This window comes from Panthera onca, chromosome B4 (genome assembly GCF_046562875.1).
Source record: "Panthera onca isolate mPanOnc1 chromosome B4, mPanOnc1 haplotype 2, whole genome shotgun sequence".
NCBI lineage: Eukaryota > Metazoa > Chordata > Mammalia > Carnivora > Felidae > Panthera > Panthera onca.
In genome coordinates this window covers 109,345,692-109,489,870 of record NC_138345.1, presented here as the reverse complement: position 1 = coordinate 109,489,870, position 144,179 = coordinate 109,345,692, and positions in this window count along the sequence as shown.

The following is a 144,179-nucleotide window of genomic DNA, read 5'->3' as shown; positions in this document are numbered from 1 at the left end:
GCCTGAGCAGAACATGCAATTATAACCAGAGACTAATCACAGTGATTTTTAAAAAAAATACAGTTAGAGAGAAGGAATTCTGGATAGCTAACAGCTGAAAGAAGTATCTTCTTTGTAAAAGAGTGATATATATATATATATATATATATATATATATATATATATACATATATATATATATATATATATATATATGTATATATATATAACAACTCTTTTTGTGCCAAGGAATCTCATTTTTCCAAGTGAGCTCTTTGAGCTGGAGAATATGATCACAGGAGGAGGAAAATGGCTTACAGTGGAAGCTCTCTAACCTTTTGAACAGAAACATATCTGGTAATAAAGTCAATTGCAGTGCATTATTATTCCAACAATTATCTTGTCAATTGAGGTATCTGTTTAATGTGAGACAACCCTAAGACTCATGTAAGGCTCTCCATAATATAGCCTAATCATTCTCCAGACTTATTTTTTACAATTTCTTTACAAATGTCCTGAGTTCCAGCTTTGCTCAATTATGTATCCTTACTTCTCTTGCTCTGCCTGGCAGTGTTCCCTGGGTGTTTGGTAAGCCACTTAATGTGTAAAGGGCAATCTCACCAACAGGTATCTGTATATGAAATGCATTTCAAGTTAAAAACAAGAGTAACAATGTTTTGGGAAGAAAACATGGGAATACCCATGTCCATTCTCAGAAGTCACTCTAGAACTTAATTTTTCCTTCTATAGTCCATCAACTATAAGCCCTATCCTTCCAACATGGCTCATCGAGAACCAGTATATCCTGGACGGACAAAATCCAAACCTAATTTCTTAAGCTTCACCATAAATTTGAGATTTCTAAATTACTGTAGTCATCTTCTACAGCATTGTATCTATCAGTGCTTTCTTGGCTAACAGCTCTTTTTCATATGTAACAACATAGCTCCTCGAATCAAAAGCAATTTTAATTGTAATTTATATTTCATACAGAGCGTCTTGCACATGGTAGGTTTTCAACAAATATTTGTTGAGTACAATCTAAACAGAGGTTTTAAACTACATCCAAAAATTAAATTTTGATAAGAAGAAAGGGAAAAATGAGAAACTTTTTTAGACTTACATAAAATAAAATATTATGTGATAAACCTCAAGATTTATGAAATTTTGACTAGGATTTATAACTAGGATTTATAACCCCTATAGAAAACTTTGCTTTCTCTCCTTTTTAAAAAAGTGACAACAACCATGGGGCGCTTGGGAGGCTCTGTCAGTTAATTGTCCAACTCTTGATTTCGGTTCAGGTCATGATCTCATGGTTCATTGGATCAAACCCCATGTAGTCCTCTGAGCTGACTGCTTGGGATTCTCTCTCTCTCTCTCTCTCTCTCTCTCTCTGTCTCTCTCTGCCCCTCCTCTGCTTGCACACACACTCTCTCAAAATAAATAATTTTTTTAAAAAGTTACAACAGCTATATATTAAATATAGCAGCTGCAAAAGGATATCTTAATGTAAAATTTAGTGTTTTCTGATGAAGGGCAAGAACAGAGTGCTTGAATATATATGTATAAACAATTTATTGAAAAAATAAGCTATTTATTCTTATGTAAATATTATGAACCTTTGATATATTTTCATTAGGATTTATATTTTAATAGGTAAAATATTTGAAAACCTTTAGGTATAAAAGACTAAAGGATAAGTAAGTTTCCTTCTGGAAAATGCAATGAATACTGTGTGAAAAAAGACATCTACATACAAAAAAATATATATGTGCATAACACAAATATGTTACTTTGATACCTGAATGATAGGACAAGATAAAATAAGAACTACATTCTTGGTGGAAAAGATGAAAGTAGTCAGTTGAGTTGGCATAAGTGAAACTTCTAGAACATTACAATTATATGTTAATAACATTGAAAAAACTTTAGAAAGATCTGTATGTGCTTATGGAATATGTTCATTTCAAAACTCATAATGCTTCTGACAAACCAAATTGGCAATCTACCTGTTGCTAAAATCCAGATGATTTTCTTTGCTGTGACACTGAAATGAAATTGAATTGATGATTGATTCTGACACACACATTACTGCATGACAGACAAATTCCAGTTGGTGGAATATGAAGGAAGTGATTTGCGCTTCCCTCATTGCTTACTCAATTGCTCAGAGATGCAACGTCTATGAGATCTCCTGAAAAATGACACATAGATTGGGATGTAGTTTTCATTCTTTCCTTAAACTTATTTGCTAGGATTAAAAAGGGGAGATTTGATCATGTGAACCAAGACAGAGGAAGAAAACATTTCCCTTTTAAAATGGTAGCTAACTGGCAATGTAATTTTATTAAGAGCTCGTCTTGGCCAGCTGTGGGTGGGTCTCCCACCCTCTGCATGACTCGTTCACCATTTCACCTGCAGTCCACTTCTTTAAGAAAGGGTGCTGGGCGCCTGGGTGGCTCAGTCTGTTAAGTGTCCAACTCTTGATTTCGGTTCAGGTCATGATCTCATGGTTCCTGAGTTAAAGCCCCGTGCTGATTTCTGTACTAAGTGTAGAGACTGCTTGGGATTCTTTCTCTCCCTTTCTCTGCCCAAGCCCTTTTCATGCTCTCTCTCTCTCTCTCTCTCTCTCTCTCTCTCTCTCAATAAAGAAACAAACAAAAAGAATGGGTTTTAAAGTTATTACGTGACTGAAAGCCTGTGTTAGAGTCAAAGATGTAAAAGGCAAAATAGGGGCGCCCGGCTGGCTCAGTCGGTTAAGCATTTGACTTTGGCTCAGGTCATAATCTTGCAGTTTGTGGGTTCAGGTCCCATGTCAGCTGTATGCTGACAGGTCAGAGCCTGGAGCCTGCTTTGGATTCTGTGTCTCCCTCTCTATCTCTCTGCTCTCACCGTCACACGATCTCTCTCTCTCTCTCTCTCTCTCTCTCTCTCCAAAATGAATATGTTAAAAAAATATTAAAAAGTAAAAGAAAAAGGTAAAAGAAGTAAAACTAGAGAGTCTCCTTAAGGGAAGTGTGTATTTCCTCATGACTAGAATTGAAAATGTCCTCTGGCTGACATGAAGGGACATGTTAAAGAAAGGCATGAGGAGAGGGGAGTCAAATAGGGAGGAGGAGCCACACATAAAGGGTTAACCTCCTGAAGAGTCCATATGATCTACTTTCAATTCTCCGAAAATGCCACCAGATTAACTGTCAATGACCTCTCATTCACCTTAAGCCAAGCTTATCCCATCCTGCAGTAAGGGAGACTTAACCTTGCAACCTTTGTATATTTTGGGGAGTGCTTCTGAGGTGTGTGTGAGGGTTTGGATTGCCAAGACCATATATTCATAAGGTTTTGGGGTTTGGTAAGTAGGTCTAATTTAACTGATGTAGAAATTTGGTTAGTGTTGGGTGATGTTCGTGTCAGAATTGCTTAGGATTGGTGGACATAGTGAGGTGAGGATTTGATGAATAAAGTATTTTCATAAGCCAGCAACTTGCTCAGTTGAGTGATTTATGACCCTAAGAAGAAGGTTATTTACCCTAAAGAGAAATCTGTTTTCTTGAAAGAGAGTTATTTGAGAAGTGTGTTGTATAGAGAATAACTTTTTTAAGTTCCTGAAATAAACAATAAAGTCAGTCACAAATTTATGTGCCTAATCTAAAACTTCCTTGAGTAGCAAGGTCTTGTTAATGCCAACTGCTGAAATATTTCTTGATTATATTAAGCTATATGGATGCAGGCAAAGTGTTTTAACATGGGTTGGAAGATTTCACTCAAAGCTAAAGTTAAGGCCTATGTTGGACCTTATCCTCTGCTCTCTATTATGTGTAGACATGTATAGATGTAACTTTTTAAACAATAAATAACTCAAATTCTCCTTTCTACTAACAATGTTTCTCATAGAGGCATATTTTTAAACATAATTTAAAATTTTCTATCTTGAAGTGTATCAATGACAAAGACAAATTTCAAACTAGAAAAAAAAGTATATTCCTCTTTGATGACAAAGAGAATTAAATTTTTAAATACACAATTCCACCAATTATTAGGAAAATATGATTAACTAATACAGGAAAAAGTTGTATAAATAAATGACTAAGGATGAAAAATTATAGAAGTCATAATTATGAATAAAATTTAACTTAATCAGTAAATACAAGAAAAACATATTAAAATATAAATGAGATGACTTTATTTAAAAATTAGCAAAAATTCCAACATGAGAATGTCCAGTAAAATTTATAATATTTTGAATTGAAACATTCATCTATTGTCTGTGTAACTGTATGTTGCTACAACCATTCTCGAGTGCAATTAGACACTGTCCATCAGATTTATTAAACATGTATTCAGTTTCCAAGGACATCAGAGATGTCCCTACAAAACAGTCAGATGTGTATTGGATTCATGTTCAAGAAAGGTCAGTAAAGAATTGCTTACATATAAGTAGAGTTCCAGCTATCACACTGCATTTTAAGAAGGAAACTAAAGGTCTGAATGAAGGAGAAGAGACAAGGAATATACACCAGCTGTCAGGGATGGTTGCAGGAAGCTTTACCTTACATTTTACTGTCTTTCTGTAGTCACATTACATGAGAGAATGGAAATGTTTTCATTTTAGGCCGCCATGTAACCAGCTGAAAATCAGCAATTCTATTATAGTGTGAGAAGGGGAGTCTCTTTTACCTGTTTCACTGAGCAAATGAACTCCAATTTGTCTCAGTCTCTCCAATTTAGTCTAGTCTCTCCTTAGAATAACTAAAGAGCTCATTAAAGTTTATTCCAAACAAAAAGTTGTTCTTTTGTTTAAAAACCTGCCACCATCCTAGAATTTAGATAATTGTAGTCAGCTTGTTAAAAACAGCCACTGCTTCCCTTTGGAAGATAAATGATAGACTGCAATTCTAGAATGTTTTGTTTTTATTTAAAATTTTAAACACATGTGGATATTTGAATGAATTTAGGAAATAAAGCAAAATGTTAAGAATTATTTATTTTCTGTATAGTAGGATAATGGATTTTTTTTTTAATTAGAGAGGGAGAGAGAGAGAGAGAGAGAGAGAGAGAGAGAGAGAGAGTGCCCGAATGGGGGAGAGGGGCAGAGGAAGAGAAAAGAGAATCCCCAAGCAGACTCCACACTCAGTGTGGAGCCTGATGCAGAGTGCAGTCCCACAACCCTGGGATCATGACCTGAGCCAAAATCAAGAGTCAGGTGCTCAACCGTCTAAGCCACCCAGGTGCCCTGATGATAGATGATTTTAACTTATGCCTTGTATTTAATACATTTTCTAAATGTTTAAAAATAACTATATCCAAAAATCAGAAGAGAAATATACATTTCTACATAAAATATCAAGAAATAAGTCCCATTAATTAATTCATCACTTCTTCTATAAAATGTATTTGTATATTTTATATTCCGTGTACCAAACATTATAAACAAACTGTAGTCCCTATCTTGAAGGTACTTGCCACTGGGAGAGGTAGAAACATGCACCTACAATTACAGTAGAATGTCTTTGATGCACTGGGTAGAGGTTTGTATAGAATAGTATTGTAGCGCTAAGTATTCATTCTGCCCAAGCTGAAGAAAGTGGAAAAATATTTAGGCTGAGTCTAAATATTGAAATGGTGGGTAATAGCACAAGAAGGTGCCAGGGTGAATCTGGGAAAGCTATAGTTCTAAAAGGTTATCCTGTTGAAAGGACTGCATATATATATTGATGTGACTAGCGGAGAATGTGTGTGTGTGAGCACATGTGTGTGTAATAAATTAGACCAGAGGGATTTGCAGTGGCCCTGAACATCATGATGTGTCATCACAAGAAGTCTGAATTTGTTGTGAAAGGTTCATGTAGACACTGAAAGGTTTACAAACAGGTTACTGCTGTCATAAGATTTGCATTTTAGGAAGTGTCACATCTCATGCCCCTTTAATAAGTGATCCAAGTTTCCAGGTAAAGTTCAATATACAAGAAAAATCCAAAGCCAGGCCAATGAATGTGTTTATTTGAGAACCTTATAATGTCTACATAGTCCCATATTGTTAGTCCATGATACGACAGTATATGTTGCCTCTCTTGAATAGCCAAACTATGAATTCAATATCCATTTAAGTTGTTTCTGTTTACATAGTCCATTTAACAAAAGTTCAGCTAGTCTGTGCACAGATTTCCTACCTCTAGTTCAAACCCTTTCATGACTTATCTTTTAAACCCCGAATACTAACAACACAGCACCGCTTATCTCTGAAGTATAGTACACATGTACAGCATAGGCATCACCATACCCACGCTTATCTCTTAAGCCCAGCATTGTACATGCATTCATTTTGCTATCCTGTACTTGTTCTTTCTTTCTCAATCCTTTTCCCTCCCTAAGAAAACAGTGTAATTCTCGATGGAACCAAATGTTAGTGGTCTGAATGGCATCATGGAGGAGGGCAAAACTGTGTGTAGGGAGAGCAACGTCACAGAATCGACAGCTGGGAATATTAAATTGGCAAATTGGTTGAATATAGACAGTACCTGAAGTTAATATTTACAATAGTTCAAGAAGACCTACATGTTTTTGTTTGTTTTTATCATAATTCAGGTGAAAGATGTACCATTTTATCATGGAGCATTAAGGATCATTGGGCATTCAAAGGTATGCAAGCTAAATAGGCTGTGGAGCTTTGCAGACCTTCCTCTCTTGACTATGAAAAGGAAAGCAAAAACAAAAACAAAACAAAAACTTGTAACAGCATATGGGATCACTTTAGGAGTATTTCCACTATTAATTATGGTATTATTATCTGTGTTTACACACGAATTCCCCCCCCAATACTCAGAGAAGTTAAATAACTTGTGCAATTTCACACTGGTACAATATGATAGGATCATAGTTATAATTCTCTGACTCTAAAGCCTGTGTTACTTTATTATAGGTACCATCAGTTTAAGTAGTGTTCATCAACTTCATGAAATATTGTCATCTTTACCTCATAAAAATGAAAAACATTAATTGGAACCTCCTTCTCCAATTTCAGTTTTGATTTTTACAAATATTGGTGTTTATAGGGGTCCCTGGGTGGCTCAGTCAGTTAAGCATCTATCTTGGTTTCAGCTCAGATCATGATCTTGCGGTTCGTGAGTTCAAGCCCTACATTGGGGTCTGTGCTGACAGTGTGGAGCCTACGTGGAATTCTCTATCTCTGTTTCTCTGTGCCCCTCCCCTGCTCATGTTCTCTCTTTCTCTCTCAAAATAAATAAATAAACTTAAAAAAATCACACATATTGATGTTTATAGAACTGTTCCAGGCATTCTATGTAAAACCAACTAATAACATGACTCTAACAATTCTGCTTCTAAATATATGTGTTCCTGTGTCCTTGTCCTTAAAAATTATTGGGCATTTTAGACAACCTTTTTTTCATTTTTGGTACTTAACGCTGTATGAATCTGAATTCTTTGAATACTTAATTAAAAAAAAAAAAAACTCCACAACTTTTAAAATAGTTCAGTTATGTTAGACTAGTGCTTTTAAAGCTTTCCCAGCTAGTAGGGAAGAGGAGAATATGAATAACCCTGGGTATTTGTAAGTAGATCCCCAAGAGGCTGACCATAAATGTGAAATTTCTTTACAGTCTCATGTTTTTTCCTAAAATATTCATGTGGGTTTATATCCAATTCTATAATATATCCTTGCTTGGTTTAATAAAATCTGATTTAAATTATTTATTATCTATAAAAATTCTTCTGGTTGTTTTGCTTTATGGGCTTGGGTCCATTGCATTCAAAATAAAAACATTGCATTGGAAATAAAAGAGGTTCCCATGCAGTTGTTAATTGAGAGCACTCTGCCTTAAAAGTAATTTCTACTGAATAAACTAAATCTGTGAACGACCCTTTATCATTTAGGTCAGCAAAGTATTGTATTGGATCATTTTAGCTTGGTATAGCTTTTGTCACATTTTTATTTCATTTATGCAAAAGAATAACAACTCAGTTTAAAAATCAAAATCCCTGAAATGCCCACCCCCTCAAGTTAGCCATTGGATACTTGTAGGGAAGCATTTTCAAGTTCCTTTAATTAGAACAGGACTATGTAATTCAGGAGATAACCATTCCTGTTTGAGGAACTCCTACCTACATTGTTAATCCCAGAAGAGTCTGGGCCTAACTATGCTGAGGGAAATGGAGAAGTGAGGACAACAAAGTTTGTTTAAAGCTAAGTATTTGAGTGTTTGTTATCACCTGAATGTGAGATAGGCATATAGGATGGCTGTACAAGATCCCAAATCTAAATCTAAGTAGAAAAGGAACTTAAAATATTATTAATAAGAATACCAGAGTATAGAGGGAAACATGTTTCTAAAATGAGAGTTTTTACAGGATGACATAAGTGAAAACACAATGAAATAAGCTGAAACACAGTGCATAAATGGCATTAATGGATTGAGACTCTATGTCCCTTACAAAGATACAGAGGTAGTATAGCTTAGACATTGCTCAAGTGACCAGTTTAAGTGTTTTTGTTTGTTTGTATTTGTTTTTTATATATATCAGACCAGAAATTTAAATTGGGTAGATTGGGCTGTCATTTTGCCAAATCTGCAGTTGATTAAATGGTGAAAAGTCACTAAGTTATAAATGGTCTCGTATCTTTTATTTTTCTTGTTATTTTGCTTTCCAGTTCATTTTATAATCATTTTATGATTACACTGTCATAATGTTGGCTCCACTCTCCACTCTCTATGACTGTTTTTTCTTGACCATAGATTATTTGGCCATTAGTGGTTCTCTTACTTAAGGAAAGTCAATTTGTAAATGGTGTCCTACGTTGTACTGCAAACAGATGATTTGACTCAAACACGTTTCTCTCTTAACATTTTGTTTTATCTAACTTAATTTTATAAAGTAAACACATATGTTTTTTTGCATCTTACTTTTGAGCTCCCATGAAAGTGATCGTAAAGGAAGAAAGAGGTATAAGTAAATAGAAAGTGTGTGTGTGTGTGTGTGTGTGTGTGTGTGTGTGTGTAAAGCTAAATTAACTTACTCTATGCCTGAATGACCAAAAACAGATTGGGAGAGTTGCTGAATACTGAATTATAGTGGAGAGGGGTGCAACCAGGTGAGAACCCTGACCTGCTTTGGAGAAGGTCAGAGAGATTCTGGATATAGAAACTGCAGGCATGACAGAGAGAAAGAGGTAAAAAGCAGAGTGGAATCTCATGAGGTTGGACAGGGTAGCAAATTTGTAGGAAAATATATGGTCTATGCAATACTACAATTTTCCACTTCTCTAATTCCTTTGTAATTTATCTTGATTAAGGAGTGAAGTGCAGATTAACTTTTTTATTTTCTTAAACTGCTACCCATTTGCCCTAACATAACTGCACATGGTGCATCTTTTAATCCATGATATTTACACTCTTTTCTGTTGCACTGATGGCTGTATTTATGTACATATTTATGTATTTATGTAAATATTGAAGAATTCTGCATTTCAATAGTGAAGCTATTTATTTTAACAGTAAGTTTCTCTATATGGTTATTCATTTTCAGATATTAACTGACCATTCTTACCTGATTATTTTTCTATTTACACTCTATAATCAGTTTATCTAGTTACAAAGAAATATAACAAAAATAGTTACTATGTTTACTAAATTGTGCACAGCTTATTAATTGACTTAAAATTAATATTTTATGATGTTGAGCTTTCCCACTCAAGCTCATCTTTCCATTTGTTCAAATATAGTTAACTTGATGGATCTCTATTACTTGCAATCAAACATGAAGACAAAAACAAGTATGTATTTGTTATTGTATGGCTTGATAAAATCATAGATTTTAGAGTATACAAAAAATTTTAACTTTATTCTAATACTTTATGGATACATAGGATTACAGGATTGAATTTTATAGCAACTTGCTCAATGCAGTAGATTTATGTCAAACCTGAGATCAAATTTATTTATTTCTCATTTAGCATTTATCTCCATGAGCAATTAATATGATATGAAAGTCTAAAAAATATGTATACCATATATTTATTCAGTTTTATATATTTTTACTTTTAGTAGCAAGCCAATAGATTATTTAAAGTATTTATTTGTTTTTAATTCATGAACCACATATGAATTCTTGAAAACTGAATGTAAAAAATAATTTCTTAAGGTGTATTCTACTCTACTATACATAAATTAACCTAATATATTTTATATTGTATTGTTCAATTACATGATTCAACAGAACCTTGATCATCAATGCATATCTGCACTGGCTTCTTTTTTTGTTTGTTTATTTTCCCCATTTAGGGCTCTTTATAGCAAAACTTCCTGAAAGAAAGAGTTGTCTACATACAGATGCCATCTCTACTTCTTTACTTCTAATTTACATTTGAACAAATCTTTCTAGCTTATGTTTCCTGCCATGTCATTAAAATTACTGTTGAACAAAGGTCATTGATGGCCCCCATGTTGCTCACTGTGATGGACCATGGAGACCTGCAGGATCCCTGACCACCCTTCCCAATTCACTGAACAATTCTTTTCTGATCCACTGAGCCAAGGCCACACTCGATCTTTCAGAGTCCCTAGAACATACCAAGTTGTGTCACTTACTTCATGGCCTTCTTGCTTACAGTTACCCTGTCTAAAATACTTGCCCCATTTCCTTTCATTGATGACTTTTTCTGGTCTTCCAGGCCTCAGTCTAAATATCTTCTATGAGAGTCTTCACTGATCAGTCACCAGATGAAAGTAGCTACCATATTCTCATGCATTGTCTTGGTTTATGATACTTATTATCTTTGCTCCCTTATTTATTGTTTTAGTCACAATTATATTCCTATCACCAAAGTAGCTATTAGCACTAATTTCTTAATTAATACTTTTGCATAAATCAATGAATTTACAGGTGCTTGGTTGAGAGCTTATGTGTCTTCATCCTGTAAGAAAAAAGTGATGGTTTTGGGAAACATGCCTAAATTTAATACATCTCAGTTAAATATACATTTTTTGACAGCCAATAGAGGTCTAGACTGGTTGTAAGAATGCTATGTCAGTTACTATCTGTAGAAGTCTATAAGCAGATTATTTTCTAATCTTTAGAATGGAAATAATGGATCATAGAGTATACTTGCTGTGTTTGCTACATAAAACACTTGCCTACTTTAATCAGGTATGGAAAAGACTGTTAAGACATTTTCAATGCTATTAACTACTATTATTCTTAAACTATTTAACATTAACATTGTTATCTTAGCTATTTGGTTTCACTGCCCTGTATAATCACAGCTGTTAGTATTTGACCATGTCAACGATCAAGTTAGAAAAAGAGGAAAGAGAAACGAGAACTCTCTGTAGTTGTATAAAGTATTAAAAGGTAGGCTAAAAAAATCCAAAAGACTTCTGTTAAACTTTATCTGAAAAATACTGTGGTTTATTTTAAGTGAACTTCCCTTCACTTTTCCTTTCTGAAAACCTTGGTAATTCATGGCTTTTCAAAAGATGTTTTAGTTCAGAGGTAAGATGGAGAGGCTGCACACCTGAAAAGAAGATGACCCAGGAACAAATGAAAGGTGGAGCACCACAGTATGAGAATAAGCAGATGGCAGAGATCAAGGCCTCAGGCATGGTGAAGAAAGCGGGAAAAATTACAGAGGGCACAGGGACTAATGCCTCAAGATTTCAAAGATGTTGCTTTCATCATGGTCTATAAGAGAGAAGGAAGAAAGGATTGATGTTCAAAGCATCGCAACATTTTTGTTGCTCATAAAACCCTGCTTTCCATCCTTTGATTTAACTTTTACCAGCAGTGCATTTTCAGGATCATGGAGGGTGCTTAAGATCACAAACTCAGTATGGCTACTATAGATTTCTTAGCACTTAAGAAATTGAAAAAAAAAATCAGAGAAAACCATTGACTTCTGCATTACTTTCTAATACCTAACACTTCCCAGTTGCTAAGCTCATTTGTTGCATAAGAAAAATCCTGGGACAGGAATGAAGGTAAATAGTATCAAAGAAGAAAGTTGATGAGATGAAAAAGAGAGATAGTAGGAAAGTGCCCCTTACATGTGCAGAGTTAGAAAGTTGATGAGATAAAAAAGAGAGATAGTAGGAAAGTGCCTCTTACATGTGCAGCCTTAGAAAATGAAGGCCAGGAAAAAGACTTGCCTCCTCTTCCCCAATATATATCATCAAAAGGATAATATTCAGCTCATATTTTACAGGGAAGCATAAAATTAATGCCAACTCTTGCTACTACTATATCCTAACATAGCCAGTCCTTGACATGTGATTTTCCCCCCACCTATTCCATATCCTTTCTCCTTCCTTACTAAAAGACAAGTTGTGGCATAAATTAAGAATCATAGAAAGGCAAAATGGTACAATTAGGCCATTACAAGGTAAATCTGTATGCAATACCTTCTCAGGCTTGTGAGTAGGGAAAATTGAGTATTTAGGAATAGCTTTGATTTTAAATAGAAGTGTCTGGGATGGCTCTCTTTTGCCCCTTTTGGAAGGTTTCATGAGAAATGATGGGAAACTGAGGTATCTTTTTTCTCAGATTTAATACATTTGAGGACCAAGCAAGGTTCACATGAGAATAATTAAATAATTAAGGGAATAATGAAAATGTTTGGCATATCTATATTGTGGCTCACTTCAGCAGATAGAAGTCCAGATAGTTCTGCCCCAAAATACGAGCGTCCACTAGAGTATCTTGTATCTGAGATTGCTCAGAAAACATTAACATCATGGGAGTTGCTTGAGGCTTAAAAGATTTAGGGTTCCAATTTAAAGATGACTGACATTCATGTCAGATCTCCCCAATCTCATTTCATTTTGTTGTACCTTATATATATTCTCAGTTTTTCTGCTACCCCTTTTGTCTGTGTGTTTTATCTTCAAATTGGGAAAGAGAATTCAATGATGACTTTGTTTTGTATATATTCCTTGGAGCATTGAAGTAAAGGGATAGAAAACAGATGAACAAATTTTATTAATAATTAACTAATTGTATATTATTTACCATCTATCCTCCTCTTTATAATGGAAAAGGCTCCATTGTTAGGGGATTTGTTTGTTTTGTAATTTAAGCACCAGTTAGTATTCTGTAGTCTGTTTTGTGAAGTTCATATTACCGTTTTTGTATATGACTAGGAGTTCTATTTCTCAGAATCCCTTTCCATGCATACTTCTAGGTCACAGAGAGCCAAGAATATAGCTTGCGCATGATTTGAAAAGTGGAATTAAAATGGAAGCCATTGCTCTCAGAAAGTTATAGTCATCAGACATGGCATCAGCAGGCTCTAGCTTCTAACTTGTGCTCTGACTATTGGCCTTGGCAACTAACAGAAGTCTTAAGCTAATTACCAAGGGCTTAATTGCACTTTGTAGAGAAAAATCTTCCAAAGATCTCTGTATGGCTTCTTCTCTCCCCCATCTCCTTAGTACTACCACTTTGGCAGCCAGATATACATTATATCTGGGATTTTTCTGTAAGCTCCGACCTGTCCACACAGACTGGTACTTTAATGACTCTTCTGGTCCTTTAACATTTTTCTTTTCCAGAAGTTAACTTTCTCAGCTACTCTTATATGTGTGTATATGGTAATTCCTATAGCAAACTACTTGTTTGCATAGAATTTTTTGTGGCTCTGGTTTCCTAGCTAAGCCCTAACTGATAGAGATTTTAGGTGTCAGTTCTAAGGGGTAGAACCTTAAGGCTTTGATTCTGGAATTGGTTCTTTGATCTAAATAGATTTAAAGATATGAATAGTTCCTTTGCAAGTAGTAAGTGGAACACTGGGAGTCTGTCGCAAAAGAGTTACTTAAATTATCACGTTAGTTATCTGGATGGCTTTGGATGACCACATAGCTGCTGCTTTTGAAAATTATATGGAGATAAAAAGTGGAAGGACTCTGGGCTTGGTTTCCTAGAAGTGCATTAGAAAACTTATAAGAAGAAAAATGAAAACCTCAGTGCTTTCCATTCCCAGCTAAAGGCCAAAGTAAGTAACTAGCAAATTTTTGTTTTTCCTGAAAGAAATCCTTATCTCCTGTAATTACGGGTTTAATATTTATGGAAACCAAACCTAAATCTGTTTTGTGGGTGGCAAAATTACAATGTAAATTAAAGTTATAGTCTTTCAGGGTCTCATGTAAAATTTAGGGTTTTGATCAGGAAACAGTAATGTTCAGAATATGAGATGGGAATATAAAGCAGATAATAATAGTTTGGCACTCCAAATTTGGAAAAATCACCCCTATTAGTGCACCCTTGCAGGAGAAGTTAGACAATTCTTGTCTAAATTACCTGTAATGACCACTTTTAAAGTAAATAAATAATTATTTGGTAGTTGGCTAAAAAAAAGTACCTCTTGATATCAGGTCCTAATCTTTTGTACCTATACATGTTACCTTATTTGGGGGGAGGGAGGATGGTCTTTATACATGTGATTAAGTTAAGGATATTGAGATAAGGAGATAAACCAGGATTATCTGGTGTACTCTAAGTGCTGTCACATCACAAGTGTCCTTATAAGAGAAGTACATTGAGACACCACAGAAAGAAGAGGAGAAAGTGATGTGAAGACAGAGGCAGATATTGGGGTGGTGTGGCGACAGGCCAAGGAATTCTGACACTCACCAGAATATGGAAGAAGCAAGGAATGGATTCTCTTAGAGAACCTTCAGAGGGAGCAGGACACCTTGATTTTGGCCAAGGAAACAGAGATTGGACTTGTGGCCTCCAGAATTCTGAGAAATACATTTCTGTCATTTTAATCCACCAAATTTGTGGTTATTGTTTTTTAATTTTATTTATTTTTTATAAATAAAATTTCTAAATAAAATTTAGGTAACTAATAGAGTAGAAAATGCCACATTTCCTCAAGACAGTCTTCTAGCTCCTCTCTGGCTTCTAGACCTATGAGCAGACTCAAAGTCCACTAGGCTTCAGGAGGTTGGATACACAATGTCATTAGGACCATTTGTACTAAGATAATTGCAAGACTTTTATAGTTGAAGAGGAATATGAGAACATATTATAAAGGTGCTGGATTGGCGTAGAAGGGTATGATGTTGGAGAAGATTGAATTCATTGATATGAGACACATATCAATCTGTTGATAGATTGATATGATAGGAATTCTATATTCAGTTAATTAACTTGAGAAAATTGGAGTAGATCCAACAGTTTCCATGTTTGGTTGACTGGAATCTGGACACAAATGTGGTCAATGCTAAATTCAGTCAGAATTTCCTTGATATTTGGCAGAGAAAGACATACTGACATTCAGGGAGATGGATGCTGGGATGCATTTACTCTGTATGACTGACTCTGCTTTTTCATCTCTCTTCTTCATGCTCTCTAGGAGGGCACAAAGGTTTTGACAAATGCATTGGTAAGGGTAGTATAAGCATCCTGGAAGGGCTCTGTGGTAACTTTTACAAGTAGGTCAGCAATGACAGTGGGAGAAGTTACCTTTATTTTAACGTTTATTTTTGAGACAGAGAGAGACACAGCGTGAACGGGGGAGGGTCAGAGAGAGAGGGAGACACAGAATCTGAAACAGGCTCCGGGCTCTGAGCTGTCAGCACAGAGCCCGACGCGGGGCTCGAACTCGCGGACCGCGAGATCATGACCTGAGCCGAAGTCGGACGCTTAACCGACTGAGCCACCCAGGCGCCCCAGAAGTTACCTTTAAAATGGGCATTCTTCTGGATGTAACAGTGATCTGGCTGCAACATCTGTCATCCCATTGATCACCAGGGTTGATTTGGCTGATTTGGCTGGCTAGGCGGGTGTCCCCTTCCTCATGGCTCCGTGCATGTCCCTCCTGAACCTGCACACTGCATCAAAGAGGATGACCTTCTCTGATAGAGGAGGGCCATTCATTGGTCAAGGGTAATAAGTAGCTGTGCTCCCCTGCTAGAACCTCCAAACAGGCTCTCAAGGACCATTTATAGAAGAATCCAGAGTAGTCAAGCCTCTAAGACTCCAGACACATCCAAATGAGGGGCTGCATGTGGCAGTTTTCCTTTATTAAAAAAAAAGGACACTCTCAGTTCAGTTAGGATGATGGGATCCTGCAGTGGTGGGAGCCAAGTGGCAACAGTTAACCTGCTGTGAAACTGTAGGCATGGTTACCATATGGGCAGCAGGACCAACAGAATTAATCAGGATGGTTTGACCTTTAGGAATCTTTGGCTTTGACTGATTGATTCTGATGTCTCTACTAATGAAATAGATGAGCAGCCTACTATTCTCTATATATTATTTGATTTGATTTGTATTTGGTATCTATTTGTCCTTATTTCAACTGTATAAACAGAAGCATTCTAAGTCTGGTAAAAAACAAAAACAAAACTTGAATTAACACACAATAGAACTAAGGACCTTTAATCAGTACACAGACTTGAACTTGTAAAGAGGTTCAGAGAGATTTTAAAATCTTTTTTTTTCTTTTCTTGCATCATCCTCTCATCTAATAAAATACTAACGGTTAATCCTGAATCTCAAAATGTACAAAGAGGAGAGTATGAGTCCACATAGAGAGATTCTAACATTCAAGTTGTCTATCAAAAGAAAAGAATGAGAAAAATCCTTATGAGAGGTGTAGGTTCTGCTTGAGGAGGAACTAGAAATACTCAAAGAGGAACAAAAGACATACAGGATGCTTTGTACTTCCTTTTAATAAGAGGGCTACTGTATTTTTTGGTTTTATGAGGAATAATTGCACTACTTTAGTGGAGCTGTGATTTTGCTATTGTTTTAGAGTTAAAGATGATTAAAAAATGTGTAGATGGATATTACAAGAGGATGGTGGACTGTGGTGGATTGTGTTTCATCAACATGCATTTCTACTTCTGTCTGAGGCTAGGAAAAATATTTTCCATAATCCCTCTTTCTTATTGGTGTCAAGGTAGGGTTGACCAAGAGAGGGATTTGCATGAGATTGGAGGATACAAGTATAGCAGAAGCCATTGGTCTTGGAAGGGTGTTGACAGGCTCCAGCTTTCAGATCATCTTCCCCACTACTAATCTAGTCAACAATAGTGGCTTCTAGCACTAGAATACACTTTGCATAAAAATAACAGGTTCCAAAGACTTCTCCATGACCCTTCTTTATGGGTCTGCTTCAGCAGCCAGAAGAGTATGATCTTAGGAATTTTCCTGCAAGTTCTGAGTGGCCGACTCAAGTCCGTGTTCAGGCTGTGATGATGAATGACCTTGTTTCTCCATCTCCTATCTTCCAGAACTTAACTTCTTCAGCAATAACTTCCCTTTTCCCTATAATAGTTTTAACTCTTCCTGAATGAATATTGACTGATATAATTAGTATTTTAATAATATTTAATGATACTGAATTTCTTATTTCTGCTGTTAATGCTATGTAAATTTCTATATGAACTATTACTATAACATAGTCATGAAATGCAATGGATAGTAAAACTATGCTCTGAAAGTAGTCACTTTCATGAAAAATCATGAAAAATCTGCTCCTCAGTAAGTAGAAAAATGTATCATTAGTGAAGATTATATCTATATTTTTATAGATTAATTATTATTTTCTCAGTGACATCCTGCAAATATCAACTCATTTACTAATAAGACTTTTACTTCTCTTATAAATGCTATGATTTCAGGTATTTTTTCTAGTGCTATAAAGGGTGTATTAGTTTGAAGGTAAAATACCCGCTTCCAAGTTTGTGGATTATGATAGAATCCAATGGTAGATTTTATCTACTTATATGTTCTGTTCTTAATTTTTTTAAATGTTTGAAATTCACCCAGCTACTACCACCTGACTATCCAATAAAAGAATCACTAAAGCAGAAAGCATTACCTGTGTTTGCAATAAACAAATAAGTAAGCAAATAAATAAATCAATACTTTTGAAAATATTAAAAATTACCACATAAAGTAGTTTTTCCCAAATGGCATGAAGTTATTGCTTTGTTTTCCTTTAAGAAAGCAGGGAGTCTTAGTCTCCCTGATCTTGACAAGAAAACTCTGCTTATCTTTGGTATTTTCATAATGCTGGCCATATTGTATTTAATGCTTTTCTTTGCTAAAACTACCTTAGAGAGTAATATCTACTACAAAGGTCATGACTTTAGAAGATGCGTGAAGTGAAATGAGTGGCACAAAACAGTAGGTAGGAAAGCATCATACAAGTCAATGAACAACAAGGTCAATTGCTTCATATCTACTTGTGGTTGAACACAGCTGGAGTGAAAAAAGTCATAATGCTTGACTGGCATTGTGCAGCAGTGTAATGTGGAATAATAAGGGAGCTGAAATCATCAGTTTACAAAAACTGTTAGTCTGACTAGGCAAACACAGAAAGAAAAGGCAAGTTGTCAAAAATAACGGTCAAGAAAAATCCATGTGAGAAACACAAGGGTGGAATACAAAAGCACATGCCCCACACTCCTTTTAAACAACAGACCTGGAATATGGTAGTTGCTGTTAAGTTCTATTTAAACTCATATTGAACGTCCTTTGAAAGCAATATCTGTACTGTCTACCGTTGTCTGAGCAAAAATAGGATTTTTGTATGTAAGTAATATGAACACAATTTTTATTCGAGGAGTAGTCATAAAATTTCTAACTAATAAATGCTATGGTTATGCTAACATTTATTATAGCATATATCTCAGGACAAACCTCAAATATGAAAGGTTTTTGTTGTGTTTTCTTTCTCTCTAAAAAAGTTGTATCAACACGTGCAATTAAATATACACAAATCAATGTAAACTTTAGGGAAACGAATGTGTGGGAAATGGAGATTGTATGGTGTTAAATTAACATCTTATAAAAAATAGCACCAACATTGAGAAGAAGATCAAGCTTCTTCAAGATCAAGATGTTGCCTCTCCCTTTCCTGAAGTTTCCAAAGTATTTAAGGACATTACACATTTTGACTTCTTAACCATGGATTTACCCCTGAGAAGTAGAGAAGCACAGGGCCCACTGACATCAGTGGGTTTATTTGCACTACCAGCTGAAATGAAGTACCCAGGAAATGCTTTTTTCTAAACCAAGGTATTCATAGTGTGCCTGCATTTTTTCACGGAGTCACAGCCACCTTGTACCCACAATCAGTGCTCTCTGTATTTGTCTGGGGCTGCAAAATCAATTATAGGAACATTAAAATGGAGCAGTGCTCAGCTAATGATGCATAATGTTGGAGGTGTAGCTCTTTGCTTTTGTCTTTTTTACACATTTCCTTTTTGAAGTGAAAAATCAATTAAGAGGGTAGCAAAACACACCACAGATATTCTGAAGAAGTCTTTTCCTTCTCTTTAATGTGTTTTAGAGAGCTTCCCAATCATTAACTAAGTCATGTTCAGTAAGTCTCTTGTACTAATTGTCTCCTTTTCACCTTTACGGGTGAGACAATTGACTTTCATTTAGTAAAATGCATTTGTCATTTTCAGAGACATTCAGAGAATACCATGTGGGTGGGCATCTGTGCAATTTGGGATCTCCTCTGGAAAGAGATTCTCAAGTACACATATTCAATAAACAGGAGAGTTGTCAAAACATATCCTTAAAGTTTATACCCCCAGATTTTTCATCCATATTCGTAGGAATTAGAAACATAAGGGCATGTTTTCCTATTTTTAGGGTGTCTATGTGAAGGAAAAAAAAATAAAAACACAGATCCCAGTATGGTCTATAGCAACCTCCCCCTGCCAAAAAATTATGGAATACCACTCATTTAGGGAAAGGAGGGATCACAGTTGGGTAGAAAAGAAATGATATGGTAACTATTTCTGTTTTCATGAAAAATGTTCAGTGGTTAGACTTTAAATCTTGTTTTTCTGCTTATAAGGTTAGTGTCCAGTTTAGATAAATAAGAGAATAAAATCAATCTTCTGGATAGAATAAATAGCAAGCCTTTAATTAGCTCTCCACACTGTGACCAATGTATTAGTAATACTGCATCTGCTATGCACAAATAATAAAACATGATATAATATCAACCTCATTTTCTCCATTTATATTCATAATTTTTACTTACTTTCATTCTGTTTGTTCCTTAGCTAAACATAATTTCTTTCTAGCTCTGCAGTTTTACTCTAATTTTCATAATTTTGTATAAATAGCCACAGTTTATACAATATGAATTGTGTTTCAATTTCAAGTTGATCACTCCAAATATAGGTAGGCTATGGTCTCTCTCTACCTTCCTATTTGTCACCATTATATAAATGACTGATTTTATTATATGAAGATATTTTCAATGGTTTTCCAGAAAATAAGATGTTCCAACCTTTACCTATAAATGATCCTTTCTCTTTGTATAGCAGTTGATTAATTATGTTTGCCATGCAGGCATTTAAAGTATTGGGGCTATGGAGAGAGGGAAGGGGGGCATAGGAAAACAATTGATAAAAGCTCTGACTTCAGATTTCTATCAGTTAAGGGCAGCTTGCACAAAAGCAAACTCCCAGAGCTAGGGGGAGTCTAGTTTACTTAGTGGAGTAAAACTGGAACCTATCAAAAATTTCCTTTAAAACTGATTTTTCATTTTGCAGTAATGCACTGTGCATGGTCTCTAATGAAGCATTTTAGATGCAGTAAGTGAGAAAGGTTTCTCTCCCGTGGGAAATATCAATCCCAATAGGAAAAGTTACATCTTCCTTTAGCTGCTGGGATGGAGAATGTCAGATAAACTTTGTTGTTCTCATTCTGTCTTGCAACACAAGCTAGATTTCTGACAAGCTGTCAAGCTGCCCAAAGGTTTGCATACCCTTCTTCCCTGTAGATGATGCCTTCCCCAGCATGAATTGAAATGGGAGAGATATCTAAAAACAGGATGGAGAGAATCAGGGAATGAAATAATTAAGGTTTTTCTGATCATCTAGTCCTTGTTGAGGAAAGAGATCAGCTATTTAATAGGACTTGTTTGAAATGGTTTTGCAGTGTGAATCATAGCATGTGAGAAGGGAGTTTCTTATCTGGGACTGTGCCGTGCTGTTTCTAAATGTTGTCCCTGAAATTTTGGAACAAACACAGGAAAGGTTTTGGCTAAATGACTTGGTGGCATGTCACCTTCAAGGTTTTCTTTGAACAATTCATCTCTGAGTATTTTTGGCTTTTTGAACAAATTTCTGATATTTTGCATTTCATAGATTCTCTTTTGTCCTTTTTATAAAAACAGCCTCAGATGACTCTGAGTAATTCCTTATTTTTTCCTTCAAATCCCTTTTAGTAAGTTAATGTTTCTTTTTATTTCACTGCTTTTAAGGTTCTTGTTATCATAGCATGACTTAACTCCAATTGGAAAAATAATACATGTATAAAAGTGTAGATTATTGAGAGTGAGCATTACTGCGAAGTACAAATCTCTGAGCAGAGAGAAAAAAAGTTATGTGATACACTGTTTAGAACTGGAATTCTGGGGGCGCCTGGGTGGCTCAGTCAGTTGGGCATCCTACTTTGGCTCAGGTTATGATCTCACAGTGGGTGGGTTCGAGCCCTGCATAGGGCTCTGTGCTGACAGCTTGGAGACTGGAGCCTGCTTCTGATTCTGTGCCTCCCTCTTCCTCTGCCCCTCCCCTGCTCATGCTCTGTCTCTCTCTGTCTCTCAAAAATAAATAAATTTGAAAAAAAAAGAAATGGAATTCTGGGTATTTCAGAACTGAACTGGGTGAGGTTTTTGAGGCACCTAAATGAGCAATATGTACTTTGGAGGGTTTCAAAGTGAGAAGCATGGAGTAGAACTTTGTTGATCTCTAAAATTGATTTCATTCTAGCCTCATCTTTCTGATCCCTGGAGTCTCTCCAATTAACCTACAAAGGGAAGTGTTTCCTTTCTTGTTTTTAAAGACTCAAATAATGGCTCTAGAATAATTAAAAAAAAAAAAGGTTCTCTTTAACTCAATGAGGCAATGAAAAGCTTAAAATTTCTCTTTTTCCGTCTTAGAGTTGTGATCTTTATTTACTTCAATCACGGTGCAGTTTTGGGTTGTGTTAGCTCCTATATGAAGGAGGCTGGATGTTTGAGATCCGTCTGTCTCTTCTGCTGCTGGCACTGCAGCTCATTCCTCCCTGTGCATACCTCAGGAACCTTGAACTTGACTTTGCCAGTTGACTGTTTTTTAGTACATTTTAGATTCTGGGAACACACAAAAGCACACACTGAAAATACTGAAATTGTTGGGTGCCTGATGGCTCAGTTGGTTAAGGTTTGGACTCTTGGTTTCGGCTCAGGTCATGATTTCACGGTTTCCTGAGTTCCAGCCCTGCATCCGGCTCTGTGCACTAACCATGCGCGGAGCCTGCTGGGTATGCTCTTTCTCCCTCTCCCTCTGTCCCTCTCCTTCTTTTGCACTCTCTCTCTCTCTTTCTCAAAGTAAATAAATATTGAAAAAAATAAAAACAAAACAATTACCTACAAGGACCTGAGGGAATCTGCCTAAGGATTGTTATGAGTTAAGTTGAAGTTACTGCAGAAATAAAAATACACACTAACACTTCAATGTTTAATATCCCTCGTGTCTTTATGCCAGACATCCTTAGCATTATCAATGCCTAACCGGATAAGTAAAATCAGTGCAAATATTTGTATTTGTCCCTCGTTGGAAACTAAAAATCCTCTCCAAATCCAAAAGGCTGATATAGTAAACAAACACATTTTCAAAGCCCTCAGAAAGCTTAAGTTGTATTGTTAAAGACAGAGAAACTCCCCCACCCCCATAATGAAGCCAGGAGTTCCATTTATAATTTATCAATTCCATTGTATTTCTATAAATAAATAGCCAAAGAGTTAATACAAATGAAAATTGCCTTTAAGCTTTGCTAAATATTTAAAGAGCTTTTGATGAAGAATATTGAATGCAAATACAGTATAACATTTGCAACATAAATTAAACTACCAAAAAAAGGTCTTTAGGCTGTAATGATAGGTAGGCCTACATACATTTTAATTTGCAATCACAAATAAATCAAGATATGACACCGGTAGCCCATATTTAAAAATCCTTTACTTATAGTTAAAAAACAAATTATTTTTCTAAATATTACAAAAAACATGCTCTTGCTTACAGATATGTGTTACTCCAAATATTATGCATATGTTTAAAAAAAGAAACAAAAAACTAAAATCCTTATAGTCAATGCCAAAAGTAAATTATGGCTTTGAGTCAGTGAATAAAACAATTTGAAGACTCTCTGTACTTTAAGGAATCTCAGAATCTTATAATTTATTAAACTGTTCTGCAGTCAAGAATGACCTTTATAAAACTCCTTAAGCTAAATACAGTAATGTCAGGTTCATAGTGAGAATTTCTAGCGGTGACAGCCAATATTCTTCTATTTTCTTGATTCCATTATTTCAATAATTTTTAAAAGGATCATATTAACCAAACTTTAAAATGTTGAAATATCTTTTCTTTTGGAGAAATTTAATTTTAGTGTCCTAGAACCAAATTTTGTTTTATTATGGATTCATAGATGAAAACTAGCAATCATTGTGATAGACATTACCACAGTCAAATTCCTAATTTTGTTTATTAGTATTCTGGATTTGTTTCTTAAGTATTAGATATACATAATTTTTAGCTTATTGCTAACTAAGACTTCAGTAGCTATCAGCTGGATTCAAATCCTTGCTAGAACTCTTACTTTCTGAAAGACCAGAGTAAGTCTAGTGACTTCTCTTAATGCTCATTTGCCTCATCTATAAGGTAGGGATAAAAATAAAAATAATCTTATGGATTTTATGTGAGGATTAAATCAGTTAAATGCCTATAAATAATTTCATTTGTTCCTTCAATACATGTATTCTAATTACTTCGGGTGGTGGTGTGTGTGCTTGTGCGTGTGTGCATACCGCATCTTTATTCATTCATCTATCAAAGGGCACTTGAGGTGCTTCCCTATCCACTACTTTTTGAAAGGCCCACTGTGATTTCTATGGCATTTTACTTTCCTTTGCATTTTCCTCCTTTACAAAGCAAGGTGGCTCGGTGAGTTTGAGAGAGAGAATCTTGAACTAAAAAGTTTTCATTCCTACTTCCAGTGCTTGCTAGCTGTATGATCCTAAGGACATTATTTATAACTTATTCTATTCAGTGAAACTGATAAGAATACCAACCTCTTGATATGTTGGAAGAATAAAATGAATGAAACATGTGAAATGTTCAAAACAGTGGCTTCCCTCTATTTATTATTTTTTGTATATAATTTCATTTAGATATAAAAAGAAATTAAAATAATTTATAATAAAGTTTATTACTAATTTGTGAAATATTTATATTTTTTCCCTTCTTGGCAGTTTCTACATTTTGCTTATTTTCACAGTGAAAACGTAATACAGTGAAATAAGAAACACCATGTTTGAAACAAATTGATGAAATAACCAAATGCAAACCTTAAGTTGGAACTAATACTTTCTTAACATTGCACTTCATTTCCTGTGATTTTCTTATAGAGATGAGCATATAAAAATCCATATTTAACAAAAACTATGTTCTTCTGAAAAAATATATTTGGGAACATTGAAAAACTGTCCATTAAAATAAGACCTTCTGGTGTTTCATTGTCAAAATAATGTCACTCAGTGTTGGCAGTGTACCAGATTGCCATAGCAGAGTCTGATGGAGATTACTGTAATTATCTAGATCAGTGATTCTTAGCTGCATATAGATGTGAGATGGATTGCAAATGAAACTTTCTGGAATTATATTTAAAATTTCTATTTTAAATAGCTTTCATATTCTCAAAGTATTTTGATCCTCACAACTTCCAAAATACTGCTGGTTGCCTACCTTCAGACTAATTCCTATTTAAATACCATAAATTATAACTTATTTCTTTAGAAAATGTTCAGGATACCAAACATTGTAATTCTATAAAAATTTTTTTAAAAAGAAAAGGCATCATCAGATTACCATGATTTTTATTTTGTACGATTCTGCATTTTTAAAAACTTCTATGAACAAGTGTTAATTTTCAGATGAGGAAAAGAGTTATTTTAACTCAATACACAATCCAATTTTCACTAGTATATCTCAGTTTTTGTACACCTTCCTCTTCTCACTCCCTTCCCATCTCAGATGAAAGACTCGATGAAATTCTCAAACTTAAAAACAGACAAATGAGGTGCCAACATTGGCAAATTAAGTCTCTTACGTCCCCCTCTTACTAACCCAAGCAGGAATAACTTCCTTTTGGGAGGTGGAGTTTAGAGAGGCATGCTGCCCCTTGGCAACCCACTGCTCCCTATTGTGGATTAATGGTTAAGAATCTGGACCCTGGAGCCAAGGTACCTGAAATATATACCTGATTTATATACAAATCCAGTATAACCCAGCTCATTGTTTCCATTTTTGTCTCTGTAAAACAGGAACAATAATAGTATCCACTTCATAAAGCTATGATTATAAATAGAGTAAATGTAAATAAAGTGCCAAAAATCAGTGCCTACTACATTATAAGAACTCAATGAATATATTCCTCTTCCCACTTTTTTCCTTCTCATCTTCCTCATTGTTCTTATATATCCTAACTCTTAAGATAACATATTATAATCCTTACCTTTCCATTTTTATCTCTTCCTATTTCCGATAAAAATGCACTCATTTTGTGCATCACTTCAATAATTTACTGGGCTTCTGATTTAAAGAGGAAGCATTTATCACTTTTTATATGATCTCTTTATTAAATCATGTAGGAACTTGATAGATTAATATGCTAGCTGTCTAAGAAGTGCTAAAATCAAAGGACTAAAATTAAGCTTAGACATTTTATGTCCAATTGTAGGCTGGCTAGAAAGATCTGTAGAGAGGCAAGCATCTTTTAAAACACAACTTACACATGGTTATTAGCCATAACTTGTTTACTACCGCTACTACTTCTGCTGTTGCTACTACCACAACCACTCATCCACTGATCCTTCCACTACTACCCTATGCTGCATTTATATACTACTACTGAAGAAAATAGGAAATTCTATCATCTATTGACTACTGACACGGGCTGCAAAGTGGCTCTTCAAGGTGTCTTCATCCTGGAACATGTGACTGTGTTACCTCAGAGGACAAAAGGAACTTTGCAGAAGTGATTAAAAATCTTGAGAGGCGCCTCTTAGCTTGGTCGGCTAAGCATCCGACTTCGGCTCAGGTCATGATCTCATGGCCCGTGAGTTCGAGCCCCACGTCGGGGTCTGTGCTCACCGCTCAGAGCCTGCAGCCTGTTTCAGATTCTGTGTCTCCCTCTCTCTCTGACCCTCCCCTGTTCATGCTCTGTCTCTCTCTGTCTCAAAAATAAATAAACATTAAAAAAAATCTTGAAATGGGGGGGGGTATCCCTGATTATCTGGCTGGGTTGATTGTAGTCACAGGGGGCCTTATGAGAGGCAGGAGATCCTAGAGACTGAAGGCCATAGGATGATGGAAACAGAGATTTGAAGATGCTATGTTACTGACTATGTAGATGGGGGAAGGCACCATGAGCCAGTGAATGTAAAACATGTAGTTCAAAAAACAAGAAAAAACAAGGAAGAGGATTCTACTCTCAGAACCTTCAGAAAGAACCAGCTCTGGTAAAGCCTTTATTTAGCCTGGTGAAACTGATTTTAGAATTCAGACCTCTAGAATTATAAGAGAATAAATCAATGTTGTTTTAAGACATGAATTTTGTGGTAAATCACGACAGTAGCAATAGGAAACTGATAAGACCATTTCTTATGTTTCAAGGTTTGGGCAGTGACCTTGGCATGCGTAATTTCAACACTCAATAATCCTCTGATATCTTAGCTCAGAGAAAGGGCATCGGGTTTATATACCAGGTATACCTAGCCCCTTTGTGTTTAGGAAGTGCATACTTTACACAAATGTACATGTTAATCCTGATTATCCAATTCTGGATTCAGCAGCAGATTTTCAGAGGCCATATTCTTCATGTAAAAATAAAGCACTTAGGGGTGCCTGGGTGGCTCGGTCAGTGAAGCATCTGACTCGTGATTTCAGCTCAGGTCATGATGTCATGGTTCATGAGATCGAGCTCCATGTTGAGCTCTGCACTGACTGTATGGAACCTTCTTGGGATTCTCTCTGTCTGTCTGTCTGTGTGTGTCTCTCTCTCTGTCCCTCCCCCACTCCCATGTGCTCGCTCTCTCTTTCAAAATAAATAAATCAAACATTAAAAAAAATAAAGTACTTGTTTGCTTAAATGGGGATTTTATTTTAGGCTAGATAGGTTTTACTTTAAACCATTTTGCACTCACTTTTATCTCCTAATATTCAGTCAAAGAAATTAAAGTTCTGACCAAAATTTATTTCTATAGCACAAGTAAAGAAGTAGAGATATCTTCTAAGGTAGCTTCTGGATAGATAGACGTCATAGAAAAAGAGATAACTTGACAAAAAAAAAGTGCCAAAAATAGGTCACAAAGTTGCAGACTTGCACATATGAACAACCAGCTATTGGATATCTCCAATGGTAGCAGAATTCCGTTATGAAATTTGTAGAATGTTATTATGTCATGAAATATACATATTTTACATCTTCCTTTTGACACATGCAGATGAAGAAGTTCCTGGTGTGATTGCATTTATGAAAAAGTTGATGGCTGGGTGTTAAAATGTGAAAAGTGACAGCAATTTTTCAAGCAGAAAAAAAAAAACTCTTCAGAATACTAATGAGAAAAGACAGTGCGAATATAGACTTGGTAGTCATAGCTTTTATTTTCTCATCTTATCTTTGACAAAAGTATCACATCCTGAAAATGGTACCTACAATGGGTAAGGAAAGGCCAAATTGTGTGTTTCTTTGACAGAATATTACATGCAAATAATGGGCTTTTTCTACAGCCTCTCCGTTTGCATTGGTTTTGAAAAACTATCATGCACAACTCATGAATATTCTGATTTTTAGTGCATACCAATGTATGATTTTTGTAAATGGTCACAGGTGCAAATTTTTGCATGAGCAATCACACTTACTGCTGTGATTGGAAACACTGGGCATATAAGAGAGGGGAAGAGGTGATATGGTTTTGTAAATATGTAGAGAATGAATCTTTATACTTTATTCACAATTTACATGTGAACTGCATTGATACTGAATTTGGCATCTAAAATAGACTTGAAATTTTTTTTTTAATTTTATTTTTTGAGAAGAAAAATTTAAATTTTCAGGTGTTTTTTATACAAACTTTGGAGGAATGTTCACATACATGCAAGAGAATATATATTTCAATAGGTTTTCACTTGGCAAATGAGGAAAGATTTATAATAAGTAAGGATTGTGATACTTTGAATCTAGATTTACTCTGGTAGAGGACAAACAGACTTATAACTGGTCAGTATTTTTAGGTAAGCCCTTCAAGGAAAAGACAATAAGAAACACATGAGATGGATCGGAGACCCCCCCAGCCCTGCCATTAAAATTGTGCCTAGCGGTAGAAGATGCCTGCCCTATAGACAGGTACTCCCTTAATATTTTGGGATAGAATTTCTTGTTCAACTTATTTCCAGATGTGAGTCCTTCTGAGAGAGAATTTTTTGTTATTTAGTGTTTATTTATCAAGGAATTTGATTTTTAAGTTTTACTATAGTTGGAAGGCAAACTTTTGTAACTACAAATTCTGTTGTACTTGAACTGATACTTTTGCTTTATCATACAACTATACCCATTAGGTGCTAAAAACATGTAGACAACTGTTAGATTTTATCTGCCTTATCTCTAATCCTAATAAAAACTCTTTAATATAGATGTTATTTAACATTCATCTCAGTACTATTTTATGTGAATGTATCCTGTGTGATTAGCTCATGGCATAATGTCAGATGGCATATTCCTGTTTCTAGCATTTCTCATTTGGAATAACATACAAGTACTCTTATGAAAAAAATATATAATTGGGAGTTACACTTATCAAAAATAACACCCATCAAGTGGTAAGAATAACGAAATAATTCATAATTTCATGTCAGTGGATATCATTGCCCTTCCCTTTGTCCTTGGGGGCACTTGTTTTTATATTTTGGTGGCACCTTTGCAAATCTTCTAGGAACTCAGTGGCATGTTTCAGACTCTCCCAATCCATGCTAGACCTATCATTTGGGAGAGAAGAGTGGTATTTTCAAGTCTCAGGTCTAGAAAAAAGTTGCTTAACATTTTGAGGGTGACCATGAATTTCCATTGAGGCTCCTGTCTGCATCAACTGCCATCTTTCCTTTCCTGCATGGCTGCCATGTTTCTCCCCTTGCCCTTTAGTTCAGATGCCCGTGCCCCTAATTCCTGCCTTCTCAAAAACCATAAGCCACACCTCCTACTAGGTGCTGTCTTAGGTTGCTCTCCATTTTAAGGACAAATCTTCTCTGAATCTGTAGACACAAACAATGAGTAGAGAGTGAAAAAAATTTATTCCCTGGAAAGTATTCCTTTTATTGACAGTTTTTTTTCTTCCACACATTCAGATTAAATGAGTTTTCCTGCTTCATCGCTCGTGGTATCATTTTAAGCATCTTTCTTGCAACTTTTGTTCCTCCCCAAATCTCGACACTGTTGATTCTGTTAGGTCTAATTAGAAAACGCTCATTATCTTTCTATTTGTAGTTTTTCTGTGTTATTATATTATTCTCTCTATTTTATAGATAAAGCAACTTGTTCCGAGAGTTTCTCATCTGAAAAAAATAGAGCAGTAAATGATCTAACTCATGGAACTGTTGAGAAGATTAAATTACTTAATACATATAAAGTGTCCTGTAAGAACTCAATGAATCTTAGCTATTATTATTTTGATGTTCATTATGAAGGGCCTAGGTGAACCAAACAGTAAATGGCAGTGTTGGTATTTGAGTGGTTTCATTTCTTTCTCTTTTTTTTTTTTGTTTAATGTTTATTTATTTTTGAGAGAGAGAGAGAGAGAAAGTAAGTGGGGGAGGGCCAGAGAGTGGGAGACACAGAATCCAAAGCAGGCTCAAAGCTCTGAGTTGTTAGCACAGAGCTGGATGTGGGGCCTGAACTCATGAGCCATGAGATCATGACCTGAGTCGAAGTTGGATGCTTAACTGACTGAGCCACACAGGCACCCCTGAGTGGTTTCATTTCTACCATAATTTTCTTTCAGTGGAAACTAAATTATTTGTAAATGTACTGTAAAGCAACCATCTTCCATTATTTTAACACATTAATAATGAACTATTAAAAATAATATAAGGAAACAAAAAACATGTTGGAATAAAATCAGTACAGAATAACATTTCAGCTGTTTAATAATCCCAAAATGGACTACTATTGATAAAACATTTTATGTGAAATAAGGTTTTTTACTTGTCTTTCTTTTGTTATTGTAGTCAGATTCAATTACTGCAATGAACCCATGTTTGAAATTAGACCTGATGTTGCTACTTATCAGCTATAATCTTAGGCAAGTTTCTGTATCTCCTGAAGCTTAATTTATTCCAGTGTAAAATGATGATCATTAAAGTAGATCAGTATTCATTGACCACTTGGCAAGGGTGTTCTAAGCACTTTAATGGACTAGCTCAGATAATTCTCATGATAACCCTGTAGGGCAGAGGTCTCAACCCTAGATGCACAACCCTAGATACGTGATGAGGTGATTCTTATTAAATAAGGAAAACAAGATTTTGAGGATAAGGTGAGGGGATGACAGCATGAGATATTTTTAAAGTTTCTAAAGTGAATCCAATGTGTACCTCAAATTGAAAAACATCAAAATGTAAGTAAGTACTGTTAATATCTCATTTTTAGAGGTAGTCCATGTTCCTTGGCTCCCATCTTCAAAGCCGGCAACGGGTGGTCAGATCTTTCCCAAATTGCATCACTTTGACATGGTCTCTTTTTCTGTCCCTCACTTCTACTTTTAGGAATACCTCTGCTAACTGATTATAATCTCCCTGTTTTAAGGTCAGCTGGTTAGCAACCTTAATTCTTCTTAGTATTGTGGCATAACAGTTTCAGAGATTCTTGAGGTTAAGATGTAGACATTTTAGGGGAGATGTTATTCTGCCTGGCACTGTCTCCTTTGATGTTTCCTCCTCTTCTCCATCTTATTGTTATTGTGCTTAGTTGTCTTCTCTCTTCTTTCATTCTTTTGACACTCTCATCATTAAAAACCTGAAATGTCCACTAGACTTTTAAATATACATCTCTAGTCCCAAACTTTTGCCTTTCTTCCAGACTAGAATATCTATGTACTTGGCATCTATATTATATTAGATATTAGTAAATATATGTAACCCAGTGTGTTCCAGGTGAGATCTTGATGTGCATCCTCACAATGCCTCCCCCCAAACCACAATGCCTCCCCCCATAACCTTCCCCATCTCATGTGATGGCAACTCCATCATTCCTGTTTGCTTAACCCACATATCTTAGAGTCTTCCCTAACTCTTGGCTTTCTCTCACACTTCATCCCCAACCCATCATGAAACAATATTGACTAGGTCTTCAAAATGTAGGTATAGCCTGCAGAACATGTCCTTAACATATTCGGTAAAACAATCACCTGTGGCTTTTTAAGTCAAACTTTGTGGAATGTGTATCTCTCTCAAAAAAAGCCCCACATTTTTCACATGAATTTTACATAGGAAAAAATATAACTATATTCCCCCAAACCCAGTTCAATGTTTAACATTTTAATAAAATATATTAACAAATATTAGAACATTTTAAATTAACAGTTTAACAAAATGGTGTGTGGGGCAAATATTGAATCCATTCCAAATATAATTTATAAGGTTTCAGAATCGTGTAGAGACATTTAAAAAGGAGTTTCAACAAAAGAAATGACCCCTCAAATCCTTCTAGTGCTAAACAGTGAAAATACTGATAAAACACATTTTTTCCTTTTGTCAACACCTGTATTAGTTATTTGGTCATCACAAAGTATTCTGCATCCTTACATAATTATTACTTTATCTCAGATTTTTATTATGTTTTAGCTACTGTGTTTTGGCAACACATTATGGTTTTAATAATTTAGAAGAATGAGAAAGAACATTTTGGGGTACAAAGGCATTGCTCATATATCCAGAATTGGACCACTTTTCAACACCTCCACTGCTTCTGCCCTGCTATGTACCTCCATTAATTCTCACTGGGATGACAGCACTTAGTTTCCCAAAAGGCCCCACTGGCTTTACCTCCTTACCCCCTTCATGCCCTCTACCAGTCTTTTCTCATGTCCTTCCTCTGCTCAAAACCCTGTAGAAGCCCTGTCATACTAATTAAAGCCAAAATCCCTATTATAGTCTTCAAGGACCCACATTATATACCTTTATCCTGCCCTTGCCACCTGGACCTGTTCCACATTTTTTCCTCTGGCTAACTCTGTTCTAGCTATTAGAACTTCTCCTCATTTATGGAACACTCCCCATACATTCACACTTTTGCTCTTCTGTTCCCTGCACCTAGAATGCTCTTCCTTATGGCACCCTCTTGGTTAACTCACTCTTACCATGTTTTTCTAAAATCTCACCTTCACTGTGAGGCTTACCTAACTAGCCTACTTAACACCGCAGCTTACCTTCTTGACTACCCACCCACTCCTCATCTTCCTTAACCCAATTGTCTTTCTTACAGTACTTAACTAATAAACTAATAAGTTTATTGTTTTTCTCTGCCAACTAAGATAAGCTTCATGAGGGCTTGGTAAGTTTTAGTTTCCAAACGCCTGGTAAAGCTTCACAAAATATTGAAACTGAGCTCCTCTATTGACTCATTTTCCTTTTTTGGTCTCTCCTACATGCACAATAGCAACATCTTGGAATTACTGAGGGGTGCCTCGGTGGCTCAGTGGGTTAAGCATCCAACAGCTCAGAGCCTAGAGCCTGCCTTGGATACTGTGTCCCTCTCTCGCCGTGCCCCTCCCCAGCTCATGCTCTGCCTGTCTCTCTGATGAATAAATAAACAATAAGAAAAAATTTAAAAGTAGGTTTAAAATAACAGAAGAAGAATTACTTAAATAGAATCTAGAACAGTTCTATTGCCGACCTCTTTAGTGGTTGTATTTCTTTCCATTTGATGAAGTAGCTGTTGCTTGCTAGACCTTCTTCACATCGTGGGTCTTTGTGTTTATCCTCTCTGCTTTACTACTGTATTATCACCTCTTCTTTCTCTCCCCTTTCTTCTCCTAGATGCCAGATTTGGCTTTATTTTTTTTTTCCTTGTCTTCCTTTTTCTGGGTTGACTATTGTGAATGCATGAAAACTGATCTATTTTACAGTAGGATGTTTGTATTTATTTCCAGGTAATTCAATTTACTAGGTATTTTTGTTGAATTCAATATGGAAAAAAATTAATCACATTACACATTACTATTCAAATAAAATTTCTCCTTCAAAGTTTTTCAAGTGAAGAATCACTTCTTTTTAGTTAGCATCTTTTATAAATTTCAATATATATATTGAATATATATATTTATATATATTGAATATATATATTTATATATATTTATATATAATATATAATATATATTCATATTCAATATATATATTGAATATATATATTTATATATATAATATATAAGATATTTAGTGTCTTAAAGTATTTTAGTAATTAAAGTATTGTGAGAGTCAATATAGGAAGAAAGTAATGTCTAGTCCTTTAAAAATTTGGGGCATGTGATATAGGTCCAGAAATGGAGCATTTTTGAAAGAAAATATTTTGAAAATATTGCTGTGAGCAATAGCAAATGGTGGACAGAAAGTTCCCTCAAGCATTAACTGTCATTTAAGAACTAAAAAGACCTGATTTAATGAAGTAGAAGGTTTTGACCTCTCCTTTAATAAACTAATGCAGCCCTACATTGTTAAACAAACAAACAAACAAATAAAAAACATGGAAAGTAAAAGAACACAGACCTAAGTATTACAGGAGAGAGAAAAAAAATCATTGTTTTTATACAACTAAAAGCCAGGAAGATTGTTTTCATGTCCCTGTTCAAATTGCTTTGAGGTAAGTCTATGGAATTAAATATGGTTATATATTTACTTTTTTCCCTTATGTGTTTAAACTTAAAGTGCAATAGAATATAAAATAGACAAAGAAATTACTTTGAGATACAAGAGATTAAAAAACCTCTTCTTAAAGGCTAAACACATTTCTACATATTTATGTTTTCAATCAATATTTGTTGAATGAATCAAGAAATAATGAAAGTGTCCTCATTAACAAGCTAGTTACCTGGCAATATAATATTTTAAGAACTGTGAATTATTTTAAGAATTTTGTTTGTAATAATAATATCAAGACAGATTATATTCAAAAGTGCGTGTCTAGAAGGATTTTCCTGGGGGTAGATTATTCAATTTGCCTTTTTCAGAATGTAATGATGTTAAGTTGAAGAACAAAATGAAAGGTTCTTAAGTATTTCAGGTTAGAGACTATTAATGTGAGTTGTTGGAGAAAGTCTGTTTTATTTATTGTACAGTTAGTTATAAAACACACTATGTGCCAGACACTATGGTATTGGTTGGAGTACAAAGTTGGAAAGTGAAGGACTCAGTTTGAAGGAATCTAGGAGTACAGAGCAGACACACCTGTAAATGTTAGTATTGAATGCAGTGAGAGAGGTATGACACGGAATTATGTAGTTTTAAAGAGGGGATACTAAGTCTGTTTGAGTGATTTTGTTATAATTTCACAAAGGAAGTATTATTAGTGTTAAGACTTGAAAGATACATATAAATTAGTGTGAAGAGGGAAGTTCACATTCAAAAGACAGAAAAAGGCAAGCAGCTCAAAATGCTCCTGCCTTAAAGAGAGGGTAGATTACTCAGGTGGGTGGAGGCCAGGAATTCTTTAAAATATTTAATTATTAAAGCTGTGATTAAACAACTTTAAACTGATTTTCCTTATGTAGCTAGAGAATCTAATAAGTTAACGGCAGCAATGCAGGCTTTAAAAGGACATATACTCACAGGGCACATATAAACAGTTTGTTAAACTACTTCTGTATTTCTTTCTTTCATTCTTTTCTTAAATGTATTGTCAAGTTAGCTAATACACATTCTTAGCTTCAGGAGTAGATTCCCATGATTCTTCATTTACATACAACACCTAGTGCTCATCCCAAGTGCCCTCCACAATGCCCATCACCCATTTTCCCCACTCCCCCAACCCATCATCCCTCCGTTCTCTATATTTAAGAGTCTTTTATGGTTTGTCTCCCTCTCTGTTTGGAACTTATTTTTCCTTCCTTTCCCCTATGGTCTTCTGTTAAGTTTTACAAATTCTACATATGAGTGAAATCATATGATATCTGTCTTTCTCTGAATGGCTTATTTCACTTAGCATAATACCCTCCAGTTCCATCCATGTTGTTGCAAATGGCAAGATTTCATTCTTTTTCATTGCTAAGTAGTATTCCATAATGTGTGTATGTGTGTGTGTGTGTGTGCACACTCTTTTACACACACACACACACACACACACACACATACATATACCACATCTTCTATATCCATTCATCAGTTGATGGACATTTGGGCTCTTCCCATAATTTGGCTATTGTTGATAGTGCTGCTATAAACATTGGGGTACATGTGCCCCTACAAATAAGTACTCTTGTATATTTTGGATAATTCCTAGTAATACTATTGCTGGATTATAGGCTAATTCTCTTTTTAATTTTTTGAGGAACCTCCATACTGTTTTCCAGAGTGGCTGCACCAGTCTACACTCCCACCAACAGTGCAAGAGGGTTCCCCATTCTCCACATCTTTGAAGAAATTGAGGATTTATCAATCCTCAATTGATAAAAGATTTTTTTATTAAAAATCTCCCAACAAACAAGAGTCCTGGGCCAGATGAATTCCCAGGGTAATTCTCCCAGACATTTAAAGCAGAGTTCATACCTATTCTTTTCAAGCTATTCCAAAAAATAGAAATGGAAGAAAAGCTTCCAGGCACATTCTATGAAGCCAGAATTACGTTGATTCCAAAGCCAGATAAACACCCCACTAAAAAGGAATATTATAGGCCAATATCCCTGATGAACATTGGTGCAAAACTTCTCAACAAGATGCTAGCAAATCGAATTCATATTTTAAAAGAATTCACATATTCATATATTAAAAGAATTATTAACTATGATCAAGTGGGATTAATTCCTGGGCTGTAGGTCTGGTTCAATATTCGCAAATAAATCAATGTGATACATCAGATTAATAAAAGAAAGGATAAAAATCCTGTAAATAGATGCAGAAGAAGCATTTGACAAAACACAACATCTTTCTTAATAAAAACCCTCAACAAAGTTGGGATAGAAGGAACATACCTTAACATCATAAAAGCCATGTAAGATAGGCCCACAGCTAGTATCATTCTCAATGGGGAAAAACTGAGAGCTTTTTTCCAAGGTCAGGAACATGACATGGACTGTTGTGTAATATAGTGTTGGAAGTCCTACCCTCAAATATCAGACAACAAAATGAAATAAAAGACATCCAAGTTGGCAAAGAAGAAGTCAAACTTTCACTTTTCACAGATGACATTATACTCTACATGGTAAACCTGAAAGACTCCATAAAAAAACTGCTAGAACTGATACATGAATTCAGCAAAGTTGTGGGATATAAAATCAATGTACAGAAATTGGTTGCATTTCTATACACTAATAATGAAGCAATAGAAAGAGATATCAAGGAATCGATCCCATTTACAATAGCACCAAGAACCATAAAATAACTAGGAATAAGCCTAACCAAAGAGGTAAAAGATTTGTATGCTGAAAAGTATAGAGAGTTTATAAAAGAAATTGAAGAAGACACAAAGAAATCGAAAAGCATTCCATGCTCATGGATTGGAAGAATAAATATTGTTAAAATGTCAATACTACCCAAAGCAATCTATACATTCAGTGCAATCCCAATAAAAATAGCACCAGCATTCTTTGCAGAGCTAGAACAAACAATCCTAAAATTTGTGTGGAACCACAAAAGATCCCAAATAGCCAAAGTAATGTTGAAAAAGGAAACCAAAGCTGGAGGCATCACAATCCAGGACTTTGCCTGTATGACAAAGCTGTAATCAGCAAGACAGTATAGTATTGGCACAAAAACAGACACATAGACCAATGGAATAGAATAGAGAGCTCAGAAATATATAGCCAACTAATTTTGATGAAGTAGGAAAGAGTATCCAATGGAAAAAACATTCTCTTTAGCAACTAGTGCTGGGAGAACTGGACAACAACATGCAGAAGAATGAACCTGGACCACTTTCTTACACCATACATAAAAAGAAATTCAAAATGGATGAAAGACCTAAGTGTGAGACAGGAAAACATCAAAATCCTACAGGAGAAAACAGGCAGCAACCTCTTTGACCTCAGCCTTAGCAACTTCTTACATGACATGTCGCCAAAGACAAGGGAAATAAAAGCGAAGATGAACTTTTTGGTCCTCATCAAAATAAAAAGCTTCTGCACAGCAAAGGAAACAACCCACAAAAGTAAAAGGCAACTGATAGAATGGGAGAATATATTTGCAAATGACATGTCAGATAAAGGGTTAGTATCCAAAATCTATAAAGAACTTACTAAACTCAACACCCAGAAAACAAATAATCCAGTGAAGAAATGGGTAGAAAACATGAATGGACACTTTTCCAAAGAAGATATCCAGATGGCAAATAGACACATGAAAAGATATTCAACATCACTCATCATCAGGGAAATACAAATCAAAACCACATTGACATACCACCTCACACCTGTTAGAGTGGCTAAAATTAACAACTCAGGAAACTACCTCTGTATTTCTATTTATTTGTTTTAAATTTTATTGAAGTATAGTTGACATATAATATTAGTTTCAAGTGTACAGAGTAGTGATTTGAAATTTATATACATTGTAAAATGATCACCACAATAAGTCTAGTTTTCATCTGTCACCATATCAAGTTATTATAATATTATTGACTATATTCCCTATGTTGTACATTACATATTTGTGACTTATTTATTTTATAACTGGAAGTCTGCACCTCTGAATCCCCTTTACCTTTTTTGCTCATATGTAGCAAGGCAAATAGTGCTAGCAAAGGTAGATTGGAGAGTGTCAGAGATAGTACTCCAGTGCCCAGCCAGCTAAGTAGGAAAGTAAGAAAATAAGAAAGAAAAAGAAAAAGTGCCCTCCAGTGCTTCAATTCCCCAAGAAATTATCCACAGGTCCCTTCCCCACCAGCACACACCCTAAAATTAGTCAATAAATCTCCTTTACATATGGACCAGGCACTTTACAAGCTGCTGCTTCTGTGCTGGTTCTCAGAGTGAGTGGGTTTGTGCAGAAGCCTTTCAAAGCAGAGTCTTGGTTTCCTATAAGTCCTCCAGCTCACCCAGAGTTAAGCATCTCTAGTTTTCAAAGACAAACATTACATGGCTTATCTTTCCAGTGTATGTCTCCAGGTCTGGGGTGCTTGATATGGGGCTTAAACCCCCTCACTATGCAGTGATTAAATGAAGTATAGGTAATATGGATTATTTTAGGAAGTGCCTTTATTTTTTTTTTATTTTTTTTTCTTAATGTTTTTATTTTTGAGACAGAGAGAGACAGAGCATGAGCAGGGAAGGGACAGAGAGAGAGGGAGACACAGAATCAGAAACAGGCTCCAGGCTCTGAGCCATCAGCACAGAGCCCGATGCGGGGCTCAAACTCACAGACTGTGAGATCATGACCTGAGCGGAAGTCGGACGCTCAACCGCCTGAGCCACCCAGGCACCCCTAGGAAGTGCCTTTAAAAGCACTGTGTTTTTAAATTATTTTCTTACGACAGATATTCTTTGATTAATGAATGTGTCCTTTCATTAATCCTATTAACATTTTTTTTCTTTCCACATGCTATGCATTATATCAGAAGAGATGAATTTCTCCACAGTAATAACATTGATTTTAAATATTATACTCAAACTTCCATATCCAATGAGAGTTTATCTTTGGGAATCTGTATATGTACTAAAAAATGCTGCCATTCCCAAAATTATCTTATAATTTTTTTGGAGGGGTAGTTGCTATAAAAGCAGGTTATAAGCTATGTCACTAAATTAGTTTTCATTACTTTAGATTTATTCCTGACCCAGACTGTAATGTTCAGCCTGATCATCAAATTTATTCCTAATGCTTGCCTCCAGATGATTCTGAGATGTTTTCAAAATTGAATCAGCTCTCAAGGAACAGATGATTTTTTTTTTTTACCATTATGGATGTTTAAATACATGTGCTAGAAGTACAGAGAGCAATTCCCAAGAAGTTACCTAAATATTTTGAGTAATAATATCTCTGTCAGAATAAATAAGTAGCCTCCTTAAATGAATACTTCAAAAGGAAAAAACTCATACAAACACCCAAGTATTTGTGTACTTATTAAAAGTAATCAATTGCATTTCTTTGGAACCATACTCTCAATGTAACCAGGAAGAATTATAATTCAGTAATATTTCTTTCAATCATTTTGCTGGAATTGAAAATAAGTGTATCAATTGTGAAGTTGCTTTATGACAAAAAGCTAAGTCCTGACATGTGTTAAAAATTGTACTTGATTTTTATAAAATGTAATACTTAATAAAATATTAAATTTAAAACTGTTCATTTATGATTTTGAAGTGCTTACATCTTACAATCAGCATATTGCTGAGTGACATTCAGCCACACTATTTGGTCTCTCTGGGACCATGACAGTAGCTTCTTGATATTAGTGAAAATTATTTCATTAATTAAATTGTGCCTGGTAAGCCTGTTATTATTATGTCAATTTCTTCACGTTTCTACAATGATAGAATGAAAGTTCTAATGTAATATGAAAAATCAAATCACTTAAAATTCTATCACAAGGTTAATTTGATTTTATAGCAAAGATCCTTTTCGTTGATAAAAGCAAAAAAGCACAGTCTTCTTATGACAGGTTGTCTTATAATAATTGCCATTACATTTTTTGTTAAATATTAAATTCCAGAATTCACCCACTTCTGTTCTTATTCAAAGGAATACCCATCTTTGAAATTCTCCTCTCCAAGCAAGCATATCAAAAGGATCTTGGAAAAGCCACAGATGTGGCTCTAATCAAATGGAGAGTATGAATAATAAACAAAGTCAACAGGAAATTTTATCACAGGAATGTAAAGAAAATCTCATATGTGTCACTGATATTTTCTGAAGTGTGATACATAATTGGAATATACAATTGGAAGATGTATCTTACTTAAAAAAATGTTTTTATAGAATAAAGGGAGGTAGCAATGTATGATAGCTATAAAAGAACAAAGTTGAAGGTGAAAGTTGGGCTAAAATTGTTTCCTATTTTCCCTGCAGAATATTTCAATGATGACGTGAACAAAACATTCAGAATTGCTCCATCGGACCTAATTTTTATCAGGAAGAAACGGATTTGTGATAGGTGAAAAATATTATAGAAAGTGATGTTGTGATTTTAGGGTCCATAATAACCAAGGAATGGTATACTGGACATATCAGTCATGAGCCTTAAATCATTGAGTCCCACACAGGGCTATTCCTCTAATCACTTGGAAGATGAGGTAAAATATAGGTCTTTAGGCACCTCTTCAGATTGACTGAAATCGAATCTTTGCAAATAGAGAAAAGAAATCTGTATTTCTTGGGTTCTCACAGATAACCCTACTGGGGAATCACGTTTCCTAGATAATTTTGCTGGGAACTGGTAGGAGTTTTTTTTCCCAGATTGAAATGATTTACTTTTAATCACTGGTGCTCCAGCTTTGCTAAGCTTTCTGGGAGTTGCCTTGTTCCTTTGGATGCAGAAAGGGTTGCACTGAAAAGGGAATTGAGGATTAGCCTTTTGTATATCTAAAAAAGAGTACTCGTAACAAAAAGAGATACCTTCCCAATATTCTACAGACCTTGATTTTTAGTTTGTTGGTTTGTTTGTTTTTAATAAGAGTGACAGACAGTGGAGAAGAAAATTAATCACTCCTTACCTAACTTTCAGGAAATCAGACAAGTGTAGCCTATCACAGGAAAGCTATCTGTTATATTTCAGTTCAGTTCTCTCAGGCTTTTACCTAGAGGAAATCTTTCCCACATCTGGCAATTGGCTGACTGTCAGTCACAGTTTTCTGCATTGGGAATTTTCAAAATTTTCTGCCTTTTATGTGTATATTAGTGGAAGTTGGAAGAGGATGCATCAGAGATTACAAGCCTGTACCTATTTTAAACCTAATTTCTGCCTCATTGATTCTATGTGAAAATACAATTGTTTTGCTTCCATTGTCTCTGTCTTGAAATGTCAAGACAACCAACCAATAAGGAAATAAAAAGAAAGGAACAGTGAATATTCTACTTGTTTATGTAAATTTTAGTCCCTGTAACAAATATGAAATAAGATCTGACTGCACTTTAGAAGCCTTAGCTAAATGAGGTCAACAGTTACAGTCCATTGATAGTCACCATCTAATCTACATCTATTGATATAAAACATTTTGCATTGTTGACTTAAAAAATTTACAGAACATCTCTACTTACATTATTTTATTTGAAAGCATTGATTATGCACTTTTATTCCCTCACTACAATGAAGATATAATGATATCTGTGTCCAGAGAAGTTAAATCGCTTGCCCAAGTCCACACAGTGAACACTTTCGTGTATATTTTTATCTGCTCAAAGCAGATTCTTCCTTGATATTTGAGCAGAGTTGAACCAAATTCTCCCTGGATTGATAAGATATATTTTGGTCACAGTATGCATATATATCTCTATTATTGAGTTTTAAACAAAGGTAAAACTCAGTCAATTTTTATAAATATAATATTTTACAAATTAAGTAGATGAGAGTTTCTTGAAACTTGGGCACATTAATTCTGTCAAGAGTTCTTGAGGTCTTAGAATGTCACTACAAAAGGAGTATATCTTGTTTCTATCTGCTGACATCTGATGCATGCCTTTGGGGAAAAAGCAGATGAAAGCAGGTTATATAGGCTGGAAACTTAATGGCAAGTCAATTTGAATACAGAATTTCAATATACTGAATATGACTTATTGTATTATTCTTTGTCAAAGTGTTATTTAAGTACAGCTGTATGAACAATGGCTCCTTACCTGTAATGGAAATCATTTTATGAATTCTCTTCCTATAAAAATGATAACAATTAAATATCCCATGTGTTGGGGTGCCTGGGTGGCTCAATCGGTTAAGCGTCCGACTTCGGCTCAGGTCATGATCTCACGGTCCGTGAGTTCGAGCCCCACGTCAGGCTCTGTGCTGACTGCTCAGAGCCTGGAGCCTGTTTCAGATTCTGTGTCTCCCTCTCTCTCTGACCCTCCCCCGTTCATGCTCTGTCTCTCTCTGTCTCAAAAATAAATAAATATTAAAAAAAAATCTCATGTGTTAGTGCAGTTGCTTAAAGCTCATATCAATAGTCAATATTGATGAGTTTTAACGTTTTAAAGTAGAAAAATTTTATCTTTTTAAATTCTTAATTATAGCCAGCCAATTAAAAAAAGAAGGATTGGACTTAAGATGTCTTCATTCTATATACAAGATACAAGATACCTAAGGTCAGTTCCATATATGAAATCAGTTAACATTGTCCATCACATCAACAGACTAAAATAGAAAAATTACATGATCATATCAATAGATGTAGAAAAAACATCTGAAAATCTCCAATAACAACTTATGATAGACACTCTCAATTATCTAGGAGTACAGAGCTTCCTCAGGTTGATAAAGACTATGTACAAAAGCCCTACAGCTAACTTCTGACTTAATGATAAGAAACATTAGGAACTTTCCCACTAAGATCAGTACAAGACAAGGATGTCTTTTCACCCCTTGTTTTCCATATTGTACTACATGATCTAGCTAATACAATTAAACAAGAAAAGGGAAAAAAAATGGATACAGATTGGGGAGGAAGACATAAAACTGTCTTTGTTCACAGATGACATTATAGTCTTTGTAGAAAATGTGAAACAACAACAACAAAACTCCTGGAACTAATAAATGATATAGCATGGTTGTGGGATATAAGATTTATGTACGGAAGTCCATTGCTGTCCTATGTATCATCAGTGAACAGGTGAGATTTGAAATTAAAAATACAATACTATTTCCATTAGCACTACCCCAAATGAAATACTTAGGTATAAATCTAACAAAATATGTACAACATCTTTATGAGAGAAACCCCAAAACTCTGATAAATGAATCAAAAAAAAAGAACAAAACGTGGAGAGATATTCCATTTTTATAGATAGGAATACTCAATGTTATCAAGATGTCAGTTCCTCCTAACTTGATCTATTGATTCAGTGCAATATCAATCAAATTTCTAGAGGTTATTTTGTGGATATTAAGAAACTGACTGTAAAGTTTACATGGAGAGTCAAAAGACCTAAAATAGACAACATAATATTGAAGGAGAAGAATAAAGTTGGACAGCTGCCACTACCTTATGTCAGGACTTACTATGAAGCCACAGTAACCAGGACAGTGTGACAGTGGTGAAAGAATAGACAAAAAGATCAGTGGAACGAAATAGGCTAGAAATAGACCCACATAAATATAGTCACCTGATTTTTGACGAATAATCAAAGGCAGCACAATGAAGCAAAGATAGTCTTTCAATAAATGGTGCTGTAACAAGTAGACATCAGAAGGAAAAAAAATCTAGACACCAACCTTACACCCTTTACAAAAATTAACTCAGTGGATTATAGCCCTAAATGTTAACATGCAAAATTCTGAAGCTCTTAGAAGGTAACATAGCAGAAAACCTAGATGAACTTAAGTATGGTGGTGAATTTTTAGTTGCAACACCAAAGACACCATCCATGAAAGAAATAATTGATAAGCTAGACATTATTAAAATTAAAAACTTCTACTCTGAAAAGGATAATGTCAGTAGAATGAGAAGATAAGCCACATACATGGAGAAAATATTTGCAAAAGACACATCTGACAAAGGATTGTTACCTAAAGCTATAAAAAGAACTCTTAATATTCAATAATAAGAACACAAACCACCTGATTTAAAAGTGGGCCCAAGATGTGAACAGACAATTTACCAAAGAAGACATACAAATGGGAAATAAGCATATGAAAAGATGCTTCACATTGTATGTCATCAGGAAAATGCAAATTAAAATGAGATATGACTACACAACTATTGGAACAGCCAAAATCCAGGACACTGACAACATCAAATGCTGATGAGGAGTGGAAAAACACGAATCTCATTTATACTCAGTATAAGATCTAGCTATTGCTGTGCTTGTTATTTATCCAAATAAGTTGAAAACATATGTCCACACAAAAACCTTCACATAAATGTTGATGACAGCTTTATTCCAAATCACCAAACTTGGAAGCAATTAAAATGTCCTTTAGTAGGTGAATGGTAAATAAATATGGTACATCCAAACAATAGAATATCATTATCTTAAAACAAAACAAAAGAAAACTATCAGGTTATGAAAAGACATAGAGGAAACTTATATGCATATTACTAAGTGAAAGAAGACAACCTGAAGAGGATACATACTCTGTGATACCAACTATATATCATTCTGTAAAAGGCAAAACTATGGAGATGTTAAAATAGTTGCCAGTCATTGGGAGTTTGTGGGATTGAATAGGTGGAGCACAAAGGATTTTTAGGGCAATGAAAATACTCTGTATGATACTATAATTTTAGATACATTGTCATTATACTTTTGTCCAAACCCATAGATTGCACAAAATTAGGAGTGAACCCTAAGGTAAAGCATGGACTTCAGGTGATTATGATGTGTCATCAGCTGTAACAAATGTACCACTCTGGTGGCAGATGTTGATAAAGCAGAAGGTTATTCACGTGTAGTGATAGGGGGTATATGGGAAAACTCTGTATCTTTCTCTCAATTTTGCTTTGAACAAAAACTGCTTTGAAAATAAAAGTCTTAAAAAAAACTCTATACAAATAGACTTTAAAATTAAAAACAAAAAGTTAATGGGGCACCTGTGTGGCTCAGTTGGTTGGGCATCTGACTCTTGATTTCAGCTCAGGTCATGATCTCATAGTTCATTAGATTGAGCCCCACATCAGACTGTGCTGACAGTGCGGGACCTGCTTGGAATTCTCTCTCTCCCTTTCTCTCAGCTCTCTTTCTCAAAATAAATAAAAATTTTTAAAATAAGTTACTAGAGTATAAGAGAGCAATTTTATAATGAGATTCAATCCATTAGTAGAAGACATACAAATTTTAAACATGTGTATGCTTAATAGCAGAGCCTCCAAAATATGTGAAGACAACCTTGACAGAACTTAAGGGAGAAATTTAAGGGCAGATATAAGAGAAATCGAAAATGATAGGTGTAGATTCCATTTTCAGTAGTGGGTATAATTAGACAGAGGATTAAAAGGAAATACTAGACTTGAAAAACAGTATGAGTCTAGTAGATCTAACAAACATCTCCAGAACACTGTATGCTACAACAGCAGAACACACATTCTTCCCCAGTGAACATGGAACATTCTACTAGATAAATCATATGATGTGACATAATAAAATTATTTTTTTAAGTTTATTTATTTATTATGAGAGAGAGAGTGCAAGCCAGGAAGGGGTACAGAGAGGGAGAGACAGAATCCCAAGTAGGCGCTGAGCTGGTAGTGCAGAGCCTGATACAGGGTTCGAACACACGGTTCATGAGATCATGACCTATGCTGAGATCAAGAGCTGATGCTTAACTGACTGAGCCACCCAGGTGCCCTGACATAATAAAATTCTTGATAATTTTAAAAGAATTGAAATCATTAAAATATTTTCTCTAACTTCAATAAAATGAAATTAGAAACTAATAACAGAAAATTTGTGAAATTCATAAATGTGTAAAAATTAAACAACACATTCCAATGAGTAAAAGAAGAAATCACAAAGAAAATTAAAAAATACATGGAGATGGACACCTGGGTGACTTAGTCAGTTATGCTGTTCCTGGCTCATGCTCTCTCTCTCTCTTTCTCAAAATAAATAAAATAAACTTAAAAAAAATACATTGAGATAAATGAAAGTGAAAACACATTGAAAGTAAAAGCATATGGAATGCAGCTAGACCTGTGTTTAGAGGGAAATTTATATTTGGAAATGCCTATATTTTTTAAAAAGAATAGTTTCATGGGGCGCCTGGGTGGCTCAGTTGGTTAAGCGTCCGACTTCGGCTCAGGTCATGATCTCACAGTCTGTGAGTTCGAGCCCCGCGTCAGGCTCTGTGCTGACAGCTCAGAGCCTGGAGCCTGTTTCAGATTCTGTGTCTCCCTCTCTCTGACCCTCCCCTGTTCATGAGCTGTCTCTCCCTGTCTCAAAAATAAATAAACGTTAAAAAAAATTTTTAAAAATTGTAAAAAATAATTAAAAAAAAAAGAATAGCTTCAAATAATTAACTTAATCCTCCACCTTAAGGAATTTGAAATAGTACAGCAAACTAACTCAGAGCAACCAGAAACAACCAAACAAACAAAAACAGAGGTACAACTTTTGCTGGACTGACCAAAAAAAAAAATAAAAGACTCAAACTATTAAAGTCTGGAATGAAGAAAGACGTATATTATTAATCTTATACAAATCAAAAGGAAATAAGTGAGTATTATGCCAAAATTAAATAATTTACATGAAATGGTCCAATTCTGACAAAGACACAAATTCCTGATGCTAATGAGTTAAGAAAGACAAGAAAATCTGAATAAACCTTTAATAAGCAAAGAGGTTTCATTTTAATATTAAAACTTTTTACAAAGAAAAATATGTTCCCAGATGCTTTCATTGGTGAATTCTATCAAATGTCTGAAAATTAATTTATGCCAAACCTTCATAAACTCTTCCAAAAAGAGAAAAGGAAACATTTTCTAAAATAATATCAGTATTACATTGAAACTAAAACCAGACATTTGAATGTAGATGCAAAAGTCTATAAAATACTAGCAATCTCACATCACATATCAAGAGATATACACCATGACCAATAACATTTATCTCAGATGAATGCAAAGTTAGTTTAACATCCCAAAGTCAATTTAGGTGATATATCATAGTATTTTAGTCTATTAAAGACTAAAAGTTGAAGAGAAAATAATCATCTCAACAGACACAGAAACTTGGTACAAAATTTACCGCTCGTAGTAAATCTCAATAGTTTAGGAATAAAAGGAATTTCTTCAACCTAATAAAGAGTATCTACAAAAATCCTATAGGTAACATACATAGTGCTGAAAGACTGAAAATTTTCCCTAACATCAGGAACAAGACAAGAATGTCTGCTTTCACCACCTCCATTTAATGTTTTATTGGAAGTCCTAACCAGGATTAATTAGGAAAGAATATTGTAATGTTATATGTAATGTAATAATTAGGAAAGAAAAATGTAAAAAAAAGGACTAATAAGTAATTTTTGTAAGGTTGAATGAGATGATAGATCGACATAAAAATATCAGTTAAATTAAGACTGATATTAGCATTAGGATAGACATACAGATCAATGGAACAGAATCAAGAGTCTAAAAATAACCAACATCTATGGTTAATTGATATTTGACAAGAGTGCCGAGGCAATTAGATGGGGAAAGCATATTCTTTTTAATAAATAGTGATGTTCAAGTGGATTTCGAAGTACAAAAGTATGAAAGTAAACTTTTTCTTCAATTCATAAAGAAAAATTAACTCAAAATGGATTAAAGATCTGAATGTAAGAGGTAAAACTACAACACTCTCAGAAGAAAACAGGATAAATCTTTCTGAACTTCAGTTATGGAAAGAATTCTTATATATGACACTAAAAGCATAGCAACTAAAGAAAAATAAATGAGATATCACAAAAATTAAAATATTTGTGTTTCAAAGGACACTATCAAGAAAGTGAAAAGTCATCCCACATAATTGGAGAAGATAATTCCAAACCTTATTTCTATGGACTAAATATGCCTCTTCCCACCCCCAAATCATATGTTGAATCCAAACCTCTAATGTGACAATAATAAGAGGTGGGACCTTTGGAAGGTAATTAAATCATGAGAATGGAAGCCTCATGAATGGAATTAGTGCACTTATAAGTAGAGACACAAAAGAGCTTGCTTCCTTTCTCTGTTCTGAACCATGTGAGGAAACAAGAAGATAGCCATCTGCAAACCAGGAAGCAGTCTGACCATAAACTACATATATCAGCACCTTGATCTTAGACTTTCCAGACTCTAGAACTTTGAGAAATAAACTTTTGTTCTGTAAACCACTTGGTCTATGGTAATTTGTTATAATGGCCTGGATTAAGATTAAGATACATTTCTGATAAGGAGTTTATATACAGAATATATAAAAAATTCTCACAACTCAACATTAAAAAGACACATAACCCCCCAAAAAATGAAAATGGGAAAGTATTTGCGCAGACATTTCTCCAATGAATATATACAAATGACTAATAAGCACATAAAGGATACTCACTATTAGTTATTTAGGAAATGTAATTCAAAACCACTATACCTCTCACACCCACCAGAATCATTTTAATAAAAACAGGGGATGGAAATGTTGGCAAGTATGTGGAGAATATGGAACTCTCATACTTTGCTGGTGGGAATGTAAAATTTGGTAGCCACTTTGGAAAGCAATTTATCAGCCGTTTGGAAAGCATTACCATATGACTCAACAATTCTACCCCTAAGTGTATATTTAAAACACATGAAAACAATACTACATTAATACTTAGATCCAAATTTTATAATTTTATGACCGTTTACTTATAGTACACAAAAAGTGAAAATTATCCAAATGTCCATCAACTAATGAATATATAAATAAAATATAATATCCTATCCAATGGAATATTATTAAGCAAAAAAATAAAAAGAATATTATGATTGCAAGGTACAACATGGATGGACTTTGAAAGTATTAGGTAAAAGAAGCCAGTCACAAATGTTCAAACAGTGTATGATTCCATTTATATGAAATGTCTATATTAGGCCAGTCTATAGAGACCAAAATTAAATTAATGCTTATCTTGGAAGGGAAGATTTGTATGGGGATAGGGAGAGTGCTTTGATGGATATGGAATTTCTTTTGTGGATTGATGAAAATGTGCTAAAATTAGATTGTGATGACAATTGTATAACTTTATCAATATACTAAAAACCATTTTAAATGGGTAAATTCTATGTTATGTAAATTATACCTTGATAATGTGTTTAAAAAAAGATATGAAACCTCAGATTAGTCCAGCTGACTGATGAGTTAGATAATTATTTTAAATTCACTTGTAAAAAATTGGGTTCTATAGCTCATCAAAACTGTAGAATATCAAATATTATACAGTGATAATAATTCCTGAAACACACTGGATAAAAAAACACAAATTTTAAATAAATAGCAGTCAGATAGACAGAATACTAACAAACCAGAAAAGAGACTAGAAGATCTAGTGCAAAAAGAAAATAATAATGAACCTAGAATTCCAAACCAGCCAAGCTATCATTTAAAAGTAAGAACAAAATAAGGATAAAATAAATATATTTCCAGGAATACAAAGACTGAAATGTTTCTACTTACAAAATTTTCCCTGAAGAATTATAAAAGGATATTCTATATCCTCAGTATTAATCCAGTGAAAAGAAGCTACATTAAGAAAGCAACAATGAACAAAATATTGGTCGATAACAGTGATAAAAAAAGTAAGCAATGAGTCAAAAATAATAGTCCCAGAAATAGAATAATGAGAAAAACATGTCTATCACTTTGGATATGTGTATTTGAAATAAGCTGGAAGTAAAGTAATAGATAATAATAAGGAAGTTGTGAGATGAGCAGGGTTATAAAATATACTATTTTCTTTAATGAGAGGGAAGATAGACATATTTTTACACTTTCTTCATTTGAACTAAATATGCTGTTAAGAAATTTAATGGACTTTTCTAGTAATGTCAAATAATTCAGAACAACCTCATCATTGAGTACAACTGGAAAAGCTGGAGAAATGTTAAAACAGCAATAAATGTAAAAACTCCTTGAAGGCATGAGAAAATTAGCAGTAAAGAATCTCTGGACAAAGAAAACATAAAACCACAATGTTGACTCATGTATTTCTTCTGTGAAGGCATTTCCTGATTCTAGGTAGAGGCAGCCAAAGAGTTAAGAAACCACGCTGCTCTTTTAGCAACCTGTTAGGCTAGAAAGATAAAATTCAGAAGCCAGGTTCAAAACAAAACACAAAGACACATATTTTCTTCTTTAGACCCTAAAGAGCAATACTCTATGAACAGAAAAAAGAGAAGGCAGACTGTGATGGAAACTTCAACTACCTGTAGAAATGCAGCTCACCTGTGTTGAGACAGACGTTAGTTAAAAGAAAGAAGAGCTACTGTAAAGCGTCCATCTTGAGAATACAGGAACTCTACTTAGAGAAAAATATTCTGCAGAGCTGTTTTTCATTTTCTTAGACTACAGCCCACAGTAAGCATTACATTTTACACAGGGATCCAGTAACACATGCACATAAGTGTTAAATTGACATATGCTTTATGAAACATGACTGACAGTATGTGTTATATTCTTATATCCATCATTTTATTTTCTACTTTTTAAATGATGTGAACATTGAAATTATTTTTAGAACCTACAACTGACTCACAACTCATTAAAAAAACACAACAGAGACTCTCTCATTGTGGGCCTAGAAACAGGCATCAATAAAGATAATTTGAGAAGACGTTTATAATTAGAAACACGTTATGCTACATCAACATAGGAACAAACTATATACTTTATATGTGTTTATTTCATTATTTCCATTTCTATAGGTAAAATAGATTTTCCAAACTTCTGAGGCAATATATTTGAAAATTTCAATGAAATGGATGAATTCTAGAAATATATAATCAAAACTGAATGATAATTAGAATATTCAAATGAACCAATGAGATTTAAATAAAGATATTGATTTTAATAACATATGTACTTGTCCCCTTTCTAGATGTTATTCACATAAGGTTTTACCTACATATCTATCTTCTATCTTTCTATTCCCTTCCAAAAAAAGATTATGAAAGAGATGTCTAGCTAACACTTTTTATGCATCTATATTACTGATACCAAGGCAGTGCATGAAGTTAGTATTATAATATAGTTATAATACAATAATTTGCTGACTAATTGCTTGTGAGAAAATTGGCAGTCAAACTGTGTATTTAAACACACAGACAGAGGCACCTGGGTGGCTCAGTCAGTTAAGTGTCTGACTCTGGATTTCAGCTCAGGTCATGATCCCAGAGTTGTGGGATCGATCCCCAGGATGGGCTCTGCACTGGGTGTAGAGCCTGCTTAAGATTCTCTTCCTGTCCCACTGCCCCTACCCCACTTGTAGGCACTTTCTCTTTCTCTCTTAAAACACACACACACACACACACACACACACATATATACATACATACATATATATGTATACATATATGTGTATATATATACATACATACATACATATATATGTATACATATATGTATATATATGTATGTGTGTGTGTGTGTGTGTGTGTGTATATATATATATACACACACACACACACACATACATATTTCTGGAACTAGAAAAATGGTTCAAAGTAAGAAACTATCAACGTGGTGCACTGTATTAATGGAAGAAATAAGAAAATTGAGCCTTGGCATGACCCTCTGGGGGGAGAGACTATACTTCCCTGCACCAGGTACTTTAATTGAGTTCAACAGAGACATAAATGTCCTGTAGATCCATGGGTAGGAAATAAATGTATTTTAAACCAATGAAAATTCAGAGCTGTTTATTCAACAGCATTGTTGTAAAACAATCTAATACAATGAACAAATTGTCGAGTATACATAGGTTTGATTACATTATAACAAGAATTATTATGATTTAGATTTGTAAACTGCAAAGAGGATAGTTCTTAGACTTATGCATTAAAAGTAAGAAACTATATTTATAGCAAAGTATATATCAAATATATATTTCTGGCATACTTATACAATTAATCATCCATTATATTGATGCCTATTAGGAACTTGGGTATGAGAATGGAGATAGGAATGACGAAATGAAGTAAAATAAGAGAGAGGTTTTGCACAGAATGTTAGAGGTAGTGTGCCATGAATCATACCTGAGATCCATATTAAGCATAAATATTTATAGCAAATATAGCAAAATATTAACCATTATTAACTCTGGGTCCTGGTGATTTAGATTTTTGTAATGTTTTTTATAATTTAATGTGTTTTCAAAGTCTTTAATAAAATTGACCTTTATTTTTTGCATTCTCAAATTGCATAGGCATTTAGACTTCCTTCTCTTTATCTCATACCTCCATATATTCATTGCTTATGTTTTCAAATTTATGTTATTCTTTATTATGTTATTTTTTTGCTCCTAATATTTTGTAATTTATCTAATAGTGCCTCACAAAAGAGTGTCTGGGGGTATCACTTTCACAGAAAATTTTTTAAAATTGAATTGAGTTAAATATATTGTCCTGATGTTCCTCTCTGTATATATCAAATTAGTAGTAAGTTTTTAGATTCATGGTAAATATTTTCTTATAAATTCAAATCTAGCAGGTTTTATTTTAAAATGTATATTATTCTTTTCTGCCATACCATCATTTTTCTGTTCATGGCTGTATGGATACAGCTAATGATTTTGTCATCCAGTTAATATCAGCTCTTTCTTACAACCCTCAACCTAGTGAAATCTCTTTGAGGTATCTTGTTCACTTTGTACATTCAGAATCTAAAGATGTGCTTGCCACACAGAGAGCATTGAGTACATACTTGTTGAATAAATTAATTACTATAGTTAATGACAAAAATAATCGAGACTAATACGGTAGTTTACAGTATAGACAGTTATCAATAGTGTTGATCCTCACAATACAATTGTAAGGTGATTTCTATTGCCATGTGGCAGTGGAGAGAATTGCATGCTAGGAAGGTTAAGTAACTCATTTGAGGCCATTAGGTTAGTACTTCAAAGATCCATCACGTGATTTTATGTCTTCTGGTACCAAGAGATCCATAGGTAATTTAAATATATTTTCAGTCTTACTATAGAAACTCTTACAGTAATAAATAATGCAATATTAGAGAAAATATCACAGAACTATTTCCTTCTGTACCCTCTGGTCCTTTGGTTGTCTCTGAAGATCATATTCTGCTCTTTTTTAGGCTGTTGGAGGAGATGAGCAACAAAGGATTTTAAATTGATTAGTAATGTGATTGTAGAAAGTTCTATGATCCTTCCTGACTTGTTAGGCCCAAAGGGCTAATTTCAGCTTTGGGGAGAAAAACATATATATATCATATATATATCATATGTATATGATGATGATACACACACACACACACACACACACACACACACACACACATTTAGAAATGTAATAAAACCTAAATTGGTTAGAGAGAAAGTATATTCAAACAAGAGAGAGATTAGAAAAAATAATTGAACTTTTTAAAAAGAAAATTGCTTTCTTAAGTCCTTAAATATAATGCCAGTTCAGTTGAATTTTTCTTTTCTTTGTTATACATGTTAGAATTACACTGTAAAAGTAATGGTTTTCTTGTTATATGTAGAAGAAATAGTAAGATCATTGTGCATACATGTTAATTATTAATATTCTTAATTGCATTTGCTACTTAAGTAATTGAGCATACCTAAAATATTTAACACTTTTAATGTTACTCATACCAAATATTATAAATATGATAAATAAACAGACTAAGAATCTATTTAAGGGAACTTTATTCTTAAAGATATAGAGGCCTCACTAATTGGTTTATTTCGTAGGTTTTTAATCTTAGTGCTGTATGTCCCATAAGAATTCATGGATAGAATCCAACTGGCTGCAAAAAAATTAAATCTTTGTTTTCACTGAACTCTAATTGAAATTGAGCTTTTCTCCAATCAGGAATTTTAACAAAAATCCACAGTAATATTAGCAATATCATTCAAACATTTTGATATCTCATTGCAATTGTTACAGATAATCTTGAAATATTACTTCTTCAAAATTATGGTAGTTATTAGACCCACCACAAGATACAATAATGAAGTGCATACATTATTTTACTATATTACAATAAACTATTTTAAATAGCATTTCAATATAATCACTTTTTAACAATTTTGTATATTTTATTTAATGCATTTAAATTATTCTGATTTGATGTAGATCCTTAAACTTTACCAGACTGTCAAAGAACTGAAACACTTTTTTGAGGAGTTATATTTAACTCAGGAATATTAATATTTTATGGGTAAGAAATAAATATACTAATGGCATTTTATATATATTTATTAAAGTAAAATTATATATTTGATAAATGTTAATTATATCTTTTTCCTAATATTATTACAGCTAACATTATTATGTGCATCTGTGCTTACAGGGTGACTTTTAGGAAGTTTCAAAATATGGTAGATAATAAGTTGGATAGTGTCTGCTGTTTAGGGAAATTTGCTTGAATTTTATTTGTTTGTTTTTGTTTTTGTTTTCTAAACAATTTGCCAGTGAGTTTGACATGATACTGGAAATCCCTGGCTTGTGAGGTTCTGGGGATGAAGGCAGACATATTTCATTTGTAGTCCCCCCAAAAGAATAGTTGTTCTAAAACTTTCCAGGTATCAGAAAAATTTCAGCAGGGATTAGAGATAGTTATATAGTGGAAGTTGACAGGACTATTTAATGATTTAGGGCCCAGGGCTACATCCCAAAGTCATTATAAGAATTTTTAAGATATCTCTGAAATGTCATTAGTTTGACAGAAAAGGATGGAAGTTGATTGAAGAGAAACAGATATTTCACTGAAACAGAGTTCTAAGAGCTGTTTTTCTATATTCTAAGCAATAAATTATCTGTTTTCTAAAGTCTCAATAAATTTCCTCTTTCCTAAGGTCTCAAGCAGAGGATAGATGGGCCAACATCACTGAAAGGGTCTTTGGGGATTTTTGTAATGATAATTCACTATGAGCAGGACCGCTACATTTTTATTATATAATGTTTCTTACCATGGCATAGCTTTGCACCTGCACTGTATTATAGCTTTGTGTCTTCATGACCGATAAGAATCCAGTTTCTCACCATGATTTGAGTGCCTTAGTGTCTTAATATAACATGGCAATTCCCCAGGGAAAAATTTAGTACTACATCTAGTAACAGTGAATGCTTCTTCATACTAAAACAAGAATGCAGATATTTTCTTCTGCATTTTTTTTTTGCCAGTATGATCAACATACTGTTTTTCAGGGAAAAACAGCCACCAAACATCACCAAAAATAAAACAGTACACACATACACACATTCTCCCACAAACAAACAAATAAAATACATTTTCAGGGCTTACTTATCATGTGTCAAGCATGATGCTAGGCCACAGAGGTACCCACTGACAAGGCTATATTATCACTTCCTAAGGTACTAATTTTTATTACTTTACAATAGATGCTATGATATTGTCTTGTCCCCACACCCTTTAAATTTGTAATTGTATTGGTCTATGGGCTTGCCCTTTATTCATTTCTTGGTCTATCATCTCTATGGTGCTGATTTCATAATAACGGTACAGTTCAAGATGTATCCTAAAGAACCTGAACTATTTAACCTGTAGATTTCCCCCAGTCTAAATGTTGCTGATTATATACTAACTATGCAATTCAAGCTATACTTCTGTCCATTTTTTTTTTTGTAGATAGATGGGTTCCATCATTCTCAGGTTCCATCCCCTGGCAAGACTAAAGGTAATGGTGTGTTCTTTCATCAGGAGACATATTATGTCTGCTTATCTGTATCTTATGACAGTTGTAGCTGTAGATGTTCAATGCTTAGACTCATGAACTGATTGGGGTTTCATAGTGATGGTATTCTACTTCTATGATTCAAAAAATATATCAACTAGAAATACTTCTAGAAAGTGATACTTCCTTCAATCCAATTATTTGGGGGTACCTGGGTGGCTCAATAGGTCAAGTATCTGAGTCTTGATTTCAGCTCACATCATGATGTCATGGGTTTGAGAGTTTGAGCCCTGTGCCCAGCTCCACACTGACAGTGGGAGCCTGCTTGGGATTCTTTCTCTCTACTTTTCTCTCTGGCCCTACCCTGGGTGTGCACGTTCTTCCTCTTTCTCTAAAATAAATAAAGAAACTCTAAAAAAACACAATTACTTGATTTTCAGTGATACAGTCTATATAGAAAAGGTAGGACATGTATACTTTGTTCTTTCTCTTTATTCCTAATTGTCAAGATAATGAATGATTTCCCTTACTATTCTCCAAAATAAAAACTCATTAATTTGAAAACTTTTGATGAATTTCAAATCATTGCAATAATTTTTCTTACTGATGCTCAAAGTTTTCCATCTTTGACTCTTTGGTACCTTTTTATGTTACCCCTGATGTTTTTTGACATGACCCTACCAATCTTTGATAGCTTCCTTGCTATCAAGGTATATGACAAGATATTTATGATAATCCTACACATTTACCACTCAATTCCTGGAAGTGGACATTTCTCTAAAGGACCCTGATTTCTTTCGGTGGGGAATGGCATTTAAAATCTGGAGATTAAAGTAATTGTCGCTATTGAATTGGTAATTTCATCTAGGCCTTGCCAATGGACCAATGGCTCTGTGTGTGTGTGTGTGTGTGTGTGTGTGTGTGTGTGTGTGTGTGTTTACGTGTTTATGGTAATAAAGGACAATCTAAGTAAATTTATGGTACTACCAAATAAATTCAGGATTATAGGATTTAACCTCAACTTCCTCTGTATTACATTGGTATCTCTTTCGTTGCACTCAGAGAATACTCATTCACTTGTACACAGGAAATGAAACAATTAAAAAAATCTAATGATCATTCATTTACTTTATCCCACATCACACAGGAATCAGTTAACAATTTTTGCATAGTCCTTCCACATTCTCCACATTCTTCATAGTTGACTTTCATTTTTTTCTTAATTCAATGAGTAATTATATATTCTGTGCTTATTACCAGCCTTTACATCAACATCTATCCAGTCATATTGATTGTGTGCAGTTTGTTCTGTAGTAGATTCTTCAGGAAAAGTCTATAAAAATAATAATCCATAAATTTTTGTGATAAATGTTTAGCTCTATTCTTTGTACTTAAAAGTCAGTTTTTCTGGATACAAAAATCTTTGACTCGCATTTTTCCCCTTGGGTATCTTAAATATATTACTGTATTTATTTTATGGCACATTGCAATGCTTTTATGAAGTCTGAAAACTACTCTTTTCCTTATAAGTCATTTGTCCTTTTTCTCTAGATCTCCAAAGGAATTTTTGTTGTTAAATTTGAGTGATTTTATAAAATGTGATTCATTTTTTTATTATTCCAGGTTGATATTCTTGGTTATGTTGAACATTCCTTCAATATGTAGTTTGTTTTATTTCAGGGAAATTTCTTGAATAATTTGTAGTATTTGTTTTGTTCTCATATTTGGCTTTCTTCTTTAGGACTGCCATTATAAATCTTTGCCTATTATGAACATTGTTATTTTTTCCCAAATCATTCTTATATTTTTCTTCTTTTTGTTTTTTATTTAAGAAGATAAGGTCTTTTTTTTTACTCTCTACTGTTGTTTTTGTCTGCTCTTTTATTCTTATGGGCTTAGTCTTCATTTGTTGTTTACTTGGTATTTTTCTTGATTCTTGAGGTAGGCTTGTATTACTATAAACTTCCTTCTTAGATCTGCTGCTTTTGCTGTATCCCCTAAATTTTGAACCATTGTTTTTTCGTTGTCATTTCTCTCCATGTAATTTTTATTTCTTCTTTGATGTCTTGATAAACTCATTCATTGTTTAGTAGTATGTATTTAACCTCCATATATCTTGCTCTTTCTAGATTTTTCTTTTTTCTTTCCCCCAGATTTTTTTCTGGTTGATTTCTAGGTTTATAGAGTTGTGGTCAGAAAAGATGCATGATAGGACCTTTGATCTTTTTTAATTTGTTCAGATTTGTTTTGTGGCCTATAATGTGATCTATTTGGAGAATGTTCCACGTACACTTGTAAAGAATGTGTATTCTGCTGTTTTAGGATGGAAGGTTCTGAATATGTCTGTTAAATCCATCTGATCCAGTGTGTCATTCAAAACCATTGTTTTCTTGTTGATTTTCTATTTGGAAGTTCTCTCCATTGGTGTAAGTGGGATATTAAAGTCCTCTACTCTTATTATATCACATTGATTAGTTCCTTTATGTTTGTTATTAGTTGTTTTATGTATTTGGGTGGCTTTCATGTTGGGTGCATAAATATTTGCAATGTTATATCCCCTTGTTGGTCTGTCTTCTTTATTATCATATATTGTCCTTTGTCTTTGTTTTAAAGTCTGTTTTGTCTGATGTAAGTATTGCTTTCCTAAGACATCCACTTGCATGGTAAATATTTCTCCATCCCCTCACCCTCAATCTGGAAGTGCCTTTTGGTTGGAAATGAGTGTCTTATACCCAGAATATAGATGGGTCCTGTTTTTTATCCACCCTATCACCCTGTGTCTTTTGATTGGAGCATTTCATTCATTTACATTCAGAGTGATTATTGATATGCAGTATATATATATATGTGTGTGTGTGTGTGTGTGTATGTGTGTGTGTGTGTGTGTGTGTGTGTGTGTGTATAGCCATTTTATTTCTTGTTTTGCAGTTATTTTTCTAGATCTTTTCTGGTCCTTTTTTCTCTTTCTCTCTTCTTTCACAGTTTGCTGGCTTTCCTTAGTGATAAACTTGGATTCCTTTCTCTTTATTCTTTGCATATCTATCTATTACTGGTTTTTCATTTGTGCTTACCATTGGGTTCATATTTAACACATTTTGCATATGGAAGTCTATATTAAGTTGATGGTTGCTTAAGTATGAACCCAATTTTTACTGCCCCACCCCACATTATAGGTTCATGGTGCTATACTTTCCATCTTTTTATTTTATGAGTCCTTTGACTGATTTTTATAGATATACTTATTTTTACTGTTTTTGTGCTTCCTACTTTTCTTGCTGTTATTATAGGCCTCTCCTTCCATCTAGAGTCATCTTTAACATTTCTTATAGGGCTGGGTTAGTGGTCATGAACTCCTTTAGATTTTTTTGTCTGGGAAACTCTTTATCTCTTCTTCTTCTGAATATAGCAGCCTTTCTGGATAGAGTATTCTTGGCTACAGATTTTTTTTCAGCACTTTGAATATATCATGCCACTTTCTTTTTGCCTGAAAAGTTTCTGTTGAAAATCTATTGATATAGTTTTATAGGGTTTCCCTTGTATGTATCTTCTTATCTCTTGCTTCTTTTAAAATTCCCTTCTTATCACTACTTTTTACCATTTTAATTACTGTATATCTTGGTGTGGAGCTCCTTGGGTTGATTTTGTTGGGGGATCTCTGCAGTGAGGCAGGGCATGGTGTAAGAAAGTTAGGTATAGAGTGTGGGCACTTCCTGGTTTCCAAAGATGGTCCTATGTTCATTCTAGGGGATTGGGGAAGGAGATGGCAACTGCTAGCTCCTTTGCTTCTGGAGAAGTCCTTCAGAAATCCCTGTCCCTCCAGGAAATACTCTGAAATGAGTAAACTACTTGCTCTCCCATTTGTACCACATGGTTTTCAGACTGCTCCTTCTATGTTGTAATTCCCTGGGCTGTTTGTCATGCTGTTTCTTTAAGGTTGGGAGCTGAGCTTCCTATTACCCTCTGGGCTCTCTCAGAACCAAGTCTGCTGATTTTTAAAATTTCTGGCTTTAAGTCTTGCTGGTTGTAAGAACTCACAAAATTTGTCCCCTCTTGCTTTCAGAAAAAAATGTTATGGGGATTCACCTTCCGTGTGGCAGCTCCTTGGTGTGGTATTCTATTTCTCTTCCCTCTCCCTGCCTGTGCCTCCCTCCCCACCATGGATGGTGGTGGTCTATTTTGCTCCTCAGCTTGTCTTTGCCCTTCCTACTGTCTTCATCGCAGACTCTTCTCTACCTTTTGTTGTGGACTGTTCTGCCAGTCTTCAAGTTGTTTTCTGGGTTATGTACACTGGCATGAGTGTTATCTAGTATCTGTGGGAAGAGATGAGCTTATCGTCCTCCTACTCCACCATCTTCTCAGCCTCCCCCAAATCATTTCAACGTAATTCTTTTCTAAGATGGAACAACACTTGAGTACCTAGTAGATTTTAACCCTTTAGTCAATACTAGATGCCAGTGTTGCTTATACTCACAAGGTAAAGACAACTTACCTTTTGAGTATGATCTGGTCATTAAAAGGGCACAACGTTCCTATAAGAAAGCATTATAGCATTTATGGCAACTCTAATTCTGGCTGGATAGAGAGAAATATACTGCAGAATTAAAACATGCTGAGGAAAGTGGTATATTTTTGGATTCTTTATTTGTACAAAGCCCTTGAAGAATTTAGTGGCAGGAGGGATTCCCCCAACCTCACTAGAGTTCCTGTTGCATCCCTAAGTATCAAAAGAGTGGTGGCAAGACAGCTTCAGCCCCGCTGATCACTGACCTTGTGGGTACTCAGCAGAAAGTCAAGAAGAATATCAGAAGGTGGAAGCTAGACTTAATGATTTCACCTCTTGCCTCTTGTTTTCAATTTCACCTGTGACTAAGATGTCAAGTTCTTACTTTCACGAAGCCATCTACAGTGTAGCAGACAGAGCTTGGGGATATTTATTGGCTTATTTGCAGAGTGTCAAATTGTGAATGTGTGCACAAACACGTAAATGGAAAGGGGGCATGGCACATCTGAAGAGCTTGAGAGGTAGGTGGTGGATTCCACACAAATAAACGCAAACATTATCTAAGATCATTTCTGTCATTGCAAATCAAGACCCTCTCCATTAAACTGGTTTAGAATTATGAACTAAGTTAAAGGTTTTAATGTGCTTTTAGGCTTTAAGGGTTGTGGTATACTTCTGCCCATGTGCTTTTTGTTTACCTGCCCCACAAAAACTTCTCTTCTTGACAGATCCAACAGGATATTTCAGTCACTTATGCTTTTATTTTATTTTTTTTAATATTTATTTATTTACTTATTTTTGAGAGAGAGAGAACATGAACTGGAGAGGGTCAGAGAGAGAGGGAGAGAGAGAAAGAATCCCAAGGATTCTGCACTAACAGCACAGACTCCAGGCTCAATCTCCCAAAACATGGGCCCAATTTCCTTAACCATGAGATCATGACCTGGGTCAAAATAGTCAGACACTTAACGGCCTGAGCCGCCCAGGCATCCGAGTCATTTAACTCTTTTAAAGGAGGTCAACTTTTTTCTGAAAACACTCTGTAGGAAAAGACTTTGTTGGATATTATGCAAAGAGGGAAGGATCCAACTATAATAATAAGAAAACCAAAAGCAAACCTTCACAATTGAGCCCTTATCTTCAGTAAAGCATGGTTAAAACTGAGTACACAGAATATAATGACTGATATGTTTGTGTTTCAAGGATGAAGCATTTTTCACCTGTGACCACTTGATTGACTTTAAACTGTAAAACTTTTCATTTATATTATTTAGAGACTGATATAGCACATGTATATGAGCTTTCAGTGGGATGCCCACTAACTAAGAAAAGAAATAAGTTTTCTTAGCAAGCAGCATTTTTCTTCTTTGGCGATATGTCAGATTTTTTGATGATATTTGTTTTGTATATAGAATAAATGTAAATCTTTAAAATATTGTTTTTAAGCATTGATTTCTCCTCAGTGTGGAAAGGAGTAAGAAACAAAGAGAATCATGAAAAGAACACCAATACAGCATTCATCAGGATCGAGGTTGGAAAAAGATTTGAAATAACTACAACCTTTTTTTTTTTTTTCGATGTGACTCAAATTACTGGAGGAGAAAAAGGAATTGTTAATGCACTATTGCCTGAGTGATGACCCGTATATGGTGCCCTCTGCTGTATCTCAGGCAGACATGATTAAATGGTGTTTGTTTTTTTAGCTATATGGTACTTGGGGATGTCATAAACATTATACAGATACTAAACTTCCATCCCTTTTCACTGCCTTTCCCTGACACCCCCCAAAATGAAATGCTAAGTTCTGTCACCTGGGGGTAGTTATAATAACCACAGCTGCTGATATTGCCAGCGGCAGGAACAGAACTGGATCAAGGAAAATGTGACCCAAAGTACATGACTTTAAACTCTAGTTGTGACAGCTAATGCAATCACTGCCGGAGGAAAATGAGTCCCTTGACTAAACTCACCCTGATTTGTTATCTGACTAAAAATGTCTAGTGGAGGGAAAAGCCAGCATTTGTGGGCATTCTTGGTTGTTGTAGGTAATTTGATGATTGAGGTTTGATAATGACCCTTGAGATATTGTAGACAGTGGGATCTTACATACACTTTAGAATATATTACCTGTTGATAACATAACTATTAGAGCTTAGGTTTTTGTGGTAGAAATAAAGGCCACAGATAAAGAATTGCAAACAACAACAACAACCTAACTCTTTGCCATAATTAAGAACTGCATTTCTGGAAGAAATGTAACTCATTAAGATTAGAGGCTTTTAAAATGTTTTACATGAGTAAACTAGAGGGCTTTCGCAAGCATCAGCCTATGATGAGCAGATAAGACTTTGAGATTCTCAGGGAAAGGAAGACATAGCGTGTGATTCTCCTCAGATAAAAGGAAATGAAACTTGAGTTAGTAAAGGTCAAAAAGACTACTAGAAACCTGTGATAACAATACATATTTGAAAACAATTACATTATCAATCAAGTAGTTAGGCCCAACCATTGAGACTTTTCTTTTTACTGATAGCATCTATGTATTACAAAGGAGCTGATTTCCTTATTAATGTATATTAATTGTTTCTAAAATCTGACTTTTTACATCAAATGAAAACATTTCCAATTAAATCTGAACACGTCCTCAACTATTACTATATTGCAGAAATTCTGCTATTATAGAATTTTTTTTTTTTTTGAATTTAGAATTGTGGTTCTGACTGGTCAATAAAGATGTATCTATAAAGAAGTGGAACTGACTTTTCTCGTGAAACCTGTAGTCTTGTTCAGAAATCAATTAACTTTTTTTTCAAGAATCTTTCGAGCAAGGGTTGAATCATTAGAAAAAACAATGAACTCCTGAGTTCATTGCTTTGAAGACCAATATTCAGTTGGTTGAATAGTCTGAGATGTTTTAGTTCGATATTCAAAATGTACTTGTTAGCCTACTACAAGTCAGAACTGTTAGATTCTGAGTAAACAGTAATAAACAATACAGCCTTCATAACACTACTTACTATTAATTATCTGTCTCTTTTTATTAATTAATTTTTATTAAAGTATAACTAACATGCATTGTTATATTAGTTTCAGGTATAAAAGGTAGTGACTCAACAATTCTATACATTATTCAGTGTTTATCAAGATAAGTGTATTCTTAATCACCTTGATCTCTTTCCTCCATCCCCTCTACCCATCTCCCCTCTGGCAGCCATTAGTTTGTTCTCTGTAGTTAAGTGTCCTTTTTTTTTAAGAAGTAAATTTAGAAAGTATAATGTTGCAAAATCTTTATTAATGGAAGAAACATATGCATGTATTTCATTTATTCAACAAGTAAGTATTGAGAATAACTCTCTATAAGGTAGTATGCAATAGGTAGCAGATACTAATGTAAATGAAGCATGGCTCCTGACTTCAGGAAGTTTAAGATCTAGAGAGAGATGTATTCTCATAACTATGATGGAAGGTGGTACAGAAAATAAGATGATAGACTTAAAATATAAAATAGTATTTTATATTTTATTAAAATCTGCATGTAGGAAGGAAGTGAAGAGGGAAATCACATCCCTATCTTTTAACTCGCCTAATCTAAGTTTTCTTTTTATAAAATGATACCACTCAGGATCCTGTTTGAAAATTGTCTTGTGATGTTGCAACAGGAAAGGTAGAAGAATTGATTAGATTTTAAAAAGTCTGGGGGCGCCTGGGTGGCGCAGTCGGTTAAGCGTCCGACTTCAGCCAGGTCACGATCTCGCGGTCCGTGAGTTCGAGCCCCACGTCAGGCTCTGGGCTGATGGCTCGGAGCCTGGAGCCCGTTTCCGATTCTGTGTCTCCCTCTCTCTCTGCCCCTCCCCCGTTCATGCTCTGTCTCTCTCTGTCCCAAAAATAAATTAAAAAAAAATAAAAAAATAAAAAAATAAAAAAAAAAAAAAAAAAAAAAACGTAAAAAGTCTGATATTCCAGACAAAAAACTTAAGTTTCAAAAAATTTTTTAAATTTTTTTAAATAATGTTTATTTATTTTTGAGAGAGAAAGAGAGAGCATGAGGAGGGGAGGGACAGACAGACGGAGATACAGAATCTGAAGCAGGCTCCAGATTCTGAGCTGTCAGCACAGAACATGACATGGGGCTGAAACCCACAGACTGCAAGATCATGACTGTTATGCCCAGAATTAGTGATCCCCAAAGACCACTAGGGAGCCGAGTCCGATGCAAAAGCAAAGAGCCTTTATTCCAGCTAGCTCGAGCTCAATCCCCTACCTGCACCGTCGCAGCAGTGAGATGCTGGAGAGAGAGAGCGAGTTTCAAAAGCACAAAGGTTTTATAGGGATCTAGGGGAGGTTGGTGGGGTAATGATTGTGTCCTTAGCCGATTGGCTGGGGAAGGGTCAGAGTCCCATTGCGCAGGTTGCTGGGCATGGTTTGAACGGGAAGTTTGAACGGGTGAGCGGGAAGTTACTCAAGGGGAGGAGGCGTGGTCTGAGGTTTGAGCTGGATTTTCTTTCTGTGGTTTTCCCAGAAAGGGGGTCATATCGGGGACATAGTCACTCAAGATGGAGGACACAGAACAAAATGGAGTCGGCTGGCCTAGGTCCACTCTTTCAATGACCTGAGCCAAAGTAGGACACCCAACTGACGGAGCCACCCAGGCGCCCCTCAAAATGTTTTTCTAAAAGAGTGCAGTTTATATATATTTCAAAGATGCCACGTTCTTTTCCAGTAGTTTCCTGAAGACCTACATTTACTTTTCTTACTGAAGGATTTGTGACCTTTTGGTGTGGTAGTACCTAGTTTCTTTATCAAAAGTAGTATATAATAAAGTAGGTGGAACCTGAATTGCCTAGAAACTATCAATCTTATTTCTTCCAAAGGGCCATACTCTTGCTTTGACCTGGGCCTGGAATTCTTCTTTTCAGAAATCCAGTCTTTCACGTCTCTGCTTAAATATCACCTTCCTAAAAAGCTCTTTGTGAAATCCTACTGAAAGCACTCCCATATACCTGCTGCCTCAGCTCTATTTTATTTCCTTTGTTTCATTTTTATCTTAGAATTTCTTAAATTCCAAAGCGTATTATTGTATTTGCTATTTTGTTTACCTTTTATTTATTTCTTATCCTCACTATTAGTGTGCGTGTGTGTGTGTGTGTGTGTGTGTGTGTGTGTGTGTGTGTATATAGTTAAAGGCTAATATAGCCTAGGCTGAAATTCAGTTGCATGTAGGCAACTAAGTCCCCAGAAATTCTTAATCTTAAATACATCTCAAAACCTCACTTAAGCATTTGTCTGGAACACAGATTTCTTCCTTCCCAGGAGAAGGTTGTGAATGCTATGACACACAATAAACATTCTTTCCCAGATCAGGTTAGAGATAATTCTTCCTTGACAGAAGTAAAGGACAGCCAGCCACTCACTAAGGCATATTAATCTAGAGGAAGCTGACTTGTTGTCTAGCATGAATTTAACAGGTTGGTCATGATCTAGAACCTATACTTCAGTTTTCTTACAGACTGGATGTTGTATCCACAACAGAAATGTACTTCTCTCTCAGGAATGAACTTTCTCACTCATTAACTCAGGAGGCCAGACACTTGAATTATTTGGCCAGCACATTTTATCTCAGAAAGCCTGCTACTGAAAAATCAAATGATAATCAGAACAACTAGAGTCAGAATAAGATAAGTTAGGTGATTCATATGTTTACTGACATCAATTACTGATAGTCTTATGCATTTCCATAATGTAGATATTATCACAAAAGTTTCCCTAAATCATTAATGAGGGAACTTGCAGGGTAGTTGTAGTTTAAAAGAAGTTGCAGGGTAGTTGTAGTTTAAAAGAAGTTGCAGGGTAGTTGTAGTTTAAAAGTGTAGTTTAAAAGAAGATATAATAACTTGGATTTAATGTAGTCAGTTAAAAAATTGAGTTAGAAACAAACTAATTAATGTATCACAGAATAATAAAACCATAACCTTGGGGTTATTTTTCTATGGGACAGGTAAAAGTCATTGAATATTATCCATTTCCTTAATTATGACAAAGATATTTTTTCCACCTAAGTCAGTATAAATAATAAATCAAACAATGTGCCATTCTCTAGTATCAGGTAATTCTTAGGCAGACTTGTTAGACAATTGAAATTCACATACACAGGAGAAAGTGTGAACACTTTTTCCTCATAATATGTTTTTTTCTGTGATTTCCTTTTTCCATTGTTCCTCAGTCATGCTATATCCCTTCCTGATGAACTCATTTCTTTATAGTGTATGTTAATACTTTCGAGCATGGTCATGGGTAACTCTTAGTTGACTAGCAGTTGAGAAGGCCTTTCAGTCGCTTTTTGTTGATTAGGCATTCCTAATCCTTACATTGGTCTTACTGCTTTTAACTCTCAGAAGACGATTTTATAGGCTTTAAGTTCTTGGGAAATAGTTCATTTTCACTCCCAGGTACTTAACACAGGATTGGCTACAGTCCTATGTTAAAGAAAGTCAGGACAGAAGAATTTTTAAGGGTAGAATTGGACAAAACATAATCCTGACATTGGGCCTAGGGAAATGGAATCACTTGAACATTAATGGAAAATGGAAATCTGGAGAGGAAGGTGATTTAGGAAGGAACTTAAGTTTAGTTTCCTTTAATAAACTATGTCTGAAAGTGACATATAAAAAATAATCTGTAAGTATAGTTCTCTTGGAAGCTAATGTCTGATATTCAAAGAAGTACTACAGTAAGGAAATGTCCCAGGTTTTCAAAGAAAAAAAAATACTGCTTAGGGACTGGTTAGCTTCAGATAACTGTATTTGGTGGCAGTGGGATTGGGAGTTATTTTTGTTTCTTCTTTTTGCTTTTCTGTGCTTTACAGGTTTTTTTGTATGGATATGCATTCATTAACTATGGAGGACAGAATTAATAAATGTTATTTAATGAAATTTCTTTGAGCCTTTTTGATGGAGAATGTGTCCTAAATATGCAAAGAGAAAGTCTGTTCAGTATATTAAAAAGTACTCTATATTTGTATGGAATTTGTGTACTGTGTTTAGAAACATTGTTGAGACCCTTCAGAAAAAGATTAATGGTGAGAGAAACACAAGGAATTTTATGTATGTTTCTATTCACACATGTAAATTTTGCTTTCAGATGTGTAATGTGATAAAAGTTTTCTTTCAAGCATGTAAAATGTAGTAGAGAAGGAATATACATTCCTTGAATATGGATGTTAGATTTTTACTTTGGGTTTTGATGAAAAACGTTAAAATACCTTTTAACATGCAACATTTAACCTTTACAAATAGGCCCATACTTACAGATTCATAATGAAAGTAGATTATTTCAGTTTTATTTTTTCCCCATGAAATTAGAGATGAACATTCTTTTTTCCCCAATGCCATATTTCCACCTTATTTTGTAATCACCTGTGTATATTATTTTCAAGCTTTACATTTCTACATAAGAAAAATAATTCCTAAAACACAAATAATATGTTCCTAATACAGTTTTAAAACTTTCAGAGGCAGGATACAGTATGATGAGGGAATAAAACTAGCTGCATATCTTCTCTAAGCAGTATAAACAGATGGTTATCTGATACATTACTCAGTAAAATTTCTAAAAAACTAGAGGAAAACCACTACATTGATGACCTACTGGGTAGGAGGCATTTGGTATTGGGATACAAAAAAAGGCCATTGTGAAATTTTGTTCAGTCATAGTAATGGCCAGATTCTATAATCAGTCTTCATAGGATGCCTAGCCCAATGTCTGTAGGGATGTCTTATGTTATGGCCTGAACGTTTGTATCTCCCTCCCACCCATCCCCCACCCCTGCCTCAAATAATATGTTGAAATCCTAGCTCCTAATTTGGTGGTATTTGGAGACAGGGGGCCTTTGGGAGGTATTTACATTTAGATGAAGTTATGAAGGTCAGGGTTGCATGATGGCATTAGTGTTCCTATAAGAAGAGGATGAGACCAGAACTTAGTTTTCCTACCTTGGGAGAATGGAGCAAAAAGCTGGCCCATTAAAAGCCAGGAAGCTGACTCTCTAGGAACTGAATTTGCTGACACCTTGATCTTGGACTTTCAGATTCCAGAACTGTGAGAAATAAATTTCTGTTTTCTAAGCCACCCAGTCCACAGTATTTTGTTTTGACAGCATGAACTGACTGAGACATCTTGAATCCAAAATTAACCCCCAGCTCAATTCTCTATGACCTCCAGCTCTGTTAGTGCATTTCCATGAAAGTGTGATGTCCTTATTAACTTACTTAAATCTTTATAATAATCTTCCCCGTTACTGGTGCTTTTTGGAGTAAAACTGATTTCTTTGAAACAAAACAAAATAGTTCCTAATAAAACATGATATTAAGTTCCATTTAAATTAAAGACAATTGTTCCAATCTAAGGTCGTGCAGGTATGTTAGATGTAATCTAGAGACTAAATTAGTATAATTACAGTCCAAATCTAAGATAAAACAGTTTATAAAACTTTCTTTTACATTTGACACAATTTTCTTGTATCTAATTACCTAAGGTATTAAGTCAAATTTCTAATACTTTATGTGTAAGTAGACAAACCATAGTGATGCTGAAATAGTTTTACCAATTTGTTCAATAAAAAATAATATCCTGGCTTACCTTGGTTTTAAAAAGCCAGGTGGCTATGATACTTTATAAATATATCAGAATTATAATATGCAGCTTATTGAACTGCTCACAGGTGTTTGGCAGAAATGATAACAGTTCGCTTACCAGAAAGAAGTACAAAGTACAAAACCAGCACAACCTGGCATATTTCCTGGTATACTAGAGCGTGTCAAAATAATAAAACTGCCCAAATAGTCATGAAGCTTTATAAAACCATATTTCTCAGAAAAATTCTAAAATGTTCTTAGCTCTGTATTTTTTAAAAACAAAATGTCAAGCAAGTAAGATTTTTCAAACAAAATATACAAATGATAAAAAAAAAATGCCAGCATTTGCATGTAATAGCAAAGTATGACCTTCATTATTAGTGCACTGTAGAACTTTTAAGTACCTATATGATTATAATTATAAAAAGGATGTGGTAACAGTTTTCTTCTTTGAAACTTTAAAACCCTTCCATGTGAGACAACATTTGATAAATCAGAGTTATTCACGCTCTCCTTATCAGGTCCTGCCAGGTTGATGCTGTCTTCTATCTTCTCCGAATGGCACTGGCTCTCCCCAGTCTTCCACTAGATTCGTCTTGTAATAGTTAGCATTACAAATCATCTCATCTCTGTTACCAGACGGCCCCCAAGCCAGCATCCATGTTGATTCCTATCTAAAGCTTCCAGCAGCTCTTAGCAGAGTGTCCAGCCTGCAGTGGGCACTATATGTATTTGCACACTGTGTACTAGGTAATTTTTTGCTAGGTAGTTTTGCCAACTCTGTAAGAATCTTGACTATATTAATCAGATGGCTTACAGTCAGCCAAGATAATCTGTCTCTAAAGTTGTTTTATGCTTCTAGGTTTAAAGTAATTTGTTATATAGTCCTAGCAACTGGAACAGAAAATAAAATTAAATTCTCTATTAATGAAATGCTTAATTGAAATATCTCAGTGTATGTATATTTTAACAGGAATTTTCGCCATGTCAGAGATGAATATTGTAAGTCTGTTTTCCCTGAATATACATGAAAGCACTTTTCTTGTGGAGAGTAATACAAAGATTCTTAAAACTAATTACATAATTATGTATATCAAAAATAGCTGCAAGACCTCATGGTGATTAGAATGTCAATGGACTATTAACTTCCCCACTGTGCCATTGATTAAAGTGAAAGGCTGGGATAAGCTATTACTGAAGGGTTTGGTGTATAAATTATTTGCAGGTGAACACTTGGCACCTCAAATATATATCTGTATATAGATAGATATGGATATAGATACAGATATATAGATATGGATATATAGATATATCTGCTCACTTGCTTAATTGCTTATGGTTATGTATGACTCAAGTTACTTGATAAAATGTGGTCTCTTATTACAATGAAGGAGTTCAAGATATCTGGAGAAAATCCAGATCCTTAAAATATAATATGAAAACTCTTAAGCTTAGCACTGATGTTAAATGGCATAAACACCCTAGAATTTATACACCCTAGAATTTATGCGTTCTCACAAGAGTACCACTATAACATAATTCATCATGACACATTGTGAACCGGTCAAATTAAATGCACCAAACAGAAACAGTTACAAGAAAAGCAATGTACAACCTAGTTAGTCTGTAGTGTCATAGGCGTTTGTGCCATCTTTTACCATGAAAAGGATCTTTGTCCTATAGAGGAACTACCGGGGTTGTTTTTCCATTGAATTTTATACTTTATTAAACTGATTCTAAAATATTCATTCTTTTAATATAAAAGTTTACCAGTCTGTTATAGAACCATATGAAAAATGGACCATGATTATTTCATATATTAACGTGAAGTAAAATGTAGTAAAACAAACAAAACTTTTCCACCAAAGTCATAGCTATTTATTTTATTTACAAATAAAACATGGTATACTATATACTAACACCTCACTAATGTATTTTAAAGGTGGTTTACTTATGTGGGAATAATCAGTATGATTGGTACAGACTACTGTAAAAATGATAATACAACTTAATATTCTTTATTATTTTAAATTTTATATAGTACAGTGAATTTGTTTTTTTCTCTTTTAAAAAAGGAAAAATTCAGTCTTCTTTGGGTTTTTCCAATTATTTCTTAAAGCCAAAATTTCATTTTTGTAATATTTAACATAACTGTGACATATTTTTCTAATTAGTATTTTATAGGTAGGTAAATTTCAGTACTAATATTACTAATATTTTTGTATCTTTGAGAATATACTATGACAGGGCAAATGATACATAGTTTTTAATGTTAACTTAGTGATTGAAAATAGTTGCATCAAGTTATATATATATCTTAGTAGCCAGCTGAAGTGGCTGTATTCTTTCACACATACACTTGCGCACACACACACACACACACACACCCACACACACCCCACAGACATACAAACACACATGCACATACACACTAATAAATTGTAGCATACTGAGCCACATCCTTGTCCAATGACCTTCCCCAGGTTTTAGTAAATTCCCAGGGGCTTATGATTTCATGGCATATTTGGCTTCCAAGGTTCTGATGCTGCTGAAAATCCCTTGTGTCTTACCTCCTAAGGCTGTTCCTGTCTCTTTTCTCTGCCCTAACTTGAAAGTCAGCCCTGTTTCCCTTATTTATACAGAAGCAACATAAAACAAAAACCTTCAGAAAACATTTGGATTTTGTGATGGTCTTAACCTAAGATTTCAGATTAATGAAGGGGTTCACTTCACAGCAGTGCTGACAATTTAGAATTAAAAGCAAATATCACCATCCATAAACAACATTTGGCTAATCCATCAAGAGGAATTAGGAGACAACTTTACCCATATCAGCTCCAGATTTATGCCAGTCTGCCTGGTCTTGCTCTTCTCTATTCACTCCCATCTTCTCTCTGTATTGTCCACTTGTCCCCAAGCCCTTAGTATTTACTTTTTATGCACATGAAAATATTCATTTTATGCAGAACAATTCACTTCCTCTTTTAAACATAGGGCCCAAATGTGCAAGTCATCTGTACATTCAGTGGTGATCTTGTAGTGTTAGAAGAAGCTTCCAAATTATCTTTATTTTTCAAGAGCACCTTATAGTAGGTCAGTTTGTATGGGCAGAACATAGGCAATAGAATAAATTATTGTCCCTTGTATAGGCAACTGTGCTGTGGTGGGGTTGGAGGTCAGTGTATACACTTCCATTTATACATTTATTCAAGAAACAATGAATTAATACTTGTTCAGTCACAAAGACAGGTGCTAGGAATTTAAAGTTGAATACGATCTAGCTTTTGTCTCCAAGGAATTCAAGGATTCTTATGAGAAAATAGATAGTTAAGAGGTAATTACAGTTAGTGTGTGGTGAGTAAGAGATTCAGAGTAATATTCAGCAAAAAGGGAAACAGAAGCTTGGATGGAGTATTGGGCAGAATATACCTACACAGGATGCAATGAGGTAAGGGTCCAGTGGGGAAAGGATGTCTTCAGGGAGACAGCCCAGAAAAAATGGCACATCTAGATGATACCTAAAGAATAATATGGAATTATTAAAGTGAGGGAATAGTACTTAGAAGATTTCAGGCATAGAAAGCAATTTGAACAAATTGAGATAATGTTTGAGTATTGGATATAAGGGAAGGAGTGGCCACAGAAGGGGATGGAAGGGTAGGGTAGGTAAAGGGTGGTTACAAAAATTGTGTTTACCATTAGCAAAAACTTTATAGTAAAGTTAAGAAAAATATTGATAATCTGGAAGCAAGAGAATAATTCAGTGGTTATTTTTTTCTCAATAAAATACCTTTATTAGAATTTAATACAGATTTTTTAAAGGAAAACTTTAAGTGGATGTATTTTTTAATTTAACTGTGCTTTAAAACATGTTATAAGTATTATTTTGAGATGGAAACATTTTTCTACTGTAAAATCTAGCTTTTATGACCAAATATAACTGCCCCTTATATATGAATAGAGTGATTCCATTTAGAAATCCACTTTAAAAGAATCCAGGTCTTTGAAAAAACCAGGTGTCCTTTGTGAACCTTCCTTTAGCTCTTTCTGGAATGTGTTTTTAAATGGAATGTGACCTTGAGCTATGAAAACTCAAAAGTTCAAAAAATTCTACAAAGCCAATATTTGCATAAGAGGAGTGGAAAAATCTATGCAGTAATTTTCTGCCCCAACACATTCTAGTGATTTTCAAATTTTTTTTCTCATCTTATAGAAAATATTTAATTCACTCAAATTATTATTTTCAACTTCCGTCTTGAATTCCTTTGAAACTATTTTATTTGGAACAAATAGCCTATACATTCTTTCATGTGGATTTTTTAAAAAGCTTTCAGTTAGCTTTAGGATTAGCAATGGTAGATCCAATGCTGTTCTGCATAAATAACTTGAGGATAGCCTTCATTCTTCATTCAAGTGCTAACATATTTGTATGGAAAATGAAACCAGGCAGCCTTTCAAAACCAACTGCTATGGCAACCAAGGATTAGAGCCTAGATTGATCAAACTATAGCTAAAAAGTCGTAGGTGCCAAGAGGCAAGTATATTTTAATGAAAGAAGTTTTATTTCAGTGATCTTTTCTCTAGCACCTGTAATGCCTCATAATGCTTAGCCTCTCTTTACCACAAAGCACCTGTTAAAAAGATGTGCCAAAGTATAAATATTGGAGCACAAAAATGCCTTTCAGAGCCCAAAACCCATGTTGTAATGCAACAGCTGGTGGTAGAATCAGTGATCTGAAAGTAATTTGGAGTCTTAAAATCTGCTTTATGGGGAAAATGGGCAACGTCAGAACAATAAACTGACTAAATGCTCTCTCATAAGGCCACATTTGACGTTGGGATGGAATAGGGTAGATTCACTGCCATGTCTATAGGAAATAAGCAGGTGGAACTTTGGGGAAAATATTTTTCATTTCCTCCTTATATCTGGATGGATTTTATTTCATCTTTTAATCTGTGAAAATAAACATATTTTCCATATTTTATTTTTCCTACTCATTGTTAAGAGAAGGAAAAAATGCATTTGAGGAAACATTTTTTCTGATAAATATACTTACCTGTTGTAGTTCTTTGCCTTTGTGAGGTTCTTCTGACAAATTAGTGAGGTTGATTCTCCTTACCAATAAATACAATGAATTGTGAATTTTTGAAGCTAGAACCAACTTTTAAATTATCCTTTTCCGTGATGTTCAAGTTATTCCAAGATGGCAGGCCTTGTAGGGATGTATGGGTGAGTGAGGGTGAGCAGGAAGTACATAGTAATTATGGTTCTGGACCACTACTGCCACATTATTCACCATAATGGACTTTTCGACCAACATAGGTCACACACTTACCAATCTTTAACCTAAGGGAAGCTTAGTGCTACTCAACATATGTCCGTGAACAGCTGAGAGCCACTGACTGTTGTTCCTAGTCTGCAAGCAGATTCAGAGCTTGTGCCAGAAGAAACTTCACCTGCATAACTGAGAATACTCTGTAGTTCGCCTGTGTTTTTTGTTGGTTTGTTTGTTTTTCAAAGAAAGAATTTCTTGATGTTGTTGATTTACATTCTGAAACAAGCTTCTTGTCTCTTTGGGTATGTCACATGGCTACCATTAATTAAAATAGGCAGGATCAAGTCATTTACAGCCCTAGAGGGAAGAGAGAAGCCAGCTCCAAAAAAGAATTAGAGATACTGTATTCAGAAGAAAGGGAAAGGTACTCATGACAGGCACCACCTCTCAGATGAAATACGCATATACCCCAAGAAATAAAAATACAATCAAATAGCCATAAAAAGACATGGACACATTTAAAATACATATTACTAAGTGAAAGAAGCCAACTTAAAAACGCTGAATACTCTATGATGCCAACTATGTAATAATGTTCTAGCAAAGACAAAACCATGAGGTGGTAAAAAGGACAGTAGTTGTCAGGGAATGGAGGTGAGGAGACATGAATAGGTGGATCATAGAGAAATTTTTAGTGATAGTACTCTGTATTTAATGGTAATACTTTGCATGATACTATAATGATGGATACATTATACATTTGTGCAAACCCATAGAATGTACAGCACCAAGAATGAACCCCAGGATAAACTATGGACTTTTGTTGATTATGATGTGTCAGTGTAGGTTCAACTGTAACAATCATACCATCCTGTTTGCAGATGTTGATCATGTGGGAGGCTGTGCATGTGCAGGAACAGGAGATATATTTTAATCTCTATCTTTCTTTCAGTTTTACTATGAACCAAAAAACAGCTCTAAAAACAAAGTCTTAATAAAAAAATACAATCAACTCAAAAACAAAACATGGTTTTATGCTATAAGTACTTTAAAAATATTTTAAATCCAGTTACCATACCCTGAGGAAAAAAAGGTTTTATAATTTCTGTGTTAAGCCTGAAAGAACGTAGTCTCTGCAAAGTTAAGTTCAATGCTAAAGATCATAAAGCTGGCATACAGTGAAATAGGTATGTCCATTTAGGACTCCAAAACTCATGTTCTTTTTATTATAATCTGATAAATTAGAGGTGCCATCATTTCAGAATTGGAGAGGAAGGATGGAAATTATCAGGGAAGGTTAGAGAAAACTTTCTATGGAGTTGAAAGACAAACTAAGACTTTAGGTATTGGTGAAGTTATCAAGGTAAGCAATATGGATGAAGAAGAAAACCCTCCAGGCAGAGGGAAGGGCATTAAGTCTCCATTTTTAGTGTTGTTAAAGCGAAATTGCACTGGGCAGAGCTAAGCAGGCAAGAAATACTTTATTCAGACTATTGCAATAGAGTAGACAGGTTGAATTCAAATTCCACTGATAAAAAAGGCAAAAGTGAGCACCTTTTAATCTTTGGAGTGAGCTAGTAGAAAAATACTAGGTGAGATTGATAAATGGGATGTGTCTAGCACATGGAGTTATTCCTGAATTTACAAATGTTTTTCTCTGTGATCAGGCCATCCAAGTTTGCTAAATGTCGCTCTATGAAGGTAGACTCCTTCCATTCTTCAGTTATCAGGGAAATAGAAGTGCTATCTCCTTTGAGAGAGACTGTCTCCAAAGAGACGGTTTCTGAGTCCTTGAGAAAGATATTTCCTAGGTTGTGAAATTGGCAAGAATCTTGGAGAAGATTTACAAATATTTCAGAGGAGCAGACAAAGAATTTACATTTGTAAGTTTTCTAAAGTAGATGTTCTAAGTAAAGGGAGTTCGGGGGCCTGCAGTGAAGAAAAAATCTGTCTAAGTTTTAGTCAGGTTGAGGGGAATATTGAAGTCATTGTGGCAAATCAGAATCACTAGGCACTTAATCACTAGGTTAAAAAATGTAGAGTCCTAGGTCTCACCCCCAGTGATTCTGATCTTGTATTCACCTTTCTCCATACTTATTTAAAGAATGATATTTTCTATGGGTTGAGAGTATGTGGCAAGGGGTATGAGATGAAACTGGAAGTGAGAAGGAACCAGATCACACAGGGCTTTGTATATGACACAAGGTTGGATTTTATTCTTTAGGTCAGGGTTCTACAAAGTATGGACTGCCTGCATCAGAATCACTTGGAAAGCTGATGTCTAGTTGTCACCATAGAACCATAGTTCAGAACCTCTGTGGTAGCAGTGGAGATCTGGAGATGAGCACTCTTAGCCTTTTAATGTATTTAATTCTCATTTTGTTTCCTTTGTTTTTTGGTTTTTTTTCCCTGCAGTTAATAACATATTATACATTAACCTGTAACCTATGCATTTCATTATTTTATTTAAAAACAAGCTTCATAATATCATATGAATGTATTATAATTTACTGAATGGCTCTCCTATCCTTAGGTATTTAAGTCATTTCTAAATTTCTTTTTTTAGAAATAATGCTTTAATAAATAAATTTATAAATAAATGTTTTTTTCCATTTTTTATATTACTTCCTAGTGAGATTCCAAGAAGCAGCATTACTTAGTCAAAGGCCATAAATTTTTACAAAACTCTAGATTTCTAAACTGTTACCCAGGTAGGTTATATAAATGTATACCTTCAACAGCAGTGTATGAAAGAATCAATTTCACAGAATTCTTGCTGACATTTAGCATTATACTTACAAAATCATTCCTTTCTTCTTTCTTCCTTTCTGCCTTCCTTCTTTCATTCCTTCCTAAAACTACTTTATTAGGTGAAATATGATATTTTGTTTTTACTTGAAGATATTCATTTACACTAGTGAAATAGCATTATTGTGTTCTTTCAGCCACATTTATTTGTTTGTTTGTGAATTTTAGATTCAGAGTCATTGTTTTACTTCTGTAGTGTTCATCCTTTTGGTTTGTTTGTTCCCACTGTAATGACTTTCCAGGCAATGAAGACACTGACATTTGCCTTTCAGTGATGTAGTAAATGCCCCCCCCCCACCAGTATTCTATTTATTTTTTGTTACAGCGCTGGAATTTTGATAACACTGGTTGTTTTTATTTTTATTCATTCAATTTTATCAATAGTTACTTCATGTTTTCTGGTTTGGGAGATTTTATATCATATTCTTTTTCATGTTTTGTCCCTTGTCTTCATTTAGGCATCTTTTTCTGGGGAAGGGTGGAGATGGGAGTGGAGATGGTGTGGCTTTTTGCAATAAATGTATTTACTTGTTGAAATGACCCTACCAATGTTGCCATGTGATATTATCAGTTCCATGTGCCTTCTAGTATGTTGCTTTCCATGGGTTAAAGTCTCATAATAAAAAGCAGGATAACCTTAGGGGCACCTGGGTGGCTCAGTTGCCTGAGCATCCGACTTAGGCTCAGGTCATGATATCACAGTTTGTGAGTTTGAGCCCTGCGTCGGGCTCTATGCTGACACCAGAACCTGGAGCCTGTTTCAGATTCTGTGTCCCCCTCTCTCTCTGCCCCTTCCCCCCCTCATATGTGCACACGCTCTCTCTCTCTCTCTCTCTCTCTCTCTCTCTGAAAACATAAATAAACTTAAAAAAAAAGAAAAAAATTTAAAAAAAGCAGGATAACCTATACTCTTGGATAGGCTGCATATGTCGGCCATCTGAAAAGCGTTATCTGTGCAACTGAGGGACAGCTGCCCAATTTTTTCTTTGGCACAGACCCTAGTATTCTGATCAGGGGCAAAACATTCAAAAGGAGAAAGACATCTATTAGGATCTTCAGTTTCTTTTACATGGTATAAGGAATATGACAACTGATATTCTAATTTCAATTTTATGGATGTTGCACTTAGTGGAACTTATTCCCAGAATCTGGCAAATGTCTCATTGTCTTTCAGCTTTATATTTGTTATGTTTTATTTTTCTTTTGAAGTCTTCATCTATTAAAAGAGGTTGATTTATGTATTATTAGTCAAACATGATTTTAAATGCAAATTTGTTTCATTCTTCTTTATCTGACCAGCAAATGGGGTGTCTGAAGAACTTTTCTCTTTCCCTCATTCCCTTAGTGGATGTAGAGTCTTGCTCTCAGTCTGAAATTGGGGAGGACATAACTGAGGACAAGCTCTCTTTTTGCTTAAGTGCAACAAGGCTTCAGCTAGTATAGCATTGAAAAAATTAAACAAATCTTCTTTTGTGTTACATAGTTTCTCTCTGGCCCTCCCACCTCTCTGTCTCTGTCTTTGTCTTCGTTTTTCTCAGTGCGTTTCTTTCTTTCTGCCATTATTTAGTTGCCTAAAATCTCATGCCTTCAGAATAAGGATAATGAGCCAGATTGTCATACAGCATTTTTTCTTCCTTACAATTTACAGAGATTCCTATATTTGATCTTCACACATTGTAAGCACATGTATACAAATTTACTGCTTAATAGTAGCGATTGATGTAATTTGAGCAGTATTAGAGCAAAGATAATTACTACTAGCACACACACACACAAACACTTAAAGTAGTTAAAACATCTGCCTGACTTTACTCACAGTCATTTTTTTTTCATGGAAGAAATTATCTTCTGTTGTTTCAAAGCACTTGAGGATTGAGGTGTTCTGCTTAATTGAGTATGATGGTTAAAAAGAACATCTAAAGCTGGATTGCCAATTAAAAAAAGTGGGCCACTGTATAATTCATACAGAATACATTAAACATAAACATAATGTTTGCTGAAACCATCATGCTCATCATTATGATTTTCCCCAGTCATTTTAATGTAGTAACTTAAATACTAGGAAACCAGGAAATAATTTCTATAGCAAAGAGGCATGCTTATATGTGGCCATCAGTATCTGTAAACTAATGCATGTAGACCATTTAATGTGTTTCTCAAAATGTGCTCTGATACCACCTGCATTGGAGTTATCTAAGATGACTTTGAAAATATAATTTCCAAGATGTACTAGAGACAGTTTTTCACCAGCAGCCTAGGTGATTTTCAGGTTTAGGATGTCACTGAAATTGAGTTGAATTTACATCAGGGATTCATATGAATCATAATTTCTTTAAGTCTCTTTTGCATCCCTTATTTCAACTTTTGGATAATTTTGACATTGTCAGTCAGTAGAATCTTTAGTTCTAGCTTCCTAGAGCCTAGTAAAGCAAATAACCAAATGATAGTTTTAAGAATTGGTATTAGGTTTATTAGTTGTCCTAGCATTTTGATAGTATAGTCTCCAGTGTAGGGGGAGAGCAGTATCAGATCAATTCCTAAGTGTCTGGCAATACCTTTGGTAATACTTGTGCTTACTTTGATTCCAGCTGCTTATTGTGTTTCGTACTTAAGAAGTTATTTTTTTTTTTTGCAAGAAAGTATAAAGACCTATACTCTATATAAGAATAAATATAAATAATTTGCATTTCTTGAAGGCAGCTGTAATTAAAAATATATCTGAATAAACTGAAATTGAAATACTAATTCTTTATTTGTTTTAAATGTATCTTCTTTGGAATTATGTACATATCGTTGTAAATTTTTACTGGAGTAATTAACTTTGTCTCTGTTGATTCTATAATCTATGTGGTTGAGATGAGCTTATTAGTGAATGGTTTAATTAATTTAAACATAATACTAATAAACCTAAGTTTCCAGGTTTACTTTGTATTCAGGACAGTGAGGCCATTACATAATTTGCACCACTTCCCATAGAAGTAGCCTCACCAAGACAGGAACAGATGCCCCTTCTCTTCCTGACACTGCTGCATGGTTTAACACCATTGCCAGTTAAAAGTAGCCTGGACAACACAGGAGCGAGCATCTCAAGATCCTTGGAGAGCTATTCAGATCAGCAAAGCATAGCATTTCCCAAACCAGACACTCTCAGTAAGTCCTCACGAATTCTTGTTATTTAAAGTTTAAATGTCCATTATGTTTCTTCCATAGATTCTTATTGATAAGACCCTCTTCTTAATACCACTCATTTAGAAGAGTGTTCTTATTGGTAAATTGCTAGTAGCACCCATCAACAGTTGAGCTACTGACAACTTATTGACAACAACAAATGTTGATTTGAAAAATCCTGATACAGCTTCTTTAATGTAAATAGAATCACCTTTAGATTCAAAACAACTTATGTCCTAAACAAAGGGATTTGAAATCATAACAAACTGATACACAACAATCCACTCTGTGATTTCAAATCACATTTTTTAAATATGTATCTTAAGGATATAACATCCTTTACAAACCTAAGTCCACTTACATATCAGTTCACCCTGTGATTATAATTACTTATTATTTTTAATCACAAACACTCAACTATATTTTGTGTATAATTTTCTTTATACATACATTTGTTTTACACCAACGTAAGCAACTATATTCCTAGTATTATTAGATGAAGTTTCCTTCTTACTTTGTGCTTAATTATTTTATACCATAATATATTAAATTGATGATTATATGTTTTTCTGCATAATGGTTTGAACATATTTTCTTTTTTTTTTCAATTAAGTAAACTCTATCCCCAATGTGGTACTGTGGTATTTGCACTCATGACTCCAAGATCAAGAGTCGCATGTTCTGCCAACTGAGCCAGCTAGGTGCCTCTAAATATATTTTCTAATATATCCTTATTAGTATGTGTGTATGTAGGCATTTTTGTAATTTCTTGTAGTGATGCTTGGTCTATGGCTAAAGTCAAATGTTTGCCTTGATATTGCATAATGTTTTGATCTACTAGGTTCTAATAGGGCTAACGTGAGATGTTTTTAATTGCAGATGGATTAGGAGATGTAGCTATGCTAGAACTGGATGCTGAGTGTGCAGAGGGTGAAGTGGACCTATTTATGCCAATATGTAGGCTTCTCTCCATTAAGAAGAAGATAATGAGCAATTTAACCAACACACAATGTCTGGAGATACCAAATGGACAGATAACTGGTCTCCAGATTCTAAATGAGCAAGAGCAGCAAGTTGGCCTAGTAAATAAGTGGCCATAAGATTTGGAAAGGGTCTTGGTTGTGGGTACACAAGTACCTATTCTGCATACCAGCATCTGCTCTTTTACAATAAAATGCTCGCACACAAAGTAAATCAATAATTAAATTGGGGGAAGGAGTGCCGGAAGATGGCGGCGTAGGAGGACGCGGGGCTCACAGCGCGTCCTGCCGATCACTTAGATTCCACCTACACCTGCCTAAAGAACCCAGAAAACCGCCAGAGGATTAGCAGAAGGGAGTCTCCGGAGTCAAGCGCAGACGAGAGGCCCACGGAAGAGGGTAGGAAGGGCGGCGAGGCGGTGCGCGCTCCACGGACTGGCGGGAGGGAGCCGGGGCGGAGGGGCGGCTCGCCGGCCAAGCGGAGCCCCCGAGGCTGGCTGGCAAAAGCGGAGGGGCCGGACGGACTGTGTTCCCACAGCAAGCGCGACTTAGCGTCTGGGAGGTCATAAGTTAACAGCTCTGCGCGGAAAGCGGGAAGGCTGGAGGACAAAGGGAGGGAGAGCTGCTGAGCCCCCGGACGGCAGAGCTCAGCTTGGCGGGGAACAAAGGCGCCAGCGCCATCTCCCCCGCCCATCTCCCAGCCAAAATTCCCAAAGGGAACCAGTTCCTGCCAGGGAACTTGCTCGCTCCGCGCAAACACCCAACTCTGTGCTTCTGCGGAGCCAAACCTCCGGCAGCGGATCTGACTCCCTCCCGCTGCCACAGGGCTCCTCCTGAAGTGGATCACCCTAAGGAGAAGCGAGCTAAGCCTGCCCCTCCAGCCCCCGTGCACCTTGCCTACCCACCCCAGCTAATACGCCAGATCCCCAGCAACACAAGCCTGGCAGTGTGCAAGTAGCCCAGACGGGACACGCCACCCCACAGTGAATCCCGCCCCTAGGAGAGGGGAAGAGAAGGCACACACCAGTCTGACTGTGGCCCCAGCAGTGGGCTGGGGGCAGACATCGGGTCGGACTGCGGCCCCGCCCACTAACTCCAGTTATACACCACAGCACAGGGGAAGTGCACTGCAGGTCCTCACCACGCCAGGGACTCTCCAAAATGACCAAACGGAAGAATTCCCCTCAGAAGAATCTCCAGGAAATAACAACAGCTAATGAACTGATCAAAAAGGATTTAAATAATATAACAGAAAGTGAATTTAGAATAATAGTCATAAAATTAATCGCTGGGCTTGAAAACAGTATACAGGACAGCAGAGAATCTCTTGCCACAAAGATCGAGGGACTAAGGAACAGTCACGAGGAGTTGAAAAACGCTTTAAACGAATTGCAAAACAAAATGGAATCCACGATGGCTCGGCTTGAAGAGGCAGAGGAGAGAATAGGTGAACTAGAAGATAAAGTTATGGAGAAAGAGGAAGCTGAAAGAAAGAGAGATAAAAAAATCCAGGAGTATGAGGGGAAAATTAGAGAACTAAGTGATACACTAAAAAAAAATAATATACGCATAATTGGTATCCCAGAGGAGGAAGAGAGAGGGAAGGGTGCTGAAGGGGTACTTGAACAAATTATAGCTGAGAACTTCCCTGATCTGGGGAAGGAAAAAGGCATTGAAATCCAAGAGGCACAGAGAACTCCCTTCAGACGTAACTTGAATCGATCTTCTGCACGACATATCATAGTGAAACTGGCAAAATACAAGGATAAAGAGAAAATTCTGAAAGCAGCAAGGGATAAACGTGCCCTCACATATAAAGGGAGACCTATAAGACTCGTGACTGATCTCTCCTTTGAAACTTGGCAGGCCAGAAAGGCTTGGCACGATATCTACAGTGTGCTAAACAGAAAAAATATGCAGCTGAGAATCCTTTATCCAGCAAGTCTGTCATTTAGAATAGAAGGAGAGATAAAGGTCTTCCCAAACAAACAAAAACTGAAGGAATTTGTCACCACGAAACCAGCCCTACAAGAGATCCTAAGGGGGATCCTGTGAGACAAAGTACCAGAGACATCACTACAAGCATAAAACATACAGACATCACAATGACTCTAAACCCATATCTTTCTATAATAACACTGAATGTAAATGGATTAAATGCGCCAACTAAAAGACATAGGGTATCAGAATGGATAAAAAAACAAGACCCATCTATTTGCTGTCTACAAGAGACTCATTTTAGATCTGAGGACACCTTTAGATTGAGAGTGAGGGGATGGAGAACTATTTATCATGCTCCTGGAAGCCAAAAGAAAGCTGGAGTAGCCATACTTATATCAGACAAACTAGACTTTAAATTAAAGGCTGTAACAAGAGATGAAGAAGGGCATTATATAATAATCACAGGGTCTATCCACCAGGAAGAGCTAACTATTATAAATGTCTATGCGCCAAATACCCGAGCCCCCAGATATATAAAACAATTACTCATAAACATAAGCAACCTCATTGATAAGAATGTGGTCATTGCAGGGGACTTTAACACCCCACTTACAGAAATGGATAGATCATCTAGACACACAGTCAATAAAGAAACAAGGGCCCTGAATGATACATTGGATCAGATGGACTTGACAGATATATTTAGAACTCTGCATCCCAAAGCAACAGAATATACTTTCTTCTCGAGTGCACATGGAACATTCTCCAAGATAGATCATATACTGGGTCACAAAACAGCCCTTCATAAGTTTACAAGAATTGAAATTATACCATGCATACTTTCAGACCACAATGCTATGAAGCTTGAAATCAACCACAGGAAAAAGTCTGGAAAACCTCCAAAAGCATGGAGGTTAAAGAACACCCTACTAACGAATGAGTGGGTCAACCAGGCAATTAGAGAAGAAATTAAAACATATATGGAAACAAACGAAAATGAAAATACAACAATCCAAACGCTCTGGGATGCAGCGAAGGCAGTCCTGAGAGGAAAATACATTGCAATCCAGGCCTATCTCAAGAAACAAGAAAAATCCCAAATACAAAATCTAACAGCACACCTAAAGGAAATAGAAGCAGAACAGCAAAGGCTGCCTAAACCCAGCAGAAGAAGAGAAATCATAAAGATCAGAGCAGAAATAAACAATATAGAATCTAAAAAAACTGTAGAGCAGATCAACGAAACCAAGAGTTGGTTTTTTGAAAAAATAAACAAAATTGACAAACCTCTAGCCAGGCTTCTCAAAAAGAAAAGGGAGATGACCCAAATAGATAAAATCATGAATGAAAATGGAACGATTACAACCAATCCCTCAGAGATACAAACAATTATCAGGGAATACTATGAAAAATTATATGCCAGCAAATTGGACAACCTGGAAGAAATGGACAAATTTCTAAACACCCACACTCTTCCAAAACTCAATCAGGAGGAAATAGAAAGCTTGAACAGACCCATAACCAGCGAAGAAATTGAATCGGTTATCAAAAATCTCCCAACAAATAAGAGTCCAGGACCAGATGGCTTCCCAGGGGAGTTCTACCAGACATTTAAAGCAGAGATAATACCTATCCTTCTCAAGCTATTCCAAGAAATAGAAAGGGAAGGAAAACTTCCAGACTCATTCTATGAAGCCAGTATTACTTTGATTCCTAAACCAGACAGAGACCCAGTAAAAAAAGAGAACTACAGGCCAATATCCCTGATGAATATGGATGCAAAAATTCTTAATAAGATACTAGCAAATCGAATTCAACAGCATATAAAAAGAATTATTCACCATGATCAAGTGGGATTCATTCCTGGGATGCAGGGCTGGTTCAACATTCGCAAATCGATCAACGTGATACATCACATTAACAAAAAAAAAGAGAAGAACCATATGATCCTGTCAATCGATGCAGAAAAGGCCTTTGACAAAATCCAGCACCCTTTCTTAATAAAAACCCTTGAGAAAGTCGGGATAGAAGGAACATACTTAAAGATCATAAAGGCCATTTATGAAAAGCCCACAGCTAACATCATCCTCAACGGGGAAAAACTGAGAGCTTTTTCCCTGAGATCAGGAACACGACAGGGATGCCCACTGTCACCGCTGCTGTTTAATATAGTGCTGGAAGTTCTAGCATCAGCAATCAGACAACAAAAGGAAATCAAAGGCATCAAAATTGGCAAAGATGAAGTCAAGCTTTCGCTTTTTGCAGATGACATGATATTATACATGGAAAATCCGATAGACTCCACCAAAAGTCTGCTAGAACTGATACATGAATTCAGCAAAGTTGCAGGATACAAAATCAACGTGCAGAAATCAGTTGCATTCTTATACACTAACAATGAAGCAACAGAAAGACAAATGAAGAAACTGATCCCATTCACAATTGCACCAAGAAGCATAAAATACCTAGGAATAAATCTAACCAAAGATGTAAAAGATCTGTATGCTGAAAACTATAGAAAGCTTATGCAGGTAATTGAAGAAGATGTAAAGAAATGGAAAGACATTCCCTGCTCATGGATTGGAAGAATAAATATTGTCAAAATGTCAATACTACCCAAAGCTATCTACACATTCAATGCAATCCCAATCAAAATTGCACCAGCATTCTTCTCGAAACTAGAACAAGCAATCCTAAAATTCATATGGAACCACAAAAGGCCCCGAATAGCCAAAGTAATTTTGAAGAAGAAGACCAAAGCAGGAGACATCACAATCCCAGACTTTAGCCTCTACTACAAAGCTGTCATCATCAAGACAGCATGGTATTGGCATAAAAACAGACACATAGACCAATGGAATAGAATAGAAACCCCAGAACTAGACCCACAAACGTATGGCCAACTCATCTTTGACAAAGCAGGAAAGAACATCCAATGGAAAAAAGACAGTCTCTTTAACAAATGGTGCTGGGAGAACTGGACAGCAACATGCAGAAGGTTGAAACTAGACCACTTTCTCACACCATTCACAAAAATAAACTCAAAATGGATAAAGGACCTGAATGTGAGACAGGAAACCATCAAAACCTTAGAGGAGAAAGCAGGAAAAGACCTCTCTGACCTCAGCCGTAGCAATCTCTTACTCGGCACATCCCCAAAGGCAAGGGAATTAAAAGCAAAAGTGAATTACTGGGACCTTATGAAGATAAAAAGCTTCTGCACAGCAAAGGAAACAACCAACAAAACTAAAAGGCAACCAACGGAATGGGAAAAGATATTTGCAAATGACACATCGGACAAAGGGCTAGTATCCAAAATCTATAAAGAGCTCATCAAACTCCACACCCGAAAAACAAATAACCCAGTGAAGAAATGGGCAGAAAACATGAATAGACACTTCTCTAAAGAAGACATCCGGATGGCCAACAGGCACATGAAAAGATGTTCAACGTCGCTCCTTATCAGGGAAATACAAATCAAAACCACACTCAGATACCACCTCACGCCAGTCAGAGTGGCCAAAATGAAGAAATCAGGAGACTATAGATGCTGGAGAGGATGTGGAGAAACAGGAACCCTCTTGCACTGTTGGTGGGAATGCAAATTGGTGCAGCCGCTCTGGAAAGCAGTGTGGAGGTTCCTCAGAAAATTAAAAATAGACCTACCCTATGACCCAGCAATAGCACTGCTAGGAATTTATCCAAGGGATACAGGAGTACTGATGCATAGGGGCACCTGTACCCCAATGTTTATAGCGGCACTCTCAACAATAGCCAAATTATGGAAAGAGCCTAAATGTCCATCAACTGATGAATGGATAAAGAAATTGTGGTTTATATACACAATGGAATACTACGTGGCAATGAGAAAAAATGAAATATGGCCTTTTGTAGCAACATGGATGGAACTGGAGAGTGTGATGCTAAGTGAAATAAGCCATACAGAGAAAGACAGATACCATATGGTTTCACTCTTATGTGGATCCTGAGAAACATAACAGAAACCCATGGGGGAGGGGAAGGAAAAAAAAAAAAAAGAGGTTAGAGTGGGAGAGAGCCAAAGCATTAGAGACTGTTAAAAACTGAGAACAAACTGAGGGTTGATGGGGGGTGGGAGGGAGGGCAGGGTGGGTGATGGGTATTGAGGAGGGCACCTTTTGGGATGAGCACTGGGTGTTGTATGGAAACCAATTTGACAGTAAATTTCATATATTAAAAAATAAAATTAAAAAAAAAAAATAATTAAATTGGGATTATTTTCACAAAGTCTTTGCCATATGCCTAATACTGTGCTTAATTCAGTAAGCCAAGGTATAGTGAAGAATAAGGTAAACTACCTAGTTAACTTGGTATGTATGCTGGGTTATAACACCAAGAGACATTTAGTAGGTCAAGCCAATCTTCATCTTCTGAGTTGGAGTGTAATACAATAGGGGCAGGATCCACAGCGATTTTGGAGAGATTGAAATGGAGGTGTCCACTGCTTCGTCAGCTCCCTACAATACAAGGTTTCTCCATTCATCAAAGGCTTTCCAGTGAGTAGATGATGCTGATGGCAAAAGGTGGGGTAGAAATGTTGGGCTTGATAATACTGGTGATGCTGGTGATACTGGTGATGCTGTATGTCCTCAGTTGAATAAGGTGACCCCAATAATGATCTGTAGAAGAAGTGGAAGATGGCACAAATGGTGGAGTTATATCCTGACCAGCAGGTGGCATTCCAGTTTGGAGGGGTTACAAAATTGCTGTTGTTGGTGTTATCTGCAATGAGCATAGGTATCCAATAGTGGGAAATAAGCAAAATAGTGTGTCTAGCATCCCACAAGACCCACTTAGTAATGATTCAAGATGTATAGTGGGTTCATACCTGCAAAATCAAGATAGTACCCTGTAAATTTCGAATTATTTCTTTCTGTCATTCTTGTCACTCAAGGGAATCTATAGCTATAATGGCCATTACTTCTAGTATTTCCCTGAACGTAATTGTACTATATCATGCTAGGCTGAATATTAAGCATTTGGTAATGATGCTATACAAGAATGTATCTGCTACTAGGTGGCTTGCCATCCATCATATGTGGTGTAAACACCAGTATTTTTAGTGCCTGCGTCCAATGTTGATACAATAAAAGATCATGTTTTTCATGCTTGAAAATTTTATAAAGTCTTCATATTATTTTATTAAAATTATGTAATTTATTTTTCCTTTGATCACCCAGTAGGTTTTATTAGTGGTAAATGCTATAATTTCACTGATATTATATGTGACATTTTGTTTTTTAAATAGCACTTTCCCCTTTACTTTAGTGTTTGGGGTGCTATTTAGTGGTTATCTTTACTTTTGTGAGTTATTTCAGTATTGATTCCATGCTTGTTTTACCATTACTTATATATCTATGGATTTAATGACTTTGCTACTTACCATATTGCTTTAGCCCAAGTTTTCATGTCTAGATTGTTAGTAACCAATCTAAGTTTTGTCTAATAAAACCATGGTACCTTTCAATTGATCCAAGAGCAACTGAATTGTAAGTGGAAGTTTCTCATTATGTTCTGGTCTTTTGCCCAATATTCTATTATTTTTCCTGTGAAGCAGGTTCCCTAGTCAGCTTCTATGATGGATAGATACCATAGCATTCTTATAGTGAATTTTTTAGCATTACTTCTACAAGAGTAGGGTAATCCTGTTCCTCACCATGTGTCTACAATAATGCATGCATATGATTCATTCTCTGATATAAACAAGGGTCTTATGTAATCAATTTGTATAATTTGGAAGGATTTATAAGCCTTAATTTTGATGTGTTGATTTAAGATTTCCAAGCTTCAAATTTTCTGTAATTCTTGCATTTTTAATATGATATTATAGATATGTAGTTGGTATATATATGTTTCTGTTGTCAACCAGGTTTTAGGGACATGTATTCCTGAGTGTCCCTTTTGGTGATGTGCCTATATAATACTGTTGACCCTTGAACAACATGGGCTTGAATTCCATGGCTCCACTTATATGTGGATTTTTAAAATTAGAGTACCACAGATGTATTATCTATTCTGTATGATTTTCTTAATAACTTTTTTCTCCAGCTTACTGTATTGTAAGAATATAGTATGTATTACATATAACATACTATATATGTGTCAGTCAATTATTTATATTATCAGTTAGGTATCCAGTCAACAGTAGGCTATGTTTTAACTTTTTTTAAAAGTTTATTTTTATTTATTTTGTGAGATAGAGAGCAAGTGGGGGAGGGGCAGAAAGAGAGGGAGACAGAATCCCAAGCAGGCTCTGCACTGTCACAGAGCCTTATGTATGTCTCGAAATCACCAATTGTGAGCTCATGACCTGAGCTGAAATCAAGAGCTGGAAATCCTTTACAAACTGAGCCTCCCAGGGGCCCTTCTGTTTTAACTTTTATGGTAGGTTGTTTTGGGAGAATCTTAAGTTATACATGGAATTTTGACTGTGCAGTGGGTTGGTGTCCCTAACCCCTGCATTATTCACGGGTCAACTATGATTCTATCAATTAGCATTTCTATCCTTTTCCGTTTTATCACCCATTGTTCCTTTGGTTTATGCATATTTTGATTAGACTCTCTTTTTATACATGAATCATTGTGTTTTTTGTAAGTTTAGAAATTCTAGCCTCATTAGCTCTTCTAGTGAGTTTTCCTACCTGATTATTATACTTTGTTACCAAAAGGTCATCTTTGGTGAGCCGGGACATGTGTAATAAATATTGAGACATAAGCTTGTGCTATTTTCTGCCATGTATCTTTACCTCATATATCCTTATTTCCTATTTTCCAGTCATTTTTTTCTCCATATTCTTGACCAGACAGCTATTTCATTAGTTACTGCCCATGAGTTTGGGAAAAGACTTTCTGGGTTTCCTTAATAGATCATTGAATCACCTATTTTATGGCTATTAGCTGAGCATATTGTACTGGTTTTCCCAAGCCTGATTCTGTCAAAGTTAGATCATCATTAGTCCTTAAGGGTACAGCCCACTGCATATTCTGGATAGTGTTATGGAGGCTGATCCATCTGTAAACTATGTATTTTTTAGTTCTGTGAATCAGGATGGTCCCCACTGCTCAACTTCTTGGGCTTAAATAGGCTCACCCTTTGGAAACTCTGGCAAATCCACTATTGGCATTGTTGAGATTTCCTCAGTTAGTATAGAGCATCTATTGTTGGCTGTGTATTTTTTTATAGGGCTTCATAGAGGGCCCAAGTGAGTCTTTCAATTGGTTGGTATCTATTCTCAGACCATGGAAACTTCCTAGTTAAAAACCCAACTGATAAAATTTGGGGTCCTGCAGTACTTTAGTCCACAGTGACAATGTTGTAAATCCTTGCAATTGTAGGCCCTTTAGTTTGTATTTAGAATCCTCATTAGCTGATGCCAATGGGTTAAAAGTTCAGACATCATTCTTCAAACTGCCTCTTGAGTTTCTGTCCACTTCAATTCCTACTCTTCCTGGTTATTTCATAGATGTGTCTTAATATTATCCCCATATATGGTGTGTGCTTTTTCTAATATCCAAACAGTCCTATCAGTTTCTGAGTTACTTCTTTTTTGGTAAGAGTTAGTATGCGATCTATACTGTTTATGATTAGGTGTGATATTTTTCTTCCTTCAGAGGACCAAATTATATCTAGAAATTTGATTGTAGTTTGATGCCTTTATTTTTTTTAAAATTTATTTATTTTTGAGAGAGACAGAGACAGAGTATGAGAAGGGGAGATGCAGAGAAGGAGGGAGACACAGAATTCAAAGCAGGCTCCAGGCTCTGAGCTGTCAGCACAGAGCCTGATGCAGGACTCAAACCCACGAACTGCGAGATCATGACCTGAGCTGAAGTTAGACGCTTAACCAACTGAGCCATGCAGGTGCCCCTGTAGATTGAGGCCTTTAATTACCTGGATTCATTGTCCAGTCTCTGAGTGTAAGGAATTTATTTAAGTCTACTTTGACCTTATTAGGTTCTTCCAAGTTATTACCAGAAATAAGGATATAATCAATAAGGGAAATGATGGTTTGTGTGTGTGTTGTGTTTTTCTGAAAGGGCTGGGATATCTTCTCTTAGAAGTTTGAAGGTATTAGGAGACTGTTAAGGTATCCTTTTGGTAACCTAGTAAACTGATATTGTCTACCTTCCTATGTGAATGCAGTCATGGGCTGGCTTTTCTCATCAATTGGTAGGATATGTTAAAGAACATCTCAGATAAATTTATCACTGTATAATAAGTTCCAGATCCAGTGGTGATACTGTTTATTATAATGCCTATATCTGAGAGTGCCCCCTCAATTTTAGGAAAATGTTTGTTTAAATTCCTATAATCTGCTATAAATCTATATGATGCATCTGACTATTTAAAAGTCCAGATAAGGCTATTATATGTTGAAGTAGTAAGCACAATAATTTGTTCTTTTATTGAAGTATACTTATTATTTTAGATGGGTTGGGTAGTTTAATTGCAGTCCATTTTACTATAGTTAAATTATTATTTGGGATGTTTATGTCTTTATTGTTCACATGTTGTCCTATTACTTTCATTCCCAGGATGTTTTCTAAATTGAGTTCTATAAGGAGCTTTGCCTTTACTGGTGGTCTATCACTAATTGTTAGAAATCCAGACACTCAAGTTCTTGGGTTAGTTTTCTTCCTAATCCTTCAGTTAATCCCTTCTTGTTTTCTGATTTTCCTATCTTATTGGGTTGTCCCTGAGTCATTGTTACTTGGGACCCTGTGTCCAATATCATAATAGTATTTAAAATATTTTTATTTACAAAGAGGTTTTTTTTTTTTTTTTTTAATTGAAATGGCCACTATAACATAAGGACAATTGTCTCTGGCTTGGGTCAGGAGATGGAGTCTGCTGAGTCCCTATAGGGGGTTCATTAGACTTTCTCTCCTGTTTGTCAGTGGCTCATCTATTAATGGGACTAAGTTTCCTGAATGGGTTGTCATAAATGGGTGAAGGTCTATTTTCTGTAGGTCTATTTCCTCTAAAATGTTAGTTCTTCCTGTTTCTCTGCCACTGTAAGTAGTTTCCGGTTTTCTAGTTGAGTTTCTGTTTTTATAATTTCAATTGAAAGGTGGTAGTCTAAATGATTTAGGTGACTTAGGCCAAAAAAGCCTCATGGATTTGGTTCTATTATGCCTATTTACATTAGGTATAGGGCTATTTTGTCTATATATATTAGTGTTAAAGCTATAGCTTTTATCTTGACTCAGTTCTTCAACTGTTCTGATCCAGTCAAACAGTTCTCCTGTGTTTCTGGCACCTGCAAATATCGTAAATATGCTGTTGTGTCCTTTAGGGACACATACTTTAGGATTAACTTTTAATTTTTTCTGTTGCTTCTGCATGTAGCAATGAGGGGTGTCTGTCCTCTATCATAAATCATAGTCAATGGTCCTAATTTCATTACTATATTAGTAGCTTCCCCTGCTGTCTTCCGTGCAGATGTTGTAAGGGATAATATATTACTTATAGGCCATCTTAATCTCTAGACTGCTGCTACCCTGCCAAAGATCTTTGTATATTAGTATAATTTTCTCCAAATACTCTAAGGTGTTGATTAAATTTAGTGTCAGTGGCAATGTATCCAAATTACACAATCTGCTCCTATGAGGATCAGGTCCTCGTTTGGGCTATAAATCTAAGAGCCATTAGATTTCTGTGTCCACATCCATTTGTTGGAATTTCATTCTAATTTTTGTCATTTCTTGTCTAGTATAGGCTCTCTATTCAGTAACTCTTACTGGTTTCATATTATATGTTATAGTTTTGTCTATTCTCATGGGCCATTTTGAGTAGGTTAAAATTACTAAAATTAAAGGGTTATAATGATCATCTTTCTCTTTGGGCTGTGAATTCGTGCCCTTAGGAGTAAAAGGATCTGGATTTCTTCCTATTCTGGAGGTTAACTTTTGGACTATAGCCTTTCCTTTCTATCTGTCTGCATCTATGTTGCTAAATGCTTCTAATAAGACTGCTAAAATGTCTTCCTTAGTTGCTTTTTTACTGTAGAATGTAACTCACTGGGTTGGATGATCAGGCCAACATCTGGAGTTCCCTTAACTTTAAGTTTTGTCCAGACAAATTCTTTCTAGGTCTTTAGGGATCCTAAATCACTTCTTGAATAATGTTGATTGTGTTAGTGAGCAAAGCATATTCACTATTGTCCTCCTGCCTTTCCCAACAGTGTTCAAAGCATGTTTTAATAGTTGCTTAATAAAGTATTCCAAATTATTTGTAATATTACAATAAGCAGTATTAAGATAAATATTGTGACCAATGTCAACCTCCAAACTGTAATAGCTCAATCAATTTTATCCATTGACTGACTGTTTATAGTTTCAGTAAGATGCTATAAACGGTAAATAGTGTATTAAGACTAAAGTTTGTGAATACAGTAATGGTTTTTAATATATTTTGGTCAATTATAAGTTTAGCATAATTTACCAATCTGTATTTCAAAATGAAGCAATGGCCAATTTTAATTATTATTAGTTTGGGTCAGGCGGCCAACTATGCCAATTGTTTTTGTTTGGGGCAAATTATGCTCAGAGACTGAGATTTGTCTTTGCCAATAATTTATTTAGCACAGATTTACTGTTGGAATTATAATTTATAATAGCAATATTTTACAAGCCAATAGCATACAGGATAATATTTCTTAATAAACCAATGAAGAAATATCATACTCCACACGAATGATAAAGTAGACTATTGTTCCAGGAAAAGGAGAGATGAAAGAAATAAAGTCCAAATTTAGCTGAGGTGTACCTTTCTATCAGTTGGTTCTTGGTAGGATTAGTGCTTACAACTAAAAGTTGGGCATCAGCTGTTCTGTTGAGTCCCTCTATGCTGGGGCACACAGCGAGAGGGTAATGATACCAGTGTTGACAGGCAAGGTAGGCTGCTCTAAAAGTTATTACTGGAGGGACCAGTACACGGTTTATACCACTGCCCATAAGGAGTAGCTTCGCCAAGGCAGAAATGGATGCCCCTTCTTTTCCTGAGACTGCTTCGTGATTTAACACCACGGCTGACCACAAATAGCCTGGCCGTGACAAGGGCAAGTCTTTCAAGATCTTTAGAGAGCTATTATTAGGTCACCAAGAGTAGCCTTGCCCAGACCAGACACTCTTGGTAAGCCCTCACAAACTCTTGTTATTTAAAGTTTAAATGTCCCTTACATAATAGCCACTCTTTATGCTCTTCTCAATAAGTCCCCGGTAGTGCACTGTCAACAGTTAAGCTACCGAGTGCCTATTGACAACAGATGTTGATAACGACATCCCGACAATATAAACAAACTCACCCTTAGATTCAAAACAATGTTAGTTAAGTCATCAACAGGTAGATTTGAAATCATAACAAACCAGTATACAACTGTCAAGTTGCCAAAAAAATTAAAAAGTCTTGCAAAGTAGTGGTAACTATGTAGTGATATGAGAAAAGTCACACATATTACTTGGGGAAAGAAACTTGAATAACAACTTAGAAAACCATTTCAGCATTACCTAGTAAAACTGAGAACAAAGATCCTTTATTATCCAACAGTTTCAGTTTTATAGTATATTCCTTAGAGAATCATTTTCACATATGCACAAAGATATATGCATGAGGATGTTCAGTATAGTATTTCTTATAATAGAGAAACTTTAGATATAATCTCACTCACTATCTGTCTCCAGAAGAGCGTACAAAATTCAGCTTTTTCATATAATGGAATATTGTCTGTATAAAACACATAGGAGTCATGTATCAAAACAGATTTCAAAAGAACATAATATTGGGTAAAAAATACAAGTAGCAAAATATTATTATGTAAATTTAAATGTTTTTGATATATATGTATGTAGTACGGGCATGATAGATTTTTAATTTGAATATAGATATTCTTTTAGAACAACTAAGAAAAAGGGATATAACTTAGTCCCTAAGATATATATATATTCATTCATTCATTTATCCACTTTATCATATAGGCAAGAACATTCTAATGAATACTTAGCAATGTGTCAGTCAACATTCTAGCAGATGTGGATACATCTGTGGAAAAACAGGCAGCGTTTACCTTCTGTTGTGGCTATAAAATTTTGCTCCTGTGTGTGTGTGTGTGTGTGTGTGTGTGTGTGTATCTGATGAAATATTTACCAAATTTATACTTTACACATTGATGCCTGTGCATTTCATCTTTCAATTGAAAGCACTATATTAAGGGATCTCATAAGATTAGCTCAATTATTTTTAAGCCATTTGTATTTTATTTTATTTTTATTTATTTTATCATTATAAGTGTACCCTTTAATCCCTATCCCATATTCCCCCCCCCCCCCACCCCCCACCCTTCTCCCCTCTGGTAACTATCAGAGAACCATTTGTTCTCTCTAGTTAAGAGTCTGGTCCTTGGCTTCTCTCTCTCTCTCTCTCTCTCTCTCTCTCTCTCTCTCTTTTTCCTTGCTCATTTATTTTATTTCTTTTTAAAAAATGTTTCTTTATCTTGTGAGGGAGAGAGAGAATCTCAAGAAGGCTCTGTGCTGTCAACGCAGAGCCCAACATAGGACTCGATCTCAAGAACCATGAGATCATGACCTGAGCCAAAATCGAGAGTCAGACACTTAATCAACTGAGCCACCCAGGCACCCCTGTTTTGTTTCTTAAATTCCACATATAAGATGGTATGGTATTTGTCTTTCTCTGACTGACTGACTGACTGACTGATTTCCCTCAGCTTTATACTCTCTAGCTCTATGTTATTTTTTATGTATTTTTTTTGTTCTGTCTCATATAAATTATATATGAGACATCTCTTTTATCTAACTATTCATCTGTGGATGGACTGCTTTCATAGTTTGGCTATTGTAAATAATACTACAATAAACACTGGGGTGTGTGTGTCCCTTTGAATTAGTGGTTTTGTATTTGTGTGTGTGTTTATGTGTGCTTTTGCATTTTTTGAGTAAATACCCAGTAGTGGGATTCCTGGATTGTAGGGTAGTTCTCTTTTTAAAATCTGAGGAAACGTCTTACTGTTTTTCACAGTGGCTGCTCCAGTTTGCATTCCTACCAACAGTGTACAAGGGTTCCTTTTTCTCCATATCCTTGCCAACATTTGTTGCTTCTTCTAGTTTTTATTTTATCCATTATAACAAGTGTGAGGTGATATTTCATTGTGGTTTGATTTGCATTTCCCTGATGATGAGTGATGTTGAGCATCTTTTCATGTGTCTTTTTTCCTGCATGTCTTTTTTCGAGAAATATCTCTTCATGTCTTCTGCTCATTTTTTAATTGGATTATTTGTTTTGGGGTATTGAGTTGTATCAGTTCTTTATATACTTTGGACACTAACTCTTTATCAGATATGTCATTTGCAAATATCTCCTCCCATTTGACAAGTTGCCTTTTAGTTTTATTGATTTCTTTCCTTTGCTGTGCAGACACTTTTTGTTTTAATGTAATACTATAGTTTATTTTTGGTTTTATTTCCATTGCCTCAGGAGATATATCTAGAAAAATGTTGCTATGGCCAATGTAATAGAGATAAGTGCCTGTGCACTCTTCAAGGGTTTTTATTGTTTGAGGTCTCCCATTTAAGTTTTTAATCCAGTCTGAGTTTATTTTGTGTATGGTGAAGAAAGTGGTCCAGTTTCACTTTTGCATGTGATTGTCAAGTTTTCCCAACAAATTTATCGAAGAGACTGTCTTTTTCCCATTGTATGTTCATTCCGCCTTTGTCAAAAATTGACCATATAATTGTAGGTTTCTTTCTGAGTTTTCTGTTCTATTCTATTGACCCATATGCCTATTTTTATGCCAGTACCATACTGTTTTATTACTACCACTTTGTAAATATAACTTGAAATTTGGAATTGTGATATCTCCAGTTTTGTTTTTCTTTTTCAAGATTGCTTTGGCTATCTGAGGTTTTTGTGGCTTCATATAAATTTTAGGATTGTTTGTTCTGGTTCTGTGAGAAATGCTATTGGTATTTTGATAGGGATTGTATTAAGTTTGTAGATTGCTTTGGGTAGTATAGACATTTTAACAATATTTGTTCTTCCAACCCGTAAGGATGCAACTGACTTTCTGTGTCTATTTCTGTGTGTTAGGAAAGTCAGATACTTCTCTTGCTCCTAATAATAATAGCATTATGAAGAAGAGGTCCTGTCCTAGGACATAGAGCTTCAGAGAGTGTCTCCTGTGTGTGTTGCATGTGCTTTCCTGTTGAGTCTTGGTGTCTTTTTCCATCAGTCCAGTTGTCTGCAGAGTCTTTCTTTGCCTATTGTGAGGAGTGTTTGGTCCCCAGCAAGGGTGGAAGCGTTTTATCAAGATGTGCAGTGATCTGCTTGTGAAATGAAATCTGCCATTGCTGTCACCAGGACTGAGGTCCCACACAACCCATGGGTTGGGAGATGTGATGATGTGATGTAAAAAAATCTTTTTTTTTAACGTTTGTTTTTGAGAGAGAGACAGAACACAATGGGGGAAAGGCAGAGAGAGAGGGAGACACAGAATCTGAAGCAGGCTCCAGGCTCTGAGTTGTTGGCACAGAGCCAGATGCGGGGCTTGAACTTGTGAACAGTGAAATCATGACCTGAGCCAAAGTCAGACACTCAGCCAACTGAGCCACCCAGACGCCCCATGTGCCAGTCTTCTGGAGGAGGGGCCCACAGTGCTGGGACTGAAGTGAGCAAGACAGGGAAGGGCCTAATTACTGAAGTGCAGGGTATGGGGATTGGTGCAGGCAAGTTAGGTAGCAAGTGTCAGTGCTGATCTGGTTCCCACATAGGGCAGTTGTTTATGCTATGGTGGGGGGGGGCGGTGCGGGGGGGAGGAGGGAGTTGTTGGGAGACAGGGAAGGAGCTGATGCCTGCCAGCTCATTTAACTGGCGGGATCACATCATGACCCCTGTTTCTCCATGCCATGTTCTCAGATGAGACTATTACTCTCCTCCGTCCTGTCTGCTCCCAGTGTTTTCCCAACTGCTGGTTCTACACTGTGTCTTCTCTGGCTTTTTGTCATACTGTCTCTTTAAAAGTGGAGATTCTACTTCCTGATGCCCTCTGGACTTTCCCAGAGCAGAGCCTGCCAATTTTTAAAATTCTAAGCTTTAATTTCTGCTGGTTGTAAGGACTAATGAAATTTGGCCCCTCTTTCCTTCAAAGACAAATATTACTGGCATTCATCCTCTCCATTCATGCACTCCCTGGTGTGAAAAATCTGTTTTCTGCCCTTCTCTACACCACTGGCTCCCTCCAGGCATGAACAGCATGGTCTGTTTTGCCCCAGACCACATCCTCACCTTTCCTACCTTCAATCTGGCCTCTTCTCTGTCGTTATTGATGGTGTTTATTCTGCCAGTTTTTAGGCCATTTTCTGGTTTGTTTACACTGATGTGAATGTTATCTAGTTGTATTTGTGGTACCAGGCAAATTTAGGGTACTCTTAGTCCACCATCTTCCAAGCCGTCTGAGATTACCTCATTTAACCGTCAATAGCTTTATGAGCTAAATATTAATCTCACTTCACAAATTAGGCACTGAGGCTTTCAGAAATTATGCAATGTGCCCAAAGTCATACAACTAATAAGTAGTGGAGTTGGGTTTAACTTGGTTATCTGATGCCAATGTGTGCTTCCATGTGATATGATGGGAAGAGAAGAGTTGGCAATAATTCTGTAACTTGCTCTCCACTCCTCAGGGATATGATAGGGAATTTTTACTTTGACTAGACTCCTTGCCAACACTGCATTGCCATTTACTGGCATAGAGATAATCAAGTCATTATTTAAGAATGTTTTTGTCAGGATATATCTGGTCTGAATTGACTGCTTATTATAAATGCATGTAGAGTTATAGACTTATGGAATACAATTGGTTGAAGAACAGAAGTATGTCATGTAGGCTCTCAGCCTGAATGAATAATGAAGTATAAACAAGAAGCCCAAATCTGAGCAGCTTCCTTGTCTAAGTATATTGCATTCCTTGTTAGATCTCATCTGTTACTTTGAGATGGCAAATATGTCTCAAGGCAGGAAAAGGGACTTTTTTGAAGTCATGGTTTAGAACCTTTCAAACAAAAGCCTATCAAAGCAAATGGTTACATTGAAAAATTCTTAATATGATAAATCCTATGTATATTTTACCACAATTAAAAAAACAAATATTTAGTGACATAGTTGATAATTCTGATTATCAGAATGTGTGTGTGTGTGTGTGTGTGTGTGTGTGTTCATGTGGCCTTTTGTTTCATGAGTAAATGTTTATGCTGATGAATGTTGGTGGTGGCAAGGTTAAGCTTCTTGATAGACACACTCTTCTTCATTGATTTAAACATTAAAATAGTAGGCGTCTTGAGTCCTTTACCCTTAACTGGAAGTAAGCTCATACACTCCCCAACTGGGTTTCTTAACTGGTATACAGATGACTATCAAATCTTTAACTTAACAGTAAGAGTGAAAGCAATTTCACTTTTTGCAATTTTTTTTTTTTTTTTTTTTTTTGCGGTCTGAGTTTGTGTCTTGTTTATTTGAAAGAAGACTAGAAAGATTGAAGAGGTATATGCTTTCTAGACAGCTAAAGTATTTTTTTCCCTCTGTCCAACAAAAGCCTCAAAAGCACTATGTAGCTACAGATCTTTAAGCTGAATCCAGAAGATTAATTGCCAAGTCAGGGTTTTATAATTTTTCTTTGGACCTAATGTGTGCAGATAGATACAAAAGGCCTTATTTTTCTCTCACTGAGGTAGGAATGAGAGTAATATTTTAGATGGGGCCTGGGAGCAGGAGTTGATAGTGAAATGTGGAAATAAAAATGGGAAGACTCTTTCTTTAGTGCTGAAAACAAAGAGAGAGCAGCCCAAACAACAGAGTTAGGTTTTTCTTTTTTTTTTTAAGTTTCTTTATTTTGACAGAGACAGAGTGTAAGCATGAGCTGGGGGGGGGGGGGGCGGGCAGAGAGAGAGAGGGAGACACAGAATCCGAAACAGTCTCCAGGCTCTGAGCCATCAGCACGGAGCCCGATGCAGGGCTCGAACTCACAAACTGTGAGATCATGACCTGGGCTGAAGTCAGACGCTTAACCGACCGAGCCACCCAGGTGCCCCCCCCCTTTTTTTTTTAATTTTTAAAATTTATTTATTTATTTATTTATTTATCTTTTTTTTCAGAGTTAGGTTTTAATTAAGAACTTAATTAATGAGGTAAACTAAAATAAATGGTATACATACAAGAACTATGTAACTACAATCTACCTAATGTCTATAGAGTTGATAATAGCCAAGTAAAAAAGTGTTGACATTCCATAGGACAGGACACATTCAAATTTTAATAATCAGACAACTACTGGAATGAACTAATATGAGGAGCAAAATTTAAAACATAATATTTCAGATAATTTTAGATTTAGTATACTTTTATGATTTAAATAGAAAGGAAATACCTGATCTTAAGCTTTTTAAATCAGGGCAATTTTATTAGTAAATTCTTGGCTTTGGGTAACAGCTTTCTATAGCTTCTTCATATAAAGGTTCAAGATGATATTGTATAAAACATTTATATTTTCAATAGCTGGAAATGCTAGGTATTTTGGCCCTCCCAATTATTGCAACTACTTTAAAACCATGATATCAGGTCCAGGATGGTTTGTATTACTACTTACACATTCATTTCACTGCAATTATTCCTCTGTGACTTGATTATATGCACCTATATGACCTGCCTTTGAATGGCTGAAAGTCTGATGATGGTTGTGGCCAGGATGTATTGTAGCATTGCCTAATAGGGCTTCTCTTACACATGAAGCATTTCTTTTGCTATAATGTTGAGCATTGTTGCAACAATGAGGTTATTTTAAATCTGTACTCTGAAGTAACAATAGTTTCTGTGAACACATTCCCACAGATATGATCTGGTAAAAGGAATATTGTAAAGCCAAAAATATCAGGGGTTATAAAGCTAGAAGATTAGTATGTAATTCAGTTACAAAGTCAATCAACCGTAAGTCATAAATCCCTAAGAAAACAGGCTTAATTAGTTTGGGTGCATGCCTCGTGAAACATCTTGTCAGGGAACTTAATTAATTTTATTTAAAAAAATAAAAATAAAGCTTAGATTAGAAGCAATAAAAAATCCCAGTGGCATTTTGCCATTAATAGTCACTTTGTTGACATGCATGACCCAGAATACTATATTTTAGGATTATATATTGGTAACCCATAGTTAATATTGTGGAATCTCTTTGTTCCTTCTTGTGTGCAGCAACCTCACTTCATGCTATGCAATTTTAATTCAGTGAGAGTAAAATTCCCCTCTGTAAATTACTCTTTCAAGTACGGCTGGTAATTTAAGAGCATAAACCACCTTTAACCAAGCTCTTTTGAGGGAACATATAATTTTGGAGGACATTCTCTCACTAAGTTGAAGGTAGGCTACAATTCTCTTCTATAATTCTGTCCATACTCCTTATTTTATGCTAATGTGTCACTGTTCTTCGTTATTCATTCCACAATAGATTTTAATCATGATAAAATAAAAATTGATTAAAGAGAAAGAACATATTTGAATGTTTATGAAAAATGTCCTCATGTGCCATTTTCTTTTAAAAGTTCCAGTTGCATGATCATGTTGATATTCCCTAAATTATTTTAGCAGTCTTTACCCAATAATTGAAACTTAGTTTAAACATTAATCATTTTTCTTTTAACCATTGAAATATGAGAGGAAGGTATATTTTCCATATTTCACAAGTGCTTATGAAGTCAGATATCTAAAAGTTCAAGGTAAACTAAACAGAACTTAGAAATTTTCATAAAATGATTTCTGTTTATTTCATCTTTTTTTATGGGGAAAATATTATCTTTGTGTTAAGTCTTACCAGTTGTAAATTGCATTCCAAACTTAAATTATTATGTTTCTCACCAAAACCTAGAAGCTTAACCATTACAGGTCCAACGAGTAAGCAAAGTAAGAACAATCAATTAAGTTCAGAAAAAAACAAAACAAAGAGTCAAATATATAACTCAACATAGTTACACAGGCACAAATAGATGAATTTGGAGGTTAACCATGGTGAAGAAGAATAATTGGCAGGCCACTTGGGTAACAAATTAAATCAGCAAAAGATATATACCTAAAATCATCTTTCCTTTTTTTATTTTTTAGCATTATTTAATAATTACTAGGTTAAGCATATGAAACTGCTTCTTTTAGCAAATCAAAAACTCTTGAATATATGTTTCAACTTAGGAATTAGGTACCATAATTTATCTTTTTTATCAAGAAAAAAAATCTCCCCTTCAGCCATCAAATATTTGTCTATCTACTTGAAACTATGCTTGGCTGAAATTTAAGAAAATTGAATATTTAAATTTTTTCTTAATTGAAATGAGGGGAAATATATTCTCAACATGATAGACAAGTTGACTCATTTTATATATCAGATCATGTTACTGATCTATTGAAACCCTCCCTTAGTTTACCATTTTATTCAGATTTAAAGTTTAAGTCCTTAGAATGGTATAGAATGTCCTTCATAACCAGCCTCCTCTACTTTTGAACCTTCTGACTTCATCTGCTACAACTTCTCCTTTATTACCATTGCTCTACCTTCTTGCTATTTCTTGAACATACCAGACATTGTCTCACCTCCCTCAGGGATTTTACACTATTTTCTCTGCCGACAGTATTCTTTATTCACATATATGCATGGATTACATCCTTAGTTCCTCCAGGACTCTGCCCACTATGAGGATGAGTATTTCTTTCAACATTTAATATTAAGTAGCATATTCGGAGTTATCGAACTTACTATTTCCCTTGTCACTTAGTTCTTTTCCTTCTCTATTCCACTCATACCCATTTTATGTAATACATACTTAACTTGTTTATTTGGTAATTGGCTGTCTTCACCCACTAGAATGTAAGCTCTATGAGGGCAGGGACTTTGTTTTATGACATTTATATCTTAAGATCCTAGAATGGGAACCGACATATAGTTGGCACTCAAGAAATAGTTGAAGAAGTCACTGCATGGAAGAATAGAAAGTCTCCTCTCCAGGGGAAGTCTTGGAGAAAAAAGTCTTGAATTTCTTGCAAACATGTCTTTAAAATATTTCCATTTTGAATTTATTTTTTTTTCAATAACTTATCTTGCCCAAGCAAATAAGATACTCTTAGTGAAAAGAGAAATGAATTTGAATAAATTGATATTAAGAATTTGTGTTTACATTCTCAATTAAAATAATTTGAGTTGGATTGGTAAGAAACTGGGTTTGGAAAATGAACATTAATGATATTTTATGGTACCTTAAAAGAAAAACAAAAGGTATTGTATTGAGAAAGAAGGACTGGCTTCCCTTCCCAATGCATGATCAAGATGATCTAAATACAGTATGCAGGAATAATTAAGAAGCTAGAGGAGAGAGTGTGCTATGCTGTCTAGAGATACTCATTTATTTAAACAATACTTGAATGCTTACCACATGTCAGAAACAATTCTAAGTATCATGCAACTTTCAATAAGCCAAAAATTCTCATTTAAGCAGAAAAATGAACTAGTAAATAAATGAAAATAATTTTAGATGGTGATATAACAAAAATTAAAGAAGATATAAACTGGACTCCAATGGGATAGATTGGATAGTTAGAGAAGAACTCACTTCCCTAATCTGAATTCTATAAGTAAACAACCATGAAAGGATCAGGAGGAATGCTTGCCAGATAGAAGGAATAAGACACACAAAGGCATTAGGACCAAAAAGACCTTGGTGTGTACAGCACAAAGTGGAAGCTAACAATGTTGGAACACGGGGTGCTGGGGAAGTAAAAGACACAAGTAAGGGAGAGGAGATTGAATGGGCAAGCAAGATGTGTCCTATTGAAGGCTTTGTCGGTCATAGAAAGGACATTTAGTTTATGTCAAGTGCCATTTAAAGACTTGAAGCATGGGAGTGTCCTGATTTGTTTTTAAAACAGTTTCTTGAGCTGCTGTGTGGAGATTGTAATGTTTTGTCCAGATTTATGTAAGTAAATTTTGAGTAATAATATATTTCACTTATATTAATACTTTTGGATGATGCCTTTAGAAGGGAAATATGTTCATAAATACTGGATGCAATTTTACATTAAGGTTTTATAATTTACTTAATATGGTTTTATTTTTCATTGTAATTTTGAATTACCTATTTTTATCTTTCAAAAATTTCTACCTTAGCCTGTCTGTCCCTTCACTCTCCATCACTTAGTTTTTCTAATTATTTGATGATTGGTTAAAGTGGAAAATAAAATATTCATAACTGGACTGTCTTAGTTTTGTTTAGGCTAGCTTGTATATAAAATTAAAAATTTCTTTAGTATTACTACTAATCCTATGAATATACTTTCAAACGTATTAAGCTTTTTTCTCCTGATTTACATAATTTTTCCATTTCATCATTCTGTATGTATTAGTTTCCTAAATGTGCTGTAACAAATGATCACAGATTTGGTATCTCCAAACAATATAAATTAATTCCTTCATAGTTCCGAAGGCCACAAATCATTATCATTGGAGTGGAACAAAGGTGTTAGTAGGGACACAGTCTGTCTAAAGTGTCTAGGGGAGAATCCAGCCTAACCTCTTTCAAATTCTGGTGGCTGCCAGTTTTCCTTAGATTCCACATCACTCCAGTCATCAAGGACAGCATATTCAAATCTCTCTCTGCCCCATCTCCATAACATTTTCTCTGGTGAATTACGTCTCCCTCTGTATCTCATAAGGGTACATGTGATTGCATTTAGGGCCCACCCAGAAAATCCAGGATAATCCCATCACAAAATCTTTAATAATATATGCAAAGTTTTTTTTTTTCCCCATATAAGGTGATGTCCACAGTTTTCAGGCATGAGAACATGTATATCTTTTGGGAAGTCAGATTGTGTAGCATCTAATTCTTTTGTCCCATAGATGTAGTTTGTTTTGCTCATTTAAAAACTGTTTTCTATAATTCTAATATCTGAAACAAACAGAAGGAAGAAAAATTCTGAGAGATGGGTGGTTTTCAAAGAATGTAATTTCATTTAAATAAGAAAATTAGAGACTGTAAATGATAATCCATATTAATAAATTTGACACTCTCATAAGAAATGAACTCTTTTCATTAGAATTTGAGGAAGTGTGTTTTTTTTTCCCTAGAATTTGTGCCTCTTGATGTTGGTCAGTTCCTAATATATCTCAACTTCACTATTCTTGCCTGAAAGTTGATTCCACTACTACTAATAACTGACATTGGGGTGGGAGTTAAAACACATCCACTGCTGAGAAGCCCAGGTGTTCTCCCTGCTCCTCTCCCACTTCCAGTTCTCACTCCTCCTTGGAGTGAATCACTATTAGTTCTGATCCCACTCATCTGCAGCAGTTTGCTTCTATGCATATTCTGGCCTGCAATTTCAATGTATTCTTTTATGTAGATATCATCTATTTTTTAATTGTTCTGTGGGTCCAAATTAACTTTGTTATAAATCAATATTGCATTTATCTTATGACATGTATTTTTTCCTAATTTGCTGTAGGAAAGGTAGTATTTCAGCCCACCGTATTCCTCAAAAATGTATTGTAATCTTACCAAGTGCCAAGCAGATTGTCACATTACAGGACTTCATTCCTAATGGGATTACACCACTCATAACTTCACAAGGTCATTAACATGACAGAAAAAAAGGTAACTAAAATTTTTGGGATTATTATAGACGAGTTCACACTGCAAGAAACATTTGGCATGGATCTTGTAAAATGAGGAAACAGAGAATGTGAAAAAAGATTTTACAGGAATAGCTAAGAGCATGTGTCAAGACAAAAATGCGTGAAATGGTTGAGTATTCTGTAAAAGGTGAGATGTTTAGTGTCTTTGGAAGACAGAGTGAGGTAAGTGGCAAAAGTTGAAGCTGAGGAAATAAAAGGCAGTGATTTTTTAAATTAGCTTTTTTCTATAATTCAGTAAACAAATGTTTATTAAATGCACACTATAATACAGACAGTTCTTTCATGCTGCCTGCTGCCCTTGCAGATATATATTGATATGTCAAGACATTTGAAATTTACTAAAAGAAAGAAGAGAACTAAAACATATTTTTAATTACAGAGATAAAATGATCAGATTTGGTTTTTAGCAAGCTGGATTTAATGTCAGACTGAAAAATGGTTTAAAATAAGGAGAAACCAGTGGCATAAGTAGGAGAGGTAGATGCAGTCTGACCAGAGATTATAGAGTCAGAGCTAAGACTCTGTCAGTAGAGATACAAATCCAGGATTATTCCCTAGAGATGTTGGTGAAAAAGAATTTCATTTCACTTATCTGCTAAAACTTGCTTGTATGTAGGAGAAGGTGTAGTTTAAGGACTGGGCTGATCTAGAGTATCCAACTTGGTTATGTGGATGCCTTGGAACTCCATTTACTAAATATATAAGAAATGAGTGATGAGTATTAAGGAGGCCACTTGTGATGAGCACTGGGTGATATATGTAAGTGATAAATCACTAAATTCTCCATCTGAATTTACTATTACTCTGTATGTTAACTAACTGGAATTTATTTATTTATTTTTTTGTCAGTTATAATATTATTGTCTTTTAATTTTTTTTTTTTTACTTTTTTTAATATGAAATTTATTGTCAAATTGGTTTCCATACAACACCCAGTGCTCATCTCAACAGGTGCCCTCCTCAATGCCCATCACCCACCCTCCCCTCCCTCCCACTCCCCATCAACCCTCAGTTTATTCTCAGTTTTTAACAGTCTCTTATGGTTTGGCTCCCTCCCTCTCTAACTTTTTTTTCCCCTTCCCCTCCCCCATGGTCTTCTGTTAAATTTCTCAGGATCCACCTAAGAATGAAAACATATGGTATCTGTCTTTCTCTGTATGCTTATTTCACTTAGCATAACACTCTCCAGTTCCATCCATGTTGCTACAAAAGGCCATGTTTCATTCTTTCTCATGGCCAAGTAGTATTTCATTGTGTATATAAACCACTATTTCTTATCCATTCATCCGTTGATGGACATTTAGGCTCTTTCCATAATTTGGCTATTGTTGAAAGTGCTGCTATAAACATTGGGGGTACAAGTGCCCCTATGCATCAGCACTCCTGTATCCCTTGGGTAAATTCCTAGCAGTGCTATTGCTTGGTCATAAGGTAGATCTATTTTTAATTTTTTGAGGAACCTCCACACTGTTTTCCAGAGTGGCTGCAGCAGTTTGCATTCCCACCAACAGTGCAAGAGGTTCCTGTTTCTTCACATCCTCTCCAGCATCTATAGTCTCCTGATTTGCTCATTTTCACCACTCTGACTGGCATGAGGTGATATCTCAGTGAGGTTTTGATTTGTATTTCCCTGATGAGGAGTGACGTTGAGTGCCTTTAACTAACTGGAATTGAAATAAAAACTTGGGAAATCTATTGGAGAAAAGAAAGAAAGAGAAAGAAAGAAAGAAAGAAAGAAAGAAAGAAAGAAAGAAAGAGAAAGAAAAGAAAGAATGTTTATTTTAGATAAATTCTGAATACAATGGTAGGCAAAAATCTAATATGGCTTACAAGATTTTCCACCCCTGTTTTTGTACATGCCCTATGCTTTATCCAGAGAACAAAGAATATGATGGATTTTATTCCTATAATTAGGTTATAATAGATGGAATAGTTGACCTATAGGAAGATTATCCAGGTGGGTCTGACCTAATCACTTGAGCCCTTTAAAAGCAGTAAGCTTTTTCTGACAGGTCACGGAGGAGGAAGTCATAGATTCAAAGCATGGGAAGGATGCAATGTGCCATTGTTGGCTTGAAGATGAAGAAGTTCATGTGACAAGGTTCTAAGTGGCTTCTAGAAACTGAAAGTGCCCCCTGGGTTGCAACCATCAAGGGCAAAGAGAATTCAGTCAAATAGTTTCAAGGAACTAAAATTTTGCAACAACAAGAGTAAGCTTAGAAGTGGATTTTCCCCCAGACTCTTCAGAAAACTCAGTCCATCCTATGTCTTGGTATCAGCCTTGTGATACTTTTAGCAGAGAACCACATTGTACTGTGCTAGACTTCTGACCTACAGAAAATGAGTTAATAAATAAGTGTGGTTTCATGCTGAAAAGTTTGTGACATTCTGATGTACAAAAATAGAAAACTAATACAAAACTAATGTAGTATATATTCAAATCAGTTCAAAAACAATAAAAATATATATAAGGCAATAACTTTCAACATGTATTAGAAAAGTCTATGGTGTTACATAAGAGTAATTTAGAGTTTTAATTAAATTGAATGATTTCCTTGAAAAATCTGTAAAGCAATATTATATATAAAATATAGAAAACATGAACAGACCAGACCACTAGGGAAGAAATTGAACATTGCCACAGGATTTTTTTACAGAAAGTAAAGAATAGATTGATTTTAGGTTAAGTTTTAAAGCTTTTAGAATCTTTCCATATTTGGCATATTGAACAGCTATAAAGAAAAATCGTCTTCTCAGTCCATTTTCTGAGGCACATATGATAGAGGCAATATAAGTTTCTGTTTCTTAAAGTCAGTCACACATATTATACCTTTACATTATTAAAAGTACTATCATGTATAAATTTAACATATGGACTAGATGCTTAATATATATTAAAGTATATAAAATTAAAATGTATAAATAAAAATAAAATATATACAAATGCATTAAATGCTTGAAAACATGTTCAGCATAATTTTAGGAAATGTATAACAAAACAATATATCTAAAGAATCTTGTAGATATAGGAGAGGACTATCCTGCAAAAGCAAGAAGCGTATCATAAGAAATTAAAACTTATCCTGGCACAAGTTGAGGAGGTGAGTGTGGGTAGTGATAGGTTCTGATTCTAGAGAGTGAGGTTTCAAGCACATCATGGAAATGTTTTTATGCCATGCCTAGAAGTTTAAGCTTTATCTTTCATCTTAGGTAAAGAATACAATATTTTTTTAATGTGCAGGGTGACGTGATCAGTTATATTACTTAGAAAAGTAAGTATGCTAACACTGTGGAGAATGGGGTATATAGGTAGAAGAGGATCTTGTCAGAATGATTGCTTAAGGTCCAGGAGAAGATGATGTACAGAACTGAGAGTTGGCCATGAGGAGTGGGAGTTGAGATCATTTTTATGAGAAGTATCTGATGCAGAATTGACTGGATTTGGAAAGAAAAATGGACTATGTGTTAAAGGAAATAGCAATCTATTCAGAAAACTCTTAATTTAGGAGAATGAGCAGATAATCACCCCATTTGCTTGGGGAATACAAGAGACCACACAGATATGTGGTGGAGAACAATGATTAATTTTGGACTTACTGAGCTTCAAGTAACTTTGTCCATAAAAAACAAATATATATCAGTCAACAAAAATATGGTCAGCAAATTAATCATGCCAGCATGTATCTGAAATAATCAGTGAAAATTTTAGATTATTATACTTCTGATGACATTAATGCAAAATTACTGTACCTAATTATAAGTATGAGAAGACTGGGTGCCTGGGTGGCTGGGTCAGTTGAGCATCGACTTCGGCTCAGCCCATGATCTCATGTTTATGGGTTCAAGCCCCACGTTGGGCTCCAGCTGAGAGGCTGGAACCTGCTTCAGATTCTGTGTCTCCCTCTCTCTGCCTCTCCCCTGATCATGCTCTGTCTCTCTCTCTCTCTCTTTCAAATAAACATTTAAAAAATAAAGTATGAGACAACAAATATTTATTATTTTCAGATGAGAAAACTTTAAGTGCAAGTTATAATAGGTTTGAGACTAAAATGTTTAAAAGTTGTATGTGTGTAGGAAGCAAATAAATTTGTGACTGACTTGAAGTAACATGTTATTTTACCTTTATAGACTACCATGGTGATAATTTCAAAAGATTGTGTAAAAATCAAAAATACTTCTATTACAAAGTCCATATAAGGGACATTCTTTGAATGTCTTGTCATTCAAGAAGTACCTAGCATGAAAAAATTAGCTTAATATTGTTAAACGAAATATTTTTGAGGAAATATATTTTTAAAGTCAGTCTTAGGACTTACTAAGAATGTAAGTTCCTACTTTAATGTGTTTAATTAAGATAGAGATAATTTTGCTAGATGAAAAAAATAAATTTCGGGTTGACTCACTGGAGATATGAAATTAATTCAGCCTAATTAGAAATGTTTTTGGGGGGCACCTGGGTGGCTCATTCAGTTAAACATGGGACTCTGGATTTCGGCTCAGGTCGTGATCACTCACTCATGAGATTCAGCCGCATGTAGGGCCTGCTTAAGATTCTCTCTCTTCCTCTCCCTTTGCCCTTCCCTTTCTTTCACGTGCATGCACGCACTCTCTTTCTCTCTCAAAAAGTAAAAAATAAATAAGTAAGTAAATAAATAAGTAAATAAATAAATGCTTTTGGTAAATCATAAGCTTGGTTTAAATACCTTATTCTTTTTCTAACCTATTTAAACCAATTGCCTTGCAATTAAACTAAGCTTACTAAGACCTGTTATTCTTCTATAGTACATTTTTGGTGGCTACTGTTAAGTTCTGATAAATGGCAAATGCAGAATATCAAATGACAATGGTTGTATATAACTCTAATACTTCACTATGTTCCCAGACTAAGGACTCAGTAGCATTGCCAATAAACTATAAATAGTAATACTTGTATCAAAATCCGCAGAATTTTTAATAGTCTACATAATGCTACAGCTTAAAGGGAAATCAGTAATGCCAAAATTTAATAAATTCTAAAAACCAATAGCTTAAATTTTCTTTAAAACATGTTATAATATGCTACAAGGAGAATGGCAAATCATCTTTGTGATATTCTTCCCCCAAATCCATAACTTCACTGTAATCAGGAGAAACCATCAAACAAACCAATTTGAGGGACAGTTTTCAAAATCCCTGGCCATTATTCTTCAGAAGTATTAAAGTTATAGATGAAAAGGTGAGTGAAAATATGTTACAGATGGGAAGAAACTAAGGACACCTGGTCCACAAAAGGCAACATGGCATCCTGAATTAAATCCTAGAACAAAAAAAAAAAAAAAAAAAAAAAAAACAGAAAAACAAAAAAAAACCCCAGACATTGGTGGACAACTGGGGAAATCCGAATAAAATCTATAATTCATGTCTCTGCAAACTATAGCCCATGGGCCAGATGAGTCCAGCTGCTTGTTGTAAAAGTTTTATTAGAATTTGGCTACACCCATTTGCAACAACATGGATAGAGCTAGATACTATAATGCTAAGCAAAATAAGTCAGAGAAAGACAAATAGCATATGATTTCACTCATATGTGGAATTTAAGACACAAAACAAATGAACAAAGAAAGAAAGAGAGAGAGAAAGAGAGAGACAAACCATGTGAAACAGACTCTTAACTATAAAGAACAAACTGATGGTTACCAAAGGGGAGGTGGTTAGGGAGATGGGTGAAATGGGAGATGGGGATTAAAGAACAGGCTTATGTTGAAAAAATAAAGAATATAGCAACAACCATTTATTTATGTAAAGGCTGCTTTCAAGCTTTAAGGACAGAGTTTATTACTTGGGGAAAAAAACATACGGCCCACAAGCCTAAAACAATGACCAAGTAGCCATTTCCAGAAAAAATTTACTTACCACTGATTTAACTGTTAGTATTATACAAAAATATAGAAAATATAAATATTAATTTCTTAGCTTCGATAATTGTATCATGGTTATGTAAAATGTAAACATTAGAAGCAGCTGGGTGAAGCATATATGGGAGCACTCTACTGTTTGCAACAATTCTGTATATATAAAATTACTTCAAAATAAAATCTTAAAAAAAAAAAAAAAAAGATTGCTGGGACGCCTGGGTGGCTCAGTTGGTTAAGCATCTGACTTTGGCTCAGGTCATGATCTCACAGTCCATTAGTTTGAGCCCCGTGTCAGACTCTGTGCTGACAGCTCAGAGCCTGGAGCCTGCTTCAGATTCTGTGTCTCCCTCTCACCCTGTGCCTCCCCCTAATCCACGCTGCATCTCTTTCTCCTTCAAAAATGAATACACATTAACAAAAATTTAAAAAAAAAAAGATATAATGGCTAAGACTTTTGGCTTTGAAGTCAGACAAAACTAGATTTAACCCAAGTTTGCAACCCACCAGCTGTATGACTTTCATCTCTAGAATTTTAGTAATAATAGCACCTACTCACCACAGGTTACTTTCCAATATTAAGTATAATGATGTACTTTTGGCAACTGCGTATGATAAACTCAATTTATGATAATTTATATGTAATAATGGTAGTGTTTATCACAATATTATAAAGTGTAATAATAACACATAGAAAAAATTTTCCCTAAAAAAGTAAATCCTTACAGGATTTTCCATTTTTACTTTACAAAGTGGGTTGTCTCAGATCTACTGGGATTGGTAAATATTTATGGAGGAAAAAAGTTGTAATTTTCTGGTGGAATCAAGAGGGAGTATATCCATTTTCATTTTGATGGAAGTTTCTGAACAACTGTACTGCCCAGAATTAATGAATTATTCAGTGAGGTTTAGACTAATTCTAGAAGAAAAATATAGGAAGACATTAAAAATATATACATTGATCAGTACTCAGAAGTAAATGGTTTATTTAGCTTGAATATAAAATTCTCTGAATAAGCAAAATTATCTACTTAATACAATTTCCGAATGAGTAGTATTTTTACCAACCTATTAATGTAACCCTTTAAATCCTCTCTTGCGTCCTTTCAGACATAAGACTTATGAAAGATCATGCAAACTGTCAACCTGAGACTAGAATCTGTCTCAGTGCACCAAGCATATAAGATATGAATATATTTTGTAAATTATACCTCAGTCCTGTGACTGTATCCCAACATTAAAAATACAAAATTTGAAAATCTATCCTCAAATATTGCCATTTATATTATATTAATATTCATTCCCACTGTTCCATTGTATTCAGAAGAAAAGTTTAGGAGCACTTGACCTGTATGTGTGTTTGATAATACATAGCTGTCCATTGGAGACATTGTAATTTGTTCCACCAAACACATTGAATGTTTGAGAAAATAACCCTATAGGCATCTTGGAGAACTTTTTGACTTTTGACATTGATACAGGGTTGACTTAACTACATATCCTCTTTGAGATTTGTAAAACTCTAGTATTATTGCCTACAATCTTCAGTCTTAACAATTTGCATGTAGTAGTCATGTTTTATGGCGATTGGCCTGAATTGTTTCATGTCTCTTTAGATCTGAGAATAATTAAATGTGAAATACTGCTTTTGTACATGTCACAGTATTAGATGTTAAAAATTATCAGCAATTGTTTTCATATTTTTAGAGTGAATTTTAATACTTTGTTGGTTCATCTGCTCCTTATACCTTTATTTCTCATTCTTTCCAATTCATTTGTTTGCTATTCTATACACATATTTTGGAATCCTAGATTGTGTATTTTCATGCTAAAACTTTTGAGTTTAGAGGAAATCCAGTTGGAAGTATTGCCACTCTAACCAAAGATGGCACTCTGCTGTTCCAGTAGACACCAGTTTTCTAACATGACATTCTTCCACAAGTAAGTCAGAAGTGGCCACAGTGCCTTCTCAATACAGAGGCCCACACAACCATCACTATTAGAGCGACCACAGCTGCAATCATTTTGCTATCCCTACATTTGAACCATTTCCCATGCTATTTTGCTACACATTATACTTCTTTGAAGATGAGCCTGAAGATATTGATATGCTATCCACATGATTCTGCAAGTACAAACATCGATGCAATTCAATAAATTATTTAAAAAATGTATTCTGAGTTTTGTGTTCTAGTAGACACTAAGACTGGAAAGATCAACAGATGTACCACCTCACTTCCCTATTCATCGCAGTATATATGGATTTAATACATACCTCTTTTTCTCTTTGAAAGAATACTTTTGATCATAGACCATAATGCCCATTTCACAGATGAAAGACAATTTGGACATTTGTTCAAGATCATTATTTTAAGTTAACAATCTGGTATTTGCAAAGTCTAAATGATTCCAAACCCCACACTTACAGGCACTTAAAAATTCTCTGTGTGGGGCGCCTGAGTGGCTAAGTCAGTCGGTAAAGCATCCAGGCTCTTGATCTCAGCTCAGGTTTTGATCTCATGGTTGTGAGTTCAAGCCCCACATTGGGCTCCATGCTGGGTGTAAAGCCTACATAAAAAATAAAACAAACAAAACTCTCTGTGCAGTTATGTGATAAACATCACTTTAGCCAGCGTAGTACTTTCTCCTAATTTCCTATATTGTCACTGCAGCTAACACAACATTCTTTGGTAACATAGAGCTTTTTTGTGATACTGTGAGAAAAGAGATTCATAAAATAAGTATATTTAATTTGGTCCTAAATAATGCGTAGGACTACTACACAACTGGTAGAGATTAATAAGTAAATCCATTCATACGTTAATTTCACCAAATAATTTTTTGTTATCTACAATATGCCAGGGGATCTTTTAGGTTCTGAGGAGTCAAAAATAGCAGAAAATGTAGCACCTGTGAGGACATTTTATTTAAAAAAGTTAATATAGATATAGCTTTAGTCAGGGGTCAGGGAAAACTAACAATGGATCAAAGCTTTGATTTATGGTCATATCTTTTAAAGAATTTTATATATACAATACTAAAGAGTTTGGATTTGATTCTACAGGATAAATAAAAGTCAATTGAGTATATTAAGTAAGACAATGGACAATTAGTTTATGCAGTGTTCCAGTTCCATAATTATCACTGAAAAATTATGAGAAGCTAGACAAATGGGTTAAAATTGTTATTCCATAATTTTCTTATTTTATTTTATTATTTTTATTTTATAATGTTTATTTTTGAGAAAGGGAAAGAGAGAGAGAGAGAGAGACAGAGCATGAGTGGGGGAAGGGCAGAGAGAGAGGGAGACACTGAATCCGAAGCAGGCTCCAAGATCTGAGCTGTCAGCACAGAGCCCAACGCAGGGCTCGACCTCACAAGTTATGAGATCCTGACCTGAGCTGAAGCCCGACACTTAACTGACTGAGCCACCCAGGCGCCCCCATATTTTATCTTAGATCAGAGTGCTAATTGTCAGTGCACCCTTCCTGTGGGGATAAGAGGGAGGATTTATTGGAAATGACTTGGGGTGGCAAGGAAAGGATTCATGGAACAGATTACATCTGCAAAGACCTGACTGAAGACAGTGAGAAAGACATGAAGATCCCTTCACACAGACATGGCAACAAATTTGAGGAATTTATGCTGGATAAAGAGGACATAGGTATATGAGAGTGGTATGGGATGGTGCAAAGATGATAGAATGAACGTATTTTAAGTACTGATTGAGTTAAAGAATCATAGGAGTTAATGTACTAGTGAGAGGGTTTTAAAAATATAGAGATCATAGATAAGAGCAATGCTTAAAACTGAGATTCTGGAAGGATTGCATTGATCAAAAATGACAAAGTCTAGAGAATGAGCTAGAGACAAATCATATATCATACTAGGATGTGATAATGGAAGTGCAGCTGGAGCAGGGTAGAAGACAAAATCCTTGGAGGAGAGATCAAGGCATTGAGATGCCAGGGTATTGAATAAAGTACTTATGAGCTGAAATAAATCATTATGAGCTGAAATCTCTAAGACTTATGGCAGGATTAATGTTGGGGAGAGTGACAGATTGGGTGCTAAAGTCTTCAAGGAACAAGGAAGAATTGCACAGGGGTTTGTAGAAGTCTAAAGCAAAGAGCGTCAGTAAGAAGGACTGAGACTAGGATGTACCTGATGAGACACTCAAGCACAAAGTTTAAAGAGGTAACTAAAACCTTCATCAACAAGATGAATAATATTTTAATGCTACATTTAACAGAAATCAAGATTAATCCAAAAAATCCATGATATACAAAATATTAAAATGTTAAATTAAGACAAGATCATGGTACGTAGGGTGATTTGAGATTCAAATACCATGTCTTTAGATACCAGCTCTATCTGAGATTTCTCCTGTGAGTTATTCAAATATGTACTCATTTCTCCATTTCTATGTCTGCTGGGCATCTCTAACTTAAAATGGCCAAAACTTAACTGCTGATTGCTACTTCATTTTTCTCTGTTCCTTCTCCAATCTTTCCCACCTCGGTGATTGGCAATTCTGTTCTTCCTGTTGCTCAGGAAACAAACAAACAAACAAACCGTGGATTCATTGCTAAATGCATTTTTTCCCTCAAACCTCCTCCCAACATCAGCAAATTCTGTAATCTCTTCCCAATAAATCCAGTCAGATGCCTCACCACTTTTCAGCACTTTTGCTATAACCCTAGATTATGCAAACATTGTTCCCCAGCTGCATTTTTGCAAAGCCTTCTCAATTGGCCTCCTTTCGTCTGTTCCAGACTCCCTGTCAGATACTCTCTAGCCTGCACTTAAAGGCATGACTTTCTTATGAAGTCAGATCCGGTTACATGACTGCCCAAATGTTCTAAAGCATTCTCACATCTCAGAGTAAAAGCCAAAACTCTTACAGTCTCATATATATGGCTCCTAGATATCTTTGCAACATCTTCTCCCACAAAATTCTCCCTCAAAGAGTTTCAGTAGAACTGGATTCCTTAGTATTCTTCAGATACATCATATATGACCTTTGCCCTTGCTATTCTTTCTACCTATGGTGCTCTACCCCAAATATCCATATGGCTCATTACCTCACATTCATTAGGTTTCTCCTTGAGGATCACCTTATTATCATGTAATCATCTTTACTAGATCATCCAGATGGGGCAATGATGGCATCACCCATCACTCCCTATGCCTCATATCCCTCTGCATTTATATTTAAGACTCTTATTATAACCCCCCCCCCAATTGTGTATTTATTTGTTAGTGTCTCATAAATCCATGAGGGCATGTGGTATATCTGTTTTGTTCTCTGCCGAGCACAGTATCTGGAACACAGTATTTGCTCAATAAATATTTGTGAATAAATTGGTATTTAAATAAATTACTCAATCTTTAAATATTTACCAAATATAATTAGACGGAATTTAAACATATTTAGAATCTAAATTTTAGTAATAGCATCTTTTCCTACTTTCAAATTTAAGTCAGTCAACTGAAATATTTTATTCTGAAAAGCAAATTTCTTTTATTTCAGACTATATCACTATTTAAAATATAGAGTAATACAGTTAAAATAATTATCTGAAAGTAAAGTTGAAAAACACCTTCTATTTAACCACTTCTTTTATAATTTTTTTCTTTCTGATTAGAATCTGATTTCTTTTCAAAATTAAACTTAAACAGGTTAGCATGAAATGCTATCCAGAATGGCCCAATTGTTTCATACCAAACTCTAAGCTACATTTCAAGGAAATAAATTCAGCGTTGTCTCTGAAAGCTTATCAGCTAAAATTACCATACAGAATTGATCAGATATTTTTTACCTCAATCAAAAAAACTCCAGTGTTTATAATCAGAATAATTTATTTTCTTATTTATATAACCTACATTGCTTTATTTCACTTTATAAAAGAACGCCAAAAAACAGTGCTCCAAGACAAATGTTATAATGCACTAATTTCAAAAAAAAAAATAGTGGTATAATAAGCCTCTTTGCTTTCTTTGCAGGTATACAAGTTTCTTACTACGTATTTTATTTAGCATTTTAAAAAGGAATGGCTTTATTTTTTTCTTTGACCTTTGTATCAAAATCTCTTTATGCTCTCAGATTTCTACCTAATCTTAACACAGTGAGATTCCTGTCATCAACAACTCTTGTTAAATTGATAGACTAAAAGCACAAATGAGCAAAAAGATAATTACTTGTAGAGAAATCTTAGCACATCTTTTGTCAAATAACAAAGTGTAAAACTCTCCCAAACTCCTTATGTAACATTGCAAGTCAGAGCCAACTGGTTTCTCTATAAATTAGAAACTATGCTAACAGAATAGTGGTACCTAAGAAAAAAGAAAATTAAAAAGGGACATATTTATACAGACCTGTATCTTGGCTGAAGTAAGAAAGCAAGGAAACTAAATTATGAAAATCATACAATCTGGATTTTCCCCCTCACCTCTCCGTCCTCCTCCTCCTCCTCCTCCTCCTCCTCCTTCTCCTCCTCCTCTTCTCTTCTCCTCCTTCCTGTTTGCTTAAACATAGAATCTACCTTACCTGTTATGCCTAGGACAGACAAATGGATGTACATATATTTCAGGAGAAAATAACTTAGGAGCACAGTACATTTGCCAAATTACCCCATTTTAATATAGATACATTTGTCTCACTTCTGAGATTCTGCATAATTTTAAACTCAAGTAAATGAAATAGCAGCTTATCCAAAGGGTTGAACATTTTCCTATCCAAACTGTGAAGTTCTTTTATCATTTATATACCATATGTTGGTTTTATTTTCTATATATGCATTAGAAACTAAGTGATTTTATAGCCTGTAGTTTGGAGCCACTATTATAAGCTGTCAGGTTTTTTGGTGCCCTAAAGGAATTTGACATTTTGAATGGTTGTGAATCCTACTTTTCCTATGGATACCTCCTCTTTGCTGCAAAGCAGGGATTGTAGTTTAGAATGTTTCCCTGGAATTTTAATCACTATTCTAGAATTTGAGTGATAGTGAAATCAGGTTTAATATTCTTTCTCATCATCCAGTGAATCTTTTTGGAAAATAAATTACACTTTACTCTTATTTTATGTGTTTCTCTTATACCTGAATAAAGACAATTTATAAAAAAAAAATTATAAGTTAGGTTAACTCGCAGAGATTGATAGGTAGTTTCTAGAGGTCCATAGGGAAATAGCATAAATTGAGTATGCATTTTGATAGACAACTATTCTAGTTGTTTTACATATGTACTAGCATTGAATCAGTAAGATACCTTTATGATTAAGCAGTTAGTTTTTCTTTTCCTTATTGTTTCTAATAGACACCATTCTATTTGTTTTACATATGTGATGGCATTAGATGAATGACACTCCATGATTAAGCAATTATTATTGTTATTATTATCATCATTTTTTTGGATAAGATAAAAGATAAAAGCTCAGGCTCCGCGCTGACAGCTCAGAGCTTGGAGCCTGCCTTGGATTCTGTGTCTCCATCTCTCTCTGCCCCTCTCTGGCTCATGCTCTGTCTCTCTCTCTCTCTCTCAAAAGTAACTAAATATTAAAAAAAAAAATTAAAAAAATGGGTTGGTACCAAATTTTGCCAGACTGATTCTTACAGTATCTCAGCATGAAGTTGATTTCATTTAGAATCCCCAGAATTTGGGTATCATTTTGGCCATTTGTTCATCTGGAAAACACTTTATATCTTCTGTTTCCTAAAGTATGGAGGGAAATACAAAGAGAAAGATTTCAAGGGCACGTTGAGGGGTGCCTGGGTGGCTTGTTGGTTGACCGTCCAATTTCAGTGGTTTCATAGTTCGTGAGTTCGAGCCCCGTGTCCGGCTCTGTGATAACCAGCTCAGAGCCTGGAGCCCGTTTCAGATTCTGTATCTCTCTCTCTCTCTCTCTCTCTCTCTCTGTCTCCCTCCCCTGCTCATGCTCTGCTTCTCTCTGTCTCTCAAAAGTAAATAAATGTTAAAAAAATTTTTTTTAAAAAGGGCACATTCTGTAGTAATCATGACAAGCATACACAACAAACACCATAATATAAAGCGAAAGTATTTGATACCTTTGCAACCAAGATAAATGGACTTATTAACCAGACTTTCCGTGGACAAACGAATCTTTCTCCAAGCATGTCATGTTCTTGTTCAAAACAAAATAAAAACCCATAGAACAAAAAAACAAAACCAAAAAACAAACAAAAAGACTTTAGTGGCTCAACATTGATTACTATTCTATGCTTGGACTCCATTTACCTGTTGTGCTTCATTCCTTATCATCTTTCTAACAAACACTTTAGACCTATGGTCTTTAAAATGCTTATTAGGCACTCTTAACAAAAAAAAAAAAAAAAAAAAGCGAACTAATGTAGGCCTCACTTGCCAATATTAGTATGATTCTATATATTAATTGTATAAATGCACTGCTATCATTAGTTAATAATTTTGTTCACAATATATATTTTGGGTGAAGTTACTATTAAGCATAGCACATATTTAAAAAAAAGTCATAGATAATTTTGAATATTTTGCTGTTATTTTTTAACTTTGTACAATAGTTTTGCAGAATTCCTTTAAGTTTGAAGAGTTTTCAAAAACAGTAACTATATCTTCTCTTATTTAAAATGCAAAATAATGTACCAAAAGGAGGATCCTACATTTTCATTCAAAATTTAGCTCAACATGACCAATTATTTCCTCCCTAAGCTATAGAAAATAACTTAACCTTTCTGAGTGGTGCTCACTTTTCTGGTTTGTAAGTTTATTTGGAAAACTGTGTATTTGGATAATAAACTTGAAAATAAGGAGAAAGGAGAGCTCTACAAAGAGTGATTGTTGAAGGCATTCTTTTTTAAGAAAAAAAAATGCATGAGAAAACCATAAATAAAGTATTAAACTAGAAAGAAAGGAAATGAAAAAAATGGTAAAATTAAAGAGATAAGAGAAAAAGTGAATATGATATTGAATTCTTTCCTTATAAATCATTCATGTACATTTAGACATCCCCTAAACATTCTAATTTTTTTAGTTCTACGACATCATCTAGTCCAACCTTCTCCATTTTGTGGTTGGGAAAATTCAAGAATAAACTGGATGTGCAGCTTGTCCTAGGTCACACTGCCAAAAACAGATATAGAAACCTAAATCTAGATCTCCTGAGGGCCAACTTCATGTTCTTCCTGGGACACCACATTCCTTGTGTGGAAAGCTCTTAGAACTGAAGTTCAGAAAAGAACACAAATTAAAGAAGGACAAAAGCCAAGTAAATCAGAAAATATATAAGAAGACAAATGGAAATTTATGTAAATTAATGGTTCTCAACTGGGGATCAGTTTTGCCCCAAAGGGGATATTTGATAATTTCTGGAATCACTTTTTATTTGTCCCAGTTTGGGGAAAAGGAATGCTTCTGGAATCTAGTGAATGCATACCAGGGATGCTGTTGGATACCCTAAAATAAACAGGACAACCCACAGAGCCAAGAGTTATCTGACCCAAAATGTCAATAGTGCATCTGTCAAGAAACTCAAATAAAATTTTAAAATCCTAATAATTACAGAGAGAGAGAACAAGAGAGAGAGAAAGAGTAAAAACTAAGGAAAGCAGAGTGAAAATGTGGAGATGAAAACATAACAGAAATAAGAAAAGGGGAAAATATATAACAAACAAGACACTACCAATTATGTATATGCATATGAATAACTTGCTGGGGAAAGCATATGTCTTCACCTATTTCCAAGTGTATCCATTTTTCTTCTGATAGAGGATGAAGGATATTTTATCTAAACAAACAAATGCTTTCTTCACTGCATAGCTATGAGCAAAAATGTTAAATAATTTTACTGGAGGAAAAGGGCAACTTTAAAATGAAACCTTTCATGGTGGGTTCTTCTGAACTCTAATTATATAGGAAATGTTGTCATGCCTTTACCATCAGAGTTGTTTGCTGTTCATAGATAAGAATGTTTTATTTTTCATTTTTTGTGTGGTGTTTGTACGTAGGGTTTGAATAATTATTTCATTTCCTTGAGGAGAAGTAAACATGTTTTCAAGTTCAGCTTCACATCAGCTATGGCTGCATGCATTTCAAAAGAACTCTTCAATTTTCCTCCAAATGTATGAAGAATCAGAAGCAAAGAGATATATTTAAATGATTATAAAAATGATGTGACACTTAAGTGATTGTGAGTTCCAGGAACCATTCTGAGTGCTTTACATAATTTATTTTGTAGTCCTTATAATATGAGGTAGATAGTATCAGTACAACATCCACTCGATACACGAGGAAACTGAAATACATTGAGGTTAAATAACTTGACCATCATCTCACTGAACTGTAGTACAGGTTAGATTCAAATTCAAGCATCTGGTGCCAGAGCTCTTATTCCTAATCAGCATGATATATTTTCTTTGCCAATTTTGTCTGATTTCCAGGCAATTACATTTTTGTGAGAAGCTTCAGGAGATCTTAATAGATAATTCCATTTTTTTTCACTTTGTGGATGGAGCTGATACTTTAATTCACTTTCAGAGCTCAAAAATATATATTTAAAATGCTCCTTTGCAAAAATATGTAGCAGGAATTTGCTGCCAATGCATGAATGAAGAGTAGAGCCTGTAGACTGATGCTGGCAGAGATAGTTCCTCACTAATGTCTATTATCCCATTATTAGTTAATAAAAATAACAGTAATTTAATTTGTGTGGCTCTTAAAAGAGGGACAGTCAGCTGGCATAGACCCCTCAGTGCCTGTTCCCTTTACTTGTGTCTTGTGCCTGGAATGTAAGCTTTATGTATGGAGTCCCAGCATCCATTTTAGACAGTGAGATGACCATTACAATGAATGTCCCTTACCCAAACTGACAAAGCAGAAAAGGAGCCTGGAATCTGCTGTTTATGGGTTAATGATACCAGCTTAGGAGACTATTAGATTTTGTTTACCTGAGAGAAAAATAAGCAATCTTTTTATTTAAACTATTGCTATTGCCAACCTCCTTCTGCTACTGGCAGATGAATCAAAGTCCTAAAATGTATGCTTAAGACAATGACTTATTACCCTTTGTTTTCAGCAGTGAACTTTCTTTTCTTTTCTTTTCTTTTCTTTTCTCGTTCCTTTCTTCCTTTCTTTTCCTTTCCTTTGCTTTTCTTTCTTTTCTTTAAATAAAGGAAATATGGTTTACTGAGCATATGTGTTTATCTCCTCTCCCTGTAATTCTTATTGGAATTGCAGAAAATTTAGTTTAAAGCAAGAGGGAAAAATATATAACTATATGGAAAATAAGAAAGTTAGGAGTGGAACAGAAAGAAACTCAATTCTTTACATTGGTAAAGAATTTCAGCAAGAAAGGGATTAGCATAAATCTGATTGACTGAGAAACCAGACAAGTGTCTGTACACTCATGAGAAAACTGTTGCAAAGATGGTAGCAGCTGTTTTCAGTGGGGCCCTAATGGAACTCTGAATTCAATGTCATCAAATACAGGAAGAGACCACTGTGCGGTCTTCAGAGCTATTGGAACGTTTATAACCCACAGTCATCATCTACTACACATCTGATCTCTCAGTAAATCCTACCACTTCTAGCTGCCAAATACGTACAGATTGCAGTCAATTGACACCCCTTACTGCTGTTATCGTCATCTCGTCCGAATTATTTATACTGTGTTTCTCCTCTGTTCAAAATCCTCCAATGGCTTTGCATAGGACTCAGAATGAAAACCAAAGTCCTCCCAGTAGCCCTCCAGGTGGTAATGATTTTACCTCCACTACCTCTATGACCTTATTTCCTACCACTTTTTCCCTAAGTCACTTCACTTCAGCCACACAGCTTCTCACTGAACATGCCACAGCAATCCCACATGGAGCCTGGTCAACGACTGCTCTTCCCTTGCCTGAGATGCTCTCCCATCAGGACACAGCACGGTTCCTTCTCTCACTCCCTTCAAGTATTTTCTTAAGGGTCTTCTTTTCTGTAAGGCCTTTCGTAACTACTTTATCTATAATTTTAACACTATCCCCCAACTCTTCCCTATCTGTTTTCCCTATTTAATTTCTTACTATTCATCACCACTCAACATACTAGGTATTTACCTTATTTATCTAGTTCAGTGTTTGCATCTCCTCACTAGAATATAAAACCCATAAACACAGAGATTATTACATTTAGTTTTATATTTATATATTATAAGGATGCTATATCCTGATCCTTAGAGAGCCTTACCCCTGGTAAACAACCAATAGGTGTTTTTTGTTTTGTTTTGTTTTTTTCTTTTGTGAGTATGTGTATTTTTGTTTCTGTTTTTTGTGAATGAAGAATACTTTACCAGTTTGGGGAGCTTTACCAGTTTACCGTGTGTGTGTTTTTGTTTTTGTTTTTGTGAGTGAAGAATACTTTACCAGTTTTAGGGGCTAGTTGAAATCTTCCATTTCTCCGTTTAAATAAAGAGTCTTTGAAAATAATGTTTTGCCTCTAAAGTCCTAAGATCTTCCTTTTTTTTTTTAATTTTAACATTTATTTTTGAGAGACAGAGAGAGACAGTGTGAGCAGAGAAGGGGCAGAGAGAGAAGGAGACACAGAATCTGAAGCAGGCTCCATGCTCTGAGCAAGCTATCAGCACAGAGCCCGACATGGGGCTCGAACCCACAAACCATGAGATCATGACCTGAACGTAAGTCAGATGCTCAACTGACTGAGCCACCCACATGCCCCATAAGGTCTTCCTTTTTAAAAAGGTGAATAATCTCCTTAGGAGAGATCCTGAATAGGGTTTGGGGCTCACATAAAATAAGAAAGAACTACAGTTTTTCCCACATCTCCATAATAGATATTGAGAATAATAGAAAATTCAGTTCTACTGTAAAGTGAAATGAAGTGAAATGAATGAAGCTCTCCATCCCCAGAGTAAAGTTCCCCTTACTTCAAAATAATGAAAGGAAGGAAGGAAGGAAAGAAGGAAGGAAGGAAGGAAAGAAGGAAGGAAGGAAGGAAGGAAGGAAGGAAGAAAGAAATCAGACTTCTAAAGTAATGATTATAAATAATCCATAAGGAGAGGAGAAACAGACATCCAATGCCAGTTTCACTGAAACTAGACACAAACTAAACTCTTCCCCATCCAAAACGAATGTAAGACTCACTGTGAGCAGCAGAGTCTGAACAGCTGCACAAGAGAGGAAGTGAGAGAAAATGCGATGGCTCCAGATAAAAGAGAGACCAACAAACAATATTTTAGGTGGATAAGGAGCTCATTCTTAGGTATAAAACCTTAATTTCTTGTCTGTTATAATGGAAACTGTTGCCTGCACTAGAACCATAGATTTCCTTAGATTTGGTTTGTTACTAAAGAGCAGGGAGAATAGAGCTGAATGAAGAATTATGCAGATGCACCATAAATGCAATGATGAAATGGATACTTTCTTAATCAGAATACTCAGAGTTAATACTCTTAGAGTAGAAAAGTAAAATTGAAGAATTGGTAAAATTCAGCAATATTACATTTCTTCAATTCCTAATGATTTCTCTAAATTTGGAGATGTTAAAAAACCATTAAAAGCTTAGGTATTAGTTTTGGGGTGGCTGGGTGGCTCAGTCCATTGAGTGTCCAACTTCAGTTCAGGTCATGATCTCATGGTTTGTGGGTTCTGGCCCCACATAGAGCTCTCTACTGACAGTTTAGAGCCAGGAGTCTGCTTTGGATTCTGTGTTTCCCTCTCTCTCTCTGTCTTCCTCTGCTTGTGCTCTCGCTGCCTCAAAAGTAAATAAATAAACATTTAAAAAAATTTTTAAAGCTTAGGTATTAGTTTTTATTTATTATACATTTTAATGAATTTAAAGTATCTAAGTTTAGTCAGTGGTTCATAAAAAGTCCAATATCTCATTAATGTCCAAATGACAGTGATAACAAAAACAACAAAGGTAAGAGGCAGAAGATCCATTTGAATTGTAGATGTAGAAATGGAGGGACTGGGCAAAACCATTCATGTGTAATGACAAAGGAGCTTTCTATCTCAAGGAGCATGTTGATGGGTTGAAACAGATCCAGTACCACTGTGTGTTTGAATGAGAATTCCCAACAGCCAGAGGCTGAATTTGGCTCACTGATTATCTGGGAAATGGAGTACTAACCAAGCACAGTACTGGGCCTATCTAATCCTTCTCTCCCAAAGGAAAGGCACTGGCTCTCACATTGAAATTGCAATATAAGGTGAAAGTCTCACCTCCTGCAATGCATTTTTAGACATAATTCTATATAATTTAATGGCATGATTTCTGTCACAGAGCTATACTTTGAAAGTATTTTTAGGTTGCTGATATCTTACTTTTAGGAGATTTGTCTTTTAGGAAATTAGATACAAGTTTCTAGCCTCTAGTGATTCTAGAGAACAAGTATGATTCAGAGGAGCAGAACAAAAATACCTCCCCTGAAACAAGCCATCACTACCACGTTCTTGAGAAATATTAGTTCCCTACTTACTCTGTGTTCCTGGGACAAATGAAATAAGAATGCATTTCTGATTTTGTTCTGCCTCTCTAAATTTTAAAATAATGTATAATTCTTCTGGAATTAATAATCTAATGTGGGAAACCAAATCTAAGTGGGAAACCAAAGCAAAGAATCTACCCTCTGAATGTAAAACTTTTCTTAGAAATTCTGAGCAATTTATGGGGATATGCTGGTAAAAGGGTACAAAGTTGCAGTTATGTAGGATGAATAAATCCAGAGATCTATTGTACATAATGATTACTATAGTTAATAATACCATACTGAATACTGGAAATTGGCTAAAAGAGTAGATTTCGGGTACTCACATCACAAAAATGATAACTATACAAGAATATATATTAATTAACTTGACTATAGTGATCATTTCACTATAGTCATTGCAAAAACAAGCCAGGGAGAAATCATTATTGTGCACCTTAAACATAGACATTTCTGATTTTAAATTTTTTTAAAAGGTCTAAATAATAGAGTTGTGAAGTCTTTAGACACAAATTATTTAGTAAATACACTCTAAGTGGAGGTATCAGTTTTATGTTTGTGATGTGAAATGAAAAATATAGTGGATCTCATGACAAAGAGAAAGAGTGGCTACTAGAATCATGGAAAACTATATCTTTAAAAAGTGAAAATAACCACCTCCTATCAAGTACAGTATATAACTTTAGGATATAAATTTGCTCTCTGTCCCTTTTAAAATGGAAGGTATACATTAATATTTATATAGCTTCAAAAATTATTAGATCATATAAGCATTAGTTTATTAGTAATCAGTTTCTATTACTAGGGAAATATGGGCATTGTTTACTGATGCACAGATACCTTATGATAATATCTCAGCAGAAAAGAATCTAAAAATGTGGAAGTTTAGAGTTTCCATCATTTTTACTCCTTTCTGACTCCTTGAATCAATACATTTTATGTATAGTTGTATATAGACATATACACATAAATGTATTCATGAGGATGATTTTTTTCCCTTTAGCTCTTTGCATGGAAGTCACAAATCTCTGAAAATAGATCTGCCTTAAGTTTCTATGAATCTAACCTTTTATTTTCAAACTTTTCTTTCCTAAGGAGATTGACTTTTAACTCTGCTAGTATATTTTTGCCCCTCTGTGATACTTCTTGCTAGTTCTTAAGATCTTGTTTTTGTCTTCCCTTCCAGAGTAAGGTGTTTACTTTTAGAAGGACTGCTCAGTTTCTCCCTCAGACTGCCTTTACCCCAAGACTGTCCATTCATAACTATCTTCCCTATTGCTGACCTCTGTGACTTATATTCAACAACGTTCCTCCAAAGGATCAGGGTCAGAGCCAGAAGTCAGGAGAAAGTGACAAGTGTTTGTCAGACATATTATCGTAAGTGCCCTGTTATACTTAATGTATCTTAAGGAACAAAGGAGAAAATGTAGATGAGCCAAGAAAGATCAGAAATTATTAGTCATTTAAATATTAGCTATAGTAATGAAAGCTCATTTTGTTTGTCCACAAATGACTTATGATAGGAATTTGTTTTTTAAATTGAAAAAGTAAGTAGTTAATTTAAGAACGGGACCTCAGTAGCAGGCTCTCAGGCAAGGTGAGGGTGGGGACATGAAGTGGGAAAGACATACAGAAATAAGTCAACCAGTAAACAATACTTTATGCAGAGAGAGGGAGACAATTTGTAAACACAAAGAGTTATAACATTTAACTCTGACATTCTGGAAAAGGCAAGTATATATATATATATATATATATATATATATATATATATATATGCATACACACACATATACATATATATACATATATTGACTATATATATAGTCAATTGATCTTTAATAATGGAACAAAGGCAATACAATGGAACAAAGATAGTCTTTTTAGCAAATAGTGCTGGAACGAGACAGCGACATGCGAATAAAAGCTAATCTAGGCATAGACCTTACCTAGCACCATTCATGAAAATGGATCACAAATCTAAATATAAATTGCACTACTGTAAAACTCCTAGAAGATAGCATAGGATAAATCCTAGATGATATGGTGATGTATTTTTAGATACAACACCAAAGTCATGATCCATGAAAGAAATTGTTGATAAACTTGAATTCATTATAATTAAAAATTTCTGCTCTATAAAAGACAGTGTAAAGAGAATGCAAAAACAAGCCAGGGAGAAAATATTTGCAAAAGACACACCTGACTGTTATCTAAAATACACAAAGAATTCTTAAAACTCGATAGTAAGAAAACTAACAACCCAATTAAAAAAATGGACCAAAGACCTTAACAGACACGTCACCAAGTTACACACATGACAAATAAGCATATGACAAGATGTTCCACATTATGTCATTAGGGAAATGTAGATTAAAACAAGGTACCACTGCCCACTTATTAGAATGCCTAAAATCCAGAAAACTGACAACATCAAGAAATAGAGAAGATGTGGAACCACAGGAACACTCATTCATTGCTGGTAGAAATGCAAAATGGTACAGGCACATTGGAAGACAATTTAGTGGTTTCTTACAAAACTAAACATAGTCTTACCATATGATCTAGCAGTTGCACTCCTGGGTATTTACTTAAAAGAGGTGAAAACTTATGTCTACCCAAAAAAACTGCACATGAATGTTTTATTCATTATTACCAAATCTTGATGTCCTCCAGTAGATGAATGAATAAATAAACTGGTACATCCAGACACTGTAACATTATTCAGCACTAAAAAGAAATGAGCTATCAAGCCATGAAAAGACATGGAAGAATTTTAAATGCATATTAGTAAGTGAAAAAACCAATCTGAAAAAACTACATAATGTATGATTCTGGCTCTCTGACATTCTGGAAAAGGAAAAATTATAGAGATAGTAAAAAGATTGGTGGTGGTTGTGGTATTTATTGGAAGGTAGATAATGGGATGAATAGATGGAGTGCAGAGGATTTTTAGGGCAGTAAAAATACTCTGTGTGATACCATAATGATGGATAAATGTCATTAGATCTTAGTCTAAATCCAGAAAGTACACAAAACCAAGAGTGAACTATAATTTAAACTATGGACTTTTGTGATCATGTTGTTTCATGTAGGTCCATCAGTTGTGACAAATTCACCACTGTGGTAGATTAGTAATGATCTAGGGGAGGATGAATGTTAAGAGCCGAGAGTATATGGGAGACCTCTGTGTTTTCCCCTGTGAACCTAAAACTGCTCTATAAAATAAAGATTTAATTAAAGAAAAATAGAAAGGTTTTGGTCCCTTGTGAGATCACCATATAAAGGAATGAGGTGAAAATGGACATGAAATCCCTTGCTTGCATTTTTGAGCAAATTGGCATATGAAATAGAGGGCAAAGGAGAATCAGAGAAAAAGTAGTAGGTTTTGGTTTAGATATAATGTGGTCATGAGTCCATGTGCCATCCAGGTGTGATTTCTAAGACCAAGAAGTGAGATTTTTGAGCATCTTCAGCTTAAGACTACCTCAGATGTATAGACTTCGATTTTAGAATCTGGGGTATTAGAATATTAGAATATAGTAGAATTGGCCATGGGAAGAGGTCAGAGGAGATAGAGGAAAGGGAATTCTTGCTTGAGAGTTTTAGTTTAAATGGTTTAACTATAATACTGACATATCATTACAGCTTAAAATGCTAGTTTATATAATAAGTTACTTAAAAATTATTTTATCTTCTTATTAAAATTGGACTAGGTATCATTTTGAATAGCTAAAAATGATGGCTTTATTCCTGCGAAGAAGAATTTTTTTTCCAATGGAGACGCTTTCCAACTTAACAGAAGTCTGTTTAGTTTCATTGTTTAGTTGATCCTCTTTCAGTCTGAGGAATAAAAATGCACAAATGAAGATCTGGAAAACATAGGTCTACACTACTCCTTAGAGTATCTCTAACCACGAAGCTATCCGAACAGAATTGTGTATTTGTGTTTGAGATGTGGATTACTCACCAGAGGTTAGTGCTTAAAATGCGGACGTGGAAAGGTCAGAACTTTTATCCATTAAGCCATCAAGCTTTTTTTCTATAATAAGAGTAGATGAAAGGTTTTAACTTGAATCACAATGTAAAGTTCAACAGAATGATCATATCTCAAATGGAAAGAACAAGGCAAAAATAGTTTTGTCATTCTGTGTATTGGAATCCAGTTGTCTAAATGTCAGTAAAGAATGGCAGAGTATCAAATCTTGGATCATATCACCAAAAGCCAGAATATAGGGCAATTTTCAGCTTTCTAAGTTCAAATTATATTTATAAATAGGTTGCATATTTGAACCCTATTTATCTAGCACTAGCATGAGTTTAGATTTTATGGGCATATGCTTATCTATAATTATATACTAATAAGTGTGTTTCTTCATTTAAAATCCAACTCTTAGTACTGCTGCGGTATAACATGACCCACACTGAAGAAACTAAGGAGGTGTTGTGCATATTGCATAAGAAGAATTTAATTTCATATTTGGTATGATGAATATGAAGACAGATTTGGTTTCATTTTCTTATGACACATTATTGTATGAGACACTTACAGTTTGTACTGACATATTTATAGCTCTTTTATTAAATTGTAACATCCAAATATTTTCTAAGATATTACCAAGCTATTGTGTTCATATAATTTTCTTCTGAATGATAAACACTGGCTTCATTTTATTGTATTATTTTTTAATACTGTTTCATTAAATTTAATATATTTATCCAATAAGAGGAGGAAAATGAAACCAGGTTTTTGGAAACATCTGAAACACTGTCTCCTATATATTGAGAGATAATTCATATTTTCTCATAAAGACCAGTGGATTTTTATAGTATTCCAACTTGAGGAAATAGAAATTTCTGATGAATAATATCAAATAAAACAGTAAAATTGAACAAAGAAATTCTTATTAGTCTTATTTAACAAAATGATCTGGGAAACAAAGCAGACACATTCTCTGCCATTACATTCCTCATACCCAAGAAGTAACCCACTCTGCATACAGTTAACCTGAGGTGCTGATTTTTTAAAAATAATGATAATGCATATTCAGGTTTGGTGTTTGTTAAAGGGATTGTATTGTATTCCCCACAAAGATTTGTTGAAGCCCTAATCTCCATGCTGGAGAATGTGACCTTTTTTAGAAATAGTAGGGTCTTTACAGATGTAATCAAGTTAAGATGAGGTCAGTAAAAATGGGCCTTTAATCAAATATGACTGATGTCCTTGCAAAAGATAGGAATTTGGGCAGAGCCACACAGGGAAGATGCCACGTGAAGACAGAAGCAGAAATTGGAGTTATGCTGCCCTAGGTTAATGATCCCTGGAAGCTGGAAGAAGAAATGATTCTCCTCTAGAGGCTTCTTAAGAAGGATGGCTCTGGCACTATCTTGGTTTCAGATTTCTCTCCTCAGGGACTGAGGGAAAATAAATTTCTATTGTTTTAAGTCTCATTTTGCAGTACTTTCTTATGGCAGTCCCATGAAATGAATACAGGAATTATTAGGTCAATTCTACAATAAAATAAAAATTGAAGAGCCCAAAGTTAGAACTAGCTTTTCAAAAGCAAGCAGCCATATGATATCATCACCAAACTTTCTTTGTCACAGGTATATATACGTTTTTAAAGTTTATTTATTTATTTTTGAGAGAGAGAGAGAGAGAGAGAGAGAGAGAGAGAGAACATGAAGGAGGAACAGAAGGAGAGGAAGAGAGAGAGAATCACAAGCAGGCTCCACACTGTCAGTGTGAGCCCCACAAAGAGGCTCAAATTCACGAACCATGAGATCTTGACCTGAACCAAAATGGAGTCAGACAATCAACTAATTGAGGCGCCCAGGCTCCTCTGTCACTGTTATCTTTCTAATTCTGCTTGCTCTTCCTCATTCACTGAGGATTTGAACATGTGGTTCAGGTTCTCTCTGGGCAACACTACTCATGTAGTCAGTGTCTGTTAATATATGCTCATGTAATCAATCCAGCAGCCTAGTCTTAGTTTCTCAGCATTCTCACTCCCAAGATCATTGCCTCCACTCTGTCTTACCTGTCCATCCGGTGTCATGGCCTAGACTATCATTGCCAGTAACTGTGCCACTTCCAAAATCTTGATTTCAAAAGTTAGACCACTCTGTGATCATTACTTCATTTATCTTTTCATCTCACTTCTGTCCTTAGATTTTTAAATTTGACACTATCTCTTCAATGCACTTTTTTATTTGTTCCTCATAAACCTTCAACAGTGTCAATCAGTTTCATTTCCCTCTGCAAGATCTGCCAGATTCCTTTCTGCTTTTGTGCTAGGTTTGTAATTTTGGGCATGATCTGTGATGATCATCTTGTCATCTATTTCTATTTGATATAGAAATATCATCTTGGCCATGAGAAACAGTCATGCATTCCTTGCCCTGACAAATTCTGAAAATTAAAGCTAATTCCAAAGTAACAGTAGCTTACCTTTAGGTATTTTCAAAGTAAGTTGCAATCCCATCTCCGCTGCCTTCCTTAGCCAGGATGGAGGTTCCAATCTTCATTTTTCCTCAGTTGAAAGGAACAGACGTTAAGACCCAAGTAGCCTAGTTAAAGCCCAGAACCACTATGCCTGAGGTGAAAGGGCAGGTACCCCTAATTTTACTTTGTAGGTGATGGTGGTGGGAGACTAACAGTACATTTACCTAAAGGCATTCTTCTGAAAAATTTCCCATTTCTAAAATTTTTCTTCCTTCCCCACACTGACTCTTTTTTCTATTTTTAATTTGGGTGACATCTCAAAGAATTTTAAAAAATTCAAATTATCAAATATTTCACTTGTATGTCTTGCATTCTAAAAATCCAAAAACTTCTACTGACATGCTCCCCAATATTTTACTTTAACATCTTTTGCCATTTCATCTACTCTTTCTTTTTTTAATTTTTTAATGTTTTTATTATATTTTTGAGAGAGAGGGACAAAGTGCGACTGGGGAAGGGGTGGAGAGAGAGGGAGACACAGAATCTGAAGCAGGCTGCAGGCTTTGAGCTTTTGGCACAGAGCCTCATGCGGGGCTCAAACCCACAAACCATGAGATCATGACCTGAACTGAAGTCGGACAATCAACCGACTGAGCCACCCAGGCAGCCCTCATCTACTCTGTCTTAATTAAGGTAACACTAGTTGTTGTAACATTCATTGCCTTGTGTTAACAAAATAGAATTTTGTTTTTTCACTCACAAAGAGTATAATAAGTTATTACATGAACAGCTGGACTTGATTAGAGAGAAGGAAACACAAACATTCTTATCAATGCCCTAAGTCTCAACTGGGTTCTCTGTGATTTAGCTGGTCAATTCAATGTCCCACTCACAAAAAGATAGTTTACTTTTTTTTCCACTTAAATCTTTTATGTGTCTTCCCCTACTTATCCTCATATTCTTATTTCCTTGAGAAACAGAAGCAATCAACGGAGCTAACCCTTTTTTTTTCCACCATTAATTCCTACTTACATTATCTATCTATAGCCTTAGATTTCCTCCCTATTGCAGATGTATTATGTGGACTTTTATGGGCAAGCCTTTTACTTCTGTGCTGGATTCTATCATTTCGTTATGTTGTTATTGCTGTTGTTTCCCTCACCAAGAAAAGAACTTTACTTCCAGAGTTGTTTTCCTCTCTATATAATCATGCAATTTCCCTTCTCAGTCCCAGCCTCTAAACATTTGATTAACTCAGTCTTTTGTTCACTATCAACATACACTATCTAGATGATCTTACCCAGTCCATTTATATCCAGATGGTTACCATTGCATTATTTCCAGCCACAATATCACTCTGCATTCCAAATGCATATTCTTTATTCAACTGCTTACTTTACACTTAGATATATAATATGAATATGAAATTCAATAAAACTAAAACAGAATGCAACTTGTCCTCATAAGAATGCTTTGCCCAAAGTTACCTACTATGGTAAGCAGAATTTTAAGATGAGCCTCAGGATTCTTACCTTACTTCCTAGTGTGTGTGTGTGTGTGTGTGTGTGTGTGTGTGTGTGTGTGTGTGTGTGATTCTTATATAATTTGTTCCATTTGAGGATCTCTGAATATTATGGGATCTTACTTCTATGTTATTATATGTCAAATTAACCCTACAGATATAATCGAAGTCTCTAAACACTTGGCTTTGAGCTAATCAAAAGGAATATTGCTGTAAGTGGTTCTGATCCAATCAGTTGAACTGTTAACAGGCAAAAAACAGCAACTAGGATTCTTCTGCTGGCCTTGCAGAAGCAAAATACCATGTTATAGAGAAGACCAGATGGAAAAGACTCAAGGGGAGTCTAGAAGCTGAAAGTAGTATGTGGCCATCAACCACATACTGGGATCTTCGCCCGACAACCATGAGCAGCTGAATTCAGCCAAGAACTAGTGGAATTAGGGTGCTCCAAGCCTCAAATGATATTGCTGCCCTCTCTGACATCTAAGTTTCAGTCTGGTGAGGCCCTGAGCGAAGTGCCCAGCTGACCCATACCCAGACTTCTTATCCACAGAAACTGAGACAATGGATGGGTGTTGTTTTAAGCTACTAAGTTACTGAAAATGTATTGCATAGTTAGTGGAAAAATCATCCATCTACTTCCCCAAAGTCTAGGCCAACAACCTCAGAGACAAACTTGCTTCTTTTCCTTCTCACAGCCCGTATCTAATTTCATCAACTAGTCTTGTGAGTTCTCCAAATATAAATAAAATTGGGCCACATCTTATGACCTCCCTATGACCTCTTTTGAGTCTCATAATATGTTGCTTGAACAGCTATAATATTCTTCTAACCCATCTCTTTGTTTCTATTTTTGCTGTCTTACAGTTATTTAGCCACAGAGCACTCACAGTGGTTTTTAACAACATCAGTTACATTATGTCTGTTACCTATGATAAATTTTGTTTGCACTTTTTATCACATAGAGAATAAAATTGCTAATCCATACTGTGACTTATAAGAATCAAAATTATCTGCATTCTGGCTATTTCTTTTATATATGCTCCTACCTTTCTCCTACTTACTCCTTCTACTAGAATCCCACTGGTATTATTCATTTCCTTGAATATGATAAGCTTATTCCCAGCACAAGGACCTTGAATATCCTGTGCCCTCTGCCTAGTATGATCATAGTCCAGATTTCATTTGATTTTCTCATACACTTCATTTAGACCTTTGTTCAGATTTTTTCTTGGGAAGAACTTCTGTCATCATCTTATCTACAATGCACTTGGTCTCCTTCATTTTTCTCTCCTGTTAGCCTGTACTATTTTTGCATTATTTTAAATGTGTATGTGACTAATTATTTAATGTCTATTTTTCTTTACTAAAAAAAGAAAAAAAGAAAAAGGCAGTTTATTTATCTCCATACATTTTTTTTATTCTTATTATTTTTCTTAGATTAATAATTTATTAATCTTTCCTAAATTTGCTCTCAAATAAATAATTGAACTCTGCCAAATGAATGGATCTGGGTCTTACTCCAGAGAATAACACAGGATATTTAAGATATGACAACGTTTTGTATGTGTAACTGTAACAAATATAATTTATGATTTGGTTTGTCAAAGTGAAAGAATCTTGCCTGTTGTTTATTGGAGTATTACTAACTTCTATGTAGCATATGATATATAGCCATATATTTCAAATATTAATATACATAGAAATTACATGAGGAACAATTATATACACAGATTCTTAGGCTCCAACGTCAGAAATTCAGGGGTGCCTAGGTGGCTCTTTTGGTTGAGCGTCCGACTTTGGCTCAGGTCATAATCTCACAGTCTGTGAGCTCGAGCCCCACGTCGGGCTCTGTGCTGACAGCTCAGAGCCTGGAGCCTGCTTCAGATTCTGTGTCTCCCTCTCGCTCTGCCCCTCCCCTGCTCATGCTCTGTCTCTCTCTGTCTCAAAAATAAATAAAAACATTAAAAACAATTAAAAAAAAAATAAATTCAGGGGAAGAATTTTTTTTTTCAAATGTGAGTCAAGAATTCAGCATTTACCAGGAAGTATCTCAGTGATTCTGATGCATGTTATCCTCAAATACAACCTGATTAGCACATACAGTGTATGTCTAGAATTTAATTTTTATTCAGCTAGTTAGTTTATCAGAGTTGTGTTCCTGCAATTTGCCATTTACTTTGCAAACACGTAAACCAGTAAGCATGTGGCTGACAGCTTATAAAATGTGTTTGAACTAGATCTATTTTGTAGAGAATGGTAATTTCTTGATTTTTCATTTTTAGTTGTATCTTCATTTGAGACTGTGAGTTTCTCTCATATTACATAAAGTTCCAGAACTGTGGTCTTCAATATGGTAGCTATTAGCCACATGTAGCTATTGGGCTAATGTGACTGTTCCAAATTGAGATATGTTTTAAAGATAAATATACATAATGTATTTTCATGATAGCATTAAAAAGTAAAATATATGATAAATATTTTAATATGGATTAAGTGGTCAAATAATATTTTGATTATCTGGGATAAAATAAAATGTGTTATTAAATTTAATTTTGCTTATTTCTTTCACTTTTCTGATATGGCAACTAGAAAGTTTTCGATTACACATGGGACTCACATTTATATTTCTATTGGACAATGATGTTGCAGATGCGACCAGTTTTTGTTGCTTTAATATTTAGTTTAAGAGCCAGCAATTTTTTCTTTAACAATTGTTTTCATGATACAGATGATGCTTAGATTCTTGGACAACCTTGAGATTTTAAGCCATGATTATCTCCAATTATTTTCACTGTAGAACTACTTGATTATTGTGCTTTGACTATCTGTGGAGTGCTAACTTCTAAGAAACAAATTTATTCTTATACATAAGATTTTAGCATCATATCTATCGTTCCAAATTCAGTTGTTTTTTCATAAATATTTTTTCTTAAATGGGAAAAATATTTTATATAAAGAAATAAGATTCTGGGGCACCTAGGTGGCTCAGTTGGTTAAGCATCCAACTTTGGCTTAGGCCATGATCTCAGCTTCCTGAGTTCCAACCCTGAAGCAGGCTTGCTGTTGTCACAGCAGAGCCTTCTTGGGATCCTCTGCCTCCCTCTGTCTCTGCCCCTCCCCTGCTTATGCACGTGTACATGTTCTCTGTCTCTCTCTCAAAAATAAACACTAAAAACAGTATTTAAAAAAAAGAAATGATTCCATAATAGCACTATTGGTAGCACACAGAAAAGTAAACATAATGTGGAAGAAGAGAAAAGCTATATGTATTTGAGGTGTGCAAAGGCCTTCTGACCCTTCAGTCATCAAAAACAAATTGGAACCATATATCAGAGATGGTTAATAACTGTTGAAAAAGAGGAAAATGAAAATACAGATAGGACCAGTTATCAGCTGCACTGGCATATCTTGTGAGAGCAACTTACTGCAACAAGATAATAATAAGAGTGTAGGAAAATGCTATAAAATTAATTATTTTATAATATAAATACGTACCCTTTAATTATTTAAAAGTAATCTTTTGTATAAAAAATAAAAAATTGTTTTTCTTGTACTATTTGAAAATTTAGATCCTTTTGTATGAAACTAATTTTCTTTTTTCTTTTGTTATTTGTTATATTGCCTCATAGAGTGTAGAAATTTTTTTCTTCTTTAAATATATGTAAATTATTCAGTTTCATTTTCTTAAATCATTCACAATGTAATTGCAATTGAATACCAAAAATGAGTCACTATGCAATTATCGAATACTGAATTCCAATTTAGAGAGTAAAGTGAAGAAAAGAATAACTGATGATAAGAAATCTACACTGAATGCCTATTTTTAAACTGAATAAAACTACAAGTAACTAAAATTTGTCTTCTACCGTCATAATGATGTAAAGAAGAACCAGAAATATCACAAAGATATGCTCAAAAATGTTAATAAGATACATTTTCCAGAATGTTCACAGAGAAATCAAGCAAACAAACTGGTTTGTGCCTAGTTTACTCTGGGTTTTAATGTGACTAGGTATTAAAGTGTAATCATGAAAAAAATCCATATTGACAAAACATAACCATGTATTGTTAAATGAATTAGTCATTACTCCATCATAAAGCTAATTTAAGCTAATTGTTTAATAGGATATTCCATAAAGTTCAGTCAAATTAATGATCTTTTTGTAGTCCTCTATTTATGTGTCTGCCTCCTCAGCTAGGCTAACATCTAGGCACAGCGTATGGTACATGAAATAGTCTCAATAAATTGTTGTTAAATAAATGAATAAAGAAATAGATGTGGAAATAAATGAATGTCTTTGATAGCTTAGAGATATTCATGTTTTGGACTCAAAGAAGGGCTGTTTAGAGGATTTCTTATTAGATATTTGCTTACCCAAGTTCTTGAAGTAATTCAGTTTTCTAAATGATTTTGACTTAGGTCAACATCTGATTTTTTTGACTGCTTAGCATCCACTTCCTTTTTCATTTTAGAGACACTCTGTTTCCCATAAGAAACCTCAATTTAAGTGAGGTTTAGTCTACCCTAACCCTATAGAAATAGGTAAATGATCCCAAATAGGTTAACAAGAAGAAGCCAAAGCTGATTATCAGAGTTCTGACCAGGACTTTTGGTCCAGAGCTTTAAGAAAATTATTTCTACTTGCTGTGCTAAAGTCTTCTTTGTCCTTGAACACCCCAGTTATATGAACTAATATGATTCTTTATGCTTGGGCTAACTTGAGATGGGTTTCTGTCACTTTTAGGTAGAATGACCCTCTCTCATTCTTTGACTACACATACTTTGTGGGCTTATGTAGTGTTTCATTCATTTATTCATTAAACAGTTTTGAGCGCCTGTTGAGAATTAAATGTCTGGTTCTTTATGAGGTGCTAAATATACTGAGATATATTATTTTGAATCCCTGCCTTTGAAGAATGGAGATTGGAGGCATGCAGGGAGAAGGTTGGGGATACAATGGAGGTTAATGTACAAAATGGCATGGGAACACAGAAAGAATATAGGTGATAACTTAGCTTGAGAGAAAGACTTCCAAGAGAAGGTGGCATTTGAACTGCGTTTTTTCATTCGTGAGAGGGTAAAGCATTTTTTTTTCCTGCTGTATTTTTATATTTAAAGTTGCATGTATTTTATGAAGGATTCAGCAATGTTAGCTCATGTCAACCATGTTTGTTGAACAATTATCCCTCTATTTTCTCTTTGTATCTCTATTACAGGATAATTAGCTCCTACTCAAAAAAAAAAAAAAAAAAAAAGTCCCAAAAGCTGCATAAATGTTCAACATGAAGACATAATAGTATGTGTAACCTCAGTATATGTCAACCATTCATAAAGTACAGGCCAGCTGTTGATAAGGACACTGAATATCCTGTAGCCAATGTTTTTCTTCTTTAATCCCATAAATAACTCAAACAGTAGACATGTCACCATTTGAATGGTGGTATAGAAGCCAACTGAGTTCCAACATTCATACAGAAAGCAAGTTAATGTGCTGAACAGCCAATAATTTTGTCTTGTACTGTATCTCAGTTGCCCAAATATGAAGAGAAGCCCACTTCACCCTTTGTTCTATGTACTCTCTCTCCTAACACTTCAGAGTGTTCAGAAGAGGGGACCTCTCTGTGGAAGAGAAAATTTACCTGAGTAGTCCTCTGTTCCTTGAGGATAAGACCAATGGCTTAATGGAAATAAACTAAAAATATTAAAAACAAAGCAAAAACTCCATCCATTAGGAGAACATCATTCAGGTGATAATAAATCCAAACAAAACTAAAATATTTTTCCCAAATAGAGAAATGTTATTCTTTTCGATGCCAAGCTCATGTTCTTTCTCTAGATTTTAGTACCCTTACACATATGTGCATGCATACACCTACATTCACACAAGCAAACATGGTCCACAATTCATTGCTTTCTATGCACGCCATACAGAATGAATAATTAATTGAAAATAGTGATATTATATATGTATATATATATACACACACACTATAATTCTATATAAATATATATAACCACCATATATATAAAATAGTGGCTCTGTAAACAATCAAAACAGCATTGTTTTAGAGGGGGTAGAACTTACATATCAAACAATGTCATTTTGTTTAATCAGAATTAAAATTTCTTTTTATAGGACATATTGGGAAATCTCTGAATCTCAGAAAATGTAAGAACCATGTCTTCAAGGTACACTGCTTCTACATGATACAGGCAGGATTCACATGCAGGTTTGTCTGATGCTAACATGAACACACTTTCTATTATACTATAAGAGAGGTAAGATAATGCAATCTAATCCAAAGGACTATGTATGTGATTCATGTGATTCTCATTCAGAGGACTAATTTTAATGTAAGGATGAAAATAATTTATAATTACTAGACAAGTGAATGTTAGCTATCGCAGGTACTTAAATTATTTTCCTAAGTACTTTATATTACACCTGGTAGACCACACTAGTGCTATTATTTGACAATTTTAAAATATTTTTTCAAATAAATTTTTTAGAGCTTTTCAAGTAAAGTTTAACTTTAGCCTTATTCCTTGGTGAAGTTTTTGGTATTTTACATTTATGGCTAAAGAGACTTGCATTGTTTGAGATACCCAAAGATGCCATAAGTCTTCTAGGTAGTGTCTAAATCCCTGAGTAGCAATTTAAAAAAAATCTTGCTTAACTTTTATTCTCCAGGGATTTTATATTGTCAACATGTCATGAAATCTTTATTTATCTAACTTCATCTTTTATCTCATCTTTATTTTATTTCATCCTTGTTTAACTGAAACAGGAAAATTGTGGTGAACGATTCATGTTTTCATTATTAGAAATGCCCAGGAGGTCTTGTTAAGCAGTACAGAATATAGTTGTGTGTTTAAGAACATAAAGAATGCATTTACTTATAGGTAACTGAAAATAATAGGAAGAGTGATGCAAGAGTCTCAAATTTGATGAGAACTAGTTTTAGAGTATCATCCTACATGTTATCACTTCAGAGAATTTATTGTTTAAAACCATGTTATACCCTTATCTATAAATAGTACATTGAGAGGTTATATAGTCTGGAAATGCATAACAAATTTACTTGATGACTTTCATAGGACCCCATGATCTACTGTGACTTTGTCATAGACCACTAGTTCTTTATATTTTAATGTTGTATTAGCTATTATTAATCTATTTCCATTTTTCGTGAATTAAATACATTTATTTGTTCATTAATTCTTACACCAGCATCCATTTAACAACTGCTTTGGGCATTAGCCTGAGGAGGTGGGAGTTATACAAAGATAAGTAAGACATAATGTAAATACAGGAGACAATTTTTTGACTAAATAATTAAAACAACACATGATAAGAATATGAGAGACACATGAAAAATGCTGATTAGTGAGGTGATACCAGGCAAGCTTCACAGAGGAAATGATGCTTACACATAGACTTTTGAATGATAAATGTATGTTTGTAGTGATGTAGTTTGAAGTGGGGTTCATGAGTGAATGGTCAAGAATGAATCCTTGAGATGTTTCAGTGCAAAATGTAGTTTTATAAATCACAGGGACAGGACCTGTGGGCAGAAAGAGTTGCACTGGGATTGTGAGGAGCAATTGATTATATACTTTGGAGTTGGGGGAGCTAAAGACAAAGGAAGTTCCCAACAGGATTTTCATATATTAGTGAAAGAAAACTTACAGGATTCTGGGGGCCTAGCTATCGTCAGACTAAGGTTGTTTTTTCTTCTAACAAGGCATTAACATTAAGACTGGGAGTTCCTGGAGGAATGTTATACTCTGCCTGCTTCAAGTATTTGTCAGTGGGCTGCAAATTATAAAGAAATTTAATTTATCTACATTTCTTTGGCCTTCATTTTCCACATCATTCCCCCCCACCCCCCCGCAACAATTTTGGCCCTTATATTCTTTAAGATTGCTGGAGGAAGTTGTTATCTTCTGTAACTTCTACTGAATAAGAGCATAGAGATGTCTCTACCTACAGGTCAATAGTGGTCAGTTGCGGAATGTATAGGGGAGTTTCGAAAGGCTGAGGCAGCTGAATCCAACATGGACAGTAAAGAAGTATCTCTGTGGGTTGTAAGGATCATCTGTAGACATGAAAGTTATTGTAGTGATGCACCAAGCAGAGAGATGTTGAAAAACGCAACATATTAGGATTGATATGGCTATAAGAATGAGAAGCCCAATAAAGAGACCCTTAATAGTTAACCACAATCCTCCTCCAAACCAGGAAGTTAATCAGTCATTGAAAGAGACAGTTTTTGTAAAGCTTCAATTTAGGTATTTGTATCTTTTAATAGACTTGTGACATTTTTGTGATAATCTGGGATGTATACACAGCATTATTTTAATAATGGCACATGTACCACCTTGTGCTGCTGTTAGGATATATAAAGCCATTCTGTTTTGTAGAACCACTTTGCGTATCTGTGTAATTTCAGTGTGAAGTAAAGAGATACTGTTCTGTGAATCGCTGAGTGCTTTTATGTTATATTAATTAAGGGCTTCCATATGCCAAAGTATACTTTCTAATCCTACAAATGGAGCAAAAATGGACACCAAATGATCATACCAATGAAAAATAGACCATGTCCATCTTTATTTTAAATTGGGAAGATTAGCTGGGGTAGTGATGATTTTGATAAAGTGTCCATGAATCCAGGCAAAACCTAGGTACAACAATGTATCCACCCTTGAGGAAGCAAGGGTTAGAGATTAGTTCCACATTACCATTGAGTTCCATTTGGAACTAGCCATCTGATACCAGGTTGCCTTATCCAATCAGTAGCAAACCAGTCAGTAGCCTGGAGTACAATGCTTTGAGAACATGCTTCTAATAATAACCATCCTAAATACCATGTGCTATTTGCCCAGGTATCATGTATATGATTTATTTGCTCCCAGCTTAAAATTGCCTTTTGACTGAGCTATCCAGTGGTGGGTGTCAGCCGTAATTATGCATCTCAAATTTGATATATGTCATCCTCTGTATAGTGGTAAGTAGGGTTTTATAACTTAGGCACTCATTGGCAGGCATCAATTTGTGGGTTTGTAAAGTCAATTAATGTTTTAATAGTTTGAATGTATGAAAAAGTCTGGTTATGTCCTGGTAAATTTCATGTCCTGTTGATCATGGACCAGGAAGAAACATTCTGCTTAGTGACAGATTTATCATGAAACATGGTATCATTATATATCATTTCTGCAATACAAGTATGTAGAGAGTGCCAATTAGTGCCTTGTAAAGGGGAAACCTAACAGGGTAACCAAGATGTACTTGATATGGGCAAAACTCCGCATGTCCAACAAGCTATTTGATTTTGTAGTTCAGCGTAATGATGTACCCATTGTAAAAAAGGAAGTCAGCCAAGATAGGTGAACAGAAAACAAAGATAAAATATACAACCTTCATTGTTGTTTGAAGAGTAGTTTCAGATCTTCTACAGGTTCATGAGAGTAAGAAGGCACATTAGTTTGCTCATTGGTTTCCTGGTAAGGCTGCTGAGAACTCTGTAAGAAAGGTATGAAGCCAATATTTGCAGGGTGTAGCAGGATTCTCGCACAGAGAGACAGGACACTGAAGCTTTTCTGTCTAGGAAGCAACTTTATTCATCATGCTGGCACGGGCTTAGTGGGTTCATACCTGAAAAACTGAGCCCCAAGCACAGCAGGATATAGCTTTTTATGCAACTTCTACTTCTTTGTCTCCCATATATGGTGACATATAGTCTGATTTCACATAGTCCAAGTTACAGAGTTATGTCAGAACTATGCCTAGGTGTATAGGAGTTGATTGGGCCACATTGCCTTCCTTTGTTCTGAGGAGGCCTCCACCACTTTCCTTAGGGACGGGCTCTACCACATTCCCCCCTTTGATGCTCACACACCCTATTTTGAGTCAAAGAGCATCATCTTGGTTTGGAGGTTTATATTTCTATAATGTCATCGCACACGTGGCTGTTTTCCTTTCCATCATTTCATCAGTGAGGCTGGAGACAGACCGTATAACCAAGAGAGCTAGGCAA